Below are 144,179 nucleotides of genomic sequence, written 5' to 3' on the forward strand. Positions count from 1 at the left end.
AGGCTGCAGAATGTAAATACTTATTTACATTCATACTAATTATATGAGTCTTCAAGATATTTCTGATACAGTTGGGCTCTGTTTTCATGTGAGGGAATCAATACTGCTATTTTTATTTTTCCTGCCTTACAGAGAATTTGGGGGGGGGGGTGTCAGTAGGTCTTGAAAGAGATTGTCCCCATCTGATGAAGCATCAGCAGAGGGTACTTGAGCACCTTCAGAGACAACCAGTTTAACTAAGGCAGGAAGGACTCATTTCATCCCCAGCCATTTGTGATCTCCCCACCACTTGTGGGGCAATCCTATACATATACTCCCCACTGAGTTCATATATGCAGCCCATGTGGTTCACAGGGGGGAGAGGAATGAATCCCACCCATCTTGTAAGTCCCCATACACACATTGAACATCTCAGCAAGAAGGAGGCCTATCTCCATACAGTTCAGTCATGCCACACAAGGCAGCATTTATTTTCATGTGCAGCCAAAAACATGGAATATGGGGAGCGTGTGGTTGCAGTGAAGACTAGCTGTGTCCTGCCCTCTGTGTTTTGCTGTCTTCTTTGAATGCCCCAACGACCCTTTCTCTTCTTGCTAGAGACAACACTTTCAAATCTTCCTCTATCTTCCTCTATCTTCAACACCATTTCTTGCCTTTGACCACTGCCCCCGATGGTGGTGGTGGTGGTGTTTTTATACCCCGCCCATCTGGCTGAGTTGCCCAAGCCACTCTGGGCAGCCTCCAACACATATAAAAACATACGAAAACATCAAACATAAATAACTTCCCTGAGCAGGGATGTCTTCAGATGTCTTCTAAAAGTTGTATGGTTATTTATTTGCTTGGCATCTGATGGGAGGATGTTCCACAGCCCGTCCAGTTCAGCACTCTGTCCTCACAGTGGCCAACCAGATGCCTCTGTGGGAATTCTGCAAGCGGCACCTGAGCCCATCCGCATTCCCTTACCTGCCTGAAGTTCCCAGGAACTGGTATTAAGAGGCCTGACACCTCCAACAGGAGAAGATTCAGGCCAGGTAAAAGGAAATACTTCTTCATACACCACATAGGTAAACTAGGGAACTCACTCCACAGGAAGTGATGACCATTAACCTGAACTGTGTTAAAGGAGGATTAGACAAACTCATGGAGGAAAGCCCAGTGAATGGTTACAAACCAGGATGGCTCTGCTGTGCCTCCACAGTCAGAAGCAGCAATGCTTCTGAATCCCAGTTGCTGGAAGCTGCAGGAAGGGACATTTGCTTTTGTGCTCAGATCCTGCTTGCAGTTTTCCCAAAGGCATCTAGTCAGCCACTTTGAGAACAGGATGCTGGACTAGATGGGCCAGTGGTCTGAGCCATTGGGCTCCTCCCAGGTTCTTATGAGACAGTGCATGAGGTTGAGGTGCATGGACCACCCTTGTGGTCCCACCCCTCCCTGCTTGAAGACTACATCCTAAAACTTTGTCCCATCCCACGCCCACCATCCGCATAGCAAGAGATCATGCCTCTGAGTTGGGAATGAAATTTCTCCTAATCCTATTACCATTTTAATTTTCCTACATTTTAACTGTATTTCTGGTCCAATGAGAACTTGTCACTAGAGATTTATTATCATTCCCCACCCCCACCCCACCCTGGCGGCCTTCATTTATTTTCCTTAAGCAGCTTGATTTTTAAAAAAGGACAACCTTCAAACCAAATCCCTTCAAATGATTCTCTACTTCTCCATGCCTTCTCTCCTACTCCCCCCTATGCCTCATTACATGAGATAAAGTCATTTAACGAGGAAATGTCTATTTTGGCAAACACTATGAGGTAAATGATAAAAGTTCTGGAAATATTGTGACTTCAAAAAGAATAAAGTAAAGGTAAAGGAACCCCTGACTGTTGGTTTCAGTCGTGAATGACTCTGGGGTTGCGGCGCTCATCTCGCTTTACTGGCAGAGGGAACTGGCGTACCGGTGAGTCATGTGGCCAGCATGACTAAGCCGCTTCTGGTGAACCAGAGCAGCTCACGGAAACGCCGTTTACCTTCCTGCCGGAGTGGTACTTATTGATCTACTTGCACTTTGACATGCTTTCGAACTGCTAGGTTGGCAGGAGCAGGGACCGAGCAACAGAAGCTCACCCCGTCGCAGGGATTCAAATCACCGACCTTCTGATCGGCAAGTCCTAGGCTCCAACCGCCACCCGCATCCCTCAAAAAGAATAGATCTGCCTTAAAACATAAGCATAAAATTGTCATTAATGGGCTGGATTTCGGTTGTTAAGATGAATGTATTGCCAAAGATGTTATTTCTGTTCTAAGCCCAATTATAGAGAATGTGAAATGTTTTAAAGAACGGCAGAAAGTTTTACCTAGATTCATCTGGCGGGGGGGGACGACAAGAATTAAATATAAACTACTTACAGACTCTAAAGAAAGAGGGGGATTTTCCTTGCCAGATTTGAAAATCTATTTTGAAGCTGCGGCGCTTTGCCGGATTAAGAAATGGATACAACTAGAAGATACCATCGTTTTAGATTTGGAGGGATTTGACAATGTGTTTGGATGGGATACATATTTATGGTATGATAAAGTAAAGGCCCATAATGCTTTTAAAAACCATGTAATTATAAAATCTTTGTACAATGTATGGATAAAATATAAAGATCTCTTGGAAAGGAAGACACCCAGATGGCTTTCGCCAATGGAGGTGAAGGCCCAGAAAAAGTTAAATATAGACACCAAGTGGATGAGATATTCAGATTTGCTAGTGGAGGACAAAGAAAGTTATAAATTAAAACCATTTGACCAAATTAAAGACAAGTTAAATTGGTTACATTATCACCAGATTAATGAATTGTACAAATTAGATAAGAAAAATTGTTTTGCTTCAGAAAAATCTAAGTTGGAAATGGAGTTGTTGGACTCTAAAGTTAAAAAATTGTCTAAAATGTATAATTTACTGTTGGAGTGGCATACAAAGGATGAACAAGTTAAATCAGTAATGAGAGACTGAGATGTGGGACATAATATAATGTTTGAAGTGGGAAAGATTGTGGAAGAAAGGGGTCAAGTTCACTGCATGTACGGTGTTAAAGGAAAATATTATGAAAATGATGTATAGATGGTACTTAATCCCTGCAAAATTAGCAAAGATTTATCACAATAGTGATAATCAATGCTGGAAATGTAAAGAAAAAGAAGGTGCCTTTTTTCATATGTGGTGGACCTGCCCCAAGGTGAAAGACTTCTGGGAGAAGAGTTATAATGAACTGAAAAAAATGTTGAAATATACACTTACTAAGAAACCAGAGGCCTTTCTTCTTGGAATAACAGGTTTGGAATTGCCCAATAAAGATGTTAAATTATTTTTGTATGCCACAACTGCAGCAAGAATTTTGTTAGCGAAGAATTGGAAAACACAAGAAGTACCAACAGTGAAAGATTGGTAGATGATAGATTTTTTGGAGCTGGCCGACCTGACTGGAAGAGTCCGTGAACAGAAGGAGGAGTAGCAGGAAGAACGGATGAAATTTAAAGACTATTTAGCTAAATATGTTAAGATAACTTAATTGGAAAAGCTTGCAAATAATAGATAGCTTTAGGATTTAAATATGTAAGGATAGGATTTAAGATGTTTAAAGCTAAATTAGAAAGAATGAAAGATGTTAAGTGATCAAGTTAATGTTATGAGAAAATCGATTTTGGAAAACTGTTAAAATAATATATAATGAAATTCAGCCAAGGGGATTTGAGGATGTATGTATGTATGTATGTATGTATGTATGTATGTATGCATGTTTGTTTGTTTGTTTTAAATTTTTGGAAAACCAATAAAAAAAATTGGGGGGGGACCATAAGCATATGAGAGAAACAGCATGGGTATTACTGTAATATGCTATTCAAAGCTGCTATCTGGGTTTTTAAAGAAAGATAACAAGTTTGAATGATATGAAATGCATTTTGTAGTGATTCTATAATTCAAGCTAGCCGGTTTAATCCTCTCCCTCCCCACCCCCTATGACCACCATCCAGGCAACATACTCTGGGCTTAAATTTTAATTTTGTTTTTCTCCTAGAAAATTGGAAACATGTATACAGTAAGTCAATCTATGTGACCTTTCCAAAGCAGCAGTTATAAATAAAAATTTTCCCATTGATTTCCTCACTGGAAATTAGTACATTATTACCAGTCCCCTCTTGTTTTCCACAAGGAAGAGTATGCATTGGCAGATCAGACATTTACGGTCTATGAAACTTTTGCATGTGATCAGTCATAAGAAGGGCTTTTTTTCAGCTGGAACTCCCCAGAACTCAGTTCCGGCACCTCTCGGATGGGCACCATTGCCATTCTATGAGAACAAGGGAGGCATTCAGGGTGAGTTCCGGCACCTCTTTTTCTAGAAAAATAACCCTGGGTAAGTATCCTCTACCCCAAGGAAGGGGAACCTTATGCCCAGAGGTGAAATGCCACCCTCTAAGTCTAAGCCTCTTCATCTGGCTCCCAGGACTTCCCCGAGGCTATAAGTCCTCCTCAGCCCCACCCCTTCCCCCAGGCCATGCTGCTCACCAGCCCCACTTTGCAAAAGCAAAAATGCTACCTTTTAGTGTTTCTTCCTGGCTGCACACTTTCCCTGCACCTCGGAACACTTTCCCTGCACTCCGATAATGACTCTTGTTTGCCTGGATGGGCACCTCACCCGCCTGACCCTGTTCTGCTGCTCTACTGTCCTCCTTGCCTCAAGGCCATTTTAGTGGCAGGGATGCGCATTCCAAGCCACTGCATTTGGGGTAAATTAAAATGGCAGTTAAGCATTGTCAATGGCAGTTGAAGACCAGCTGCCCATTCAAAAGTGTTGCTGGCCCCCCTGCTAAAATGCTGCCCCATGTGGAGGGCCATAAGTGATGCTGCTGCTGTGGTGAGTGCGATGGTGGGAGGGGTTGACAACGCCCCCCCTCCCGAGACATGCCAGTGTGGTGTAGTGGTTAAGAGCGGTGGACTCGTAATCGGCGAACCGGGTTTGTGTCTCCACTTCTCCACCTGCAGCTGCTGGGTGACCTTGGGCTAGTCACACTTCTTTGGAGGTGCATTACCCATACAAGTTTTCTCCAAGGACATCTAAAAAGTATAGTCAGAATTGAGACTAAGGACTGCAGTTCATGAGTTTCCCTTGTGCCATAATTAGTGACCTTGTTTTATGTGTTTTTCTTACCACCGGTGGCAAAGCCATGAAATTCAGAAAAGTGTCTCCAAAATGAATAATTGGTTTATGTCAGTACATAAGTTCTTTAACCCTTGTAGGAGTTTACTGAGCACATGTGGATTAGTTGAGCTTTAACTGTTATTTTACTAGGCTGTTTAAAATTCAGCCATTGTCCAATCTGATATACATTCTTTTTATGAATCACAGATGTTGGCTGTACTTGTTCAAGTGATACATCATTGCTGCACACCTCACAAAAAGGCAACTAACTCATTGTTCTGAATCTCATAGCAACTTGGGTGAGAGTGCTAAGAATTACATTGGTAAGTACAAGTGCCATCTGAATGAGTCAATGCAGTGTAGTGGTCAGTGTGCTGGATTAAGAGCAGAGAGATCTGGGCTTAAATCCAACTTGTACATGAAGCTTGCAAGAAGATCAGCTGCTACCTGTCAGTCTGACCTCTCTGGCAGGGTTGTCGTGAAAATTGCATGGAGAGAGCACCTTGTCCCTAGAGGCCCTACAAGAGCAGAACAAAGCCAAGGCCAGTCTCCCCCAGGCTGGTGTCCTCCAGATGTTCTGGACCACAACTCCCATCCTCCTTGGTCAGGTAGAGGTTGCTGGGAATTGGAATCCCAAGCAACTGGGGGGGGGGCACTGGGCTGCAGTTAGGCTGGCCTAAGACCTGAATATTTTCTGCTAGCTCTCTATTTTGTATCCATCCCCTGGAAAGAGCTCTAAAGCCATCTGGAGTTATTGGAAGGACTGTGGGAGACCTTTGTCTTCTTTGATATATTTAATGTAATTGTCCACCCTCTCTTTCCAAGCAGATTTAGTCAATGAGCTCTATAAATAATGGTTCCTGGTGACTAACTGTCATTTCCATCCTCACATATTTCCAAGCCTTTGCTAACTCAGCAAGGGCACATTCTGCACTTCGCCAGAAAATAACAGCCTGATTGCATCCTTTTTTTTGCAATGTGATAACTGAAATATATTAGCACATGGTTTCCTCTGGACCACTCTTCTGATGAAAAATAGAGCTGGCATCCATGGTTTTTTTCTAAATGCAACCTTTGGACATCTGTTTCTTGTTCCAACTGTCTCAGCCATTTTATCATCCTCTGTTAAACACAACACAAATCAGAGACATACTGAAGGATTGCAAGTGTTTAATTCTTATGGGGCTGGGAAGAAAGATCATAAGGAAGATGAAATAATGGCTTTATGTGGAGGGGCTCATAGCATCAACACCCCAGCAGAGATGGCTTCCTGCTTAGTTACAGCTTAGGAGGCAACATACAAAGCAAGCCTGCTTTCTAACCCAGCTGTCACACAACCAACCTAGCTGTTGTCCTTCTATTTGCCACCCAGGGGGGAGGGAGGAGCCCACCTATTTATCCTCCAGCACAGGGTAATACTAATGAAGGTACTTAGCTAGCAAGCTGAGTCATTATCTTAGAATTGCCTAGTTCAACCAAAGACTCTTCCATCAGATTTTAACCCTTGATGAGTACAGGACCCCAAGAATTGGGAGGGACTCAAAGCATCGTGCAGCCTGACCCCCTGAACCTACAAAACTCTTTCTGTGTGTACCTCTGTTTATATTCTGCGATAGCTCAGTTGATAGAGCACGAGACTCTTAGAATCATAGAATCATAGAGCTGGAAGAGACCACAAGGGCCATCGAGTCCAACCCCCTGCCAAGCAGGAAACACCATCAGAGCACTCCTGACACATGGTTGTCAAGCCTCTGCTTAAAGACCTCCAAAGAAGGAGACTCCACCACACTCCTTGGCAGCAAATTCCACTGTCGAACAGCTTTTACTGTCAGGAAGTTCTTCCTAATGTTTAGGTGGAATCTTCTTTCTTGTGGTTTGGATCCATTGCTCCGTGCCCGCTTCTCTGGAGCAGCAGAAAACAACCTTTCTCCCTCCTCTATGTGACATCCTTTTATATATTTGAACATGGCTATCATATCACCCTTTAACCTCCTCTTCTCCAGGCTAAACATGCCCAGCTCCCTTAGCCGTTCCTCATAAGGCATCGTTTCCAGGCCTTTGACCATTTTGGTTGCCCTCCTCTGGACACGTTCCAGTTTGTCAGTGTCCTTCTTGAACTGTGGTGCCCAGAACTGGACACAGTACTCCAGGTGAGGTCTGACCAGAGCAGAATACAGTGGCACTATTACTTCCCTTGATCTAGATGCTATACTCCTATTGATGCAGCCCAGAATTGCATTGGCTTTTTTAGCTGCCGCGTCACACTGTTGGCTCATGTCAAGTTTGTGGTCAACCAAGACTCCTAGATCCTTTTCACATGTACTGCTCTCAAGCCAGGTGTCATCCATCTTGTATTTGTGCCTCTCATTTTTTTTTGCCCAAGTGTTGCTACCAAAGGGTTAAGAGGTAGCAAGACGCTCTAATCACTGAGCAGCTGGAAGTCATTAAGCTTCCAGGAATGTGAGTTTGTATAAATAGTCAGTCTCCCGTGTGTTTGTCCCCCTTGGACGTGTTTGCTGATATGTGTGGTTCGTCACCAGGGTTTTTTCTTTTGTAAATAAACTTTTTGTTTGAGTTCCAAACCGCTTGCTCCAAGATTCCTCTTTGAAAAGATACTGCCTCTCCTGCCCTTCTTAAACCGCTGCGCGAAATGCTCTGCTATAATGGGACTTGTGACGATGGAAGCGCACTGGACATTTACTTAGCATTAAACTAATTAAAGTTTAATGGGACACCAAGTGCAATACTTTACATTTCTCCCTGTTAAAATTCATCTTGTTTGTTTTGGCCCAGTTCTCTAATCTATCAAGAAGTGTGATCCTGTCCTCTGGGGTGTTAGCCCTCCCAGTTTGGTGTCATCTGGGGTGTTAGCCCTCCCAGTTTGGTGTCATCTGTAAATTTGATCAGGATGCCCTTGAGTCCATCATCCAAGTCGTTGATAAAGATGTTGAATAAGACCGGGCCCAAGACAGAACCCTGTGGCACCCCACTAGTCACTCTTCTCCAGGATGAAGAGGAACCATTGATGAGCACCCTTTGGGTTCGGTCAGTCAGCCAGTTACAAATCCACTGAGTGGTAGCATAGTCAAGACCGCATTTTATCAGCTTCTATGCAAGAATATCATGGGGCACCTTGTCAAATGCCTTGCTGAAATCAAGGTAGGCTACATCCACTGCGTTCCCTTCATCTACCAGGCTTGTAATTCTGTCAAAAAACGAGATCAGGTTAGTCTGACATGACTTATTTTTCAGAAATCCATGCTGACTATTGGTGATCACAGCATTCCTTTCTAGGTGCTCACAGACTGTTTGCTTAATGATCTGCTCCAGAATCTTCCCTGGTATTGATGTCAGACTGACTGGGCGGTAATTATTTGGGTCCTCTCTTTCCCCCTTTTTGAAAATAGGGACAACATTTGCCCTCCTCCAGTCTGCCAGGACTTTGCCTGTTCTCCAGGAATTCTCAAAGATGACTGCCAGTGGTTCTGAGATCACATCTGCCAGTTCTTTTAATACTCTTGGATGCAGTTCATCTGGCCCTGGAGACTTGAATACATCTAGACTAGCCAAGTATTCTTGTACTATCTCCTTAGTTATTCTGGGCTGTGTTTCCTCTGCTGAATCATTTGCTCCAAATTCTTCAGGTCGGGCATTGTTTTCTTTATCGGAGAAGACTGAGGCAAAGAAGGCATTGAGGAGTTCAGCCCTTTCTGTGTCCCCTGTTTGCATTTCACCATCTTCTCCTCTGAGTGACCCCACTGTTTCTTTGTTCTTCCTTTTGCTACAAACATACCCATAAAAGCCTTTTTTGTTGTTTTTAACCTCTCTAGCAAGCCTGAGTTCATTCTGTGCTTTAGCTTTTCTGACTTTCTGTCTACACGTGCTGGCTATTTGATTGAATTCCTCTTTGGTGGTTTCCCCCCTTTTCCATTTTTTGTACACATCCTTTTTTAATCTTAACTCAGTTAAAAGTTCTTTAGATAGCCACCCTGGCTTCTTTAGGCACCTTCCATGTTTCCGTCTCATTGGTATTGCTGAAGTTGTGCTTTTACTATCTCCCTCTTAACAAACTCCCAGCCATCATGAACTCCCTTTCCTTTTAGTATTACTGTCCATGGGATCTCACCCAGCACTTCCCTAAGTTTTATGAAGTCGGCTTTCTTAAAGTCAAGAAATTGAGTCCTAGTATGCTTGGCTGCTCCTTTCCGCTGTATAGTAAACTTCAGAAGAGCATGATCACTCGCGCCTAATGATCCTTCCACTTCTACCCCACTAACCAGGTCATCAACATTGGTTAGGACCAGATCTAAAATGGCTGTTCCTCTTGTTGCTTCTCCCACTTTCTGGACAATGAAGTTGTCTGCAAGGCCAGTGAGGAATCTGTTTGATCTTATGCTCTTGGCTGAGTTTGACATCCAACAAATATCCGGGTAATTGAAGTCCCCCATTACTACTATCTCCCTTCCTTTTGCATGCTTGGCCATCTGTTCCAGGAAGGCATCATCTATGTCCTCCGTTTGGCTTGGGGATCTATTGTAAACTCCCACAATGAGGTCCCTGTTATTCTTCTCTCCCTTGATTTTGACCCAAATGCTCTCACTTTGGCTTTGAGGTTCTAAATCTTGGATCTCTTCACAGGTATACACATCCCTGACATATAACGCCACTCCTCCTCCTTTATTGTCTGGTCTGTTTCTCTGAAATAGATTGTATCCCTCCATTTTTACATTCCAATTGTGGGACTTATCCCACCAGGTTTCAGTGATGCCTATTATGTCATCATCATCATCAACCTTTTATTCGACCGTCAGTCAGAAAAAGTACACTTGTCAATACACAGTTAAACATTCAGGAAGATTTTAGAGCTTAGCCAACACTAAAATGGGCTAAACAGATAGCCCCATATCAATACAGTCAATTATAGTCTTGCGACGCTTAAAGGCTAAAAAAAGAAATTTGGCCACCAAGGAAGGTATAGCTCTAGTGACATTATTCAGCAAGTGTAAAACCTGGTTTTCTCCGGGTAGGAAGCTAAATTGACATAGGAGTGGATCTATAAAATTTTGTCTAAGCTCTGCATAAGAAGGGCAAGTCAAGAGAATGTGTTCGGTGGACTCAACCACACCCATGGCACAATGGTAGGTTCTCTGGGCGTATGGTACTCCCCTGTACCTTCCCCACAATATTGCAGAGTCAAGGACATTTAATCTAGCTGCTGTAAGAAGTCTGTGGTATTCCACATAGTGGATTTCTGCAAGGTAGGGGGCTGGTATGGTCCGATAAATCTGGTCCCCTAGGAACGTCCCTGGTTTTACCTGGGCTATGTCACTCAGTCTCCAGGAGATCACAGCTCTAGCTTGATTGTACGTCATAGACTCAAAGTAAAGGTGAGACAATCCGCAGGATTGAACCTCGTTAATGACCTCCCTTTCCCACGATGATTGGAAATCGTCCCTCAATATCAAGGGGGCAATACCCACTGGTTTAAAACAAAGCTTGAGCCATAGCCAGAGCTTCGTCTTCAAGGCCACATACCGTAGAGCTTGCCAGCCAACCTCTAATCTCATAACCACACCCGCTACCGAGGGGGGAATCATAAGGATGGCTCTAAGGAATCGCGTTTGAATAGAATCCAGTTTCAAAAAATCCCTACGGGAGCCTAAAGAGATGCCCGCCAAAAGAAGGGGGAGGACTTTCATTTGAAAGAGTCTCAAAGCTATCTTCACTGATTGAGCCTGATTCTTAGCATATAGAGATCTAATCTGGATGGCTGCTTTAGATGCATTAGTTGTTATATAGTCTCTATGGGCCAGAAAAGACCTATTTGACCGTGTTACTTGTCCCAGATATTTAAAGCAGTTAACCTGCTCTAGGGGGATCCCGTTCATCGACCATCGATGGAGTCTCGGTCGGCCAGAGAAGACCATGATCTTGGTCTTAGCATAGTTGGGTTGGAGCTCATGCTGATCACAGTATTCATGTAGAGCTTGCAACATTCTCCTCAGTCCAATAGGGGATCTGGCAAGAAGTGTGGCGTCATCCGCATACAGAAGAACATTCAGAGATCGGCCTGCTAATTTGGGGGGGTGGAATGCATCATTGGCCATGTGAGTCACCAGTGAGTTAATGTAAAAGCTAAACAATGCTGGGGCCAATAGACAACCCCGTCTTACCCCTCTAGTGGTGGTAACAGGGTTGGAGACTAGGCCTTTATTGTCTAGCCTGATTCTCAGAAATGTGTTTGTATGGAGGCTGATAATCAGATGAAGGAGACGACGATCGATCTTTGTAGCAGCCAGTTTTGTCCATAGCTGCTTTCTAGAGATTCGATCAAATGCTTGCTTAAGGTCAATAAAAGCCACGTGAAGAACCTTTGGGGCTTTACCAGCATACTTTTCCGCCAGGTGATTCAAGGTTAATATTTGGTCTGTGGTAGATCTTCCAGGGCGAAAACCCGCCTGCTCATCGGCAATGATATTGTCGTCCTCCATCCATTTCGATAGTTTGTTTAGTAGGTACCCCGAGTAAATCTTCCCAATGACATTTAGTAAGCTGATTGGCCTAAAGTTGCTCGGCTCTGTACATGGGCCTTTCTTATGTATTAATACAATCAACGCAGAGCTCCAGCTTGAGGGAAATTTTGCTGTTTTGTTTATATGCGTGTAAAGTGCTGCTAAAAGTGGGATCCACCAATCTTTATTTGCTTTGATGGCATCAATGGATATAAGGTCATCACCGGGGGCCTTGCCTGCTTTAAATCGATCTATGAGAGTTTCAACTTCAGGGCATGTAACTGGGTCCCAATCGGGCAGTGCTTCCGGCTCCACCGTATCTCCGCAGGCATCATGGGCTGCATACAGATTGGCAAAGTATCTTTCCCAAGTGTCCGCTGAGATGTGGGGTTCTATTCTTGCAAGTGGCCTACCCAGGTATCTGGAAATTAACTGCCAAAAAGAGGCTGGATTTCTATTCTCTGCAGCTATCAAAAGGTTGTTCCAATTGTTTCTTTCTGCCTCGAGCTTCTTTTCCTTTAATAGGGCTTTGTAACTTCTCCTGAGGGTGATAAGGCGGTTATTTGGCATGGGGTCATTTGATGCTCTGTATGCCAACCATTCATTATACAGATGATTCTTGAAGTTTTTGCACTCCTCATCGAACCATTTTTTGTGGAACAACTGTTTACCATGCTTTGTGGGGGACCACGCTAGTGTTGGTTTTAGAAGTTCTACTAAATCGTCATATATTGGTAGAGGCTCATCCGCCTGCATAAGGGAAGCCCTTTTTATTTGGAGCTGATCAGACCAGAGAAGTTTGTTCAACTGCTGGGCCGAGTTGGAGGTCCATTTAAGGGCTGTAGGTCTTATCTCCAGATGATCATTTGATAGGTGCACAAAAGAGTGTCTATCAAGTTCGTCAGCCAGAGTCAAAGAAATTTCTAGAGGGAAGTGATCACTCTCCAATCTTGTAGCCACCTTACAGCTGGATATTTTTGGGGTAAGGTCGGGAGATATCCATACAAAATCAATAGTGGATGCACGTGAACCTGACCAATGGGTGAATTCGGCAGGGTAGTCCGAGCTGACTGCCCCATTTAGCAGAAGGAAATTGAGGCCCAGCAAGGTTTGCCTGCATTTGAAACCTGCGTAAGTGGCTATGTTATCTTTGAATTTCCTTGGCAAAAGATCTGTAGTAATAAGAGGTGAAGAAGGGTACTTGTTAAATTTAGAGAATAAGATTTGGTCAGTATGTGACAGGCGTCCATTAAAATCTCCCGCCAACAGAAAAGTAGCTTCTGGGTATTTATCAAAAAGCGTTTCCAATGTCACTTGGATTTCCTGCCATCTCAGATCAACCAAATTTCTCTTATGAATTGGACATAAGTAGATATTGATCACTACTATCGTTTCCTCTGCTGTTTGCAACTTTATAATCAGCATGAGTGACGACTGGATGTCGATTTTTTCGGCCTGAAGATTTATGGCTAAGGAAACAAAAGTAGCCAAGCCTCCTTGCGGTCTACCATGTGATAAGGAGTTCTGCGTGGCATTCAGGTAGAAGCCCTTGTATCCTGTTAGATAGAAGTCCTCACAGGCCCATGACTCTTGGAATAGAAGGATGTGGCTGCCATTTATATAGGCAACAAATGATGGATCTGTCAGTTTGGATTTAATACCAGCCACATTCCATGATAGTAGTGTAAGAGGCCGCTTTGTGTTTCCCTCAAGTCATGATTTCTCTTGCGTGGTTAATCCTGGAGAATCCAAATGGAGGTGCACGCTGCGTGAAGGGGCAGTAGGGTGAAAAAAGGCAGTGATTTTTGAGTGTTTGCATTTCAGGTTCAAGTTGTCACATGTCACAGGAGCAGCCAGTGGCTGGGGCGAATTTATAAAACGCTGTAAGAGAGAATCTTGATATGAGGGGGTGTTACTAGCCGACAAGTCCATAGACTCGCCGTTTGCGTATGCTCTGTAGTTGCAGGAGTCGTGCCTTGAGGATCGAGGCTTGTTGATGGGAAAGCACTATGTAAGACAGAAGAAAGACATCCTTTTCGGTTAGCTTCCAGTAGCTTGTTTAGCCTTGCCACTACCTCAGTGTTTGTCCAAAGAGCTACTGGATCTCCCAGCGTCTCTTGCATCATCGTGGTATCAGCACAAGGAACGCAGCCATTTTGAGGATTGGAGATCGTTATCGCTGCAGGGGGGTCCACATGGGCTTGTGTCTGCCAATCTTTAGGAGCATCTATAATAGCCAAGGCTGGACCCGTCAAGGCTCTACCCCTTAAGGCAGTCCCTTCTTGCCGGTGGGATGGTCGACTAGTAAATTGTAGGGAGGGGTTCATAGGAAGGGTCCGTTGCTGCGGATTCTGGTCATAATCCTCAATCCTCCTTGTAGGCCGGCTAACCAAATTTGCTGAGTTTGGGATTTTCCCAATAATGCCCCTACAGTTGTTAAAGAAGCATCTTTGTGGGAAGATTCCATACCAGTTGAGGCAATTTTGAAGTTTGCTCAAAAGTGCAGGAAGCCTGGGAGAGTCAAACTTGAGCAACAAGCGCTTAAATTTTGGAGTCTCTGGCAGCCTTCTAATGATAGATCACCCTGGGCCAAGTAGGACCTGGTCAACATTCGCAATGAGATCACAGCAGCTTTACAATTTCTCCAGGCATAGTAGGGGAAGCAGGAGTGAGCGATGTTCAAGCATATATTGTTAGGGGTGAGTTGGAGGTTTACTAGCTGCTGCCCCCTACTTAGGCTCTGTGCCTCATGATTATCAGGTCCCTGATGATTTAATGGTGGATTCAAAATCGAGGCAGGGGTTTTGGTGAAGGCATTTAGTTTTCCCTCTAACATATTGATGGAAGCTGATAGCACCTTTATTTCATCGGCCAAGTGCAGGCAATATTTCTGCAAAGTCCTCAGCTCCACTGATTGTACTATATCACATAAAGATTTACAATGAGGGTCGGGGTGGGGAGAGAGGCCATCTGGGCTGGAGGTTATATCCAACAGCAATTCGTCTCCTGGCAAGTGAGTATTTGAAGTCGTTGCGGGGTCATATGGACAGTCTACCTGCTTGGAGGTGTTTAAAAGGTTGTTTGGAGTCGTTGCAGGATCATGTAGGCAACCTAACTGCTTAGAGGTAACAGGCGAAGGAGGCACAAGATTGCAGAAAAACTCCTCCAATGATGAGATATAAGGCTCTAAGGTCTTAGGTGGTGAATCCAGCCCAGTAGGCTTCGAAACCTTAGACATAGGTTCTGAGGCATTAAAGGAAAGGTCTTCCACAGAAGAGGTACGGCCACATTTTAGGTTTGTCATGCTATACCCCTTGGGCAGCTCGGTTATCTAAGAGTCCTTCAAAGGCCAAGCAAGAGCTGGTGGAAGGCCAGAGAAGTGCGGCCGGTGGTTGCCCAAGTTACAGCTAATCAGGTTGTTAGTGAAGCTCATTAAGGAGATTTATGGCGCTGACTTTGCAAGCTTCCACAGGGTGAGTTCCTGGCGTTATCATCAAAACATTATCGTGCCAACTTCCAGAGAAAAATAGGAGCGGAGTAACATACAGCATGAACTGGAAAGAGGAGCTCCGGCAAGCGTGTCTTACTTCGTCGCCATCTTGCCCTCCTCCTATTATGTCATATTTAGTTTGCTGTACCAAGGGCTCAAGCTCATCTTGTTTATTTCCCATGCTTTGCGCATTAGTTTACAGACATTGAAGTCCATTAATCATTCCCCCGTGTCTCTTATTTAAGGATTTTTTCCTCCAACCACTAGGTCTGCGTGCTTAATCTCATGTTTGTGGGTTCAAGCGCCAACATTTGGCAAAAGAGTCCTGCATTGCAGGGGATTGGACTCCATGACCCTTGTGGTTCATTCCAACTCTACAACTCCTTGATTCTATGATTATATCATTCTGCCCTGTCCCAAGATAACAAAAAGCAAAGCCGCAAACAACAACCCTACAGCAAAACAGAGCACAATTCAATTTAATCTGATAGCATTTCTCCTTTGTTCCTCTACTTCAGGGGTCGGCAACCTAAGGCCCATGGGCCGGAAGTGGTGCACGGAGGCCACTTAACCAGCTCACAAGCCGCCCCCGAACCAAGCTACCCTCTCGGCGAGTCTCCACGTGCTGCACTAAAGCAGCCCAGCACGGTGTGAGGACTGTCTTCCGTGGCGCCAGAAATCACTTCTGCGCATGCCCAGATGCCAAAAATCACTTCTATGCAGGTGCAATTTTGGGTATCTGGCCATGCACAGAAGCGATTTCCAGTGCCGCGGACATGCGCAGATGCACTGGCCCGGACCACAGAGGATCTCTATGGGAGTGATCTGGCCCATGCCCAGTAAGCCTTGATGACCCCTGTTCTACTTCATCCTCATAGGTCAGACTCTGAAAAACCAGTTACTCAAATCTGGAGTTTGGTGGATCTTTGGTGGGAAGAATTTCATAATTTGGGGTGGGATAGTGGAGCAGCCACTGAGAACAGCTACTCCTCCCCCCTCCCCATAACCCTTCAGGGTCTGATTCCCTGTGTATGCAAAAGGGACCCTAAATTGTATCCTTTCTCATTATTCTTTCAATATTGTCAAGGGTGGACCACTAGAATTTTTAAAACAAGTCTCATTCTAGCCTCAAGTCAAGGCTTAAAGTTAGGTTCCTCTGCCATGGGCTTTGATCTATTGCATTCACTCATCCGCTTGAGTTTCAGTCCGATGAATAGATTTGACATATTCCTTATTTAAGGAGAAGGGGAACATTTTCAAATGGTTTTTATGGCATGTCTAGTTTCCTCCCCTCTCCCCCCAAGGAGAATGGGAAATCAATGTTGCTACCATCTGTGGAAAGAGGCTATAGATTATTTGTAGACTTGTGACAGTTCCTGGCATACATCATTTCGCAATTCAATTATGCAGTTTGTGACGCTGCAGCAAGGGATATTGATGGCTTCTGAACTCAACTCATGGAAGGGATTCGGGCCAAAAGTTGGGCCAAAGAAGCAAAAAATATAGCAGGGGATTTTTGGGGCCTGGTGAAATCCTGAGGTCAAGAGACTGAGTTCTCAACTACATATCTTGTTCGACATCTTTATAAATTACTTAGATGAAGGAATTGAGGGAATGCTCATCAAATTTGCAGATGACAGATTGCTACAGAAAAAACCTCGGGCCCAAACTAACAAAACAAACTAACAAAATGAATTTCAATAGGAACAAATGTAAGGTTCTGCTCTTAGGCAGGAAGAAGCTGATGCACAAATATAATATGGGAGACACCTGTCTTACTAGTAGCATATGTGAAAAGGATCTAGGGGTCTTGGTGGTCCACAAGCTGAACATGAGTCAACAGTGTGATGCAGCTGCAAAAAAGCTAATGCTATACTGGGCTGTATCAACATTAGGAAGAACTTCCTGACAGTAAGAGCTGTTTGACAGTGGTATTTGCTGCCAAGGAGTGTGGTGGAGTCTCCTTCTTTGGAGGTCTTTAAGCAGAGGCTTGACAACCATATGTCAGGAGTGCTCTGATGGTGTTTCCTGCTTGGCAGGGGGTTGGACTCAATGGCCCTTGTGGTCTCTTCCAACTCTATGATTCTATGATTCTATTCTAAGTCTAGTGTCCAGATCAAGTCATATTACCTCTCTATTCTGGCTTGTTTCAGTCTCCATGTGGGGACTATGTCCAGTCATGGACACCACAGTTTAAGAAGAATGTTGCAGAGGAGGGAGATCAAAATGATAAAGTGTGGGGTAATTGAGCATTATGATGAATGGTTAGAAGAATTCAGTATGTTGAGCCTGGAGAAGAGAAGATTGAAAGATGAAAGGATCTTGTTTTCTGCTGATCCAGAAAGTAGGACCTGAACCAACAGATACAAATTACAAGAAAGGAGATTCCAACAAAACATTTGAAATAAGTTTTAGTTGGTAAAAGCTGTTTGACAGTGGAACCAGCTCTCTTGGAAAGTGGTGGACTCTCCTTCATTGGAGATTTTCAAACACAGATTGCATGAGATTCTTTAGCTCTGATTCCTCATTTGGGGGGTTGGACAAGTGCCGCAGGGTTCTTTCCAACTCTACAAATTCTATGATTCTATGAAATCAAGAATTCCAGGTTCAAATTGTACCTCAGCCATAGACCTACTAAGGAAACTTAAACCTGGCTGCCCTTCTGTAATATTAGGACAAACTGTTTTACGAGTTTATTGTAAAGATTAGAAATTAATATTTCAATGTTAGGTTTTTTAAAGAGGTCTTTTACACCTAAAATTTTAAATTTCTGATGGCTGTTGAAATCTTGACTTAAAAAACCCAACAACATCCAGCTTCCTGGTGAGTGAAGGGCTATACCCAGGTATTTTAAGCGGGTGACCTGCTCAATCTTGTGTCCGTCAATGTACTTACCATACACATGATTTGGGCCTCTTGGCAAAGACCATGATTTGGGGTTTTTGGCAGTTGAGATCCAATTGGCTCTCTTTACAATATGCAGCGAGTGTTTTCATGGCTGTTTTAAGGCCAATCAGTGTTCTAGAGAGGATTGCAGTGTTGTCTGTGTAAAGCGGCACCGAAATAGGATTTCCTGTAAGTTTTGGAGGATGGAAATTTATATTGCGGAAAATAAGGGATCATATCATTTATATAATAATTGAACAAGGATGGGGCCAGTATGCATCCTTGTTTGACTCCTTTCTCGGTTTCTATTGCATTGTGTAAGTGGCCTTGGGAGGTACAACACACTTTTAAGGAGGTCGCTTCATGTAACATGTGTATTAGGTATAGCAGGTATCCCATAGCTTTGTTCTGGAAATAGAGTCAAAAGCTCCTCTGAAGTCAATAAAGGCCGCAGAAAGAGAAGCAGTTTTACTAGATGAGTACTTCTCTATTAGATGTTGGAGAACTAAACATTGGTTGATGGTCGAACGACCCTCTCAGAATCCCACTTGCTCATCTGCAAGAATGTTTTCTTGTTGCAGCCAATATTGGAATTTCCATTGCAAGTGTCTTGCGTACAATTTACTTATTATGTTGAGAAGACTGATTGGTCTATAGTTGGCAGGATCGTTTTGTTGTTGTTGTTGTTTTGCATTTTGCACAATGATTGTTAGTCCCCAGTCTTCAGGAATATATCCATAGATGTCTATATAGAATATATCCATAGGTGTCTATGCCAGGTTAGGGAATGGAAGCCAGGTTATTTCACATGAGCACTAAAGGTCCATATAATCCCCTCTTGGGATTCAGGCGGTGGCCATTGATTTCTAATGTGGTACCCTCTCTGCCAGCATGGAAGTCAAGGAGGTTAGAAACTTGGAGGATACTGCATGGACTATCCCTGTCCTAGGAAGTCTAATGCCCTGTTAGTGGCGGACTTTGGGCTCTCAAATCTGAGTGGTGCCCAGTGTGATGCTAAAATTCCGGGTGGGGGCACCTCCATTCTACAGCATTGTGGTGGCTCCCCGTGCAGTACAGCACTCAGTGTGGCTGAACCCATTGTGCTCCCTTAAAACTGCCTCTGGCCACGTGGCATGAGTCTCTCTCTAAATCCCTAGATTCAGTGACATCCAGGAGTTAAGTATCTTTTATAGCACTTGCTTTGCAATCCCCATTGGGGGGGTGGTGATTTTCTTTGATCCAAGCATGTGTTGGGGGTCGACTAAAGAAGGAAGGGGCTCCTTTTCCCAAGGATTCCCCACCAGGCTCTGGGAGATGGCAGAAGAAAAAGTTACAAAGGGCTTTTCTTCTTCTGGGGACTTCATCTGTCACCGCCCTCATTCACGATAAAATCCTCTGGCAACTGTAGTTGCCGATCAACTCCGCAATGAAAGGCAAGCCAAGTCATTTCCCATTAGTGATGGTGGGGGAAGTTCTGCTGACCATCACTTTCACACCCAAGGGTCCTTGGACAGAAACAGCTCCCAGGTTGCACACTGCCAGGTGCCTGGGAGGTAATGAGATGGTCGGTCTGCTGCTGCTGCTAACTGTGCCTGGCTCATCTGGGGAAATTAGGATTGCAGCACCTGTGCCCAACCCCCATGGCATTGGAGACGGATGCTGAAGATAAATGGCAGCCAAAATTCCAGTCACTCTTCATTTCTGAAGCTTCTCTGAAATGGGGGTTGTTTTGACTCCATCAGCTATTGGCATGGGGAAAGTGATGAGGTATCTTCATTTCCCCACACAGCCTTCAGCAACCCTGGTAAGATGGTATCCGGAGGAGGCCCTTGCCTGCAGAGCACAGTGATCAATTGGCTTTATAATGGGTGAGGTGATCTTTCAGGTACAGTGGTACCTCAGGTTACATACGCTTCAGGTTACAGACGCCGCTAACCCTGAAATATTACCTCGAGTTAAGTACTTTGCTTCAGGATGAGAACAGAAATTGTGCTCCGGCGGTGCGACAGCACCGGGAGGCCCTATTAGCTAAAGTGGTGCTTCAGGTTAAGAGCAGTTTCAGGTTAAGTACAGACCTTCGGAACGAATTAAGTACTTAACCTGAGGTACCACTGTATTCTGGTCCCTAGCTGTAAAAGCCTTTATACACCAAAAACTGTAATAACAACAACAACAACAACAACTATTATTATTTATTATTTGTACCCCCACCCATCTGGCTGGGCTTCCCCAGCCACTCTGGGCGGATTCCAATTTTTTTTAAAATACTCTAATACATCAAACATTAAAAGCTTCCCTAAACAGGGCTGCCTTCAGATGTCTTCTAAAAGTCTGGTAGTTGTTGTTCTCTTTGACATTTGGTGGGAGGGCGTTCCACAGGGAGGGCGCCACTACCAAGAAGGCCCTCTGCCTGGTTCCCTGTAACTTGGCTTCTCACAGTGAGGGAACCGCCAGAAGGCCCTTGGAGCTGGACCTCAGTGTCCGGGCAGAACGATGGGGGTGGAGATGCTCCTTCAGGTATACAGGACTGAGGCCATTTAGGGCTTTCAAGGTCAGCACCAACACTTTGAACTGTGCTTGGAAACGTACTGGGAGCCAATGTAGGCCTTTTAAGACCAGTGTTATGTGGTCTTGGTGACCACTCCCAGTCACCAGTCTAGCTACCGCGTGACCTTAGACTGCAATTTGTACTGTGATGTATGGAACATATAAAATTGTCTTATACAAAGTCAGACCATTGGTCCGTCTAGTTCATGGGTAGGCAAACTAAGGCCCAGGTGCCAATCACCTTCTAAATCCAGCCGGCGAATGGTCCAGGAATAAGCATGTTTTTACATTAGTAGAATGTATGCTTTTATTTAAAATGCACCTCTGGGTTATTTGTGGGACATAGGAATTCATTCATGTGTGTTTTTTCAAAATTTAGTCCGCCCCCCCACAAGGTCTGAGGAACAGTGGACCGCCCCCCTGCTGAAAAAGTTTGCTGACCCCTGGTCTAGTTCATTGCTGTCTACATTGATGGGCAGTGGCTTTCCAGTGTTTCTGACAGGGGACATTCCCATCCCTCCAGGGAAATGGTGGGACTGGAATGGGGAGCTTTTGCACAGAAGGCAAGCGCTCTACTACTGAACGACAGTCCACCCCAAAAGGCAGAGTTGCATAGTCACAGAACATGTGGTTGTGATCAGGTATTTGGGAACGAAAACAAGGAGCGGCATTTAATCGCCCACATCTCCCCATGCTACTCACTGATGAGTTCAATTACTGGTTCTCTAAGTGGCCAGACTCTGCATTTTGCAGCTCTCCCCCCTTTTTCTTGTATTTTTGTTTTTGCAGCACTACGCATTCATTCTTCACCTTGTTCAGTATAATAAATAATAATAATAATTTATGTATACCCCGCCCATCTGGCTGGGCATCCTCAGCCATTCTGGGTGGCTTCCATCAGAATATTAAAAACAGAATAAAACTTCAAACGTTAAAAACCTCCCTAAACAGGGCTGCCTTCAGATGTGTTCAGTATATTCAGACATAACCAGCATCTTCAACATAATTTGGCTCAAAGTGAAGTTCAAAGCTGAATTGCAGGCATTCTCATTTTTAACAAAATCTCAGTGGGACTTTGCAGAAAATCAAATTAATTTCAGTTAGGAACTTAACATAACTTTGGGTGGGGATAGGGCGGTCTAGTCTCTTGGGCTTGCTGATCGGAAGGTTGGCGATTCGAATCCCCACAATGGGGTGAGCTCCTGTTGCTCTGTGCCAGCTCCTGCCAACCTAGCAGTTCAAAAGCATGTCAAAGATAAATAGGTACCACTCTGGCAGGTAGGTAAACTGCATTTCTGTGAGCTCTGGCACTTGTCATGATCCTCCGTGCACCAGAAGTGGTTTAGTTCTGCTGGCCATATGACCTGGAAAGCTGTCTGTGGACAAACGGTGGCTCCCTCGGCCTGAAGCGAGATGAGCGCCACAACCCCATAGTCACCTTTGACTGGATCTAATCGTCCAGGGGTCCTTTACCTTGTTTACTTTTACCTAGAGCGGTCTAGTTCCCACAGTTGTCAGTGGAATTTCAAATCAGACTTGGAAGCATCTCTTTGAGCAAAATCTTTAACGAATATTGAGGAAAGCCAAAAGATTATTGAGAGTAACAATATTTTTTCAATAAGATTTCAAATGCCACATCAGTTATTTATTCATGATGCGTTTATATCCTGACCTTCTTATAGATTAGAATTCAGGGCAATGGACATGCGGTTCCTTCCCACGTGGTTGACTTGACTTCCCAGGCATTGACTTGAAACAGACATGCTTTGCTGGTGTTGTCCGGGTGTATGTGGCAGCAAAGTTGGCATCTGGGTTTATTGCAGGCTCTGGTGCCAGTGTCCGTGTTAAGTCTGGTTGTAGTATTATTGTGGGTTAGGAGTGGTTTAAGATTGGGTGGCTGTCTGTAGGCAATGAAAGGTCTTCCTCCCAGAGCTTGAGAAAGAGAACTGTCATTGTCCAGGAGAGGTTGTAGATCTCTGATGATGCGTTGTACTGTTTTAACTTGGGAGCTGTATGTGATGACTAGAGGTGTTCTGTTATTTTCTTTTTTGGGTCTGTCTTGCAGCAAGTTCTCTCTGGGTATCAGTCTGGCTCTGTTGATCTGTTGTCTAACTTCATCTGCTGGGTATTTTAGTTCTAAAAAGGTTTGCTGTAGATCTCTTAGGTGAGAGTCTCTGTCTGTAGAATTGGAACAGATGTGGCTGTAACGTAGTGCCTGGCTATATACAATGGACTGTTTGGTATGCCACATACACCCGGACAACACCATTACTGGCCCCAACAACACCACACATACCATCTCAGGACTATTTAATTGCTCATCGTCTAACATTGTGTATGCCATCAAATGCCAACAGTGTCCTTCAGCTCTCTATATTGGACAAACAGGCCAAACCTTACGCCAAAGAATAAACGGACATAAATCTGACATCAGAAATCACAAGACAGAGAAACCAGTAGGAGAACACTTCAATCTCCCAGGACATTCTATACAAGATCTCAAAGTAGCTGTTCTACTACAAAGGAATTTCAGAAATAGACTGGAAAGAGAAGCTGCTGAATTGCAACTTATTACCAAACTTAAAACCATGGAGAGACCTGGTCTGAACAAAGACATTGGATTCTTATCTCATTATACATGACAAAGCCATTTTTCACCTTCTCACCCCTTGCTTTTTCCTGTAAGACCTATTGCAGTCGTTAAGAGTCATCAACAGGCTCATCACAGCTATCTGCCAATCACCCATTCCCACCACCCTTCTGAGTAATACCCCTCCCCACCTTCTCACTATATAGAAGGGTCTGGTGACTTCTGTTTCAGTGTACAGTATCTGAAGAAGTGTGCATGCACACGAAAGCTCATACCAAGAACTAACTTAGCTGGTCTTTAAGGTGCTACTGGAAGGAATTTTTTTATTTTGTTTTGACTATGGCAGACCAACATGGCTACCTATCTGTAACTGATGCTTTGCTTCAGAAAGTGTGGTTAGATATACCTTCAGACCATAGCTATCCTTTGTCATCAATAAGATTTTTATCATGAACCAGGAGAAAATTCAGGATATGAAGCCATGTACATGAGTGAAGTGTCAGAGGAGGAGGAAGAACCAGCTTCAGTGATGAGCCCAAGTGATGCCCCTTTGCATCTCTCTACCATCTCCCAGTGTGAGGAGGTTGTACTCCCATCATCCAAGGCTTTTTGCCCAGAAGTCCCAATGAAGCCACAGGGGCCGCCATCCCAGTGAAGCTGATGGTTGCTTAAGCAGGCAAAGCCCCTTTAACTAAAAGAGCTAACCATCCAGACAGGTATCACTCTGGGACTCTAGCTGAAGCAACATTTGAACCTGCTCATACAATTTTCCAACTTGAGAGCCTGCATGGGAGCGCTCTCCAGGGCGCTAGCTAGAACCTGAACTAAACTTTGCATTGCTTTGCCCTGAGCTTTGCTTTAGTTTCGTTTGCTGAGCCTTCAGTACTAGTCTGTCCCTCCTCAAATTGCTTGGTTTAAGGGAGCTGTTTGCTTTTGCTGTTGAGTCTGTGTACATTTTCCACCTGCTGTTCAAACATTGTTTTTATTTGGTTGTTTTATAGTTATTGTACTTTCCCTTTTATGTTCTCTACACGGCTTCCAGAGGCCTTTCTGGGGTGGTTTATAAACTATAATGTCAACTATCAAATAATAAATAAATGTGATGGGTCTGACCTAATGTAGGCCCATTAGCATCTGGTTCAACATGAAGGTGTTTTGACAGAGCCAAATAGCATTATTGACAGAGCCAAATAGAGCTGTTAAAATGTTGTTTTTAAGAAGGCTGAACCAAAGGTTATCCACAAAAAGCTTCACACCTAAATTTGAGCACAGGAGACATGGAAAAGCGGGGCTGAATGCTACCTGGCAATTTTCAAGGGGGTAAAATTGGGGGAACCATTACTTCACATTACTATTGAGCTCCTCTCAGAAGCCCCATTGGTGACCACACTTTTCTCACCTCAAAACCCCTCTGATGTTACATTACTTGGTGATGTAGTGTCACTGTGATGGAGGCTTATGGGGGCAAAAAGTGGTGCAGCCATTTTGTTGCAAGAGTCCCCACCAGATCATTACTTTGACATGATGTAGCATAGTTCCTGGGAGGGGGAAGGCAAAGAATATCTCAGTGCTGAACATTATTATTATTATTATTATTATTATTATTATTATTATTATTATTATTAATACCCCGCCCATCTGGCTGGGTTTCCCCAGCCACTCTGGGTGGCTTCCAACAAAACACTAAAATACAATAACCTATTAAACATTAAAAACTTCCCTAAACAGGGCTGCCTTCAGATGTCTTCTAAAAGTCAGATAGTTGTTTATTTCCTTGACATCTGACAGGAGGGTGTTCCACAGGGCAGGCGCCACCACCAAGAAGGCCCTCTGCCTGATTCCCTGTAACTTGGCTTCTCACAGCAAGGGAGAAGGCCCTCAGCGCTGGACCTCAGTGTCCAGGCAGAATGATGGAGGTGGATACGCTCCTTCAGGTATACTGGGCCGAGGCCATTTAGGGCTTTAAAGGCACCAGCACTTTGAATTGTGCTCGGAAACGTACTGGGAGCCAGCGTAGGTCTTTCAAGACTGATGATATATGGTCTCGGCAGCCGCTCCCAGTCACCAGTCTAGCTGCCGCATTCTGGATTAGTTGTAGTTTCACCTTTGTAGGTCACCTACAAAGGTTGCCCCATGTAGAGCGCATTGCAGTAGTCCACTAAATTGCGAACCACCTGAAAGAGTCTCCTGCTGCTGTTTTCTGCAGATGCAATAGAGGCAGTGAAGAAAGTATTCTTCGCCATCGCTACCACCACTGGTAGGCTTGACATTGAGCTCTAACCCGTGTCAGCTTCAGAATGAGTTATCTGCCACCGGCACTTTAGCCGTCTCATCGATTGTTTCATCGCCCTCAGAAACCATGGGGCTGTCTGGGCTCCATGCAATCAGAGAGGGCGCTTCGGAGCCAGACAGTAGATAGCCCTGGTTAACTCCACATTCCGGTGGGCCACCAGGGAATCGGCTGAAAGGCCATCAACATGGGATAAAGTATCCCCTACCACTCTCTGGAAACCATTTGGATCCATTAAGTGGCAGGGGTGGACCATCCAAATTGTTCCCACCTCCCTGCAGAGGGGAAGGGTCGTGGAGAAGTCCATTTGCACCAGGAAGTGATCTGACCATGGCACTTCTTTCGTTTTGCTTTTACTTAATGTCAGATCACCAACATCCATAGAGGTGAACACCAGGTCTGAGGCATGTCCGCGGCTATGAGTTGGGCCAAACTTATTCAGGGACAGCCCCATGGAGGCCATGCTTTCCACAAAGTCCCAATCGGTCCCTTGTAAGGTTGTGTCGGCATGGATGTTAAAATCCCCTAGGACAACCAAACTAGGTGTCTCCAGGAGAACATGGGCCACTACCTGAAGCAGCTCAGGCAGGGAATCCTTGGTGCAGTGGGGAGGTCGGTACACCAAAAGGAATCCTGTACTGCCCCTATTGCCCAACCTTCAGAACATGCACTCAGAGAACTGGGTGTTCCCAATAGGATGCCTGGTGCAAACTAGTGACTTCCTAAAAATCACTGCAACCCCCCCTCCCCGCCCACAAGGCCTGGGTTGCTGTGCATAAGAGAAACCTGGTGGACAAGCAGCGGCAAGGACAGGCCCATCTGCTTCACCCAACCAAGTCTCTGTTACACATGACAGGTCAAGTCCTCCATCCATGATGGCAGTGGATGGCAGTGGTCTTATGAATCATTGACCTGGCATTGCACAGCAGCACCTTCAGGTCATGTGGGTATCCCTTGCTGATTCTAGTATCCGTCTGGTCAGGACCAGACCCGGAGGCAGGGATAGTCCTCAAACAACGACTAAACCTGCCTCCTCTGTAATGACACGGTCTGGTCTTAGCATAACTTCTCCTCCTACCCGTGATCACTGAGATCGGTTGTCCCAGTGCATTCCCCCCTGTGGAACATGCCACTCCCCGGCAGCCCTCCCCTTAAGAACAAAATAAAACTCTTTTTTAAAAAAAACACAATAAAACAATACTAACAAAAAAATGTAAAAATTACAAACACATCAAAATCAAACAAATTTCCAAGCCCAACCAAACATCCATCCCACCCACCCCCCAAAAAAAATTCAAAGGGGAAAAAGAAAATTTCGAAACATTTTAAAAAGAACTCTGCGCCCCTCCAAGTCCTCCTGGACAGCAGCAGCAGTAGCAGCAACCATCCTTATGAGGCCTGTCAGGCCCCGCCCTGGGCCAAGTGGTGAGTGGCAGGAGCGGGGCCCTTAGGCACTCACGCAGGAGTCCTTCCTATGCACTGGAGATTGCTGTCCATTGGGATTTGTGGGGTGGAAGGAGGAGAGGCCAACAGGATGTGGAGCCAGAGCCAATGACAGGCAGAACCAATTAATAGTTTTGTCCCAGTCTTCCTCCCTACTGCTGAGATGTAAAAGGGGCAATACTGAGATCAAGGAGGATGGAGCTGGCAGACAAGGCAAGTCCCTTGACTACTTGTAAGTAGGAAGGAAGGCAGGTGGGGCTGGCTGAGGGCAGGCTGAGGTTGGTGGGACAGTTCCCCCTGCCCCCCAGTGGGCCAGCCTCCACTGTTCCTATCAGTAGTCATCAAGACCAAATCTGGTAACCATTTGGCAGGAACACAAATGATCAGAGTTGCCTATATTCTGTATGTATTCCAGGTATGCTAGCTTTCCATGTATGGAAATGAGGACCTGGGGCTCAATTTGCCATCCCAAAGGCCTCTGGTTCTCATCTCTTTTGAAATAAAGACAGCGTCTAACATGTGGGGTGGAAAAGTGTGAAGGCAGATAGGAACATAAAAATAAACAATGCAAAGAAGATGCAAATAGACTTAAATAATTTATTCTGGGCACCAGATTTGGTAAATTGGGGAGATGGTGCAGTATACAGAAGGCCCCAGCAGTTGCCAAGGCTATTAACACTGATACAGTCCGTTTCTTAGACTGTACCTCCCAAAAGAAGTTTGCATCCAATCATCCTATATAAGCCAAGTGCACTGAATATGCTATTGCTACTTAACATATTTTGATAGATTGCCAACATAAAAAAAAACTTTTTTGCAAGTCCACAAGTGCAGGTCAAGCAAAATCTTTAGAAACAGCCTCTACAAAATTGGGGGCCGACATTAAGATGCCAATGGTACAAATTATTGTGAAGACCGAAAAAGCCATCAAACAGAGGCGGTCCACAACAGAAGCAGCAAACTTCCATTCATTGCAAATGGCTTCTGCCTCATCCTGGTCTCGGAACCGGTTGGCAATATATCGGACCTCCTCTAGGATCTTTGCCAGTTCTGGGTCAGTTTCAGACGGATGTCCACTGTGAAGGAGGTTGTCTTCGTCAGTCGGGGAGCAAGTCATTCTCCCACAGATCACACCGGAATCAGTGGTAGGGGTGCAATGGACACCTTCCAGGCCTCTGAAGCCTATGTAGAGCATATTCCCATTACTGGATTGCTGCCCACTCACAGTGTTTACATCTATGCTGGACATACTGCATCGACGCTGTTTATGTTGGCATGCTGGTCGCACTTTGTCCTCCCCTGGTCTTTTCATTCTCAGGAACCAGGCACACCAGTTGAGAAGGATGATTCTGGTCTGGGAAACATGTATAAAAACACACTGTAGCTATTATATCTTGGAAGATATCTGGCCTCTAGCAATGGTAAGGTCATTGACCAATGAGCCCTGTGCCTGCACTCCACTCTGGTTCATACATTCAGTTGGGGGCTAGCACTACAAGAGTGTGGAGGAGGAGCAGTCTTTAAAGGGGAGCCCAAAGCACAGTGGAAGAGCACATTCTTAGCATGCAGGAGGTGCCAGGTTGCCAAACTGTCCTAGCTGAATGTATGAGCAGGGCTGGCCCACCCATGAGGCAAGATGAGGCAACCGCCTCAGGCAGCAGGATCCACAGGGGCAGCAGATTCCAATTTAGATCTTTCTCTCCCATCCCCGCCCCATTCTTGATGTAGTTCTTCCCTCACCCTTTCTTCCCTAGTGAGGAGAGGGGCTCCATTTTGGGGTCCACCTCAGGAGCCAAAATGTTTTTGGCTGGCCCTGTGTATGAGCCAGGGTCTTGTGAAATCAGACCTCCCCATTGGCTTCTGAGCCACACATGTGCAAAGTGTCTTCCAGATAAACTACTTTACAAAAACCTTTTTGTTCAGATCTCTCTCTCTCTTAAGACAATAATGTCTAGGCTTTGCAATTTGCCCAGTTTCCTCCTGTTTTCATCTCAAACTCTCCAAAATCAAAATACTGTTTTCAATCAAATTTAACACACTATTTTTAATCATCTTCAGTTTTGCATTTTTTTATTGACAGTTCAAACTCTCTTGGTGCAGGAATGTTTAAGAGCTATTCTTAAACCAGATGTTGGGGATATATATATCACCTAAGGCAAAAAAAAAGATCTCACAGAAACTCATAAACCACTTTTGAATATCCTGTCTTCATCCTCTCTACTGTTTGTTTGTTTGTTTGTTAAGAAACTACCTGGTGATTAATTAATAATAATAATAATATTTTTTTGTATTTATACCCCGCCCTCCCCAGCCAAGGCCGGGCTCAGAGCGGCTTACAAGCAATAATAAAAACAAGATGAATGATTACAACTTAAAAACAAAAATAAAATACAACATTAAAATAATGGAACATTAAAATATTAAAATGTAGCCTCATCGCAGGAGGAGAAGGAAAAGAAAGAAGAAGAAAAAAGAGAGGGAGGGAATCAAATTGGCTCCAAGCCAAAGGCCAGGTGGAACAACTCTGTCTTACAGGCCCTGCGGAAAGAAATCAGATCCTGCAGGGCCCTGGTCTAATGAGGCGGAGCGTTCCACCAGGCCGGAGCCAGAGTTGAAAAGGCCCTGGCTCTGGTTGAAGCCAATCTAACTTCTTTAGGGCCTGGGACCACTAGGGTGTTGTTATTTATGGACCTTGAGCCTCTCCGTGGGGCATACCAGGAGAGACGGTCCCGTAGGTACGAGGGTCCTAGGTTGCCAAACTGTCCTAGCTAAATGTATGAGCAGGGCTGGCCCACCCATGAGGCAAGATGAGGCAACCGCCTCAGGCAGCAGGATCCACAGGGGCAGCAGATTCCAATTTAGATCTTTCTCTAATCAATGGTCCATCTTGCCTAGCACACTCAGCCCTGACTGGTAATAGCTCACAAAGGTCTCAAACAGAAGTCCTGAGATCATTTTTATGGGAGGGCATCATGATGGACCTTGATGCCTTATTCCATACAGCCTAACATACTGCCTTTCATTTGACAACATAGAAGGAGTATGTATTTAAACATAGTGAAGTCTGAAGACACAAATGCATACATATGTTTGTTTGGGATGAGTAGAATCTGCTCCAATGGCTGAGATCTGACTGCAGTTTGAAGCACGTCCAGCCACTTCATAAGTAAAGATTTTTAGAAATGTTTTTGAAGTTAGAAGGATAGGAGACCAGGGACCAGGCAGAAAACTCCAAGGTTCAGGTCCCCTGAGCAACTCACTAGCAATGCTCCTGACCTGTTGCCTCCAGAACTCCACCTCCCATCATCCTTGACCATTGGCCATGGTGGCTGAAGGGCCCCATCTCTGATGTATGGCTGAACTATGCTTGCAAAGACATATGTGCTATCAAACCATTTCCGTTTGTTGCCTCATCCAACTAATATCTGGGGAACAAGAATGACTTGCCTGCTCCTGTAGCAGGACTGTGATCTGCAGGGTTTCAGTTATATATAGACAGGGAGGGGAAAATATGCATCATCTGGGCTCTTACCCACTTGGGCATTTTCCCCCCATCTGGATCATGGTGGTGATACTGCAAAACGATCACGGTAACCACAACTGAAAGTCCGACAATAATCATGGTGCTTGCAAAATACTGTGCTGCAAATGGAGAGGAGAAGAAGATGAAGAAGAGGAGGAGGAGGAGGAGGAGGAGGAGGAGGAGGAGGAGGAAATAATGACCAGGTTATGGGGAGAATTTAGGCTGCAATGCCACTTCAAATAGCTGTCATTCACCTAATAGTCTAACATTGTAGTCCAAACACTGTTGGACTACAACTCCCACCATTCCTGGCCATTGGCCATGCTGGCTGGGGACTGATGGAAGCTTGAGTCTAAGGACAGTCTGGAAAGCCACGGGAGAGAGGACAGTGCAGTTGGTAGAGCATGAGACTTAATCTCAGGATCATGGGTTTGAGCCCTACATTGGGGAGATTCCTGCATGGCAGGGAGTTGAACTAGATGACCCTTGTAGTCCCTTCCAACTCCACTTATTGGATAGCCCTACATCCTGGATCCAAAGGATCGAGTGCACAGAGCCCCCTGTGGATATGGGCATTTTATTCTATCCCGCCAGAAAGTAAGCACAGGATGAGTGCAAGACAGGAAATACTTCTGCACGTGTGCAGTATTTAATTCATCTTATTTATTCACTGCATTTATACCTCACCTCTCCTCCAAGGAGCCCAAGGTGGTGTCTCTGGTTCTCCCCTTCTCCATTTTATCCTCACAACAAATCTGTGAGTTGGGTTAGACTGAGAGGCAGTGACCCAAGGTCACCCAATGCGGATTTGAACCCTGGTGTAACCACACGGACTCTCTTTTTATAGAATGAATGAAGAGATTAGAAGCCCCTACATGTTGGAGGCTCTGGGACATGGCAGTAGAATTAACCACTTAATTGGCTACCAGCACCACAGCATAAACCTTTTACTTTTAAGCATTGTAATTTCTTTCCTCACCGAATATTTGCCAACTGTGCAATTTCCTACCCCCAAACCAAGCCAAGACTTCTAAACCAGTAAATCTACTGAACACACACAATTCCTGATCTATATTATTGTGGCCTTGTTGCAAGTTTGAATATAAATTTGCTCACTGAACATTAATACTGCTGTTACTCACCTATTAATGGCACTGAATCAGATGTCGCTGGCATAATTTCGGCCACCAGGAGCATAAACACTGTGAGGGAGAGTAAAACGGTGATTCCTGAAAGGCAAAGTATTGGTATGGAATCAGGACATAAAGGCACTCTCAGGGTTGAGGAAAAGAGGAATGAAATTATTGAGGCTCACATACTAATGAAAATATGTATTTCTTCCCCTATAAGGAAAGGTTGCAGAGCTTGGGGCTTTTTTATTTAGAAAAAAAGGCAAGTAAGAGGTGACATGAGAGAAGTTTATAAAATTATTCATGATATATAGAGAGAAGATAAAGAAAAGCCTCACCCTCTCATATAACACTAGGACATGTGGGTGAGATCCTGTGGTCAGAAATAGTCAAAGAGAAGGGAGTCCAAGAAGGATGGGAGATTCTATAAGGAGAAATATTGAAGGCAGACAATTCCAAAGGCAGACAACTCCAACAAGGATGTGTAAGAAATGGAAGAAAGGGGAAATCACCAAAGAGGAGTAGACACAACTAGCCAACAGTTGCAAGGTGAAGGTCAGGCTGGCTAAAGCTCAGAATGAGCTTGCAAGAGAGGTTTAAAATAATTTAAAAGGTTTCTGTGGCTATGTTTGAACCAAGAGGAAGAACAAGCAAGTTGTAGGTCCTCTGTATGGAGAAGATGGAGAAACACTATTGGGTGACAGAGAGAAAGTAGAAGTGCTCAGCACCTGCTTTGCCTCTGTCTTCACCCAAAAGGAAAGTGATGCCCAACCTGGCAATAACAGAATAAATGGTGTAAGGAGGGAGCTGCAGCGCAATATAGGAAAAGAGGTGGTAAGGAAACACCTAGCTGCTTTAAATGAATTCAGATCTCCAGGACCTGATGAACTTGATCAACCTGATGAAGGAGCTTGCGGGTGTAATCTCAGAGCCTTTGTCTATGACCTTTGAGAATTCTTAGAGAACAGGTGAGGTCCCTGCAGACTGGAGGCGGACAAATGTCCCCAACTTCAAAAGGCGGGAGGCAGAAAAACCAGGTAACTACTGACCGGTGAGCTTGACATCAATACCATAAAATGTCCTAGAACACATAATTCAACAGTCAATCTGTAAGCACTTAGAAAAGGATTCAGTGAAGACTAAGACCCAGCATGGGTTTCTCAAAAACAAGTCATGTCAGATGAATCCCATTCCTTTTTTTGATAGAGTTACAAATTGGGTGGATATGGGGAATGCTGTGGACATAGTGTATCTTAACTTCAGTAAGGCTTTTGACAAAGTCCCCCCTGAGGAAGCTAGTAAAATGTAGGTTGAGCGAGGTAAATTTTAGGTGGATTTGTAGCTGGATGACTGACTGAACCCAAAGAGTACTCATTAATGGTTCCTCACCATCCTGGGGAAAGGTGACAAGTGGGGTGCTGCATGGTGGTGTCCTGGGCACGTTGTTGTTCAATGTGTTTATTAAAAAGACTTGGACAAAGGAATTAAGGGAATGCTCATGAAATTTGCAGATGACACCAAACTGGGAGGGGTTGCTAATAATGCAGAAGACAGAATCGGGATTCAAAATGACCTTAACAGATTGTAGAACTGGGCACAAGCTAACAAAATGAATTTCAATAGGGACAAATGTACAGTTCTGCATTTAGGCTGGAAGAACCAGATGCATAAATATAAGATGGGGGACACCTGACTTGCCAGTGGTACATTTGAAAAGGATCTAGGGGTCTTAGTGGACCACAAGCTGAACATGAGTCAATGGTGTGATGCAGCAGCAAAAAAAATCCAATGCTATTCTAGGCTGCATCAACAAAAGCCTAGTGTCCGGATCAAGGGAAGTAATAGTACCACTCTCTTCTAACTTGGTCAGACCACATCTGGAATACTGTGTCCAATTCTGGGCATGCGCCACAATTTAAGAAGGATGTTGACAAGCTGAAATGTGTGCAGAGGAGAGAGGAGGGCAACCAAAATGATCAAGGGTCTACAAACCAAGCCTTACGAGGAGTGCTTGAAGGAGCTGGGTATGTTTAGCCTGGAAAAGAGGAGAATAAGAGAGATATGACAGCCATCTTCCAATATCTCAAGGGCTGTCACATGGAAGAGGGAACAAGCTGTTTTCTCCTGCTCTGGAGGGCAGGACTTTCTGACAGTAAGAGTTGTTCAGCAGTGGAACAGACTCCCACAAGTGGTGGTGGACTCTCCTTTCTTGGAGGTTTTTAAGCAGAGGTTGGATGATCATCTGTCATGGATGCTTTAACTGAGATTCCTGCATTGCAGGGGTTGGATTGGATGACCCTTTTTAAAAAAAATATGATATTTTATTAGATTTTAACAGAGAAAAGGTTACAAAACAATAGACAGAAAAGTAAAAAGGCACAAAAAATACAAAAACCAAAATTTAACATAAAAAAGGAAAAAGGAAAATAAAAATCCCTCTTTTCAATTTCTTACCATTCATTTACTTATTTTCCTGACTTCCTCTCACCTCCCTTTTTTGTATTCCATTTAAAAATTGGTTCAGCAAATTCATACCCTCTATATTTTACCCTTGATTATTTATCACTTCAAATTTTCATCTAATATCAATCTGTTCTTACAAATTCTTATTTTACCTTATTACTAGAACTGCTTCGTTTCATTTCAACATCATTACCATTTAAAGATTTTACAGTTCAATTTACCATTAATTTCTTTAATCTAATCTTACCTTCTAAATCTTAAAATTTTAGGATTTAAACCATATTTAAACTTAACTCCTTCAAACCTTTCTGCTAAAGCCAATTAATTCCTTTCCAGCATATTTTAGTATTTCATTAGTATTACACTAATTCCAAAAGTAAAATAGTTTCTAAAAAAAGAGATTCTCATTCTAACTTTATCCAACGTCCCTTCTTCCTGGTTTCGGATACTGTCAATCCTTACATCATTATGTTCTATCCATCAATCGGGTGTTCTAATGTCAGAGGCTCTCAAGTCCCTTCTATGCCCCCTCTGCAGGTTTTCTTGTTCCTGTTTATACTTGCATGCATCCCTGTCCCTTGTTGGTTTCTTGCATATTTTCTTCCCTTTCTCCTTGGGGAGTGGATCTCCGGGGAGCTCCATACAGAAAACTCCATTTTCTTTAATCAGATTGTCCCATTCCCCGATAATCCACTCCCCAATATTTGATTTGTAATCCAAAAAGTAGTTGTTCCAAAAATGATCATCAGCTTGTTTCACAATCCCACCAGAGCTAATGACTTCCTTAACTCCAAAGTTTAACAGATGTTCTCCAAGTTCAATCTTCCAATGTTGCAGCTTTTGATCATGCGGGATTTTGAGTCTCTGTATCTTTTGAGGTGCAGTCACAACCTCTTCCATCTTCCTCTGCCCTTGGACTTGCCTTGTTGAACCAGTTTCCTGTATTGGCTGTTGTGAGGTTTCTTTAACTTCGTTTCCTGTTGATTCATCTTTACTGGCTGGAGCAGATATAAGATCCAACTTTTGGTTCATCAAGATCACTTTCTCCTCCAACTGCTGCAGCACAGCATTTATTTTGCCAAGGGCAGCTGCGGCTTCCTCCCTATTCATTTTCTGTCAAGGTCAAATAGCTGGTCCCACGGTCTGATTTTCACAGATGTTATATCTTCCCTGTTACTTGCAACAAACACGCTGGCTGGCTCCCTCTAGGGGATACAATTACAATTTAACGTCCATCTTTAAAGTGTAACCAACAAAGGGAAAATTACTTTCGATTTTCAGATTCTTTGTTTCCTTTCAGTATAATGCAAACAAGCAGAAAGCAGCAGTAGAATTGTTTTATTTCTCTTTTAGTTCTGTCTATCAATAGTTTCCCCGTTTTCAATTAGTAATCATCACCGACAATTTCTGTCCTGACATTCCATCCCCAGGTTTGGGACGATGGGAACTTATATTCTTTCACTCTCTTTGAAAGATTAAAAGGTCAAAATTTCTTCCCCCCCCCCTTTTCTCCTGCTGTCCAGGGGGGTTTTATGGTTGTAGATGCAGGAAATTTCAATCTTAAAATCAATTTTTCCGGCTTTTTAGCTTATAAGATCTTTGCTTCGATCTATTTACAAAAAACGGGAGGCGGACTTCCTGTTTACGCCTTCCCGCTTCGGTGCCAAATTCAAGGTTATTTCTTTCATCAAAGGAGGAATTCCTTTGATCTCCCGATCTTTCAATTGTCCTACTCATGGGTTGTTTAAGAGCCGAATTGTCACAGGAAAGAGGACAGCGCTCTCCGACATCAGCTGTGCAGCTTTGCTCCGCAGAAGTAGCGATTGACTCACAGCACCGCGCCAGCAACCCGTTACACTCCGAGCCCTTTGCAGGGTTCCTTTGCCGATGAGGGGGGCGCAAAAGGTGCCCGCCGAGTCCCATGGTCGCAGGCTTCACCGCCTGTGGTTTTCGAGAGGGTCCCCGCTTCGCTGCAGCGGTAGGACCCAATTTCTGCAGGGCTTTCTCCCTCTAGATTAGAGGGAATCCGCCATTGTTGGTGGCGCCGCCTCCGGAAGTCCTGGATTGGATGACCCTTGAGGTTCCTTCCAACTCTACGATTTTATGATTCTATGAGTTGTTGGAGGCTGAAGGGGCAACAGAATTTGGTGAGCAAGGAGAGCCTGTGACAGAGAGCAGTTCTGACTCAGAGGCTGAAGCAGAGGTGGGGGTGGGGCAAAGGCTGCAGAAGAATACAGATTGTCCTACTGTGACAAGCTCCCCTCCCCACTTGTCTCCAAGGACACACAGAGTGATGCACAGAGTGGAACAGAGATTGGAGATGCCCCGTTGCAGTTTGAGACTGCTTGGGAAACTTTTGGCAAAGTAGGAGGCTTGGAGGTGGGTGAAGGTGGGGAACCTCAGTCCTGGCAACTGCTCTACTGGGGCAAAACTTGCTGGGATGTATTGCTGAATTGTATGCCGTTTCTTTGAATAAAGAGTTAGCTTCTCTGAGAAACTCTTGTTTCTTGCTTGCTGACCTGCATCTGACTCCAGTCCTGACAGGCGGCTTCCTTTGTTTCCTATATGTGCAGCCTTAATTGCATTACTACTCTACTATTACTATTATCATATTCATTATTGACTTGGAAAGAGCCCAGAATGTTTCTCCTCCCTTCTGTGTATGTTTGTAGGGTTGTGAATTGTGACCTTTGGCACTTTTTTTCCATTGCTCATCACTTGAACAGGGAAAGATGCTAATGTGAGCCATCTTTTGCAGATGCGTCCTTTCCCAATAATAGCAAACAAAGCAAGAACAAAAGTTTAACCCTGAACAAATGCTCATTGTTGTAGTTGTTTAGTTGTTTAGTCGTGTCCGACTCTTTGTGACCCCTGGACCAGAGCACGCCAGGCACTTCTGTCTTCCACTGTCTCCCGAAGTTTGGTCAAACGCATGCTAGTAGCTTTGAGAACACTGTCCCACCATCTCATCCTCTGTCGTCCCCTTCTCCTTGTGCCCTCCATCTTTCCCAACATCAGGGTCTTTTCCAGGGTGTCTTCTCTTCTCCTGAGGTGGCCAAAGTATTGGAGCCTCAGCTTCAGGATCTGTCCTTCCAGTGAGCACTCAGGGCTGATTTCCTTAAGAATGGATAGGTTTGTTCTTCTTGCAGTCCATGGGACTCTCAAGAGTCTCCTCCAGCACCATAACTCAAAAGCATCAATTCTTCGGCGATCAGCCTTCTTTATGGTCCAGCTCTCACTTTCATACATCACTACTGGGAAAACCATAGATTTAACTATACAGACCTTTGTTGGCAAGGTGATGTCTCTGCTTTTTAAGATGCTATCTAGGTTTGTCATTGCTTTTCTCCCAAGAAGCAGGCGTCTTTTAATTTCGTGGCTGCTGTCACCATCTGCAGTGATCATGGAGCCCAAGAAAGTAAAATCTCTCACTGCCTCCATTTCTTCCTCTTCTATTTGCCAGGAGGTGATGGGACCAGTGGCCATGATCTTCGTTTTTTTGATGTTGAGCTTCAGACCATATTTTGCGCTCTCCTCTTTCACCCTCAATAAAAGGTTCTATAATTCCTCCTCACTTTCTGCCATCAAGGTTGTGTCATCTGCATATCTGAGGTTGTTAATATTTCTTCCAGCAATCTAAATTCCGGCTTGGGATTCAGTACTTTTATTTCTCTGTTTCTCTACAATATATTTTTGAAAGTTATTTGTTCACTATGGATTTGGACACTTCTTAAAAATCCAGAAGCAAATTTTACATGATTGTTTTTGAGATCAAGAAGCAGGCTTTCTTCTATGTTGGGATACGGTTGGATGCCATTTTGAACCAACATGATGGACTGGGGCTGTTTATACACCATACATTTTAAGCACGGCTCCCCCCCCCCAAAAAAAAAAATCCCTGGAAACTATAGTTTACCCCTCACAGAGCTTGAAATCACAGACTACAGCTCCCAGGATTCTTTTGGGGATGACATGTGCTTTCATGGCATGTACACAGTTTGATCCTTTCAAAACCTGCAACTTTTGAGGGGGCGGGGAGGCTGCTGTTCTTTTCCTACATCTATATTTCCCTGGGTTCATGGCTGTTGCAAGAAGTGCCTGTGGGGCACTGAGAGACTGGGATTGTTTATTTGTTTGCTTTTTTCTTAAATTCAGCCACAGTAGACTTTAAAAAAAAGAATTAAAGCTTCATTTAAGTTATATATAGAGGAATAATATAGATATAGATATCTTCCATTGCTCTGCTATAATGATGGTGGTGATGATGATGATCGTGATAAAAAAAATCCACATGAAGAGCTCTTGTGAACTCCACAAGGAGAATTCTAGACAATTGAAAGGCCTATATCAGAGGCCTGTGGTCTTTGGAGGACAATTACAAGGCCTCTACAATCCATCATAGAGATGTAGAGTGGGAAGGTATCCCAAAGGTAATGCACTTCAACCCCCTGCAATGCAGAAATAATTATAACCAAAGAACCAAATCTCTTCCCATCTGAAAGTTATTCCTATTGTTGAGCTCAAACCTCCTTTCTTGTAATCCATTGGTTCAGGTTTTGCCCTTTGAAGCAGCAAAAAACAAGCTTGCTACATCTTCCATATGGCAGCCCTTCAGATATTTCAAGATAGTTCACCTCTCAGTCTTCTCTTCTTCATGCTAAACATACCCCACTCCCTTAATCATTTCTCATAAGGTTTGGTTTCCAGACCCTTGATCATCTTGGTCATCGTGCTCTGCACACCTTCCAGCTTGTCAATACCTTTCTTAAACTGTGCACGCACAGCCGCCAGGGAATTTTGAGGAGGTCCCTTCCTTGAAAAAAATTGGGGGGCCCAATGGCACACCTGCCCACATCCACACAGCTTTCTCACACCTTCCCCTAATTGAAGGCGGTTGGAGTATCTTGACTTCTCCTGTGGTGGGACTGAGTGGCTGTGCGAAGAACAAACAGCAGCATCATGTTTCTGGGTCAGAGGGGGCAGGTGGTGGAGGTACGGGGTGCTGCTATTGCCTGGGTTTAGGGTTAACGAGGCATGGCTTGGGGTGCAGCCAACATCATCCTAGGAGAGGGAGGGGAGACACTTTATGTCTGTTGTCCCTACTCAGCCACACATCCCAATACATTAGCAGAAAAATAGTACAATATCCCTCATGAGGGTGGGGATACTTGAAAAATGTCTAGCCAAAATTCATGCAACAAATGGATGAATTTAAAATCTGCATTAGAACTACAAACACATTTCCTTCTTTTTAAAAAATGCAAACTGGTGCAGAAATGTAGTGAACTGAACTTCAGAATGGGGGGGGGGGGATGAAAGTGAAAGAAATTGCATTTGACAGATTCATCCATCCCATTTCCAGGGTACATATACAGTCTGCACTGCAGTATCCCTCCTTCTGTGATTGTGCCATGAATAGGTTCTGTCCCCTTTTCATTCCTCTTCCTTCTCTCTCTATCCCTGGGCCATGCATTCTGTGACTTCTTGAGAGTTTCCACTTGTAACTACTTTCTCCTTGCCAGAAACTGACTGTGACATTTAAGCTGAAAATGCATGCAAAATAGCTTTGCTTATAAACAAATAGAATAATATGTTTACCGAGTGAAATCTTCTCCCCAGAGTCGGCTGGAAGCAGGAAAACGAGAAGGGCAAGAGCTGAGATCAGCACACAGGGGATGAGAAGATTGAGCCCATAATACAGAGTCCTCCGTCGCATCGTCACCGTAAAGGTCACATCTGGATAAGGCTCTTTGCAACAGTCATAGAAAGATTCTGTTCTTTTCCCGGGAACACCTGTGGGGATGGGACAAAAGGTCTCCTGTGAATTTCACCAAAGCAATTACTAAGAAAAGTCTCCCAGGGTTATTGCTGAGAGCAGATGTGGGCACCTCATGGCTCCCAGGCCATCTGTGGCCCTGGCAGAACTTCACTGAAGCCCACATGGATCCTCCAGCCGCCCCTCTGTTACCACCAACATCACTACCTGCTTCCCAAGGTTGCTGCCTCCCCATTCAGGGAGCTTAGCAAAGGACAGCAACTGATACAAATAAATTATTATCTGTCATCTGAAATTATCGTTCTCCAGCCTACCAAATACTGCTTTGGTTGTGTGATACTGGCACCCTGTCTGGTAAGCCGATGAGGCTACAAGTCAGAGTAGCAGTATGATTGTGATGGGGATGACAGTGTGTGTCAGGAGAGTCATCCCATGTGCTCCCCCCCCCACATGTAAAACTGCTCTGCCTCCCATCACCCCACCAAGCAGAGGTTTAGCAGCTGAGGGAGCACATCTGTAAGGGGGAAGATAAGGCTAGCAGTGACTACTAGCCATGATGACTATGTTCTGCTTCCACTATTGTCGGTGGCAGGCCTCTGAACACCAGTAACTGTAAATCACAAGTAGGAAGAATGCTGCTGCCTTCATGCCCTGCTTGTCTGGCATCTAGTTGGCCACTGTGAGAACAGGATGCTGGACTAGATGGGCCATTCAGCAGGGTTCTTCATATGTTCTTAGGATGATGCAGAGCTAGCAGGGCTTAACCAACACTCTCCTCCCTGCATATCTCCTTCGTGTGTGTGTGTGTGTGTGTGTGTGTGTGTGTGTGTGTGAACCCAGGTCCCACTCAATGCTGACTCCAATCATAGCACCCCTGATCACTCAGCCACTACCTAGTAGCAAAAAAAAATTACTCCTTCCTGGTCAAAATACTCTTGAGGTATCCACCTTGCTGAAGCTAAGCAAATCTAGCTCTGGTCAGTGGTTGGTGGAGGAAACTGCCTGGATTTTCTCAAGCTTTGCTGCTGCTATGTGTAGGCCATCCCTTGGTAGAAGAGGCTTCTTTGTTCTGTTTTAATTTGTTTTGCTAAAACTACAGGCAGTGCTGCTTGTAATGGAACAATTCCACTTTCGCTGTCCTAACCATCATATTCTTAACCCCCAAATGACCAAGATTTGTCCTGAGACGTATTGGGGAAGGCAAACTTTTGTGGCCATCAGTGGAGGGTCATCACCCAGATGTTACTCCGACTTGTAGCCTCAATGGCTTATGAGACAGGGCATCTGTATGAACAGTGGGCTCCTCTTCCTCACCCTGGTAACTCACTCTCTTTCCTCAGAGTTAGAAACACCTGAGAGATGTACTTCTACAAGAGACTTCTCAGCACCTGCACCAGTCTACAGTTCCTAGGTTTCCTTGGGGGAAGGCCATGGTCTGTTAGCCTCATTCTGGGTGTGACCTGCACACAAGGTGACCAGAAGCCAAGAAAACAAGAGGGAGATAGAATTACATCTCCTTGGCAGTACACTTTTAAGGTCTTGCAGAATAGGGATCCCCCTGTGAGATCTCATGAGGAAAGGGAAGGCCGTTTTGCCATGAGAATTGCAATTTCACTGGGTCTTCTAGGCCACTGGTTGACAGGGCTGGAAAGGATTTCCCCCTCCCAATCTCAATTGCTCCACTGGTTGGGATGGGGGTCACCTTTCCCCAAGTGGACTTATGTTTAGCATTGAATGAATTCTGTATAATTTGGCAGAAATGACATTGGGCAAGAATAGCATTGGAAAGGTGGGCCCCCATAAGGGGCCTGAGGGGAGTGCTGGCTGAGGGATGCCCTAAGCTCATGCTGGGGCCTCTGCCTGACTGGAATCTCCGTCTCTGGATGCCCAGTGAGAACCTGGATGTTTGGCTTACACCTCAACAGGGTTCAATGCTGTGTGATTCCCATGGAGCGAGGCTGGCACTTCCCCAACCCAGTAAGGTGCCTTTGCAATGGCAGGGGCTGAGGGGAAGGAGGAAGTGATCCTTACCCTACTGCCATGCCAACTCTGCTTACCTTCTGTATTCAAAAAAGATCGGGCCTGATTTCACCCAACACCTGTGCCCTTTCTCAGTTATTACATCACTCTCACTGGGCTGCAGTTTGCATCTACCTGGGCAATGCAAACTCCAGATAAGTGTGTGGTGCAGAGCAGCATGTTCAAACTGTTTAGCCTGTTTTGAAGACTTGTATAATTCAAGGGGCTAAATTCATCTTCAGGCTTATGAGAATTAAACACTGATAATGCAGGCAATGTATAAGAGCATTAACTGAGATTCTGCTTATCCTTTAGGTGCTTTAGAGAAGAAAGGCCCAAATCCCTTAGCCATTTTTTGCAAGTCTTACTCCCAAGCCCTTTCATTCAAACAGAGCTGTAGCTCTGCAGCAGAGCATCTGCTTTGCACGAAGAAGGTCACAGGTTCAATTCCCAGTGGCATCTCCAGGTAGGACTGGGAAGTCCCCTCACCTGAAACCCTGGAGAGCAGCTGCCAGTCAGTTTGGGAAACACTGAGATAGATGAACTAAAGGACCAACTCAGTATAAAATAGCTTACTGTGTTTTAGTTTACTTTCCTTTAAACTGTTCTGAATATTTCATTATAAATTGCTACGATACATTATGGGAACTTATGGTGAAGGGAAAGTAATAAAACAATTAATAAAGTTTCTACTCTGCCAGACTCATGGGCATGCCATGAAGCTGAATGTTGGAAGAAAAAGTACTTCTTCATCATGCAGCACTCTGGACCTTCTTCCCCCAGGAGGCAGTGATGGCCACCAACTTGGATGACTTTAAAAGAGGATTAGATCAATACACAGAAGAGGGCTATCAGCAGCTACTAGCAGGGATGGTTATGCTCTGCCTCCTGTCAAGGGCAGCAATGCTTCTGCATATCAGTTGCTGAAAATCACAGGAGGAGAGAGGGCTCTTGTGGTCAAGCGCTGCTTGAGGGTTTCCGACAGACATCTAAGTAAAGAAGAGCCTGGGCAAAGAAAAACATGTTGACATGATACTGGGTGAGATGGGCCATTGGCCTGATCCAGCAGGCTCTTCTAAGGTTCTTCCAGCAAAGCACTGGACCACTGAGGGCTAGCATCCTATTTTATTTTTAAATTCAACATGTAGGAGAGGGGACTGGCCCACCCTCGTATTGTTCAAGGAATATTATGATCCTTCCCTAATCCTTGGAGCCCTTTCCCGCAATCTGAAAATCCAAGGAACAGAAATGTGTGTGAACATGATGACAATGATCTAACACTACTTGTGTTTCAGATGGAATTGAAGATTGACATAAAAAGGCTCAGCTAAACATTTAAACAGGACCCAAGAGAGTATCCCGATGCCACTGACAAGGTTCATTCTAAGGCACATCAGTTCCATCTCTGGAAGCGAATCTCCCTGACTGAACTGAAGGCAACTGCATTTAGGAATATCCATACAGCTTACCGACCAAATCCCACTCGCCATTTGAAATGTATCCAGATATTTCTGCTTCTTGCATTTGCAAATCCAAAGACCATCCACCGTAAGTCCAGGATCCAAACTTCAATTTACATTTCTGGACATCAAAAGGAAACCAGCGCACATCTATGGAGCAAGAACTCTTGAATATTCCTAGATGGATGTTTCGGATGAAGGGAATATATGTATATATATGAGCAGACATTTCTCAGCAATTCTCTCTCTCCATTTTGTATAGCTGCTCGCAGGAAAATGCCCCCACCCTCTGACATTTAAAACAACTGATCTGCTTGAAAGTGTTTTTCCCCAAAGCTAAATGAAAATAAGGGTATCAAGGTCAGCACCGTCGTTATCAAAACAGTGACATTCTGTACTCTCTCATTTGAGGATTGTTGTTCATTTCGCTTTTATTTCACAAAACAACATTTCCACTTACACCCAGCCAGCCACCACTGAATTATTTCATACACACATAAATGCTCAACCTCAGGTATTTCCAAATGTGAACCTCACAGATCCATTGCAGCTGCAGGAACAAAGGCATCACTTCACATGATTATTTGCAGTTGTGACTGATTCACACCTTCAGTGAATTCAACACACTGAAATGATCTTGCGTGAATTGAGACGCCAGAAAAATTCATATGGTTAGAAAATGAACTCTCAGAAGGTTTGTTTATGTATGTTTATTGCCTGTCCATCGCTGAATGGCTCATGGAATATCACAATGTAAAACAACATACAAACTGTTCAAACTATTTCATTGAAACTACAAAGCTTGATACCATTGCAAGGGCAGCAAAACTGGAGGGCAACCCAAGCACACCAACAGGGTAAACATCCACTCACCCAAAGCCCAGGGTAAAGAAAAACACTTTGACATGATGCCAAAAACGGTTCCATGAAGGCGCACCTCAGAAGGGAGGGCGTTCCACAATCTGGGGGCCACCACCACCAAGAAAGCATTCTCACTTGTGCTGAAATCTTTCTAGCTTCTTTTGAATACAGTATTGGGGATAATGTTGAATTCCTCTGCTCATTGCAGATGAATTCTGTGACCAAGGTATTTGCATGTGTGCCTATTTCCAGGAAGCATTTCCATCACACCCATAAAGGAGACCCAAGGCACAATGACTAAAGTGGGGAAAGGTTATATCCATTTAAAACGTAGCAATATAGAGGATCTGCAGAAAAAACCCATTCACCAAAATTGAACATAGTCCAAGCAGAAAAGTTCCCTAAGGAGGGAGGAATCATCTCCCTCCCAACTGCTGGGCATGTTTCCAGGTGTCTCATGTGACCACGCAGCAAGGGCTCAAGCGAATTCTTCCTCCCTGCGGCCAAGACCTTGGGTCTGCTCACCTGACAAGCGCATCATGGCTCTGCTGGCTTATCATTCATCCTGGTGCACATGCAAAGCCAGGGCATCCCCGGTAACCCACCAAGCAAATGCTGTGCAGGGTGGCCAAATAGTGCCCTCACTGCATAAATGCCTCAGGATTTTAGCCCACTAGATCTTTTATTTCTCTTTCCTACTCAAACCAGACACCAGATGGAAAGAAATTAGATGCCATTCTGAATACATTACTCCCAACTGTATGAAGCAGGCAAAAAGAGGAATCCCAAGGCCAATGAGGAGCTATAAAAAAAAAAATCCTACTCAGTCCCTTTTACGGGTGACTAGCAAAACCCACACTGCACAGGGAGGGAGGGTGCCACAGTGAAGAAGAGGGGGGAGTTTGGGGAAGAACTGGCTTATAAATTCACCCCAGGAGTGGGAGAGGTCTTTCCCCAGCACTTTGCAGCCTCCCTGGCTGTCTAGACTTCCTGATCTGAAAAAGGAGGCACATGGGCACCAGGAAGGCTGCATAGAGCTGGCGAAATGATTTGAAGAATGAAAGGAAGGACAGTCACAAACACCCCTTGGCCACCTCAAAAGAAAAAGAAAAACATGACACACACAAACAAAATATTCCACCCAACCCAATCAACTAAATTTTCTCTCTCCTTGCATAATTTTTGAATGCAATTTCATTTTTCATTAAATGATGGGGAATGGTTGGGTAGGAAGGGGGGGGTTCAGCACAGCACTACCTTCAGTAAAAAGGCAACCACTGATGCTTTGAGTTTTCTCTATCTTGGGTTGCATTTAATCTGAGCCAAGGAAGAATGTCTTTCTTCTTCCATCCTGACATTACTGAGGTGGTGGCAAAAGCTGTTATGGCTGTATAAAGGATTTCTGTCTGCCTATTGTCTGACTGATTCCTGATCTCCTCTCCTCATCTATGAAAACACACCAGGTCCCTGCAAAGCAGAATTTTCACACGGCAAAATACCATTCTTACCTGGGGGGAGATACTGGCAGTATCCTGACGAGTTCACCAAAACATTGGTATGAAATGTAGCATCAAAGCGCTCATCAGCACTAAAATGAATAATGAAGAAAAGCAAATTTAGTCCTTCAGTTTAAAAATAAAGCATGGTTTCCTGCAAGGTGTGAAGCCTGGGTGGTACAGCAGTTTGAGTCTCAGACTAGGAACTTGGAAACCAGGGATCAAATCCTCCCACTTGGCCAGGAAGCTCAATGCCTCTCACCTTTGGGCAGTCATAGAGTCACAGGACTGTAGAGTTGGGAGAGATCTCAGGAGTCATCTAGTCCAATGCAGGCAATGGAGGAATTTCAATTAAACTATCCCTGACTTGTGGCCATCCAACCTCTGCTTAAAAACCTCCAAGGAAGGAGAGTCCATCACATTCCAAGGGAGTCCGTTCCACTGTCAAACAGCTTACCGCCATAAAGTTTTTCCTTTTTAATTTATTTTTATTGAAACTTTTCAGCATATATTACAATAAAAAACAGACTATTCTAAATAAAAATGAAAAAAAGAAATAACAAAAAAGAAAAAAATACAAAGCCCTCTGTCAGAGGTAGATCTTAACCCTTGTCTCACACAAAGGGTGTGGCCCCTCCCACCTCTCACCTGGGAGCTTCCCTTTCTTCTCCCACCCTGGGAAATCTTCCCTTCCCTGCCTCTCACGCAGGGCTTTCACCCAACATTCATCACCTTCCTGTGTGTACTCTCCTTAACCCAGAACAGAGGACCTCAAAAAACAAAACATAGGCAAATAGAATGCACAGGAGAAAGAAAAGGCACAAGAAATAAAGAAAAGGGAATAGAAAAGGAATGCAAGAGAGAAGGGAAATAAATAAAGAGAACTTCCGATTCACCATCTGTCAATTATGTGTGTAAGTTATTCAAAGTTTTCACTCCAGAATGGCATCCAGCTATATTCCAAGGTAATATCCAGCTGTTCCTCAATCTGCTAGACAGTATTTTCCTAATCTTCAACCCCATTCATTTTCTTTTCCACACAAAAAGTCCAAAGGGGGCTCTTCAATTGTTATTGTTGCTAAATGTTGAATAGTCTTTTTCCAGTCCAATATAATGGCTTTATCTTCAAGGAATTCCAACACCCATGATTAGGATAATAACCAATAGTTATTTATTTGTTGTATATTCTTTCATTCATGCCATATCTTCCAATCCCATTTCCTGTTGGTCATGATTTCCCATCCTTATTTAGAAAAAGGTTCCTCCCATTTCCTGTTCTTCCATTATTTTTCCAGAATAATTGCCAGAGGCTTGCCTGGTTTTTCCTCTGAAGTCACTCCAACTTGTACACAGGATCCTTTCTCTCTTGGCTCGATCTCTGCCATCTCAAGATGTTTCTTACTATCTCTGTCAATAGTTTCATCTCACTCCTCTGGCATCACAACTCTGTCATTTGTCTATTTCACTCCTCCAGGCAGGTGGAGGTCTTCTCCATTCCATCCTCTGCTACCATTTCACTCTCCTGCCCAGGCAATCTTGATCAGTATTTCCCCCCAAAGGCCTGGTTTATTATTTGGTCTGAGCATTTTACACATCTTAGCTCTGAGCTCTTTCAGTTGCTCATCCTATAATTGTCACATGATACCAACAGTGGGATATTGGGCAATATCTTTGCCATATTGGTCTCCACCTTAACCATCTCTGCCTTGAAAACTTGTGTCTGTCTCTTTAAGACAGAAGTGGCTTCCCATGCTCAGGAATGTAGCTTCACTTCTGTAGCCAGCATCCCAAAGAAAGAATGGTTTTCAAAGTAATATAAAATAACCATTCTTAATAAGCAGAGAACCTTATCCATTTGTAATCTTTCTTAATCTCAAATAATTATATACACTTTCGTATTATTTTTCAGCCTGCTGGTTAATGTTAGTTAATGTATGTTTATGCCAGAATTCAATTCACTTTCTAGGTGAAGCTTAATTGGCAGACAGATAACCCAAATCACAGCTAGTCCCAATTCCAGAAGTAGTTAAAACAGGGGAGGCTTAGCTGACCTGATGCTAACCTTCAAGACTATTGGTGTCTGGGCACAAACCTATTGTCCTCAGTTTGAAGAACAGTCTTCTTCAGAGCATGTGAGGTTAACCCTTTATCTCCCTATCTCCCTTTATGTCTTGGTTGTCATTAATCACCACATAATTACCGTATCTCTGCCAACAACTAGCCAGGGATCTTTTCCTCCTGGAAGTACAGTCAGAAAATTCTTCCTGGTGCCACTCATTATAACCTACCTCACAGGGTTGTTGGGGGGACTAAATGAGGATGGGGAAAGCATGTACATTGGTACATGCGGAAGTTGAACAGAATTCGTTCCGGAAGTCCGTTCGACTTCCAAAACGTTCAGAAATCAAGGCACAGCTTCCAATTGGCTGCAGGAATCTCCTACAGTCAATCAGAAGCCACAGAAGCCCTGTCAGATGTTCGGATTCCAAAGAACGTTCGAAAACCGGAACACTCGCTTGGTGTTTGGGAGCCAAAACGGACAAGTACCAAGCGTTTGGGATCCAAGGTATGACGGTATTGCACTTGAGCTCAGTTAGGAGAGCATGAGACTCTTACTCTCAGTGTTGTGGGTACAAACCCCATATTGCACAAAAGATTCCTGTGCTGCCATCCCATCAAGTGCCTTTATCTTCCATGAATTTGTCTAATCCCCTTTTAAAGCCAAGTTGTTGATATCCACTAGCACATACTGTGGTGGAAAATTCCATGGTCCAACTATGCGCTATGCAAAGAAAGTGCTTCCTTTTGTCTGTTTCATTGGATGACATACACCCCCCTTTGGAAAGATAAAAACTTATTTCTGCCTACTTTCTCCACACCATGCATGGACACTTCTATCATGTTCCCACTTTCTTGCCTTTTTTCTAAATTAAAAAGCTCCAAATAAAAGAATTATTGTTGATGTAGTTGCTCCAGCATCCTGATTATTTCTTTTGCATTTTATGCAACTTTTCCAGCTCTCTCTCTCTCTCTCTCTCTCTCACACACACACACACACACGAGGTGTGGTGGCCAGAGAACAGTACACAGAGTGTTTCAAGTGTGGTCGCCCCCTACATTTCTTTTGCCCTCTTCTGATTTCACAGCTGGAGAAGCACGGGACTCTTTGAGAAGCTCCGTTAAGAAGAAATTGGTCGCTCTGTATTTCTGGGTATCATTTCCCGAAAAGAATCTTATGGAAGTGGAGCAGATTTAACACACTCACACACATAGGTGGCCTAGCTTGGTCACTCAAACATTTCACTGAAAATCTGGACTGATTTATGAATAGTGCAATAATGGCACCTCATGCCTCTACTTAGTGCATATTAGCTCCTCCTACTCATCCAACTGTTGAAGAGGGTGTGGAATGTTAGCTTCTAATCCAGATACGTGGTGGACATGTAAGAAAGTGGCTCAGTTCTGGCAGGGAGTGACAAAGCTGGCATAAGACACTCCTAACCACAGAGGTGACTTGGTGAATTCAGTTTCCATCCACTCTATGCACATGCCATAGCGCTCATCAGTTGGGTGTCTGCTCCACTAATGGGATTGAGAGCCACATGGAGGGGACTCCAAAAAATCAGAGTGTCAACCCTTCAGAAATGTAAAGTGTGGTGGGAGTTGTTAAAGACCCTTAATTCCTTCCCTGTGCTATAAGTCCCAGAGATCCCTGTGAAGAGGGGTTGACTGTTAAACCACTGGGAATTGCAGCTCAGTGAGGGGAACAAGGGGTCTCCTAACAACTCTCAGCACCTTTTACAAACTACAGCACCCATAATTCTTTGGGGGAAGGCATAAGAGTTTAAAGAGGAATCATTGGGCTTTAAATGTATGGTGTGAATGGGGCCTTAGGCACGGTAATCAGAGGCTTTATGTCACTGAACTGCAGTGGCCGAAGACTAACAGCCAGAGAAAATCTTTCCCCGTCCTTCTTTGTGGGCTTCTTAGAGGCATCAGCTTGGTCACAAAGAGAAGCAGAGTGCTTGTCAGATCCAGCAAATGCAATTCTTATATAGCATGGATCTATCAATGCAATTAACCATAGTAAACCGAAAACAGAACCTCCGCATACAGGGAGGTTTGAGTACCAGACACTCAGGATAAATTATGAGTTATGAGACCATCTTCAAACAGCTGAAGGGATTTTACATGGAAAATAGACCAGGATTCTTTTCTGCTGCTCCAGAGCATAAAATCCAAACCAATGGATTCAAATGACAATAAAAGAGATCCCAACCAAACATTAGGAAGGACTTTCTGCTGGTAAGAGATCTTTGATAGTGGAGCAGACTCCCTCAGAAGATAATAGACTTTCCTTCTTTGGAAGTTTTTTAACAGAGGTGGATGGCCAGCTGTCAGGAATTCTCTAGCTGTGATTCCTGTATTGCAGGGGGTTGGACTAGATGACCGTTGGGTAGCTTCCAACTCTACACTGTGTAGCTGGGTAGCTTACAACTCTACACTATGACTCTACACTGTCTTCTGCCTGTCAGTCAAAACTGTATCTTCTTACTGTGTTCAAAAGTTGTGTACTTTACTGTGTTTCACTGTCTCAGTATCACTGTAGAGGTTGACCAATGCACAAAGCCCCTATGGTATTCCTTCAGTTTTCTTTAACTTGGAGAGAAACCAAATTTACAAGGGGGCAAATGATTTCAACAAGATTAATCTAGAACAGAACACCTGCTCTGAAACATCTGCTAACCCATCTCACACCTGAAAGGTTTCAGAGGACTCTGATTTTCTCTCCTCCGAAACTTATCTATGCAGAACCCAAGCCATGACCCAAATGCTTAAGCTTAAAACAGCCATTGGACTTGACAGATGGACGTGGTAGGCACAGTGAACCTTAGAGCAGGACTCATCCCAAATCATTTAACATAAAGCACACTGCAGGGAGAGGTTCTCAGAGTATATCAAAAGCAAAGTGGGCTTGTCAGCTTTGAGAGAAGGAGCATTGAGGAGGGTGACAGAAGACCCATCTTCTCCACACACAGTGAAAGCAATATTACGAGTCAACACCACCTGGAAGAGCAACATTAATCAAGTGGGTGGATGGAAGGAGGAGGCAGGCGCAGCTGCAGCTGACATATTGGCTATTCTAAGTAGATGGGAAACCCAAATAAAGATTCTCTTTGAGATGGAGAGAAGCAATGTGGTTTCTTTGTACCCAGCAGGGATGCATTCAATCAACAGACATATGGCAAAGAGAATTGAAACCTCCACAAGGCAGCAGGGTGACCACAGAGTTATGTTGCACCACAATGGATGAAAAAGGATGGAAGAAAAGCATACTTTTGATGTGGTGCAAAAACAGATGTCTTGATTGTTTTAATCTTTCAGTCTTGGACCTGGGACATGGCAGGAGACGGGAAGATAGTGTCAGTTGCTCAGGGCCTTTGGCATGGTTCCTCAACTGCAGTGTCTAATCAACAGTGCTCCTAGTCTTGGACACAGATCCTAGCTAAGATGTGCAGCATTCTTCAAAGCCCTGTTGAGCCAACGCAGTGCCAATGCTAGAGGGTTGGGCTTCGATGGGAGAAGGGGATAGGTAGAAATGTCCAGTACCAATTTGAAAAGTTTTAGCAGAGGCAGAAAGGAATCCATCCTCCTCTATCTAAAACAGGGATAGCTTATGAACATCATCCCTGACCATCTGCCTTGACAATGGCCATGCTGGCTGGGAATGGCAGGATGCTGGAGCATCTGGAGTGTCACTGGTTCCCCAGCCTTGGTATTAACATGACCTGGGGAACCTGTGGCTCTCCAGATGTTGCAGGACTCAAGGTGCTATACATGGTTCTCCCAGTCCTCATTTAATCCCCACAACAACACTGTGAGGTAAGTTAGGAGGAGAGAGAGTGACCAGCTCAAGGTCCCACCTTGTTCCCAGGGTCCCCACATTCAAATTTGCACTAAGTAGCTTGTTGCCTGACTGCAGCTGAGGTTTTTTTGTGCACCCCACCAAGCTGAAAGGGACTTGTTTCTCTGTTAGAGGGCAAGGGATTGCTGTCCAATCCACTCGCAGCCTAAGATGAAGGATGAATGGGAATCTTAAAGCAGCCTCACCCCCACTTGCACTGTGGCACTTTCGCTTTCACCAAAGGTAGCATGTAAAATCATACGAAAACTAACAGGGGCTTTTGATCTTCAGCTATGCAAAGCCAGTAATAAATTAAAAAACGGTTCAGTGCAGAACACAGATTCCAGATGAATCAAGGGCTATGCTGCTATGGAAATGTGTTGAATTGCTAAAGAGAAGCAGGGATCCCTTTGATCCTGCAAAGGCTACCCAAGAAGAACTGACATCCCCAAAAAGCTTATATTATTCTATGTTTTTACTCTAGCCAAGGCAGGACCAAAGAAAGCAAATTTTCTGTATCCTCACAAAGGCAGGCTCCAAATTATAATGCAGTTCTGGTAGTTCACCTTTAAGGATGTTAGCCAGGCAGTGTCTGCTCCAGGTTTAGGGTGGTCCTTGTCTTCAGGGACCTCCCATCCTGAGCAGACTGTAGCTGTAGCTCAGTGGTAGAGCATTTGCTTTGCATGCAAAAAGTCCCTGGAGAGTGCAAAGGAACAAAAGAATGAAAAGCAAGAAGACAAGCGACCTGGGAATATTTAAGCACCCTGTCAAGCTTAATCCCACTCTCAGACATGCAGTCACAAGGCAGGCACTTCTCTCCAGCGCATAAATATCAGTCACTGTGCATGGATACAGTGTCCAGCTTGGCAAGATAAATGAGCATGGACAGCCATGCATGCAGAACATCATTTCCAAAGGGCAATTTGCCAGCTAAACAGCAGGAGATGAGAAGGCAGCTTTGGGGAAGCTATGGTATAAGTTTTTTAATGATGTGCCTCAGATGTTTTTATATATGTGCACACACAGAGGGAGGGAGAGAGCTTTGCCGTTTCTCAGCATTCAGCAAGGAAGTTTGAAAGAGCACAGGGGTTCCATGCTGAGCACCCAAATCTTGCATCCCAATAACTGCACTTCCCATCTACCAGTATTTGCAGAAGCACAGCCTGTACACGGTGGTGGAGAGCAGTGGGGGCGGGGGCGCCACCCAAAGGGGTGGGGTGTGAGTTCTGGGGGCGGGGCGTGCCACCTGTGGGGGCAGGGCGCCCAGCGTGGGGGGGCAGCCACTATGGAACCCCACCGGGATTGTGCTGCCCGGGGCAGTGTGCTCCCCCCATCCCCTCTTCCTCCACCAGTGCCTGTACATGTCACAGGAGCGATCAGTATAGATCTGCTAGGCTTAGAACTGCTGTAGCTGCCCTCCAAGCTGAAGGTTTGCTGCCTCTATAAGGGATTTCCAACTGCCAGGGGGGGTCACATACCCAGATATTTAAAGCTGGAGCGTTGTTTGATCATGTGTCCATTTAAACCATGGGTAGGCAAACTAAGGCCCGGGGGCCAGATCCGGCCCAATCACCTTCTAAATCTGGCCCACGGGTGGTCCAGGAATCAGTGTGTTTTTATATGAGTAGAATGTGTCCTTTTATTTAAAATGCATCTCTGGGTTATTTGTGGGCCATAGGAATTCGTCCATCCCCCCCAAATATATATATAGAGAGAGAGAGAGAGAGAGAGAGTGAGTGAGTGAGTGAGTGAGTGAGTGAGTGAGTGAGTGTCCGGCCCCCCACAAGGTCTGAAGGACAGTGGACCGGCCTCCTGCTGAAAAAGTTTGCTGACCCCTGATCTAAGCACTACTTATGTGGGCTTATCTCTTGGACAAGACCATCCCCTCCATTTTGGAATAATTTATATCTAGACTGCAAACCTTACCAAGTTGCCACTGGGTTCCTGCTCCCTGGGGCTCCTGCCTCACTCTGCCTAACAGAAAGGCTCACCCAGACTGAGCTGGAGCAACAGGGAGGCTAAAAAGTGGGGCATTTCAGCAATGAATTTTCCCTCCCTCTTCATTCAGTTAAGCCTTCTGTGATAGATGCTGATCGTTAAGGTAAACACACAAGAGCACAGTTAATAACCCCAAAGAACAAGCAGTGCAATGCTCAGAACTAAGTCCTTCGGGATTTGATGGGGCTCACTCCCAGATAAGTAGGGTTAAGAATGGGGCACACAAATGTAGGCTTGACTTAATATCTTTGTGCACTGCTATGGAATCCCCAGTTTATAATTTATAAACAAAACAATACAAAAACTATGCATTATTTGTGATTATGGTTATCATCAGCCTCACCAAACATATTGACATATAAACCAGTCTTGTACTGAGGGCTTATCCATGCTTACCTTTCCTCTGCTCTTTCCAGGCATGCTCCACACTTTAAAGGTCCATGTCCAAGCAGCCTTTCCCCCCTCTGGAGCTTTCCCAAGGAAAACACGTTCCTTAAAGCTCAATGGGAGCAAACGGCAATCCATGGAAAACTCAAATGTGCTCCAATTGAGTGCTAAAGAGCAGGTTTTCACGGGGAGAGCTTGGTGTATTGATACTGAACATGTGCCTAGAAAGAGCGGGGCAAAAAACAAGTGTGGGTAATCCATATGTTTTCTCTGATTTGTGGCAGGTCTCCAAGGTCTCAGGCAGAGAAGGGTCCACCCCAGATCTCAACACAGCCTGCTACATAGAATTGTAGAGTTGGAAGGTACCCCAAGGTTCATCTAGTCCAACCCCCTGCAGTGCAGGAATCCCAGGTTGTTAAAGCTTGTGGGTCGTAAATCCTTTGACCCACTGAGTCTGCTGCAACAGCCCTGCAATAAATTTGATTTACTGCCACTCCAACAAACTCCAATGGTGCCCACACGCTTCCACTCGCGCGCTGCCACTCTTCTCAGTTGCCGGATAATAGCAGAGTTCACACACAGAGTAAAATGGCTTCTCTGTGTCAACGTGGTGTCTTCAATAACTCAGCTCGACACCAGTGCTTCTCTTCTAACACTCTTTATTTAGAAGCATAACAAACGGAAAAGAAAACCCACAGAATCTAGCTGCATGTTCGCAGCACACTGTCTCTAACAAAAACGAAACTACCTTGCTCACATTCTCAGACAGACTGCTCTCCAGAGAGAGCTCAGCCCCCACAGAGCACAGATCAAAGGAAAATGCCCGGGTCATGTGGGCAATGCACCCAGTGAACGCTTCTGGAGTGTTAACTCTTGGCTGTCCAGAACCACAACACAGGTAAAGAATCCCTGACAGATGGCCATCCAACTTCTGCTTAGCAACCTCCAATGAAGGAGAGTCCACCACCTTCTGAGGGAGTCCTTTCCACTGTCAAACAACTCTTACCATCAGAAAGTTGTTCCTAACGGTGAGTTGGAACCTCCTTTCTTGTAATTCGAATTGATTGCTTTGGGTCCCACCCTCTGGAGCAGCAAAAACATGCTTTCTCCATCTGCGACCTGAAATTCCTTCAGATATTTAAAGGTGGCCATCAAATCACCTCTTAGTCTTCTTTTCTCCAGGCTAAACAGACCCAACTTTCTCACCCTTTCCTCATAAGGCTTGGTTTCCAGACCATTTATTTTTTTGGTCAGTTGAAGATGCCAGGGGTTGAACTTGGGACTTTCTGTATGCAAAGTGTGTGCTCTGCAACTGAGCTGTGGACCATACTTTAACTTTCAAAAAAAGAAAAATTGACATGAATTACTTCTATTTGTCTTGGAGCTGTTATCTGAACCCAGGGCCACTTGTGTAAAATGTTTTGCAGGAAATCTTATGAAGTTCTAATGAGATTTTCTAGTTAAAAAATGAGGTACATGTTTATTATTCAGTGTAAAAGCCTCTTCTGGCGAGATTGTTTGCGTTATATTAAGGAAATGACATTCTTGGTATAGACATGAATTACATTGAATCAAAATTAAGTGCTCTTTCTCATAATGCAATGTGACTTTGTGATTAAGGCTGAAATGAAAGAATCATAATAACAGAAACCATATTGCACAATTAAGTGACAATTCTGTGCAGTTTGCCAAACCATAACTTGATTATCCACTGGTAGAGATAGAAAGATGTGTTAATTTCAGTTTCTCTCAATCCCTCACTTTTTTTCGATCTTCAATTCACTTAATCTCATTTCCGCATCACTTTGCAGTTTTTTTAAAAAGCTGCATGTGAGGCTTAAAGAGACTTCCGGATCAGTCGCAATCACATAAAGGCTGTGAGTTCATCCAGCGAGCTTGTCGGGATGACTCAGTCATAGAAAAGAGTGAAAGGGGGAGTGAAGGCAACACAATACCCCTAAAAGGGCTCAGAAAAGGATTCTGAGCTTTGACCGAGCCAAGCAGCACAAAAAGGGGTTTCTCAATGGCTCCTGCACTTAGTAAAGTGGCAAGAGAGAGGGAGAACACCAGCCTTCCCTTTCTATGAGATGCCTCGAAAGCCTGAGTGATTCAGCTACAGCTCTCTCCATAATTCAAGACTAAAATAATAAAAATAGAGGGAAGACAGCCAGAGGAGGAGGAGGAAAATAGGGAGAAACCATAAAGAACATAGAAAACTAGATTAGACATAGGATGAGAACTTGAAGAAACTTTTCACTTTCTTACTCTTAATTATAAAACTACCACGAAAAGAATAAGGTATTAAAGAACCAATTCACAAGGGGAACATATAGATAAGACATAAATAGCAACATGACAACAAAGAAAAAACAGGTAACAGATGTAACCTTGGCAACAGGTGTAACCTCGGCAACACCTGGAACACAAGCAAGAAGCCCTTCCACAATAGAGATCGAGCCCAATTTAGATATTGAAGAACTGATACTGGGTATGAAAAAAGAGATGAATGAAAATATGAAAGTGTTAGATGTAAAATTAGATTTAATGGGAAATAAGATAGAGCAGAACTCAAAAATAGTTCTGGACCTCTCTGTACAGATTGAAAAATTCTCTGACAAAAGTAAGGAATTAGACACAGATAGGCAAGAATTAAAAATGAAATCCAATAATTTGGACAAAGCATTGAAAAAGAACCAGAATGAGTGCAAAGAGATGAAGAAAAGCCAAGAGAAAATGAAGGAAGATCTTGTGGAATTAAAAAAAAGATGCAAGAAACAATGCTGGATGCAGTTGTGACACAGGAGATGCAACAGAGAGAACGGATGCTGAGATTTTGAGGAATAAGAGAGTGACAAGAAGAGAGTATCGAGGAACTGATAATAAAGGAGCTGGCAAAATGGCTAGAAATCCAAGAAGAATATTTCTCTATTTGTATGGACAAAGTGTTCAGGTTCAAATCAAGGCTTGTGAGGTCCAATAAATGGCCAGGAGATTGTCTTGTGTTCTTGAATTCAAGAATTCTAAAAGATAAAATCCTACAAACTAACAGGAAAAGGGGGCTGAGAACTGATGATAAAGATATTATAATACTAAGAGAAATTCCTACAAGATTGCTAAAGAATAGGGTAAAATATAAATACTTAGCTGAGGCATTGAAAAAGAATGACACCCCCTTCAGATGGGAATTCCAGAAGATATTTCCTTTACCTTTAAGCAAAGTAGAAAAAGATTTACAACAGAAAGTGAGGTAGAGAAATTTTGGAGGAAGTATTGTAAGACATTAGGAGGGCGGAATTGTGGGGAAAAGGGGAACCTAGAGAGGTAGGGATAAAGTGGGATGTCAAATCCAAACTCTTCTTCTTCATCGCCATCTACTTTGAAAAAATAAATGGGATATAATATAATATAAAAGAGTGTTGATTAATAAAAAAACTAGTTGATGAAGTTATTTCCTCAGATGTTGTTAAGAAAAGAGGGGTAGTTATATATGCAAACTCAAGATTCAACCTAGAGCCTTTATTTAAGGATGAAGAAGGGAGAATGATGGCAATAAAAGTGGCATATCAAAAAGAAAAAATAATTATCATTGGAATCTATGCACCAAATGATAAGAAGGAGGAATTTTACAAAAAACTGGAGGATAAACAGATGGACTATTGTGACAAAAAGATCATATTATTAGGAGATTTAAACTGTGTTACCTCACTCGATATGGATAGCACAATGCGAGAGAGAGAAAGTATAGAAGAGAGATTACCGTTAACCTTCTTCCAACTGGTAGAAAACTTCAATCTTCAAGATGCATGGAGAGTTAAACACCCAAATGAGAAACAATTCACACACTGTTCAGAAGCAAAACATTCTGCAGGGAGAACTGATAAAATTTGGGTCAATGAGAATATATTAGGAAAAGTGAGGGTGATTTCAATAGAATAGTTTGATAACAACTTAAACTGGGGAACTGATATAAATACCGTATGGGATGCAAGCAAAGCGGTGATTCAAGGCTTCTACATCCAACAAAATATAACCCAAAGAAGAGAGAGAGAAAGGAATACAGTGGTACCTCTGGTTACGAACTTAATTTGTTCCAGGGGTCCATTCTTAAGCTGAAACCTTTCTATTGAAATCGCCCTCACTTTTCCTAATATATTCTCACTCCCCAGTAGCCATGATGGAGGTGCAACAATCAATTTCCAAAGCAAAGACAAGAAAGTCACCAGGTACAGACGGTTTATCTGCAGTGTATTACAAAAAATTAGAAGACATATTGTCAGATCCGATGAAAAAAAGTCATGAATGGAATTTTGAAAAAGGAGGAAAGACCAAAATCATGGGAAGAAGCTTTTATCACTCTGATACACAAGAGTGATACACAAAAGAGTGGCAAGAGAGATTATTTGATTACCTTAAATTGGCAAAACTGACGGATGCAATTAGGGAACAGTCTAAACAAAAATTTCAAAAAGAGCAGGGAAAGTACAGATTTTTTTTAAAAAACCAAAAACAGTGCCCTCAAATTAAAACCTGGACTTGCTTGGAATAATTTTTGCAAAACAAAATATGGTTTACAAATACAACCTATGGAGAAGGGTAGAAAAGACGAAATGAGAAAGAAACAGTTTATCGAGTTTAAAATCAGACCTGCATTGAGGAGGAATGAAATCTACTAGAATTAGAATAAGAATTAAAGATTGGCTAACATAAGTCCGCATGCAGATACTTGCAGATATATGGGTATACAGTGGTACCTTGGGTTACATATGCTTCAGGTTACATACACTTCAGGTTACAGACTCTGCTAACCCAGAAATAGTACCTCAGGTTAAGAACTTTGCTTCAGGATGAGAACAGAAATCGTGCTCCGGTGGCATGGCAGCAGCAGGAGGCCCCATTAGCTAAAGTGGTGCTTCAGGTTAAGAACAGTTTCAGGTTAAGAATGGACCTCCGGAACGAATTAAGTATGTAACCAGAGGTACCACTATATGTTTTTCATTTATTTTGTGTTTTCTTTTGTAGTTTTGTAGTTTGTTTTCCACATGCCGCGTGTGTATGTGCTGTAATAATAAGTTAATAAAAAGCATTTACAAAAAAACAAAAAAGCTGCATGAGACTCTGTATGAAATTTCATGCACATTTCTCTGAACACACACATTTTTGTCCAACAGATGCATTTTTGCAATCCATTTCCCCCAATATTATTCATTTTTGCACACCAGTGGCACTAGTATACATTTTGTGCATTCTTTGTCCTGAACTACACATTTTTGGTTGTCAAACTGCATCAGAAAATTCAAAAAAGTAAGAATTTTGAACAGCAGTTCCAGTTTCTCTGGACAACCTGTTTATTCGGCTTTTATCCAGAACTGCTTGCATGAAGTTTGCATGGTGGGTAGCCTTTGTCTGGTTGTTCTTGAGAATTCATTGTCTGGGTTCCTGATCATCATTCATTCATCCCACACTTTTCAATGGATTTACTCATCACTTTCAAAACCAAAGTGGATTTGCTGTGCTAGGTTGAAAGAGCACACTTAGGATTCTTCCAGACTTCCACACAGGTCTCGGCTTTAAAACTGCTTGTCCAAGCATTGTTGCTTTTTATCCTGGTGCTTTCCCTGGGAAAGCCCATGTTTTACCACTGAATTAGAGCAAATGGCAACCAGGTTTTCCATAGATTGCTGTTTCCACCAATTTAGTGAGAAAATGAGGGTTTTCCTAGGGAAATCACAGGGATAAAAAATTGCTTGGACATAGCGCTTCAGTCTGGCTTGGAGGTCTACAGCAGACACACACACCCCTGTAAGCACACCATTTTGATTATTTATTTATTTGATTTGATTTATTAGATTTCTATGCCATTTTTCATTCAAGTGAATCCCTAAATGGCTTACAAAGAATAAATAATAACATGATATAACATAATTTTTACCCATACACTCTCTATCTGCCTTCCATGCTGCAGGTATTGGATTTCTTCAAAAGCGTACACACATCCCTTACATATAATGCTGCTGCTTCTCCCTTCCTGTTTGGTTGATTTCTTTTGAACAGATTATACCCCTCAATTCCTACATTTCAGTCACAAGTCTCATCCCACCAGGTTTCAGCAATGCCTCCAGGTCATATTTGCCATCCTGTAATAAGAGTGCAAATGCTTGTTTCCCATACTCTGTGCATTTGTGTAGAGACAACTGAAACCATGAGTTGTTCCCTCCAGCTGCCTCCTTCTTGCAGTTTCCTACCCTTTAGCAGGTTTCAGCAGCAGCACCTCACTTTCCTGTGCATCAAAGAAGCTATTATTCCCAGTACCAGGTATTCCCCTTTTATCTGTAATACTGTCTCTCTCCTCCTCAGCATTTAGTTTAACACTCTCCTGATCAGGTTCACAAGAGTCTTAGCAAACACATCCTTGCTAACCATTGTGAGATACAACCTATATCTTGCCAGATGTTGTTCCTCATGGAATTGGGACCATGGTCCAAGAAGCCAAATCTTTTCTGACAACATCACCTGGAAGCATGGATAAAGCCAGGAGGCAGCTGCCCCCCCCCATCAAGTAAATAAATAAAAATACCGAACTAACTGCTGTCCTTGCTCCTCAGCAAGGTGTCTGAGGTGAAATCAATTTTGAAACTACAGTGACACAGCATGGCTCCTGACAGTCCCACTTCTGTGTGTCACATTCTTCCAGGAATTTGTCTCCTGCATGGAGCGAACACCCCCCTCCCTAGAGGCATCCCCCCTGCATCTCTGTCCCAAGACAGTCCACTCTGGTATCATGATAATGTCTTCATCTTGCCCAGTAGCTCAAAGTGTGGGTAGGCAGACCTCAGGTTGCTGTACTTTCTCTTCCAGCAAGGCAACCAGCTTGCACTTGCTGCAGGTATAGTTTTGCACTTTCGCCAGCAGAAATAGAAACATGGCACAGGTGTGGTAGGTCACTGCAACAGCTCCCTCACCATCCATGTTTCTTGGCCCTGTACACACAGTGAGGCCTCCTTCTCAAAACTCCCTTGCAAATGCCCTTCTTACAAGTCCTGTTTGTGAGCTCCCAGAAGCTGTATTCAGCTCAGTGGAACATAAAGAGATGGTACTTATTACTTGATGCTGCAGATTTGTGCTTTAAGTGTCTTTGGTCATGGATTTGAGACTGATTTTATTGTATATTTTTTGTACTCTGTTGCATATTCTATGTCATCAGCTATCCTGTGTTCCTATCTTGGAGTAAGGGCAGGGTATGAAAACTATGTATAACAACAACAACAACAACAACAACAACAACAGCAATTCCCACCTTTTGCACCATGTAAGCCTACCTGTTATATAGGAGGATGTCCGGCTTCCAAATCTGGCCATCAGGAAAACGGACGTTCTTCACTCCAGGATATTCTGACATATTCCACTGTAAATAGTAGTCTGTCCAGTACTGAAAAATTAAGAATAATAAGCAAACACGCACAGGTTAATTTAATTTTCTACTAGCATTCGCTTGTTCCTTCCAGAGTATGGCAGAGTTAGGACTCAGATGAATGTCTTGCCTGGAACTCTCAGGAAGTGGCATTTTACTTGCAAAAAAGCCCCAGATTCTACAAATTTTGCATTTAGCAACTGAGGCGGAGGTAGAGGGTTGGGAGAACAACTGAAGGCATTAAAATTTCATTTTTAGGTCACCCAGTTGCACACAGCAGCCTGTAAAAGAAATGCCACTCTGCTTGTGACTTACAGTTTGTGCCATCTCAAGCATGAAATTGGAATATATATATTAAAGGTCCCACAGAGGAAATAGGAAGCTGCCTCAGATTGTTCATCTAGCTTTTCTCCTGCAGCCTTCCCCAACAAGTGTCATCCAGGTGTTGCTCAGTTACAGTTCCTATCAGCCCCAGTACGACTACTGGTAAGGGATAATGGGAACTGTAGCACGCAGGAAGTGGCTGGCCCACCAGCCCCCCACTCATGATGTCAGCCTGATGGTCAGCTGTAGAGAGATGAACCAAACAAACCAGGAGAGGCTAGGCAGGTTGGCCCTGCCAGAGAAGAAGCAATGCTCAGCCAGCTGGAGTGTGTGCATGGTGTGGTGCGTGGCACATTAATAGAAGGACTCAAGCTGGGCGGAGGAGAAAGGATGGAGGTGGAGTGGTAGAATAAGGAAAGAGGAAAGAGCTAGGCTGTTTAGCAAGCCTTGCCACAGTGACTTAGGACACAGCAGGAGAGAAAAGAAAAGCCAGCAGTTCTGGAGCTAGCCAGCCCAGTGGTGAGTCAAAGAACATAAGAAGAGCCTTCTAGATTAGACCAATGGCCATCTAGTCCAGCATCCTGATCTTACAGCGTCTGACCAAATGCCCCAGTGGGAAACCCACAGGCAGGATTCAAGTACAAGAGCAGTCTCCCTTCCTGTGGCTTCCAGAACGGGCATTTAGAAGCATTGCTGCCTCCCACTGTGGAAGCCGAGCAGAGCCATCCTGGCTATAGTATCCATCACTAGCCCTCTCCTCTTTGTCTAATCCTCTTTTAAAGCCATCTAGGTTGGTGGACATCACTACTTCCTGTTTAACCATGTTAGCTGAAGAAAGCAAGTGGCTTCTTACACACCTGATAGAGGACTTAAGGGGGAAGCAAGAGTGCTTAGCGAAGCAGATCTCAGAAGGACATCTGAGTGAAGAGCTCACGTGTTGTTTTCTGAAGGAAAGTTAAGTCCTGGGGCTCTGAAGACCCTTGAGATCCCTAGTGGGAGAGTGGAAGCTCTTACATAGTCTGACTTCATTCAGAGAGCATCAGGTGGAGAAGACTGGTCTACTCTCACCAGCAGTGAATCTCCAACATTTCCCAGCCTTGTCTGGAACTTTTACACATCAGGCCCTCCCATTGTGGCATGTGATGTCACACATGTGTGAGATGTCACGTGTGTACGCTGGGCACCCACAATGATGGGTGGAACCTGGTGAGCCTAACCTGAGTTGCTGTGCTCATTAAGCCTGACACTCCTGTGCAAATCCTGTTCTGCTAATAAAGAGTTAACTCCAGCTTGCTTGGTTATTTACTTCTGGCTCACCCTTGTTGCTATAGGAATGTTAAGGATTGTAGGAAAGGATATATTGAATAAATATTATCCTTCCTTCACTCACACTAGTGAGTGATGTAGCAAAGCAAATTCCCCTTAATTTAGCTGGGAGCTAGTTTGCAGATTTGTTTGAATCTCTTAGTTAAGATTATTTCCTGGTGTCCCCTTTTATCCCTCTTAAAAGAATAAAAACACAAGAGTCTTCCTGAGTAAAATAACAAAAATTTTACTCACATTTCGGTTCACGATTTGATCCCTGAAAGGCAGGCTTTTCTTAGCAGTTACATAAACAAAGGCAAGCAAGAAGCCACCTTCCAGCCAGGCAAGAGCACTTGAACAGAGCATGGTGTGGGGCTCATGAGGGGCAGGGCTTGGAGAGAATCCTGTGGGCCAGAAGAGGAGCCTGGCAGGCCACATTCACACCCTAAACGTTTGCAAGGCTCCTCCTCCTTTGCATTGTGTTTGTCTTGACTGCAGCCTTGTGAGCTACCAACCTCAAACAACGGGGGACAAAGAAACATGGTGGGCTGAAGATCCTGTACTGATTTGCACTACCCAGCCAGCTTCTGCGCAAGGTTAAGTGGAGATCAACTAAGGCAGGTTCCTATAATTTCACATCAGTGCTCCAATCATTAGTTTTAGCTTCAGAAAGTCACACATTTCCCCCAGATGATTGTTTTGCTCCACGCAATGCATGAAAGCCTCATTCCAGGGAAATTTGACCTCTTGTTTAGCTCCAATCTGCACTATGTTTTTTTCCTTTCGTTTGTATTGGGCAGTTCTTTTGCAACTCAGTATGCTGTTTACAACCCTGTCAAAGCAGCAAATGACCAAAGCGGTGCTCCTGTGTGCCCTCCAGCTCTACAGATGTCAACTGCTGGAGGTCGTCTCCAGTCAGGATGCCCAGTGATTAACTCTTGTCTCTCCCAGTGCTTGTGACACTGATAAATCTGTCCTTGATTAAACTGCCTGGGTTCTTCTGGGACCAGTTTTTAAAGCTGATGAAAAGTTTTCTTACTTTTATAAATAACTTGTGCCTTTTCCACATCTCCTTTTAAAATGCAATGGCAGCAAAAGACAAACTTCTTTTTTTTTGTCTCATCAGTATCAATCAGCCAATATGTTTAACTATGCAACACATGGTTAAACCATGGAACTCACTGCCGTGGGAGGCAGTAATGGCCACCGAGCTAGATGGCTTTGTAACAAAAATAAATACCGGTATATGAATAAAGGACTTAACCATGTGAGGCTGACATAAAAACCCTGCACATGCACTATGCAACAGAACGAAAGATCATTATTCCCCCTCCTCTCACTTAATAACGTACAGTATATAACAGTGTCTCATACTGAATGCAAATGAACTGTGAAAAAGACTATGAATTGAAAGTGGAAACACTATAGTACCCCTTTTTGTTTATTTTTACAGAGGAAAATCTTTAATGAAAACTATAAAAAAGAGGATTAGAGAAATTCATGGAGGAGATGGCTGTCAAAGGTTCCTCTCCAGGATGGCTCTGCTCTGCCTCCACAGCGGAGGAGGCAGAAATGCTTCTGAGCGCCAGTTGCTGGAAAACAAGAGGGGCAGAAAGCCCTTGTCTTCACAGCCCTTGTCTTTCCCCCTTTTCTTCCTAATGTAACACTAATGTCTCAACAAATGAAACTGATATGTAGAAAATGTAACTTGACATTGCACATACTTTTGTAAACCAAGAAATGTTTAATAAAAAAATGTTTTTAAAAAAATCCAGCTTGTATACTCATATTTCAAATAATCTAATTCAAAGTAGTGCAAAAGCCTTGTCTTCATTATTCAATAAATGCTTCCTAGTTTGTTTCAAAAATATCTTGCCACTGTCTTTTTCTGGTTTATTTTTATAAAATGTGTTAATGTTGTCATTGACACAAATTCCCAGTGTTTATCAATCCATTCTATTGATTGGTTGGTTTGTAATCTTCACTTGCTTGCATACAGTAACCTTGATGCTTTCAACATATAAGAGATAAGTTCCTTGTGTCCATTCCCTACAATGCAGTGTTTTTTAAAATCATACGTTGATAAAAGTGCTGTGAGTGCCAGCACAAAATGGAAGCCATGGGCAGCAAAAACAGTACTTGGTACTGGGGAGGACTGTAAAGAAAGGGGAGGAACCTTGCATATATGTAGCTGGCCTCTTATTAAACTATCAAGTTTTTCCCATTTTAAAAATATACTGGTGTTTCCACCACATATGAAAATAATTCCCATTTTTTGGCATTTCTAGTTGAATAGTTCTTTATCTTCCGCAGTGTCCCCTGTTCTGCATCCTGTAACCCTCCCCTCAAATTGTTTAAAATGGAGTTGTGTAAATACACTTCATGTCAATTTCTAGTAACACCGTTATGTCACTGTGTCCTGCTGCTCAAAGCACCGTGCAACATCTGAAATACAGTCAGTTGTGAGCAAAGAGCTCTTTGATGTAACTGATGGTTGATACTGAAGGTGTTATGTACTGAGCTTGGATCCTAGAACAATAGGCAGGTAAGATCCTAGAAGGCAGCAACTTGATTGGTCTGCAGGAGCTGCCCAAAATTGTCAAAGGCCTGGAAACGATGCCTTATGAGGAACGGCTAAGGGAGCTGGGCATGTTTAGCCTGGAGAAGAGGAGGTTAAGGGGTGATATGATAGCCATGTTCAAATATATAAAAGGATGTCACATAGAGGAGGGAGAAAGGTTGTTTTCTGCTGCTCCAGAGAAGCGGACACGGAGCAATGGATCCAAACTACAAGAAAGAAGATTCCACCTAAACATTAGGAAGAACTTCCTGACAGTAAGAGCTGTTCAACAGTGGAATTTGCTGCCAAGGAGTGTGGTGGAGTCTCCTTCTTTGGAGGTCTTTAAGCAGAGGCTTGGCAACCATATGTCAGGAGTGCTCTGATGGTGTTTCCTGCTTGGCAGGGGGTTGGACTCGATGGCCCTGGTGGTCTCTTCCAACTCTATGATTCTATGATTCTATGATTCAATCCAGGTCCAGGAGGAAGTCAATCAGCAACCTGACTGGGCTGCAGGAGCAGCCCAATCAGGCTCCAGGAGGGGAATTGAATCAGCCAATCATGCAGGACCCATTGTGTAAATAATGTATATATAGCCAGAGGTTTGGGGGGGAAACTCATTCACTCACTGATGACCATGAGCTGAAATAAAGAGCATGAAATCAACACTCAACTCCAAGTATATTTCAGAAGGAAATGAATGCAATGAAAAAAGTGGAGGGATGGGAAAAGAGAGTAGAAATTTATGAAGTTAACTTCCAGATTCAGTCAACTTCAGGAGCCCTTGTGAGCACTCCTCGCTTTTGATTAAGGGATGTTTGCTCATTTGATGTGTGTACTATCCATGTCAGGGGCAGACCTTGGGGTTTCAAATTTCAGTGGTGCTCTGTACAATACCAACATTTGGCACGTCCCCCCCCCCCCGCCGCCTCTCACCTTCCATTACACATCGTAGTTCTGGCGCCACCAGAGGAAGGTGAAAGTCAATGCTGTCCATTTGGGACAACATCTGATAGCTGGTCTACCATAGTATTCGGGATTTCACAAGAGTGGACAGCTGACTTACTGACACACACTCAGCATGTATGACCATATTTGACAGCTGGCATGCAGTAGCAGTTAATATCTGACACTCTCTGATATATATCTTACAATGGAAAAGAATCAATATTTTATTAAATGAATTCATTCACCAAACCAATCACAAGGCGCAAGTATTGGGCTTGTCATATTCTGTTAGCCTTTAAGGTCTTTTTGCCGTTTTTACTGTAGAACATCTGCTTTGCATGCAGAAGGTCCCAGGTTCAATCCCCAGCATCTCTATGTAGGACTGAGGAAACACTCCTGTCTGGAAAACTGGAAAGCTGCTGCAGGTCAGTGTGGATGATACTGAACTAGATGGACCATTGGTCTGGCTTGATATATAGCAGCCTTCTGGGTCTCTGCAGTTTCACTTTCCATGATGCCCATGTGTTTCTTTTAAAGGGAGGAGCTGTAGCTCCATGATAGAGCCTCTGCTTTGCATGCAGAAGGTCCCATGTTTAATCCCCAGCATCTCTGGGAAGGGCTGGGGTGTCCCCTGCTTGAAGTCCCAGAGAGCAACTGCTAGCCAGTGTAGACAATCTGGAACTAGATCTTGGCATATGAGAACTTCCTAATTACAGATAGGTAGCCGTGTTGGTCTGCCATAGTCAAAACAAAAAAAATTCCTTCCAGTAGCACCTTAAAGACCAACTAAGTCAGTACATCTGAAGAAGTGTGCATGCACACGAAAGCTCATACCAAGAACTGACTTAGTTGGTCTTTAAGGTGCTACTGGAAGGAAATTTTTTTGTGAGAACTTCCTAAGTTACTGATAAAATCACCCTCTTAAAGGAAACTTCTAAACTTTAACACTCACCATGTGTAGCCAAATGTTGGTGGTTAAAACTTGGTTCTTTTCATCCTGCCAAAGGAAAGGAAAGGAACAAATCAATGTTGGTTGTTGTTCTTTTTATTTTTATTTTTAAAAAGCTGTTATGAAGAGTTATCAAAATAGCTTTCCTGTGCTATGAATCTCAAATAGCTGCCTGCTCAAAACCAATGTATCCCATGAGATACAAAAAATCTCATAGGAGAACTTTTGGTTCAACTCCATCTTCCCACCTGCCTCTCAGGAATAGCCCCAAACTAGAAGGAGAGCAAACAGGTCATCCTCTGAGGCTTTTGCTGTCACCAGCAAGTGAAGACAGAGGCCTGACAAAAAGAAGAGCTGATCTAGACCCATCATAATTAAGACGGAGAAATCTATGTTACAGAGGAGTGATGGCAACAGGTGAATACTGACTGACCCATCCACAGCTGGGTCCAGCATCTGCCCATGCATACCTATGTATAGCTGGACCCCGCCCCGCTTCACAATGAATAAAAATACAGAGGTTCCATATGGGCCACAGACCAAGCAAATTAGCCTCTGGATTTGGGTTTGCAGGTCAATTTGGCGTCTGTGCCTCACAGCTCAGGTGTCCTCTTGGGTGGATACTTTGTCCACGAAGGTTAACAGCAGCTGTACCCACAGTCCATCTGTCACAAATAAGCACTGCCTTTCAGCCAAATGGTTATTTAAGAACCTTGGTGAAAATAGACTTTCTTTACCACCAGGACTCCCATTGATGCCTGAGGAAAACAATCCATCACTCTTTATCTGTGTTCTGTTTCCTTGAAGGCTTTGTTCATAATGGCTTCCTAAAGGTGTGGCTTGTTACCACAGCGATTCACAACCATACCTCATCCATGTTAATGGCAACATTATTACTTTCCATGCATACAGAAATGTGTGTAATTCATCAGACAAGCAAATGGCTATTGAAGGGAGTAAAAAAATGGAATAAATGAAAACCCTGCTTTCCAAGGGGATGAATCCATTAAGCCTTGAACACCTGCCTGGTTAATGACATCCTCAGAAATGCTCCACGTTGGCTGCCCAGATGCTTCTGAAACCAATTCAAGGTGCCAGTGCTAACTTTAAAGCAGAATGGGAGGGGTGAGCAGCCCTCCAGATGTTCTTGGACTCCAGTTTCCATGAACATCAGACAATCTGCCAATGGTTGGAGGGGAGGAGTTGGCTGGCATCGATCTGTCTTGAGAGACAATGGAAGAGTGTGGCTTTGGGGGTGAAGTCAAACTATTGGAGAGTTACAGAACCTGCTTGGGCTGTAGAGACTGATATGGGAGAGATGTTTTCTGGCAGCTGGGGCAGGTGAAGGCAGCCTGGTTGTGTTGATGCAGTTGTGCTGTGCCATTTCTCCTTTCTGTGCTCCTCCCACTAGTCATTCCCTCTCTTGTCACTGCTGTAGATACATGACCTGACAGAGGCACTGCGTCTTCTGCAAGGCATTCCCATGTGGCAGTGTTAATGTTGCCAGCTGTCATATCTCATTTGCAGACTTTTTTATAATGCAGAGGTGGTCTGTCAATGGGCTTGGTGCCAGCTCCCCATAGAGCACGTCCTCGAGGATCCTGCCATCTTCCATTCTGTGGACATGAGCAAGCCAGCATAGATGTCACTGAGACAGGAGTGTGAATGTGCTGGGCATGTGGGCTTAGGGGAGCACATCTTGGTTTGAGACTGTGTCAAGATCAGTTGAGAAGGCCCTCCTGGTCATTTCACCACCCTCAAAAGTCTGTGGGTGGCAGTTAAGGACAGGGCAGCCCCTAAGCTGTGGAATCTCCTCCTCATTGAGGTGCATCTGGCTACTTCATTGTATTGCTTTGCTCATACGTTGAAGACATACCTCTTTAACCGGGCCTTTGACACCTAGGAGAGATAGAGGTGTTTGAAGCAGAAGAGGTAACAGGGTTTATGGAGCAGGAAGAGGCTGTGACAGAGAGCAGTTCATACTCCAAGGCTGGAGAGGAGAATGGCCAAGAAGCAGAGCTGAGACAGACTACTGAAGAATCCAGGGACTCTCCCCCTCATGCTACAACCAGCTCCCCTTCCCCCTGCTCTCCCAGAACAGAGATTGGTTGTGCACAGACACAGTTTGCGAATGCTTGGGAAAGACCCTGGAGAGCAGAAGCCTTAGAAAGTGGTGGGAAGGTGGGGACTTCAGTCCTCACCACTGCTTTGTTGAGGCAAGACCTACTGGGAAGAGCTGCTGGGGTTACGAGACCTGCATTGTTTTGGTTCCTTTGAATAAAGAGCTGCCTTCACATACACCATGCTTTTCATTGCTGACCTATACCTGACTCCAGCTCCTGGCAGAAGCAGAGATATAGTGATGGGCAGGGTGGGTGGATTGTTATATTGTTGTCCCCTGCCCTGGAGCCTTGTGCTTGAAGGGCTGGTAAGTAAGTGAAGTGGGACTCAAATAGCTGAAGGAGCACCTCTCACAACGCTAGCCTGCCCATGTCTTCAGATCCACCATGTGGGTCTTGCCCCGCCACTGGGTGAAGTTTGTGATGTGGCCACAAGGGAGAGAGACTTCTCATCCACTGGATAATGTTTGTGATGTTGGTGCCAGGTCAAAACTCACTTATTTGTCCAGGTTTTGTGCTTAGTCTGACCTGTCTGCTGGCTGCCTGTAGTGTTTTTATTTACAAGAATGCTGCTTTGTTTTAAAATGTGTTATATTGGATTCATTTTCTTTTTCCTTTCCCCCCACGTACTGCTTGCCCTCTGATGGAAACAGGAGAGGAGGGCAGGCAAGGAGGTGAGGACGCCATCCCATACCTGCCTGTGGATCAACTCAGAGCTGGCCCTCCTGCTGCTCTTTTCCTTCTCCATTCATGTTCCAAAGAATTAAAAGGTCCTCCATTTTCCCAGGAAGAAGACTTAAGACAACTTATTAGGTTGAAATATAATGAATCAGAGACTCTATCAATCAGCCAAATAACTAAGTACGGGAGGAATCAATGATGACATAAGAGGGAAGCTGGGTTTGTAAGCCAGCTGGTTATTTGCTCCTCAGCCAAGGGTGGGGGAAGTGTCTCCCTGCTGTCCAGGGTTCACCATGATGTGCAGACCAAGTACCTGCAAGCCTCCACCTGTGGGTGATGAGTACCCCTTACTCTCCCCATCATGTCTCAGGGGAGCCGTGAATTAAGGGCTCACCTTTCCTCACCTGCTGCACTGAATGCCAAAAAAGGCAAAGAATGCCAAATCAGCACAAACTGAAGAGTGTGAAACAGGCAAAAGCCGGAAGTCCCAAGTGCCAATTAGGAGCTCCCCACCCCCATTTCTACTCAGCACCATAAAAGACGGCTAGCCAAAGTCCACACTATAAAGGGAAGGAGGGAGGGCAGTGTAGAAGAGTGGGCGGAGTAGCCTTAAATACCAGACTAGCCTGCACACTCCCGCTGGTCTCTCAGGCCCACCTGGTTTCAGGCCCTATCCCAAAGAAAAGGACCACCTTGAGGTCTCTTTCCCCAAGTTGGGGGGGGGCATGAGGCAAATCCAGATGCACCACTGAAATACCCTCTCAGCCATGATGCTCACTGCGGTGAGCTTTGGCCCATCACTGCCTCTCTCAGTGTAACCTACCTCACAGGGTTGTTGTGGGGATTAAATGAGGAAGAGAAGCACGAAAAGCTCCTTGGAGAAAAAGGTGAGAGACAAATAAAATAAATAACACAAGTGTGGAAAGCCATTCACTTTCATTTCTTTCTTCTTCTTTGCCTTTTATCATTCTGTTTTTCAAAGGCTCTCGTCTCTCCCCACCCCAAGGCATTTTCTTGTGGGCCCATCCCTTACATGGCTTTAATTTTTAAAATGAAAGATTTGTAGCTTAACCACTGCATTTTAAAAATGACTGTTGTACATTGCTTTGGGGGCTCTGTCCAGCCAATGACTGGGATATAAATCAAATGGCTGTCTGTCTGCCTAACTGAAAGAATGAAGACTCAAGTGCCTAGATTATTGTTTTTTCTTCTCTTAGGGAGTTATGCTGAGTTTACATGAGCTCTTAAGAGCCCCATGACTCAAATGTCATGACAAGGCATCAAGAAAAATGGGAGTGAAGAACCATGTACCTTACTCTTGTTCCTGAATCACTAATTTGTACAGTTTGGCAGAGCTCACAACTGAGCATCAGTGACGAAGAAGCAACTCCAGGCAGTTGCTGCTCACTCTCTCCCTTGTGGATTTCATGACTTTTAAAACTCGGGATGTGTAAGAGAGCATTCTTGGGCATAATAGCTCCCGCTCAGATTACTGCACCAAAGATTCCCTTCCCTCAAAATGAATCTTCCAGCCCCTTGTTACCCAGACATAAAAATAGCACAGCAGGCCGAAGTGCAACCAATAATGCTGCTGCCTGCCAAACAATGAACAGGATGGATTTTCCTTTTGCAAAAATATCAGTCTTCATATTGGCAACAAATAAGATGACTATTGAAGGGTGAATAATTCCAATGGGTTGTTGTTGTTGTTTTTGTTGCCGCCAGCGGGAAGGGGGCCCACAGTTGCATACAACATCTTAATGAGCAGAAAGACCACAGTGCCTCAGGAAATCATCTTCCAAAGGCCAAACCATGTGTTATCCCTTTGCCATAGAACATCAGCAACAGTTTCAATACCAAAAGAACATGTGAACTGAAATGCAGCCATCCTTTGAAATTTGCATTTCTCTGAATTGCAATTCTCCTGCCACATAATGTGTGCAAAAAATACTTCCCTGCAAAGGTAGATAAATGCTCAAATAATCTTCTTTGGAAAGGTTCTGATGAAGAACAAGATGAGTCAATTAAAGACTTTGTGAGGAAACAGAATGTGGAGTTCAATACAAGGTGACACGGGAAAGGGAGGGATCTGCTATACAGGACTAGCTCCTCATGCTACAGATTCTACACATACAACTTCTATAAAAAATGGCCTGTAGTGAACACATACTGCAGTACACACACACCATGCTGGTGTCAAAATGGCTGTTCTGTTGTGGTTTGGCAATCTATTGTGGATGCTTTATTCAGAATTCCCTGCAGGCACACATAGTAAACAAGGAGGTGGGTGAAGCTAAAAACGTAGGATAAATTGCTTTGTGTAAAGAAGTATTCATTCAGAATAACACAGTCAATTTATAAGCTCAAGAACAGGTCTCACTTCATGTATCACCCACCAATCTACCTGCAAGGCAGAGTTGCAAATACCCAGGTGACACCATTAGAAAAAAGTATATGGTACAGATAGGGATGGAATGTTCTAAACATCGTGATGTGGGCTAATCTGCACATTTCATATGTGTTATAGCTCAGTGGTTGAACATCTGCTTGGCATGCAGAAGGTCCCAGGTTCAATCCCTGGAATCTCCAGATGGGGAAATAATCTCTGTGTGAAATTGTGGAGAGCCGCCATATAGACAATAATGGACCAAGGGGTCTAACTCAATAAAAAGCAGCCTCCAACATCAGCTGGACTCGTTTGGTTATGTTAAAATCTACATTTCTTAAAATGAACAATTACAGTTGTTGGATCACATATCAGGCACATGCAATGTATACATATAGGGCACTGTTTGTGTGTTGTGCAATATACAAATTCTGTACATAGTTCAATATATACATTACTATTTTTCTATAAAAAAAAGAGGTGGCGGAATGCCTCCCTCATTCTCTTAGAATGGCAATGGCACCCACCTGAGAGGTGCTGGAACTGAGTTCTGGTGAGTTCCAGCTAGAAAAAAGCCCTGAATATAAACTCACTGGTTTTTGTATTCCCAACCACAATAACTTCAACTCCAACTCTCCTCCCTCCCAGTCCCAGGCCACATCTACTGATCATCACCAGGCTGAGCTGACAAAGACCTCATCCTGAAACCTTAGCGCATGGGTGGGGAACCTGTAGCCCTTCAGATGATACTGGACTCCAGCTTCCATTATCCTAGACGACCAGCTATGCTGCCTGGACCTGATGGAGGTTATAGTCCAAATGCCTGAATAGCTCAGTTGGTAGAGCATAGGCCTCTTAATCTCTCAGGATCATGGGTTTGAGCTCCAGGTTGGGCAAAAGATTCCTGCATTGCAGGGATCCCTTCCAACTCTATGATTGTATGAAATTTGGAAGGCATCATGCTGCTTCCCCCTGGCCAAGAGTGGATTGAATGACATTTTCCTCCATCCCTATCAAACAGACAGGAAGTAGCAATGAGTCTACATCATCAGTCAGAAGTGTCAAGTGGCAAATATAATTTCAGGACTGAGGCTAACATGCAATTGAACAAAGAGCCAAGAGCAGGGGGAGCTAATGTGGTGCTGTCCAGATGTTTTTGAACTACAACTCTCATAATACCTGATCATTTGCCATGCTGGTTGGGGACGATGAGAGTTCTAGTCCAACAACATTGGGAGATGCTACATTGGCTACCCCTGGCCTAGAGTATAGCTCCAGAATTGATCAGAACCCTACTGAAAGCTTAAATAGGGCAAGGGGGTGGTCTTGGCCCTGCATTTCTGGAGAAGAACCGTCATTTGAGGGGAAAACACTTGGGAACTTGTAGCCCTCCAGATTTTATTAGACACCAGCTCCCATCATGCCTGGCCATTGGCTATGCTGTCTGGAGCTGATGGAAGTTGGAGCCTAAGAACATTCCTGGCTCTCAAAGCAGACAAATGTGTGCAAGATGGATTCAGTGCTCTGGTTCATTTTGAGGAAGCTACTTTATGACTTCTTGGCTCTCTGCTCTTATTTGTTTGTTTGCCCATAGGATGAAAACTGTCGTCTTTGGCTACTGCAGGCCATAGATCAAGGAAGAAGAATTATGGATGCAAGGGACTGCTGTGAAATTATCAGTGAACCCGTTTAGCTGATGAGAGCAGCTTTTAATTTACTCTACTTTTATTTTCTGCTTTCTTCCAGCCCTTCCTGAAGCAATGCTAACCCTTTCTCCTCCATCAGTCATTGACCAAGTAATGACCCGCCAACTTGCAGGTTAAATTGTTGCACAGTTAATTGCAGTAATAGGTTAAGACCAAATAATTAATGAAGGGATGTTCATTGTGGCCAGTCAGGCATGGGAGGCCATAAATTCTGTCTAAAAGAGTTGAGTGCCAGCCTTCTTGCATGGACAAGAAAATGAACTCTGGGCAGGAAAGAGGTGTTTAAGCATTAAACAGTGTGGCCTTTTCCAGTGAAATTCTCATACATTGCTACTTCATCCTTCACTTAAATCAGAACAGGGGAGGGGTTTCTATATTTCTGAGCAATAAATAGAAGCATCTTGCTAATATTTGCTTTTTGAGGGGTGTCAGGGAACTGCCATCGGATAGGCAGGAGGTGGAGGGGCTTTCACAAGTCAGGAGAGACTCAGCAGCGGAGGAAGCCACCAGCAGGGGGGATCATAAAGAGAGAGACACGGAGGAATGGCTCAGGCAGTCTTCCAGCGATAGCAGCGGAGGAGTTCCAGGTCCTCCCATAGGTACTCCCACCCCTCGCCGGAAACTGTCGCGCCGAGAGTCCAGACGATGCGTTTCCGTCAAGGAGCTTTTATGCTGGAGTAGATTCCGTAAACGCCCACTGTCGGATTCTGCCAGCGACTGACGGAGCCATGCTCAGGGGGCTCCGTGAGAGACAGAGGTTTACTGACTTTGCCAAACTCTGAGGGACTAAGCTTTTACGCACAAGCAGCTCATTATCCCATCACAAGGGGTAATTAAATTCAAGGTTTGGAATTGAAAACAAAACTGCAAATATGGTAGTGCCATTATAAAAGTCATTGGTACACATTGGTATAGTGTAGAGTTGAAAAGGTTTCAGAAGAGGGCAAGCTCAGTGATCGAGGCAATGGAGCAACTTCCCATTGAGGAAACGTTGCAGCACTGGGAACTTTTCAGTTGAAAGAGAAGGCAAGTGAGAGCTGACATAAGAGAAGTTATAAAATTATTCATTGCATGGAGAAGGTGGATGGAGAAAAGCTTTTCTCCCTCGTTCAGAACACTAGAACACATGGCCATCCAATGAAGCTAAATGCTGGAAGATTCGGAACAGATAAAAGAAGCATAGCACATAGATAAACTATGGAACTCACACCTACAGGAGGCACTGATGGCCAACAACTTGAGAGGCTTTAAAAGACGACTGGGCAAATTCATAGAGGATAAGGCTGTCTGTAGCTAGGAGTCACGATGGCTCAGCCTCAATGGTCAGAAGCTCTAATGCGTCTGAATGTCTGGAATCCATGGAGGGGAAAGTGCTCTTGTGGTCAAGTCCTGCTTGCAGGTTTCCCACGGGCATCTGGTTGGCCATTGTGAGAACAGGGTGCTGGTCCAGATAGGTCATTGGCCTGATCCTGCAGATTCTTATGTTCTTAAGTCTCACTGATTTCAATGGTGGGGGGGAGAGAGAAGCTGCGCATTTGTTTAAGGCTGCAGTTCTATGCACTCTTACCCAGGAGCAAGTCCTATTGAGCGCAGTAGACCTATGTAGTATTGCATTTTGACTCTCTCCCTCCAGAATCAAGTGTCCCAATCTGGTCAGATTAGATAGATAGATAGATAGATAGATAGATAGATAGATAGATAGATAGATAGATGATATAGATATATATTGCTTTTTTTAAAAAAAGCACCTTAAGGTGGTCTGATAATGAATGGCCAACATGAGGCTGCAGTCACACCCAAAATGGTACAAGCAGAAGATAAAATGATTAAGGCAACAGCACTGCTTAAAAGGATCAGTGGAATTAAATTGATCAAAAGCAGATTATTAGAATCATAGAATCATAGTATCATACAATTGTATATTTGGAAGGGGTCCCTAAGGATCATCTAGTCCAACCCTGTGTAGTGCAGGAATCTCAACTAGATTATACATGACAGATGGCCACCCAACCTCCACTTACCATATCTCCTCACAGTCTCCTCTTTTCTAGGCTAAACACACCCAGCTCCTTCAACTGTTCTTCATAAGGCTTGGTTTCCAGACCCTTAATCAACTTGGTGGTCTTGCTCTGGGCACATTCCAGCTTCTCAATATCCTTCTTAAATACTGGACACAGTATTCCAGGTGTGGTTGATCCAACAAGCAACACACGCCCTTAGGAAATGGGGTGGGCATAACTTCCATGTGGCAAGCGTGGCTGTTGTCTGAAATGGGTAAGCAAAAAGGAACTCCTTCTGGAAGGCTGGGCGTGAGGTCTCTGTTTATGCCTGTGCTGGTGTCCCTGTGTTTCAGGCTTTACTTTTTCTTCCCCAAAAACCTGTATCATATCACCTTCCATTTGTTTATCACATTTAAAGAAAGCTTTCCTTCTCTATTTTATTTTCTAAAATATGTTTTTATTGATTTGCCAATATTGTTCCAATATCAGCCTCATTATAACAGTACCAATTTTATCTAATTGATGCAGTTATTAATGCCAATTAGTCCAATGTCAAATTATATAATTTAATCAAACTGGCTTCCCTGCGTGCTAGATTTGATTACAGTGGTACCTCAGGTTAAGTACTTAATTCATTCCGGAGGTCCGTTCTTAACCTGAAACTGTTCTTAACCTGAAGCACCACCTTAGCTAATGGGGCCTCCTGCTGTTGCCGTGCTGCCAGAGCACGATTTCTGTTCTCATCCTGAAGCAAAGTTCGTAACCTGAAGCACTATTTCTGGGTTAGCGGAGTCTGTAACCTGAAGCATATGTAACCTTAAGCGTATGTAACCTGAGGTACCACTGTACTTATTATGCATTTCTGTGGGGTTCCAAAATCTTAAACATTTTCATTCCATTCCATTCAGATATAATAATCCTTTATATAACAGCTGCAATCTTGTGATTTCATTCACGTTGGTATAATAGGTAATTTATAAAGTTTCAGGTGAGGAACTCTAAATGTAATCCTTATTCTTTTCTGTGTGTGAGAGTTCCCCCCCCCTTGATGGCCCTTGTGGTCTCTTCCAACTCTATGATTCTATGATTCTATGCTGTGTTAGCAGCACCAAAGTGATTTCTCAGGATGCAAGTCTGGACAGTGTGTCTGGAGGTCCTTGGTTGCCCAGACAATAAGACCACCCTCTTGGCCTTGCTGATGTGGTCCAAAGGAAAGCAGAGCAGTATGTTTGGCACCAGCTTGGCTGCAAGAGTTGCCAGAAGGATGCATACAAAGAGCTATCCAAACTTCTTAGGGACTCCACTCCAGATTTGTGTAGGGTTTACTCCTTAACCTTTTCTTTCCCAAAGATATCTTGCAGGCAGTGGAGGTTTAGGATCAGAATTTTCCTTCTCCTAGATGAGGTACCTGTCCGGGTTGGCAACCCCCATCTGCCCATGTCCCTCTGTAGCACCTGCAGAAACTGTCTTCTTGACCCACTCTTGGTCTCATCCACTCCATCCACTGGAGCCTGTCTTCACATGCTGGAGTAGTCCCTAACTCACCGAGGGTTTGAGACCCATTGGCTACCTTCACCTGGTTTAGCCAGCCAGTCAAAGCCATTCCGAGGTGTGGCTGCTGTCACATCCTGGCAGCTTCCAGGAGCAGGGTGCCAACCAAAGGTGGGCAAACTATCCCAGAAGGTGCACAATGCGTCCCCCACCAGAGGTGCTACCCCTCCCCTAACACCCAATACACCCCATGATTTTTGATACACACCTAAAACCCCAAATCTCTGACCAATGTGGAAATGGGGTAAACTGAACTCATGACTGGAAAAAATAGGAACTTGAAACTGACATATCTGTCTACCCCCCCCCCCCAATGTACGTATAGCATGGGAGATATGTTTAATCAATGGCTATTAAGATGGCAGCCAAATAGAACCTATTTTCAGAGTCAAGCCTGTGATTCTGCAGGGGGAAATGACACCATCTAAGGAAGAGAAGTGGGACTGCATGGAGACTTGTGGCAAAACCTTGAAACCCCTCCCTTCCTCACAACCAGAAACAAACAGGAACATTTCCATCTGCAGGTTTGCAAGAATGCATCAGCTAAGCTTTGAAGCTGCTTCCTTGCCTTAAAAAAATGACAGGTTTTGCTCCTTCTAGGTCAGACTTTAATTCCAGAGTGGAGACATCTGGAAGGTGTCAGGCTGTGTGAGACATGTGCAAATAAGGCTCTTCTACTAGTCAGGAGTGGGAGGCAGCAGGCAGAAACTCTTGTTACAAGTTCTGCAAGGAAACTCAAATGACTTTCCTTAACTTGGAAGGGTTTTGCAAAATGAACTGAATTTTAAAAGCTGCTAAAGACACAACAGCTTTTGCACAATAAACAAAAGTTTTCAATAGCCATCTCTAAAATACTGTTTTAAAAATCATATGAAAGCAGGTCAACAATGGCTCCTAGACATATTTGCATATTTCATGTCTGCATTTGAATATGAAAATCTGTGCCAATGTTGTTGTCTCACAAAGCAGAGCAACATTGTCATGGCTGATCCCCCTCCCCCCCCCCACCGCCCTGCATGCACTGCCAAGCACTGCTCAGAAGATTTTAAGGAAGTTCAGATAGTCAACGTCTACAGGTCTCCAGTGTTTGAAAATTTTCCACATTCTCTCGAAGACCATAGTTTATACATTTTAAACAAATAATAAAGGTTTGCTCTGCTACATACTAATGTATCTTTTTTACTGCTGCAAGGCAAATTATCTTGCTTATTAGGTAAAAAAAATAGTAAGGCAGTATCTGTGGAAACTGTATTTGCACTTCCACACATAAATTGAGTTAAGTTAGAAAGTTAGTATTTTCTAAGCTATATCGAGATTAATTTAGGAATTAATAATTTAACAGTAGACGGTAATTAATACCTACGACGTGCAGAGTTATTGTTAGAACAACTGCAGTAATTGTATAAGTTTATGTAACCCTAAACCGAGCTGGATGGAGGTCCTTTGTTTGTAAGTGTATAAGCTTTTTTTATTGTACTTTTTCTTTCTTTTTTATTTTTTGTTTTTTTTCTTTTTCTGTCTGGTATGTGTACTTTTTAAAAGAAACTATTTAATAAAGATATTTGTAAAAAAAAAAGAAAGAAAGTTAGTATTGAAAGCTAAACTCATATTTTCATTTTGAAGTCAGGAAGTTTCAAATAACTATAAGTGTATGGGTATTAATAACATTTTTTTAGAAGTTGCAAAGAATGTTTTGCAAAGCAGATGTGCATGTATAATACTATATAAAGCAGCCCTTCACAGCCTTGTTCCTTCCAGATGCTGCTAACTACAACTCCCATCAGCTGCACTCATCATGGTCAATGGTCAGGCATGGTGCAAGTTGCAGTCTACAACATCTTGAGGGTACCAAGTTGAGAAGACTCCTGTAAAGAGCATGGTGTGCTTCATACATAAGTCTTGCTCTTGCAGATGTGTAGATGGATGGTGTACATGACATATATCTGTGTGTTTGTGTGCAACCAGAGTGAGCACGGAGCATATCAAAGCATGATTTGTTTCATGTTCTGTGGTGTGGAACTACAAGGCAAGGTCCAACAGGGGTGTAATGAAAGATGTGGTTTCGGTGGGGTTCAGACAGCGCTCCAGGAACACAGAGCTCCAAAGTTGTTCCAGCGAGCAGCTAGCTGAAATGGAGTCCTTATATACACCTGCAAGCTGCTGATTGACCTCAAGGAACTCAGTGTCCTCCTGCAATCTCCTGCTACTATGGAGCAGGATGGGCAACATATTTACAATGGCTGTAATGTCAGCTTTGGGAGCAAAGACCTGATTGAAAAGATTTTCACCAGTGAAAGGTCAGCTGATGTTCAGGGCTTGCATAGCACTGTGCTCAGAAACTCTAATGATCCACTGGTTGTTTTTTGCTTTCAAACCCCACTTTTGGCTCAGTTGTGTCTTTACCTGCTCCACAACTAACATAAAATGTGACATCAACAGTGATGTCAGGTTTACAGCAGGTGGGTGTGGCTTAACCATAGACCTGGCAGGAGGCTTGGTGGGCTGAATTAGGTCTGTGGGTTGGAGGTTCCCCATTGCTGATATATGGTAGGTCTTAACTAGTACTTTTAATGATGCTTAGAAACATACTGGTAAGTTTTAAAATGGGAGCCATCCATTGCTGGCATTTGTCTGCCTCAAGAGACAATGGAGTGAACCTTGGAGGGGGGTGAAGTCAAAGTGCTGCATTAGCAGCAGCAAAGTGACCTCCCAAAGGCACAAGCCTGGGCAGTGTGTCTGGAGGTCCTGGGCTAGACAAGACCCCCCCCCCTCTCATGGAGTGCTAAGTGTAACTAAGAGTCCTCTGCCAAGTTTGCTCTTTTTCCTTTTCTCTTCACATCCCTTTTTCCTTTTGTGTCATATTTTATTAGACTGCAAACCTCCAGACTCTCTTCCTTTATAATTCCTGTACAGTGCTTACAAAATTGTATAGACTTTAAACATGTTTTATAACACTAATTGAGGGTGGCAGGTGGTGCTGTGGTCTAAACCTCTTGGGCTTGCCAATCAGATGCTCAGCAGTTTGAATCCCCACGACGGGGTGAGCTCCCATTGCTCTGTCCCACCTTCTGCCAACCTAGCAGTTCAAAAGCACACCAGTGCAAGTAGATAAATAGGTGCTGCTGTGGCTGGAAGATAAATGCCATTTCTGTGCACTCTGGTTTCCATCACAGTGTCCTGTTGCATCAGAAGCAGTTTAGTCACGCTGACCACAAGACCCAGAAGGCTGTCTGTGGACAAACGCCGGCTTCCTTGGCCAGAAAGTGAAGATGAGTAACATACCCCATAGTCACATCTGACTGGACTTAACCAAAAGGTAAACCATCCTTTACCTTTTACCTTTTTTACTTTTAATAGCAATAATAATACACACAGCTCTGTCGACAGTTTTAGCTTTCAGAGTGGTAAGATGTTTCTAGGCACACAACCCAAGGGGACTCTACTCCAAAACCTTTGTATTGGGTCCCAGATCTCCTGCCTCTCCCCCATTTTCTTTCTTTCCTTTTTAAACCTAACTATTTTATTATTATTTAGGTATTTATTTAATTTGCTTACAGGGCAGCTGGGTGCCCTGCAAAATACAGTGCCAGTGAGATCCCACCCACCTGACAACTTAAACTGCCCAGAGGCTAATTAACCCCTGAGAGTTTGGCTTCTCCCCCTCTGAAAGTCAGCCTAAATTTGCATGTATATCTCATGCAAATTTGTATCATGGATCTGTGACCTCAGATCTTTTAAGTACCTGGACAAGAGCCATCAAATCTTGCACAGCTAGCCAAAGGTGGCTGCATGCCCAGAAAAGCAAATCCAGGAGGTAGCATCCCTGTTCTGTCAGTCAGTGATTGTTTGCCTGCCCTCCATTCATCATCCTTCCATTACCTGCTTGGGCTACATTTAACTGGTGCCTTTTAGCAGCACAATTATCTCATCAATCTGAACAAGGATTTTGTTCTCAGACAGCATGATGGAAGATTCCCTGGGAATCTTCCTGAGGCTTCAGAGCTAAGTAACGCTAGAAAACAGTTCTACGCAAAGAACAAACCTATAAAAAGATTGTTAAGCTGCTCTGGAGATAAACATGTCCTGCAGTGCATTTGTCCAGAGTGTTAAGGAAGCTGATCGATCACTTTGTCAGAAGGAACATCCACTAAAAATGCAGTAAGAAAAGAAGAACGGAGAGTCATTTTCGCAGAGGAAACTCCTCCATACATGCCTGCCTCGAAAAATATTACCACCATCCTGTTGTTGTTGTTGTTGTTTTAAAAAACCCACTTTAGGTTAGATCTTTTCTTGGTTAGAGTCAAAGCCCACAGAAAAAAAACTTCCCAGCAGCAAAGACAGAACTTTAGAAATTGTCCAGACTCCTGTTTCATGATAGGAATGCAGAGCTCAACCTACCCTGTTTTCTGCAGTTTTTTTTAGAAAAACATTGTACTTTCACATTTAAATTGTTGATCTTTCCTTTAAAAGGTCACATTTTTGTATGATTTTTTCTGAATAGACACATTTCGCATGTCATTTCCATCTACAATATGTATTGTGCATGTTTCTCTATGCAGTCTCCTAAAATACATTTACACTGTAGAATATATACATTTATATATGCATTTTAGAAACTTGAAAACAAACCTGAAACAGCACTGCAAATTATATGAGTATTATATGAATAATCTGATCAATACTGTGTTCTGATTTGCAAATAGGATTGGAAATTGCAAATTAGCTTAGTTTATTTTAAATGTGGGTTGAATGAAATTCTCCTTCATCCCTATAAAACAGTCAGGAACTAGCAGTGAGTCTACAGCATCAGTCAGAAGTTTCAAGTGGCACAGGTAACTTCAGGACTCTGGACAGAGGCTGGCATGCAAGAGAACAGAGTGTCCAGAGCAGGGGGAGCTAAGCATTGAGCAGAACCGTACCAAAAGTTCAAACAGTTAAAATTACAATTGTAATGCTAACAGTGTTCCTGCAGTAGTGTCCCCATTTATGGGAGAAACACTTTGGTTATGGAAATAGATCTGACATATCTGGAAATGTCATGGTGGTGTAATTGGGGATGATGGGGATTATGTAGGCAGGAAGTCATTTAGGAAGCAGAAGCTAGAGGAAGCATAGTAATACTAAATATGGGGGTTGTCTCCCTTGTCGTTGATGCAAAAGGCTCCCCAGTAGCTGCATCCTAAGGTGGGGGGAATGTGTGTATGTCTATGTCTTAGGGTCCACAGATCCCTCTTAATCCAATGCTAAGATTTGTGAGTCTGGACACTGGACCATAAGGGTTCCCTTTTGTTTTAGATTTCTGTTCTACTTATTTTCTAGTGGGACACAAAGGCTCCAACTCTGCCCACTGTTGCTTCCCAAAATGAGTATTCAATGACACACTGCATCTGAACATGGAAACTCAGGCTGCCACCAAAAGACTTCTCCCCCGTGAAGTTGTCCAAGTCCCTTTTAAATCCATCTAAGCCAGTGGCCATCACTGCTACATCTTGTGGAAACAAGCTCCACAAGTTAATGGCACGTTGTGCAAAGGAGTCCTTTTTTTCTCTGTACTGAATCTAGGGAGGACCAATTTTGTCTGGTGACCTTGAGTTCTCATGAGCTGAAAGAGAGAACAAAACTTATCCCCACTCACGTCCACCACATGTGCCATTTTAGAAGCTTCTGTCTATAGCCCCCTGTCTTTTTCCTAAATTAAAACAGCCATAAATGGTTTTTTCTACCCAGTTTGCAAGGGGACAGCTCTCCTCCTCCTCTGCCTTGTTTGCCACAATTACTATTTCCCAGCATCAGTTGAAGGTCGCTGGGAAAGGTCTTACTCCCCAGCAATGTCCAGATTGCAACTCACCCCATACATGGAAACAATGTGTAAATGTTGCATGCTAATTAGCAGCTGCCCTCCACTTAGTTTCTGATGTGGTAGCCCACTCTGCTATTCCTTTGCAATTGGATATATAAAGAGTGGTGAGGAAGGACAGAACCAGAGACTGTTTAATCGTTTTAGGATCTAAGCAAGAGAGAGATAAAATTCTAGGCCTTCATTTTGAAAAACCACTTGACTTTCAAGGCACTAAAGCAGAAATTTATAAAGACATCCTGAAACAACTTTTGGATCTCAGAGCTACGTACAAGGAATTAACAAAATTACTGAAAGGTAATTTAATTCCCTTTAGGTGGGAATTTCCTCAAGGATTATCTTTTACCTTCAAAGGAAAGAAGGTTAAGATCAGGACAGCGGAAGATCAACAAAATTTTTTACACGATCACGGAGAGGACCTTCAGAAAGGAACTGTAGGACCGGGGTCTTGGCCACCACCAGATCCAGCATCCTTACCTACAGGTCAAGAAGACCAAGAGAAGGAGACGCCACCACAAGACTAAAAGATTGATCCAGGATGTCTCTGCAACTTCTTAGTTGGAACATAAATGGCGGAAATTCCCCGGAAAAAAGGAAAAGAATATTTCATATATTGAAGAAAGAACAATTGGACATTATTTGCTTGCAGGAAACTCATGTGACTAGGCTCCATAGAAAGGTGTTAATTAACAGAAGACTAGGACAGGAATTTATTTCATCGGATAAAGTTAAAAAAAGAGGTGTGGTGATTTATGCAAAGGAGAGCCTATCACCAAAGACGAGCAAGGAAGAATTTTGGCAATTGAGATTCAGACACAAGGAGAAAAGTTTTTGTTATTAGGGATATACGCACCCAATGAGGGGAAATCAGAATTTTACAAGAAGCTGCATGAGACTATGTTGCATTATCTGGACTATAGCAACATCATTATGATGGGAGATATGAATGGGGTGGTCTCCACAAATATGGACAAGTCACAAAATCAAAGCTTAACAAAAGATGGCAGACTACCCAAAACCTTTTTTGAATTAACTGACAATATGGATTTAGTTGACATCTGGAGGACAAAGAATCCCCTAGGGAAAGAAGGAACATTCTTCTCTGAAGCCCATCTGTCATGGACAAGGATCGACCAAATATGGATAACTAGAAGTCTGGCACCTAAAACTAGAAAAGTGGAAATCTGCCCAAAAACCTGCTCCGACCATAATGCTATGAAAATGGAAATGAGATTAATCCCAACCGGCTCCTTCAGATGGAAGATGAATGACACCCTGTTAAGAGATCAGGAGATTGTGAAAAAGGCCCAAAAGACTTTAAAAGACTATTTTGAAATAAACTTGAACACTACAGTGGATAAAAGAGCAATTTGGGACGCAAGTAAAGCAGTTATGAGAGGGTTCTTGATACAACAGAATACGATAAAGAAAAGACTTTGGAATGAAAAGAAGGATAAGATCTTAGAGAAGATAAAAGATGGTGAGAAAAAACTGAGATCAAAACCCAAATCACAGGAGGTTCTGAGAGAAATTAAATTCCACCAAGCACAATATGCAAAACTGATAAATCAAGAAGTTGAGTGGAAAATTAAATTAATGAAACAAAGAACATTTGAATCAGCAAATAAGTGTGGGAAACTGCTAGCATGGCAGTTGAAAAAGAGACAAAAACTGAATACGGTTACAAACTTAGAGATCGAAGGGAGAAATATTCAGAAACCTGAAGAAATTAGAAAGTGCTTCCAAAGATATTTTAAACAACTTTATATGCAAGGGCCGCAGAAAGAGACTGAGATAGATCAATTTTTGAAAACTAATGGATTACCAAAATTATCCCAGGAAAAGAGAACAACCCTGAACTGTAAGATAACACAACAAGAAATTGAGGGTGCTATTCAGAGCATGCAACTAGGTAAATCTCCAGGGCCAGATGGGTTTACCTCCAAGTACTATAAGACATTGAAAGACTTTTTGATTCAACCACTAATGGAGGTTTGCAACCAGATTATGGAGGGGAAGAAGGCACCGGAATCGTGGAAAGAAGCTTTCATCACATTGATACCAAAATCAGAAACTGAAAAGACACAACTTAGGAACTACTGTCCCATCTCTCTCCTAAATGTGGATTATAAAATTTTTGCTGATATCTTGGCAAGTAGATTAAAAAAAGTATTAAGTGAAGTAATTCATAAGGATCAGGCAGGTTTTCTCCCAGGCAGACATTTGTTTGCTAACACTAGAAATATTATTGATATTTTGGAACTCTTACAAACAAACATAAATACAAGAGCAGTGTTGATTTTTATTGATGCTGAGAAGGCCTTTGACAATATTTCTTGGAAGTTTATGAAGAAAAATCTTGAAGGGATGGGAGTGGGACGGGGGTTTGAAAATGGAATAGAAGCAATCTATTCTGAGCAAAAAGCTAAATTGATAGTTAACAATGTGGTGACAGAAGAGTTCAAAATTGAAAAGGGAACATGACAAGGTTGCCCTATATCCCCTCTGCTATTTATTTCAGTCTTGGAGGTACTTTTGAACATGATTAGGGAGGACCGGTTGGTGCAAGGAATACAGGTCGGAGCGAAACAATATAAATTAAAAGTGTTTGCAGATGATCTGGTTTTAACATTACAGGAGCCAGAATCTAGTACGAAAAGAGTCTTAGAACTGATTTATGAGTTTGGTCGGGTGGCGGGATTTAAATTGAACAAGCAGAAAACGAAGGTTGTGGGGAAAAACCTGACACCTTTGGAATCAGAAAGGTTTCAGAAAGAGACAGAGTTAAATGTGGTTAAAAAAGTGAAATACTTAGGGGTTAACTTGACTGCTAAAAATTTGAACTTATATAAGGACAATTATGAAAAATGTTGGTCAGAGATCAAAAGGGATCTAGAAATCTGGTCAAGATTGAAACTTTCCTTGTTAGGTCGAATTGCTGCTATAAAGATGAATGTATTGCCAAGGATGTTGTTTTTGTTTCAAACCCTTCAGATTGTGGACAGAGTGGAATGTTTTGGAAAGTGGCAGAAAGATATCTCTAAATTTGTCTGGCAGGGCAAAAAGCCCCGAATAAAATTTAAAATATTAACTGATGCAAAAGAAAGAGGGGGGTTTGCCCTGCCAGACTTAAGGTTATATTATGAAGCGGCGGCTTTCTGCTGGATGAAAGATTGGTTACTTCTTGAGAACACTGATGCCCTAGATCTGGAAGGGTTCAATAATGCTTTTGGGTGGCATGCATATTTGTGGTACGACAAGGTAAAGGTTCATAAAGGGTTTAAAAACCATATTGTCAGAAAAGCAATATTTAACGTCTGGACAAAATATAAAGACTTACTGGAAAATAAAACCCCGAGATGGTTATCACCAATGGAGGCCAAGGCCCAGAAAAGACTCAATATTGAGGCCAGTTGGCCGAAATATTGGGAAATAATAGAAAAAATTGGAGAAAATTGGAGGTTGCAGAGCATGGAGAAATTAAAGAGTAAGGTGCGAGATTGGTTACATTACGCTCAAATTAAAGAGGTTTTTAATTCGGATAAAAAGATAGGATTCCAGGTGGAAAAATTGAAATTAGAAACAGAACTGTTAGAACCAAAGACTAAAGTACTTTCAAGAATGTATAACTTGCTGCTTAAATGGAATACTCAGGATGAGACAGTTAAATCAGCCATGATAAAATGGGCTCAGGATATTGGGCATAACATTATGTTTGAGGACTGGGAAAGGTTATGGACCACTGGAATAAAATTCACGGCATGTAGTGCCTTGAAGGAGAATATTATGAAAATGATATATAGGTGGTACATGACCCCAGCCAAGCTAGCAAAAATATATCACCTGTCGGATAATAAATGTTGGAAATGTAAGGAGGCCGAAGGAACATTTTTCCATCTCTGGTGGACTTGTCCAAGAGTGAAGGCCTTTTGGGAAATGATCTATAATGAGTTAAAAAAGGTATTTAAATATACCTTCACGAAGAAACCAGAGGCCTTCCTCTTGGGCATTGTCGGCCAGAAAGTGCTGAAAAAAGATAGAACCTTCTTTATGTATGCGACTACAGCAGCAACGATACTTATTGCAAAGTATTGGAAGACACAAGATTTACCCACACTGGAAGAATGGCAGCTGCAATTGATGGACTACATGGAGTTGGCGGAAATGACTGGCAGAATCCAAGATTTGGGAGAAGAAACAATGGAAGAGGACTGGAAAAAGTTTAAAGACTATTTACAAAAACAGTATAAGTTGTATGAATCTTAGGAAATTGTGCGATTTAGAAAAGTATGGTTCCGGTAAATTCATGGTAAACTCAAGTTATAATTAATGGATAATAATTATTATAGGTTAAGAAACTTAACATGTGAGAAGTATAAAATAAGGTATGACACAAGGTAATAATTTGCTGACAAGTTTTATTGCAGATAACGCAGGGTAGGGGAGATGTGAGGAAGTCCAATAAGTTATTAAAAAGTTATGAAAGGTTTGTTTTTTCTTATTTTCTTATTTTCTTTATATTTTTTCTTTTAAGTATAATTTTGATGTATTTCTGTGGTTAAGGTGTGTTTTATGTTTGAAAATTTAATAAAATATTTAATAAAAAAAGGATATATTTAATCCCCCAAAAAAACTTATATAAAACGGAACTGACATGAGCAAGGGACACTTGAACCATGCATGCCCGAGGCATAAAAATTACACACAGAGCAGTAATTCTGTTAAGCATTAGCTGCTTAATGGTGACCATAACTATTCCATGGCATGTGGATTTGCTGATTCTGTTGTTTTAGTAAGAGTTCTAGTGTTAAATGGGGAAGTTTTATGATCTGGCCCCAGTAGCCTATGGCAATCAGTCATGTACAATCTGTACAATGTGCCTCTGTACCTGCTTAGGAAATGTACAACTAGAGAACTTTGTAGCCTGATCATTTGCAGATTTGCTGCAGATCATACCTTTACCATTAAGGATTATTAGCAACAGAAATAATTATTTGGAAATTGTGAAAATAGCCCCTTTGCTAACAAAGTCAGCTTTATCCCATTAAAAAAACAATCAAAGTAATTGATTCACAATGTCCACCTAATTTTTTACATTTTGAATAGCTCTGATGAGCTACTGGAGGGAATTGTGTCCTCAGTTACACTGACCACATTTAAGATCCTCCTGCCAGAGTGATTCAGTTTCTGTTGGCTTCATTTGCAGTACAGGCAGGATTTCCCAAAGTGGTCGTCATTAACCCTGCTGGGGTTGATGGGACCGCACAGGGCGGGAATAAAATCCTAGGTGTCAAAAGGAGGTGAGAAAGAAGTTTACCAGGTATAATGTAAAAAATAAAATAAACTATGAGCCTCAGAAATGAAAGGCATGGACATTTACAGGGTACATCAGCCTTGTCACTGATGTGTCTATGTTTAACAAGTTGATTCCACAAGACAACAAAATCCCTGTTTGTTGGTTGGTTGGTTGGTTGGTTGGTTGGTTGGTTGGTTTTACATTTTATGATTTGTCATAATGGCAATTGACTATTAATAAAGGTTTATTATATATTTATATTTCTTGACTTTTTTCTTTTGCATTTCTAGGTTTTTGCGTAATGGTCACTGACAATTTTATAAGGGGTCAATGAAACCCAGGTCTAAGTAGAAAGGAAGAAGTGGGCCTTTTCAAGGGCACAGGAAGTTGCTTGCAGGATAAAACTGAAGAGTCACTTGTTCCAACATCCTACTTGCTACATTGACCAGCCGGATGTTTCTCAAAATGCTCGAGTGGGGTGTGAAAGCACTTGCCCAACCTTTCTTTTTCATATGTACTGGACCATGAGATCATCCTCGGAGGCCCTTCTTCATGTGTCTCCTCCACAAGAGGTCCACAGCGTGGCAACATGAGAACAGGCCTTTTCTTCAGGGGCTCCTCATTTGTGGAATGCTCTCTCCAGGGAGATTCACCTGGCACCTTCATTATATATTTTAGGGTATCAGGAAAAACACCTCTGCAACCAGGCCTTTGGCTGATTTGAAAATATGTTGGGGCGGGGGCTGGTTATTGGATTGTTTGTTTTTTTATTATGTATTTTCTGTTTTTATATTGTGATTTCATGTTGTAACCGCCTTGAGACCTGCAGGTATGGGGCAGTATACAAATTTAATAAATAATAATTTGTTTTTACCCCTGGAATCTGGTATTTGCACCTATACTCTTAATAAAGAGGTGAGACACTTGCTATAAGACAAACTAGGAACACAATTATATTAACAAAGCATGGAGATATGCAATGATTTGGAAAAGGCAATCAGTCAGTGGCAGAGCACCTGGTTTGCATTAAAAAGCTCCTGGGTTCAGTCTCTGGCATTTCCAGGTAGGTGTGTCTGCAGTCTCAAACTCTGGATATCTGCTGCCACTCAGCACTGACAATACTGAGTTAGATAGACCGTGAATCTGACTTGGTCTAAGGCATCTTTCTATGCTCCTCTACTCCTATTCAAACAGTGTGTGGGAACCTACCCAAAACAGGAGTCACCTCTGCAAGTCTGATGCCATTCTGAGCTGAAAGCAATATACTAACTGCTTCTGTCCCATCTGGCTCCCCTTCTTCTGGCTGGGTTGAAGGATGCCCCACAGAGCTCACACACAATAGCCCCCAAACTCTGGCTGTGGGTCCCTTTCCCTGCCTCCAAGTCTCAGACCCTAGATAAGAGACTTGGGGACTCCCTGCTCACCATCCTGGTGCTTTTGAGTGTTCATCAGTGACTTAACTGCAACTTAGTTCCTCACAATCTATTCTTTTATTGACTTACTTACTTAAAGTTAAGGGGACCCCTGACCATTAGATCCAGTCATGGCCGACTCTGGGGTTGCGGCGCTCATCTCGCTTTCCTGGCCAACGGAGCTGGTGTACAGCTTCCGGGTTATGTGGCCAGCATGACTAAGCCGCTTCTGGCAAACCAGAGCAGAGCACGGAAACGCTGTTTACCTTCCTGCCGGAGTGGTACCTATTTATCTACTTATACTTTGACATGCTTTTGAACTGCTAGGTTGGCAGGAGTAGGAACCGAGCAACAGGAGCTCACCCCGTCACGGGGATTTGAACCACCAACCTTCTGATCGGCAAGCCTTAGGCTCAGTGATTTAGACCACAGCGCCACCCACGTCCTTACTTACTTACTTATACTGCCCTTTACCAAAAGATCTCAGGGATGTTCACAGCATAAAAATACAAAATAAAAACCCAAAATACATAATAAAAACAAGCACAAAACAAACCAATAAACACCACTCCCTTCACAAACACATTTAAAAGGACATAGAACATTAATCAGCCCAAAGACTGGTTGGCACATAAAGATGTATAATGAAGGTGCCAGGTGAATCTCCATTGGAGAGAGCATTCCACAAACAGGGAGCCACCATAGGAAAAGGCCCTGCTCTTGTGTTGCCACCATCCAGACCTCTCATGGAGGGGGAAGACAAGGAAGGCCCTTGGAGGATGATCTCAGGGCTGGGTTGGCTCATATGGGGAGAGGTGGTCCTTCAAGTATGCAGTCTTGAGCCATTTAAAGCTTTATAGCTCAAAACTAGCACTTTGAATTGGGCCCAGAAACTAATTGGCAGCAGTGCTGTTGAGCCAGGATCCGTGTGAGATGCTCAAACAGATTTGCCTTAGTGAACAAGAAATGCCTGCCAGTTGTGGTCAAGGCCCTTGTCTATTTAGTCCCCCCCCCCCATCATTAATCTCTAATCCCCCTTAAACATACAGTATGAAGGCAGAGGGAGGTGGAACCTCAGCCCACTGGCAAAAGGCAGCCCTCCAGGCCTCTTGGTCAAGCCCTTCAGACTTCCTGAGCTAAGCTCCCTCCCAAGCCCCACGACTCCCCAGCCCTGCCTTGCACTGCAGATGAGAGTTTTTAATAGGCTGGAATGCATCCTTATTGTTTTATTTTATTATTTGAAATAATAAAATAATCCATGAGGTCCCAGAGCAAGTGACAACCATTTAAACTCCATTCAAGCAGAGTCCTCGGATGCTGGCAAGCACATGCAGTAAGAGGCCTGTGGGCAGAGGCTAAAAATGCCACTCTTGCTCTGCCTAGTTTTGCCTCTGGTGCTGCCCATCAATGGCCTGTGGCCCCCAGAAGGTTGTCCAGAAGGGAATGTGGCCCTTGGGCTGAAAAGGGTTCCCTGCCCCTGGTGTAAGGTGAGCAGCAACAAGAAAGAGCTCCATTGGCCCCACCCCCAGTGGCTAATTTGGGAGACACCCAAAGCCAGCCACCCTCCTGGACCTTTTCAGGACCAAGTAACCTTGCCTTGTAACCTGGGCAAAAGGCCAGAAGCAGAGCTCAAGTTGCAAAGAGCAAAGTGATTTGGGGTGGGAGTTATACACCCTGGCCTGACCACTCCCTCACATTGGCTACAACACTCTGAGTCCTACATATCCTGCCCCTGTCCAGAGCCAAGCACTGCACAGCTTCCTCGTCTTTGGTGGGAGGGGATAGAGAAGCAGTGCTCAAGGTATTCTTCCTTGATGCATGGAGGGCCCATTCCTGTCTTAAGGCTAAGAAGGATAGAAAAGGAGTCCTGCTGGATCCAGCCAGGAATGCATCCCATCCACTGTCATGTTTCCCACAAGAGTCAATCAGATGTGCAAAACATGATGCTGACTGAAAGGTGGTTCTAATAAAGGTGCCAGAGCATAAAAGGCCAACCCCTCAGTTACAACACATTTACTTACTTTATGGGGTTTTAAAATTACCAGCCAAGAATTATGCAGCAGTACCTGGTTAGCTGATAAATACTGAAAATACAGTAATAACGGGTGAAATATGATTCAGGTGATGAAGCCAGCTCTGTGAAGTTTTGCAATTATTATTTTTACATGGATCAAGAAGCTGTAAAATTCTCAGGGATCAATATTTTGCATAAAACAGATGATTTGTTGACCAAGAATTTTATGCTGTTAAGGAAGGAAGTGAGATGAAACTTTGATACATGGAGTGGTTGTAACCTGTTTTAAAGGTCACGTGTTTCTGTTAGGATGAAATCTTGATACATGGAATAATTATAATCAGATTGAAAGGATGGGTGTGTTTTCTTTAAAAAGGAATGCTCCATTTGTTTCTGCTTCAAACATTTCCAATTAAAGTGACATATACAATTTACAAATGCTTTTCAAAGATGACCATTTAAGACTATTGTGTTATTTCTCAATAAAAAGAGCTCAGTGGCCCATCTAGCTCAGCCGCCTGTTCTCTCAGTGGCCTGATCCCTGGGGGGGGGAGCAGGCAGGATTTGAGCACAGAGGCACCCTTCCCTTGCGTGCTTTCCAACAAGTGGCATTCAAAGCATTACTACCTGCAACCCTGGAGGCAGAGCCATTGACATCGTGGTTCGTAGCTTGTGATAGCCCTCTGCCATGAATTTGCCCTTTCCACTTCTGTAGCCATCCAGGTTAGTGGCCAGCACTGCCTCCCACAGGAGTTCCACACTTTAACTATGTACTGCGTGAAAAAATACTTTCTTCCATCTATCCTGAATCTTCCAACCTTTAGCTTCATTGGATATCCCCAAGTTCTAGTGTCATGAGAGAGAAACTTTTCTATATCCACTTTCTTTATGCCTTGCATAATTTTATAAACTTCTAGCATATTGCCTCTTACTTGCCTTTTCCTCTAAACTAAAAAGTCCCAAATGTTGCAACATGATTTGATTTTATGATTTTATATGTGTTGGAAGCTACCCAGAGAGGCTGGAGCAACCCAGCCAGATGGGCATGGTATAAATAATAAAATTATTCTTATTATTCTTATTTTTTCATATCCCAGTGCTCTTTATTCTGCATTAAGAGGGTGGGGTAAACAAATGACAATGGTGCCCAGAAACCTCTCCATCAGCTGGGTGGCACAAAATATGTTCTCTTCACATGAATGGCTTTCTGAGTACCAATGCTGAACATCACTGCCAGTTCTGGAGAGGGAGAAGGGGAGGTACAGAGACCTCAGCATGGTGCAGGTGTGGCAGCCAGAGCATTGGACTGGCACTGCCACTGTACCCACACTGCGCGGAGATCCCCTCTCAGGAACCATCAGGACATGTTTGGCCTTCTGAGGGCAGGTGAGCAACAGCACCCTGTGTGGCTAGCTTAAGGAGCACAGAGCAGGCTAGTCCATGTGAAGTAAGGCTGAATTAGGCTCCTGCCACAATCCCTAGCATCTGCCACTTGAGGCCCCTGCCTCACTCAGCCTAATGACAGGGCCAGCCCTAGCATTGTGAGCTGCAAATTAGCAAAACCAAGGAAAAACCTCATGGGTGACCCTTGTCTTGGGTCTTCTGCTATATCAAGTCTAAGTTGTATCTTGAATGCAAGTTTTTGTATTAGTATTATTATTCTTTAATATATATTTATAAGTTTTCCAATTATTATAGAGCCTCAGGGGCAGGTAAACAATAAAAAATCTCAATAATACGTTCAACTAAAGGCGGGGTGTCAAAGCCTAAACATCCAACCTAAAATATTGACAACCATATTTCTCTAGGTGGCACAGAGAGAGATACCTGCAAATCTGAACACTATATGAACTAAAAATCTCCCCATACTGAATGCAATTGAACAGGATCTTCCTGTCCCTTAGAGGCCAGTAACTTATGTGTTACTTTTTTCTGCAATAACCAAATTCCAGGTATTTCTATAGCATAAGGATATAGTCAAGTTTTTAAAATGGCTTACACTGCTGTGCTACAGAATTCCTGGCAGCATCCATGTCAAAAGTTCCTTTTGGCAAAATATCTTCAAAGTACACATCCACATATTTAGTAGGGAAAACTGGGAATAAATTTGAATATGTGTTTAGTATTCTTTCATAACTCCTGATAATTTTTTTATAAAAAGCTGTGCCTGTAGAATATTTAACTGCTTGGGATGGTCCATTAGTTAGAAATATGTTTGAATTTTAAAAACAACAACAAAACTGATAAATCTCAACTTGCCTCCTAAGAATGCCATTCCACCATGGGGGGGGGCAAATTTTCCGCACCCATCCTCTCCTGGAAGATGACAAGACAAGATGGAGACAGTTATTGCCTGATGGCAATTTTGCCGAATGGGGAGAGGCAGGGCAGGGGATTTAAGCCTGCTCCACCTGTACTCTATCTTCTTCTTAATTTGACACCCATTTTGCAGTGTGGACCTTAAGGCAAGTTGTCTGTTTCCAAGGGGCTGAGTAGTGGATTTAAGGGAGGGGAGATCCTGACCGGCTCTTCTCTTGTTTGCCTCCTCCACACTAATTGGCATGTAGACTAGGAAAGATTAATCTCCCACCTGAGGTAGTGTTGGGGTGTGGGTATCTCTTAGTTGCTGTTGCTCCCCAGGTGCTGGGGAGGGGTGCCCTCTGACCAGGCGGACACATGGGGTGAATGTTGGCCAAGGGAGACATGATGTGCCTGGTGGGCTCATATACCCCAACTGTAGCTCTTAACTTGCACAGGTGATGTGAGTTGAATTACCCCTATCTATTAAAAACTACCTGCACAAATTTGATTTGGTTACATTGATTGAATTTGGCTAATCAATTTTGTTTTGCAGGTCCTCGTTAAATTTTAATAAAATACCTACATTTCATTGAGTCTTCATCCTGGTGTGGTGGCAAACTGAGTAGGATTGAGGTTTCACAAGGGAAAAATCTCAAAACAGAATGGTGGATAGGAAGGATAGCCCCCCCCCCCACTCCAATCTGCTTACAAAACTCAAACAATTAAAAGAACAATATTGATTTGATGAGCTTCCCCTAAGGCTACTGTAAGTAGGAGAGGCTGCAGAGTTTTGATAAGCAGCTTATATATCTTCTGGGTTCAGCTGCCAACTGTGCCTGCTACTTTAGCAACGGTTTGCTTTCCCATATTTTCTTCTCCTTTTGAAGAGGGGCATTTTTCCCACAGAAGCCATTCTCATCCATGTGAATGCCTGGCACATCCAGCTGTGAATTAACAAGCAAGGGGATGAAGGAATGAGAAGGCCAAAGGACATTTGCTATGAGAGAACCAGATGAGCAATGGAGCAGGATCCATGTCAGAGGAGGCATGCAATACCTCAAGTAATCTAGTCAATGGTTCCTTCTAAGTATGCAAAGCAGAGAGATAAAGTACCATAATTGGGAAGTTGATGGCTAGCAGTGGATTCTACTTTGAGGGATCTTAAATGGTGAATTATAGGGGGCTGCTACATTTATTCCTAAAACTTGTCTTTAGAATCATAGAATTGAAGACTTCGAAAGGATCCTAAAGGTCGTCTAGTCCTGCCCCTTGCAATGCAGGAATATCAGCTGAAGCATCCATGATAGATGGCCAGCCAACCTCTGCTTAAAAACCTCCAGGAAAAGAGAGTCCACAACCTCCCAAGGGAGAGAATTCCACTGTCAAACAGCTCTTATCACCAGAAAGTTCTTCCTGATGTTTAGTCAGAATCTCCTTTCTGGTAACTTGAAGCCATTGGTTCAAGTCCCACCCACCAGAGCATTTTTTAAAAAAATCTTACTCCATCTACCACATGACAGCCCTTGAGATATTTTAAGGTAGCAATCATATCTTCCAGGCTAAACATACACAGCTCCCTCAACCTTTCCTCATAAGGCTTAGTTTCCAGACAATTGATCCTCTTGATTATGTTACTCTGCACACGTTACAGCTTGTTAACATCCTTCTTAAACTGTGGTGCACAGAATTGGCCACAGTATTCCAGATGTGGTCTGACCAAGGCAGAATAGAGTGAGACTATTACTTCCCTTGATCTGATGCAGCCTAGAATAGCATTAGTGCTTGTTTGTTTTTGTTTGTTTGTTTGTTTGTTTGTTTGTTTTGCTGCTGCTGCTGCTTCACCACACTGTTGACTCATGTTCCAGCTTGTGGTCCACCAAGACCCCTAGATCCTTTTCACATGTACTGCTAGCAAGCCAACTGTCTCCCATCTTATATTTGTGTATCTGGTTCTTCCTGCCTAAGTGCAGGACCTTACATTTGTCCCTATTGAAATTCATTTTGTTAGCTTGTGCCTGGTTCTCCAATCTGTTACGGTCATTTTGTATCCTTATTCTGTCTTCTGTGGCATTAGCTACCCCTTCCAGTTTGGTGTCATCTGCAAATTTGATGAGCATCCCCTCAATCCCTTCACCTAAGTTGTTTATAAAGAGGTTATAAAGACGTTAAACAACAATGGGCCCAATACAGAACCCTGTGGCACTTTTAAAAATGTATCTGTTACTACCCCTGTGCATGGCTGGGATGGGGAAGATGGTCATGCTTGTGGGGCTGATGGGAGTTGGAGTCTGACATCTGGAGGGCCACAGCTTCCTGCATCCCTGATGCTTGGCCACCTGCTCAATTTAGTATGCAAAAGATGCCATTGTTAATGGATTTTATGAAGTACATCGTGAAAGTTAGGTGCCTTTCAGGGGTTTAAATATGATGTGAGCCAAATTGAGCATTATTTTGACAATGCAATGGCGGTTGAATAAAAATTCTCCAGATAAATAAGTGGGTGCAGAGTGTTATCCTGATCAGCTGACAACCTGCCCTTGATTTCCATCTACTGTGGCTATTGTTAAATTTTGCAACCCTATGTCTGATATACCCAGGAATAAGGAATCACCAGACGTTGCCCTTGCCTGTTGGTCATTCACATATCAAGCAGATTAACTGCAGAATTTCTATTAGTGTCACACCGAGAGGAAAAACTTCAGGAGTGTTTTTCCCCAAAGTGTCTGAAAAAACAATTTCACAGCTTTAGACAACAAAAACAGTTACATAACTCTAATCATTTTTCTTAGATTGTTCCCCCCACCCACAAAATATTCTACTTAAAGGAGCAAAATAGCTTAATCCATCCTATAAATAACAAAGTTTATTGCCTTGCTATTAAAGCACAAGAGTATTTGCTATGGAATATATAGAGCAGAAGCCAGAGGATGGAAATGCAACGTTTTAACAGTCTTCTTTAAAGTCATAAACCAGAAATGGAGGAGAGAGGAGGCCTCTAAAATATGGTTACCAGATGTCCCTGTTTCCCGGGGACAGTCCCCGGATTTACAAATCTGTCCCCGGACAAAATCCGTCCCCAGATTTCATTTAATGTACCCGGATTTATATTTTAAGTGTTGTAGATTTATTAGTAGGGAATGAATGTTGTGATTGGTTCAACGGCACAAGACACATCATATGGAGACTTCCGGCGAGGCAAAATGGTGGGCGCCATGGCAGTGAGCAGCCCCTGAAGCCAGCCTGAGCCAACTGCACTACCAGGCTGGCTCTGGGCTGCTGAGACTGCTGCTGCTACTGCCACTGCTGACAGGGACCTGGGGACACCTGGTGCGTCAACTGGGGGAAACTGCTCACACACACACACACACACACCATGACCCAAATTGAGCTAGGAGTGAGAGTTCCCAGCCAACTGCCCAGTGGTGCTCTGGGGCCAGGAAAACCCCAGAGCCGACGCAGAGAGGAGAGGAGAAGGAGAAGGAAGAGAGAGAAAGAGGAAGGAGAAAAAAGAGGAGAGCCCCGACCTCGCCGCGCCACTGCCACCACTGAGGAGGAGAGATAGGAGAGCACCGGGAGGGCAAGGACATGTGGCTGAGCCCAAGCCCGACCCAAGCCTACTCCACAGTGGCTAGTACTCCAAGAGAGCAGGCCGGGGCCCAGAGGAAGGCCACGCGGCAGAGGAGAGCACAGAAGAGAAGATATTACTTCTTTTAAAAAAAAAATTTAAATAACTTTTTTTCTCTCTTTTTTTTAAAAAAAAGTGTCCCTGGATTCTTTGAAAAAAATCTGGTAATCTTACTCTGAAGGTGTACAATGGACAATTTATTATGGCCCAATGCATTTCATAAGGTGGCATGGGTGTAGCCAGGGGGCAGGGGGGCAACTAAATCAAGTAAATACATAAAAATACTTAACTGACCAGTTGCATTGCAGGTAATATCTCAGCCCCGCAATGAAGGAATTCAATTTGACTTTGACTTTGTGTGGCCCCAGTCCCACAAATGTATTATTGTGGATGCCAAAGCACCCGCGACCCCCTGGAATTGGTTCCAGTGTTTGCCAGTGAACCTGCTACTACGTAAGACCTTATCTGTCACTGAGATCTGGATTATACAAATGAAAAGACTTACCACATCCATGATTTGCCTGAGGCTGAGGCTGAAGGAGACAGTGAGCGGCTGAGAGTCATTGGCCACAGGCCTTTCCAAAGGGTTGTAATTCTTCAGGAGTTCCTTGTAGAGTTTCCTCTGGTACTCTCCCTGCAGGGACACTGCAGAAACAGAGGCAAATAGAGAGGAGTTTACAAAAATGTCACTGTCAACTCAATGTCATTGACAGGTTCAAAACTCTGCTCAAATCAGCAGTGGGTAGAGCCAAACAGCTAACTGTCATGCTACTGAAAAATCTTACTGAGATCTGGTGACAGGCAAGTGCTCAGAGTGCAACCCTTGAGCCACAAAGGCTCCATTTAAATCTCAACTCCACAAAGCACTCTGTAGGTAATGTCAGGTGCGCTTCCACCATGGTGTTTTGAACCACAATTCCCATCAGCCCCAGTGCAGGCAAAACAAATGGAGGCTGCCAGGGTTGGCAAAGACTGCCTTAGGCAATCCACTGCTTCTCAGTCTAGCCTGGCATCTTCCCTGTGAGAGTAATAAGACACAGTGTGGTATAGTGATTAAAATGAATAGGGAGACTTGAATTCAAATCCCTGCTCAGTTCCAAAGCTCACTAGTCATCTTTGGAGCAGTGCCCCGTCTCTGTCTCTTCGCCTGATCTTGGAAGTTTTCCCAAAGTAGTAAAAAATCTGATTATCAAAAAAATGAAAGAAATATGCAACTTTGCTCAGTTTTAATCATTCATCTTGAGTGCAGAATTCTTCTTTTCTTGGTGCAGAATCTGGATGTGGACTTTTAATTTTGCTTTAGTTCAAAGCAGAGAGAGAGAGAGAGAGAGATTCATCTAGGACCAGATCACTTCCTTGGCCCTTCTAAATCAGGCATCTTTGGAAAGGCGCAAAGCTTCATTTAATTGTGAGTTGTATCAAGGATGAGGGTTGGATGAGATGCCGTGGCTTTAAAAAGATGAAGAAGACTCCAACCATAGATGTAGACACACACACAGAGAGAGAGAGAGAGAGAGAGAGAGAGAGAGAGAGAGAGAGAGAGAGAGAGAGAGAGAGAGAGAGATTTCTTATTCCGGCAGCCAAGAATATATTACAAGCTCAACTACACCACTGAGGTCCAGTGGGGATGACCAGGGAACACAAAGTATGCCTTCAGCCAGAGATAATTTGGGAATTACCAGCAAAAAGAGCCCTAGACAAGAGTGGGAGTGTGAGGTTGGCTAGAGTCAAAAGATCCATTTAAAAAATCATCCTGGCTTCTATAAATCCATCCCGTAGGGTCTGGACAAAGTGTACATCATTCAGGGGAAAAGAAACAGAGCCAGATCTCACAAGTGCACATGATACTAAATATTTAGGTGGTCAGTTGCTGCTGCTGTAGACCCTGCAAAGCTCACTTCTCTGGGTTGCTGCTGCAGCTGTTGTTATTAATCTGAGTTATTACCAGCCCTTCCCTATAAGCTCCCAGGGGGGAATCACAATCATTATGGGAAAGGAATCCCGCAATTAAGGGCTGCAGCAGAGAATGCCCTATCTCCTGGACCACCACCAGCACTTCTGCCAAGAGGCCTCTCTGATGATCTCTGCACCCAAGAAGGCCACTAGGGAAGGAGGCAACCTTTCAGGTATTTGGGGCCCAAGTGACTTTGCGCTGTAAGCACTAGCATGAGCACCTTAAATTGGGCCTGGAAACCAACTGGCAGCCAATGCAGCAGTTTTAAAATGGGGGTTAAAAGAGTTCTGAATGCAACCGCTGCCAGTAACCTGGACACTGCATTTTGGACCAAGTGAAGGTTATTAGCAAGCATTGTGTCTGTACAGGATTACAGTTGTGAGAAGAAGTTTCGGTGTCCAAACAACATAGCCATCTCTTCTCAAGTGCTTTCTCCATGTACATCCTCTGAACAGTGGGAGACACTCCTCCTGATTACTTCCCTTGCAGAAGAAGTGGGGAACATCCACCCCACGGGCTAAATTGGGCCTGGTGGGGCTCCAAATTTGGCCAATAAGTCAATTTCCCCCAAAAGCACACCTACTTGCCCCTCACACCTGACTTCATATGTGTCATCAAGTGTGCATCAGGTGGTGATGTGGCTTCTGAGGAAGAATGTTCAGGACAAATAAAAGCAAGTACTTATTCACACAGTACATAGTTAAACTATGGAACTCTCTCCCACAGGAGGCAGTGATGGCCACCAACTTGGATGGCTTTAGAGGAGAATTGGCTACTCGCCATGATGGCCCTGCTCTACCCCCACAGCTGGAGGCAGCAAGGCTTCTGAATAGCTGTTGCTGGCAACCACAGGAGAGGAGAGCTGCACTTGTGCTCAGGTTCTGCTTGTGGGTTTCCCACTGGGGCATCTGGCTGGCCACTGTGAGAACAGGATGCTGGACTCAATGGGACATTGGCCTGATCTAGCAGGCCCTTTCTATTTTCTTATAATGTTCCCAACTGTTCCTTGGCAAGGAATGCTTGCAGTCAGTGCCAGTCAGCTGGCTGGAGGCAACTGCAAACAGGCTGGAACTGGGAACTTCATAGCACAGCTGATGCCTGCCCAAAGCAGCCTTGCTAGAAGAGCCAAAAACTTGATCTGCTGTGCTATAGAGTTCCCAATGAAAACTTTGTAGCTCAGCTAATGCTTGCCCAAAGCAGGCTTGCTGAAAGTGCCAATCAGCTGATCAACTATGATAACAAGCCCACTGGGATTGCTATTGAGTTTCTCACTGGGAACTCCATAGCATGACCAATATCTGCTCAAAGCTGATTGGTTAGAAAAAAAATGCGCTTAGAGCAAGCCCACTTGGGGGATTGGCATTTATAAGAAGTTCTAAAGCACAGCTTGCTGTAAGTACAAACATTCCTTGTCATTGGTAGTTTGAATGAAGGCAAGTGATGCAACGGATCTCTCTCTGCTCAGGCTTTGGCTACCATTGGATACTAGCCTTTTCACCAATTTGACATTTCTCTGCTTAAGAAGATAGCTTTGGCAAACTGGTGTCATTCCTCACATTGTGTTCCTGTATATGCATTGACTTACGCATTTTGTAATGTTTGTTTATTTATTTAGAGCCTTGTACTCCTCTGCTGAAAAAGCTCTCAGAGCAGATTAGATATGATCAATTAAAGTAAGACTGGTTACAGATAGGTAGCCGTGTTGGTCTGCCATAGTCACAACAACAAAAATTCCTTCCAGTAGCACCTTAAAGACCAACTAAGTTAGTTCTTGGTATGAGCTTTCGTGTGCATGCACACTTCTTCAGATACTTCAGGTACTTCAGATACTTCAGGTATCTGAAGAAGTGTGCATGCACACGAAAGTTCATACCAAGAACTAACTTAGTTGGTCTTTAAGGTGCTACTGGAAGGAATTTTTTTTGTTTTAAAGTAAGACTGTTCTTGCCCACAAGCTGACACTCTAAGGGCAAAGGAAAAAGGGATGGGGAGGAAAAATATGAGGGACCACGCATTTTATTTGTCATCCCAATGCATATGTTAGAAAGTGCTGCTGTTCTTGTATCTCCATCTCCTTCTCTTCCCCATCCTTCCTCCTTCCCTTAATTATTTCCCCCTGCTTCTGAGATTCAGATTGTATTTGATTTTATGACTTCTACCAAATGTCATATTCATTGATGGGGCTATTGTAGAAAATAACAACATCAATCCCACATCAACTCACCTGCACATGTCACAAATGCACACTAGCATAACCATGTACACACAAATACATGCATTTTGATAAGGATCTGCATATGTGGAAATATCATGTCAGAATTAGACCCTCATTCAAGGGCTTTGAGTCAAAATTGAAACATTTCAATGAGGAAGGTTGATTTGGTCCCAAATGGGTGTATGAATAATTTAGACAGGGAGAGTGAGGATTCCCCACAAGCGTCCTGCAGTTATTTAGAGAGTTGGGTGCGCTGCTTGGTCACTGGCTATCTGACGGGAGAATCCTTTCCCAAAACACTTCATGTGCTCACCTTTTTAAAAAATTGTACACTTTAAGCAGGAGCATAAAAAGCTGCTGTGAGGATAGGAACTGAAATGAAGATTCACACAAATTTGAAAACTGGCAAACTTTTCAGCATTCTTTTTTCTTTTCTCTTTTTAATGTCCACATTTTCAAAGTTTCCTCTTGAAGTATTGGTGTCTTTATATAGATTCACCAAACACACACACACACACACACATACACACAACCATATAAATGAACATAGCTCAGTTGATAGAGCATGAGATTCCTAATCTCAGGGTTCTGGGTTCAAGCCCCACATTGGACAAAAAGATTCCTGCATTGCAGGGGGCTGGACTAGATGACCTCATGGTTCCTTTCAGCTCTATAATTCTATAAATCTATTATTCTAATAATACATTTCATTTATGTTAAACTTCACAGAAATGCTAAGAATGGACCAACTGTATCTTTGTGGAAATTCAGCTTTTGAAGGATACTTTTTAAAAAGGGAATTAGTCTTCCTAATTCATTTTCACACAGTTGCACTAACAGTGCAATCTTTTGTATGTCTACTCAGAAGTAACCCCTATCAAGTTCAATCAGGCTTCCTCTTAAGTTAGTTTTTCAGCTTCACAGCACAACTACAACCTGTGTGGAAATAACTAAGTCCCACTGAATTCAACAGAACTTTACTCTCAAGTACTGGATTTCAGGCTTTGTATCTATTTGATGAAGCCAAGATTTGTACACCTTGGGCTTGATGCAAACTCAAGTACAGTACTTCAGGAGAGGTTAGTGCATCCTCAAATCTCTCCAAGGAAAATCAATGGGACTTAAAATGCTTTGCTGTAGCCCTTAATCTATTGGGGGGGGGGGCTAAATCCAACAGTATCTGTCACTGAGAATGTTACAAAAAAACCATATTAGAGCAACATAACTTTGAAATGCTGAAATGCTTTAGTGACTTACTTCTGTTAGTTACATGATTATCACTGCCTATACTTTTCTGCAGTCAATTTCTCTCTGAACTCCCTGTTTACAATCACCCACCCACCTCCAATGCCATGTGTATGTACACTCAGTGCTTATATACACGTAATGCCATGTGTGGTGAAGCAGTTAAAGTATTGGCCTAGGACCTGGGAGACCAGGGTTCCAACCATTCAGTCATAAGTTCATTGAGGGGCCTTGGTCAGTCACTGCTCCTCTCAGCCTAACCTACCTTGCAGGGTTGTTGTGGGGATTCAGCAAGGAGGAGGAAGAACCATGTACACCATATTGAGCTCCTGGGAGGAAAGGCTGGGATATAAATGCTATAATTGCAATAAAGATAGCCTGACAAGGTGGACTCGTCCATGGAAGTTTATGGCATCATAAATGTGTTGTTCTTTAAAGTGCCAAAAGACTCTTGTCCTTTTAAGCTCTCATGTTCTCAAGCGCCTAATGATCTTCAAGCTGAATTAGGAGTTGATAATACAAATCTTTCACCTTACCTGCTGGTGCCCACTATCTTGAGCACCTTCCTGATACCCTGCAATGATCAGGTGAGCCAATTCCAGGCTTTATCCAGAGAGACATGCAGAGCAGGTCCAAAATCATGCATGCTGAAAGCAATCCATACTTTGTCCTTGTTTGGCTAGTATATTCTTTTTGTGATTCTTTCTTTACTTTAGCATATTACTTACATCATTACTATGGAGGTTTTTCAGGGAGGGAGGGGTTCTCCACACCAAAAACCCTATTAAAAGGCAGGATCTAAGGGTCTTAAAATATACACCATACATAAATAACATAAATATCATCAAAGTACGCCCTCTTCTCTGGAAGCCATGCAGGGGAAATATCAGGAGGTGGAAATGCTCCCACAAGCTCAGAGGAAACTTCCTCTCTATCCAGACTAGATCATCCAAACTAAGACAGAATGCATGTGTTTGGCGATGTGGGGGGGGGCGGGGGCGAGGACGAGGAATGCCTGTGAGACGTGTGCGGTCCAGACCAAAAGTCCTGGTCGGACACTCCTAAGCCACCCCAGCAAACTCTCCTTCAGCACCAAGGACGGCTCCTCGCTCGGAGGCAGCGGCTCACCGTGCACGAGTCCCCCGGCGAGGATCAGCACCACGGACAGCTCCCGGGTCCCCATCCCGGCGGCGGCGGCGGGTCTCTCGCAGCCCCGGCAGCCCAAGCTGGGTCTCCCGCGGTCTGGAAGTGGCGGCGCTTCCGCGCGAGGAAGGGCAGGCGGCCGGCGGGAAGCTCGGGGATGCCTGGCAGGCGGCGGGCCGTGGAGCCCCGCGCTGGCGGCGCCGGGCTAGATGGAGGCTCCTCCTCTCGGGGCTGATCTCCGCTTCTCTCCTCCGCCAGCTGCCGGCTCAGCCGCGGCGCCGGAATGCCAATCGCCTGGCGCTGCTTTCTTTCCTCCGCGACCACCCCCTCCTCTCCCCACGTGACGGGTTTCCCTCCTTGCGAGTAGATCCACCGGCGAGGACCATCCGTTGCCAGAAGGAGGCTGATCCTGCAGCAGCGACAGGCAAGAATGCAGCACCCCAGCCCGGGCAGAGCCGCCTTTATAGGGGGAGCGCCCAGGCTGGCCCCCGCCTCCTCCTCTCTCGTCCCTCCCTCCTTCTCAGCCATCAACCCACCTCTGGTCCCTTCTGGCTTGGCTCCGGCTCAGTCCCTTCCCGCTCCAGAGTCTGCCTGGGGGAGTTGGCGGCGCTTCCGCAGCGGCGTTTGCCTGCCTGCCTGCCTGCCCACCTCGGTAGGTCCCAACCTAGAGCGGAGCCAGGCGCACATGCCAGGTGCACGCTTCCCGGGGGTGCGCTGCGGGGAGGAAGCCGTTGGATGTGTTTAGGGCTTCCTCCCGAGCCAGCGTGCAAGGGAGACTGGCAGGACTTCGGCGCATTCCTTTTCATCCTGAGATCCGATTGCACGCCCATCTGGAGTCCCGTTAATGTGACAGCGGCTTCCGAGTAAACGTAAATGGGCATCGAGGATCCGGTTGTCAGAGCTGCGCGGAGGCAGCTTCGTAGCGATGGAGAGGAGCTAATCACAGCCTCGGAGGCGCTCTCGGTGCGGTGTGCTGCACGATGTAAAGATCTGCTATAAAATAAATTCAAAATTAAATTGTCACTCACACGGACACTTTAAGGCTGCAATCCTGAACGTACGTATCTGGGACTCAACACCCGCTGGCTACTTCATTATAACCATGTTGACAATATAAATCTGCAACTTTTCTTTTCTTCAAAGGAAAGAATTTATTGTGCCCTTTGCCACGCAGGCTCCACAAATAGACAGGTGACGTTTTTCTTAGAGTAGCTACTCAAGATGCTCACTTACTTGGTGGTAAGGTTATGATTATTTATTTATGCCCAACCTTTTCCTCTGATGGGACTCTAGGTGGCTTACTGATTAAGAACAAGACTCGCTAAAAACTTGGGGGGGGACAATAAAACTATATGCATGTATAACATCTGTTTGAAACATACAAATAATAAGATCCATTCACCTCATTAAAATCTGCTTCTGGGCATTCAGTCTGTAGGCTACTTGAGTTCTTCAGGGGAAAAAATGTTTCTAAAGACTACTCACATATGTTCTAAAACATCCCACCATCCCTGTCTCTTAACACCAGACAGGCATCTTCACTCTTCCCTTTGCAGTGCCTGCTAAAAAAAAAACCTGATGTATGTTCTAATTTGTTTTAAGTTTATTGCTGATTTTCTCTTTTGAGTGTTTTAAAGAGCTGTTTTAACTGATAATTTTATTGTTTTGTGTTTGTGTAAACTGCTTTTTTACAATCAAGCAGTGTATAAATTTCATTAAGAAAATTCATCAGAATGTGATATACACCTGGATTTTCCTATGGGTCGTGACAGGTATTGCACAGACATTAAGCATTATTCAAATTACTTTGAAAGGTATTAAGAAAAATATTGCTTGCTTAGAAATATCAAACAATATTTACAAGGTAACATGGTATAGCATACAAGCATGCAAGGTTTAAAAAAAACAATAGTGGTAACTATTGGAAGCAAAAAAAAAGTCAAAAGTTTTCTATGAATTATTAAGGAGCTTTCTGACAAAAAAACCCAAAGATCTTCCCCAATTGATTATCTTTCTAAACATTTCCCACAGGAGACTGAAAGAAGTCAAGAAGATGTGGATTGGCTAAGAGGCCTCCTGATGACTACATTTAACTAACTCTAAGGTCATAAGAAGGGACATGTAAAATAACTAAGCAAGTAATAGACATCACCCCAGAATTGGCCCTACTAAACATCTTCCAAGACAACAATGCCCATTTACACCACAAAGAACTCACAACCCACCTGCTCTCAGCAGCCAGAAACACCATAACCAGACACTGGAGAGACCTGTCAGGAGTAAGCATGGACCAATGGTACCAAATAGTATGGGAAACAGCCCTACTAGAAAAATTAACTAATAAACTGAAACTGACACGGGGACAAACAGAAGAAGACACCTTCACCCCGGTATGGCTCCCCTTTATCACATACACAGCCCAACAGGACAATGACAATAATCCACCAACAGCATACAAATCAATATGGCTAACCTGATCCAAAACACCCACCCACCTCACTCACACACGAAAACAAAGATCACCACAGCCAATCACAAGCAAACAATCACACCCTAGGCCAACCCCAACCTCTCTCACCACCAAAGGAACACAAGTGAACAACACAAGCAACGCTGACACCAAACTCTACATACATTAAGCATAATAGAAACATCACCACCCGACCCCACCCCCATCCATCTCCCCTCCCTCCACACCCTTTCTTTTTTCTTTTCTTTTTTTTTCTTCTCCCCCTAATGCCTCAACAAATGAAATGGATTTGTAAAAATGTTACATGAAAAAAAAAAATACGAGGCACTACACTTCTGTAAAACAAGAAAATCCTTAATAAAATATTTTTTAAAAAATAAGAAGGGACGCGGGTGGCACTGTGGGTAAAACCTCAGTGCCTAGGACTTGCTGATCGTATGGTCGGCGGTTCGAATCCCCGCGGCGGGGTGAGCTCCTGTCTTTCAGTCCCAGCTCCTGCCCACCTAGCAGTTCGAAAGCACTCTTAAGTGCAAGTAGATAAATAGGTACCGCTTTATAGTGGGAAGGTAAACAGCGTTTCCGTGTGCTGCGCTGGTGCCGGCTCGCCAGAGCAGCTTCGTCACGCTGGCCACGCGATCTGGAAGTGTCTGCGGACAGCGCTGGCTCCCGGCCTCTTAAGTGAGATGAGCGCACAACCTTAGAGTCGGACACGACTGGTCCATACGGGCAGGGCTACCTTTACCTTTAAGGTCATAAGAACATCCAAAGAGGCTACTGGATGAGGCCAATGGCCCATCTAATCCAGCATCCTGTTCTCACAGGGGCCAACCAGATGCCGCAATGGCAAAATCCCAAGCAGGACCAGAGTGAAACAACCATCTCTTCTCCCTGCTATATCCACCAACTGGCCTGCAGAAGCATCCTGCCTCCAGCAGTACAGTTCAAACCTAGCCATCAGAGTTAGCAGGTCACTGCTAGCCTTTTCCTCCATGAATCTGTCTAATCCTCTTTCAAAACCACCCAGGTTTGTGGCCCTCACTGTCTCTTGTGGGAGTGATTTCCATAGTGGAACCATGTGCTGTGTGAAGGACTTTCTTTACTGTGCCCTAAATCTTTCAACATCCAGCATCATGGGATGTCCATGAGTCCTAGTGCTACCTCTATATTCTCTAATATGTGAGCTTTGCTAGTAATGTCTCACTTAAGAAAGGTCACTTTAACAATGCATTATTTGAGTTGTGGGCTATGACAATACGAATATTGGCTTCATTTCCATGCTGCTTCCCTAGTTGTAATACTAACTTTTTGAACTCCACAAACATTTCTTTCTCAGTTCATTAAATTACTCTTAAATAATGAACCATATGAAGCCCAGTTTATTTTGTCATCATTTCTTCAGTTATGAGTTTCTTAAAAGCAAGATATTTAAACAGGTTATCTGAACCACCCCACTCATGCACTGAGATCATCTTTAGAGGCTCTCCCCCAAGGTGGAGCAAGCAGGTAATGATCAGGTAACCTTCTTGCTGTGGTATGGTGTCCCATTTGTGGAATTAGTTTCTCAGAGAAGCCTACCTGGTGTCAACCTTGCTATCCTTTCAGCATCAGACTTCTTTTAAAAATCTCCTAAGAGAGAGAGAGAGAGAGAGAGAGAGAGAGAGAGAGAGAGAGACTGTGTGGTATAGCAGTTTAAGTGTTTTACTAGGACCTGGTTCTAGTAATTCATCAGTCCACCATGAAGCTCACTGGGTAATATTTGGACAGTATCCAATTAACAGTGATTATTATTATTTTTGCCCACTGAGAGCCTTCCAGGATTCCTGATTGAGCCAAGATCATTGCCCAAGCACTGCTCATAGCAGATTGATGGGGCAGCTCAGGAGCACCTGTGAGAAGGGTGTTCCTGATTACCCCTGCTCTCTGTAATTCAGTATTCAGAGAGACAGGCTGCCTCTGACATGGCTAGGAACCAGGGGCAGCCTAATTATCCACGAATCTGTCAAATCCCTCTTTTAAGCCATCTATGCCTCATATCTCATGTCAGATAATTCCATAAATTCACTGAGTTGTGTGAAGAAGGACTTCAATTCAGGAAAGAACTTTTGACTTTCCTGAATCAACTGCCATTTTATTCCATTGGATGACCTGGGCTTCTAGCATTAATGGGAGGCAAGGGATAGATACACACACACACACACACACACACACACACACACATTTCTTTACCCCACATGCAGTTTTAATAAACTTCTGTTGTGTTGCCCCCTGTTACTGCCTCTGCTTTTTCAGGCACCAGGGACCAAAATCCTATTTTTTAAAAAAAAGGAGAGCTGAGATTCTCAGGACACTGCCTTCTATTTCCCAAAGCAATTTTCTGTCTTTTACCTGTCTTCATGCAAAATTGTGGAGCACATATGGTTCTGTTGTAACCAGAGGATGACTGTTATTGTTCCAAGCATTTTGAAGAGACACTGAAATATTTTCATTTAATATTAATATCAAATAACCCAATGGGATAGTGTCATTTGTCTGTGAAATGTTGTCAGTTCTCATGATTGTTTGATAGGTAATGACCTCAAGCATGGGATCTCATACACACATATGTGCACACGCACACGCACGAGAGAGAGAGAGAGATACAAAAACGTAGATCTTACTTAAAGTGTCTGTCAAGAGCAGACTTGCAAGCAGGGAGTTCCATTTGCCAAAGAGCCTTATGAATCTTTTATTTATACAGATTAGCATCAGCAGGATATTTCACAGTTCACTAAACCACAACATACAGTAAAGCCACATTTCCAAGGGAAACAAACAATTAGGCTGCCATCTTTAAATCACAAATTCCAAGTAATTAGTGTGCAGGAAAAAAAGAAAGATAAGAACATTGACTGAATATGCTACTTTGGATTGAGCTGGCTAAATGCGCATGCGCACACACACGCCAAAGGCAGATGTGAAATCTTGAACATACGGAGTTGTTTTATTTAATATACTCAGCCTTCTGCACTGGAATTCCTCCCATGAAAAGCCCTACGGAGAGGGAGATGGATGCAATTTCATAATGCGGCAATATAAACATGTGCATTCCGAGGGTTCCCTGCTCTGCTGTGATGTCAGAGCAAAGTTGCTATGGCTTCTCTGGCTGTTATGGGTGGTTTTGAAGTCTTGGTCCAAAGTCATAGTAGACATTACCTCTACATCCATCCATACAAACAAATCAAGCATAATTTTATTGATCCAACCAGTAAAACTGCTCTCTGACAACTGGGTCCATTAAAGGGAACTGGAAAGCAAGTGAGAACTAAAGTCTGCTGGGGGATGCTCACAACCTGACAGACAGAACCGTAGAATTGTAGATTTGGAGGGGACCTCAAAGCTCATCTCATCCAACCTCTGCAATACAGGAATCACAGCTAGAGAATCCCTGGAAGATGACAATCCAACCTCTGTTGGTTTGTCTGCAAACTTTCAGTAAAGAACAGACTACCTTCGGAGGTAGTCTGTTCCACGTTGAAAAGAAGAAGAAGAAGAAGAAGAAGAAGAAGAAGAAGAAGAAGAAGAAGAAGAAGAAGAAGAAGAAGAAGAAGAAGAAGAAGAAGAGTTTGGATTTGATATCCCGCCTTTCACTCCCCTTCAGGAGTCTCAAAGCGGCTAACATTCTCCTTTCCCTTCCTCCCCCACAACAAACACTCTGTGGGGTGAGTGGGGCTGAGAGACTTCACAGAAGTGTGACTGGCCCAAGGTCACCCAGCAGCTGCATGTGGAGGAGCGGAGCCGCGAACCCGGTTCCCCAGATTAGGAGACTACCGCTCTTAACCACTACACCACACTGGCTCTTACTATCAGAAAGTTCTTTGCAGGCTGCACTCATAAACCTCCATAAAAAGGACACAGCTGCTCCCTGTATACAACTATTGTCTACTTAATACTTAATATGAAAGTAACACGCAGTGTAAATACACGCAGTGCAGCCAAAACCCAATCTCCTTCCAGAAGCCCCAGCTCATATTTCTACATAAAAGCACATTGGTCAACTCAGTAGTGAGGTGGCCAAGGAATGGAGTTCCACTTGCCAATGCAAGAAAGGCCTTAGATCTAATACTCAGTCACTGGATCATCACCATGTCATGGTGAGTGGGCTTGCATGTTCCTATGACCCTTGTGAGCAAAGCTGTCAGGAATCTCGTACCCCCAGCAGGGTCACCCAAGGCAGTAAGGTCAAGGGGAAAGAACTAGACAAAGAATGATCCAAGAAGTCCTCCACCGCAGAACAGGCGGATAATAACAAGCAGTATGTTACAACGGCTGTGAAGGTGGATGAAGGCTGCAGCAGATAGGAATCTACCTGTTTGTTGTGACTACTCATGCCATTGGAACAGAGCCCTACTGCGAAGACTGTGCGTTGATCAGCATGTGAAATGACGGACATGAGGCAGGAGTTGATAATGCAGGTGAGCTGCGCACAGGTGGGCTGCATGCGAGCTGCCAGCCAGCCCTGTGGAGACTCCTTTTATTGAGACAAATATGCAAACCAGGCAGATACATTTTGGGCTGTGACCTTTACATATCTTCTGGTCCCGAGATCGTGGGGTGGTACAAAGTTATTTTGGCACCTGTTTCCACTGCATCATTTTCCCCTTGCACAGTGTATGACAAAGGACACGAAAGGTCTCAGAGACAAAGGTTACAGACAGGACACCGCAGACTACTGAGACCACAAAAGGTTAGACAGAGGCAACGATGTTCAGACAGCCTGGCTTTGTCTGTGAGGGGGGGTGTGCTCCACACCCCAAGGTCACGCATGCAGGCAGGCTGAGGCTGCCTGCAGGTGGCGAGTGTGCTCCCTCCGGACCCCACTCCCCACTCTGCAATCATCCCTACAAGCGTGCACTGATCTACACACATAAATAAAACAGGCATCTTCCAAAAACCCATCCCAAACCCAAAAAGTCCCATGGCATTCAGCAAATGGTAATGGGGGCAGGATTGTGAAATCTGGAAGCCCTAGTCATGAACCAGCACATGGGTGGTGGATACAGATTTAGTCGTTCCGACTCAAAGAACGAGGCAGTTGAGCAGCTCGGCAGCTGTATCCACGACTGAGCAACCTTTTTTAGGATCAACTCTGCTCACCCCAAAAAGGGGGAGGAGCTAAAATAGGTGCCCTGAACATAGTCTGCCTCCCTTTTTCCCTGACTGGATTACCGCGCCCAGTGGGGTCACCACCTAGCAGTCATAAAAGACTATTGAACTTTGCAACATGGAATATAAGGACTTTGTCAGATAACACAGTGAGCATCCTGAATGCAGAACTGCCATCATTTTCAATCTCACTCGGCTACTAGTGATCACCAGAGAAGAAGAAGATCTACCAGCATTGTGGCTGGGTTTGGGAGGGGGTTCCAACTGACTGTTTCGGGGGTGAGTAGCAGTGTGGTGGAGTCTCCTTCTTTGGAGGTCTTTAAGCAGAGGCTTGACAACCATATGTCAGGAGTGCTCTGATGGTGTTTCCTGCTTGGCAGGGGGTTGGACTCGATGGCCCTTGTGGTCTCTTCCAACTCTATGATTCTATGATTCTAGGAATTGGGGGGGGGGAGCTGATTGACCCTGGGACTTCCCTTTTGCACTTGCTTCATACTTTGGGAAGTTTCTATCCTGGTGTCAGGGCTGGAGTCAGGCATAAGTCAGCAACAAAACTGAGGCCTGTGAAATTAACTCGTTATCCAAGGAAATAAACCACAGCTCCAGCCTAGCGGTCTCAGCAACTCTTTTGAGGAGGTCTTGCCCTGATGAAGCAGTTGTGAGAACAGAAGATCCCTGCCTTCCCAGTGCCCACTAGGACTCCCCCTCTCCAGGGTCTTCCCCACACACTCAGGCTGCGTCTGCATACACACGCCCTCTGCTCTGCCTGTTTCAATTCTCGGTGAGTTGTATCAGACCAGGGGGGAGGGGAGCTGCTCTCAGCAGGAGGGAGAGACTTCCTGGCTTCTTCAGCCACCTGCCTCTCTGTCTTCAGGCTCCACCCCTCTAAAGCACCTACTTCTGCCTTGGAGCCTGAACTGTGCTCTGCCAGAGCCTCTTCCTGTTCACTAAACCCTGTCACCTCTTCTGCTTCTGACACTTCCTCCTCCCAGTCTGCTCCCTCTGACCACTCATTGTTCCATCACCAACTCCGAGCCTTCTTCCCCTGCAGGTTCCCTAGGGGGCTCCCCAATTGGTGCCTCCTACCACTCTTCTGTGCCCAGCCAGTCCATGACCCCTGGAGTGGCATTCTGATTGATTTAATTGGCTTTTGGCCAGACCAGAAAGAGAATTTTAAGGTCTGCTGTAAATACCTGAGGTAATATTGGGTTGAGGGCACTCCTGGGTCATCCAATGCCAGCTTCAGTTTGCACGGCCTTGGGGTGCCCTTTGGGCTCAGCGAGCACATGAGAGTGAATGCCAAACTGGTGGAGCTGGTGCACTGGTCAAGGTGCTCTTTGTGAGAAGGGAGAAGCCCTCCCAAACCTTTGCTGTGGGGCCACAGGATGAGCCTGGAAATCTGCCCAGTGAGGAGTTGGTCCTTTCTGTCTTAGGGAACTTCCCTGCACAGACTATATTTTGATTAGTTAATCAGGTTGATCTACAGTTTGCAAACCCTCCAAGTTGTCATATTTGAATAAACACAACCTTTCTCTTGTGTGAGACAATCCTTAGATTAAAGAGAATTGATGCTTCGGAAGCTGCTACAGCAGTTCCCACTGAGATGCATCAGGCATCTACAGGAGCATAAGAGCCTGAGAAGAGCCTGGCTGCTGGATCAGACCCATGGCCCATCGAGTCCAGCATCTTGTTCTCAGAGTGGCCAATCAAATGCTGGTGGGAAACCTGCAAGCAGGATTGGAGCGCAAGAGCTCTTCCCTGCCCCGTGATTCCCAGCAACTGGCATGCAGAAGCATTGCAGCCTCCAATTGTGAAGGCAGAGAACAGCCATCCTGACTTGTAGCATCCAAAGCCCTCTCCTCCTCCATGAATTTGCCTAATCCTCTTTGAAAGCCATTCATTTTAGTGGCCATCACTACCTCCTGTGGGAGTGAGTTCCATAGTTCAACTACATTGCATGAAGAAGGACATCCTTTTATGTGTCCTGAATCTTCTAGTGGTTCCACCATATGGTTAAGGCATGCTTAATTCTGAGGGCTTCCCAAGCACTGGTTTTTAACATTAGCCTTACTGGAAAGTTTGGCTATCTCTAATGTTGACTCTCTTAGGATCTTCCTGCCTGTGTGATATTGATTTTGTTCTGTAAAGTGCCTTGCAATGTTATAATAAGATGTTTTGATGTAATTGCCACTGCCCTTTTAAAAAGCTGGGGGGGAAAGCTACAGAATTTGGGCAACTTGAGTCCAGTTCTACTTGAAGGCAGTTTGGAACTTGCTGAGCAAACAATCTGAAGACGGGTTGGGGAAAAGTGTAAAAGGATTCAAATGGTTCTTAAAATGCTTTTAGCCGGAAAACAAACTGAAATGTAAACACACACATTCATTGTAATACTGGTGGTATTACTTGAGATTTCTGTTTGGGGATGCTGACTATTTTCTTCTCCCCCAGTGTAGCTTCTTAAGTAATTGCAGACAATTAGATTATGAATGCACTTTCATAGCCTTGGTTTTAGATTCCCTTGTGAGAGTGGGTATCTCTATCCAGATTTCTTTCTTTCTCTTTCTTTCTTTCTCTCTCTCTCTCTCTCTGTATATATGCACACAAACATAATGTTTCTGTATGTGGCAGGAAGTAAATAGTTCTGTACTGAATAATACAATAAATTAAGCATTGCAATTTATCAACTGTCATACCTAATTCTGAATAAGAGTCACTGTGTACCTTTTAAAAATGCATATATTTAGACCTGAGTCCCCAGACTCTAAGAAAAATAGTAATAGAGGAGCTTTCTGAGGCTTTGTCGTTGGAGAATTCAAGTCTTACTATTATCATTGAGCAGTACATCTTGTTTCCTCTTCTCTCTAGCTTTGTTCTCATGGAGTGGGACTCTCTTTCAGGCCCTCTATCATGGTAGCTCCTCACCAGTCCTTCAAGGACTTTTCTCTGGCAGCAATGTATCCCTGGAAGGTCCAACAGAAACATCTGGCTTTTGCATGGCTGAAATGCAGCCCAGCAGCCCACTCCTCCCCTCACTTTTGCCTCTGGCCCTTCCTGCTACTGGCTTGTGGCCCCTGGGAGCTTTCCCAAGAGAGAAGCCGTCCTCCCCCTGCTGTGAAGATGCTAATTCAGCCAACCAGCATTGTTCTGCCAAGGAATCTCTTGGAATTGAAAATCAGAAAACCATCTTATTAAGATGGAAAGCTGCATCAACAGATTTGCCAACTCAGGATCCAGATGGATGTTAGACTAACAGTAAACTGGGCTGGTCTTTTCTCTTCCACTTTAGTATTGTTCCAATTTCCTCGTACACCGAGGAAGTGCTCATGCTAACAATATCATTAGCAAGCACTTTATGGAAGAAAAACTAGTCATCCTTGTTTATAACTAGCCTAGGAAATAGGACCATTTCCAAACATAAAGAGAAACCCAGATGTTGATTTGTAATCCTTAGAGTCTCTGACTCAGACAGCATCCATGTAACTTATTAGTTTTAGATTGCTCTTGGCTGGCAATTCAAGTTGATTGGCAACACTGCCAAAGTCAAATATGCATATGTGCCACTCTTCCATGGCAAAGCTCAACAACTTTGATTTCTTTCTTGAAAAAAAAGTCAAGACCTTTGGCTCCCCCCCCCAAAAAAAAAATCCTGGCAACACCCATGTGCCAAATACATATATGTGCCCCTCTTCCATACCAGAGTTCAAAAGGTGTGCATGTAGTTCTCTTGGTGAGCAGCCTGTTCTGGAAATAGGGTCTACTCCATTACACACACACACACACAAACACACACACATGTACACGTGTGGGGGGGGGAGATCAGAGACATTCAGCATGCATCTGGTCATCTCCAGAAGGGTTCTAAACTTTCTCTCAGCAATTGAGTTTTCGTGTGGGGTGTGGCTAACACTCATGTGTGTAAGTCATCCCTTCCTCTTCCAGGAGGGTTTTCATGTGGCTTGATGTAAACGCACCTCCATTGTCACTGACTAAACGTCAGCTTTCAGGGAGTAGGATCCCCTCCCCTGGTGGCAGTATAGAATCATAGAGTTGGAAGAGACCACAAGGGCCATCGAGTCCAACCCCCTGCCAAGCAGGAAACACCATCAGAGCACTCCTGACATATGGTTGTCAAGCCTCTGCTTAAAGACATCCAAAGAAGGAGACTCCACCACACTCCTTGGCAGCAAATTCCACTGTCAAACAGCTCTTACTCCTAGATCCTTTTCACATGTACTGCTCTCAAGCCAGGTGCCACCCATCTTGTATTTGTGCCTCTCATTTTTTTCCCCCAAGTGCAATACTTTACATTTCTCCCTGTTAAAATTCATCTTGTTTGTTTTGGCCCAGTTCTCTAATCTATCAAGAAGTGTGATCCTGTCCTCTGGGGTGTTAGCCACCCTTCCCAGTTTGGTGTCATCTGCAAATTTGATCAGGATGCCCTTGAGTCCATCATCCAAGTCGTTGATAAAGATGTTGAATAAGACCGGGCCCAAGACAGAACCCTGTGACACCCCACTTGTCACTCTTCTCCAGGATGAAGAGGAACCATTGATGAGCACCCTTTGGGTTCGGTCAGTCAGCCAGTTACAAATCCACTGAGTGGTAGCATAGTCAAGACCGCATTTTACCAGCTTCTTTGCAAGAATATCATGGGGCACCTTGTCAAATGCCTTGCTGAAATCAAGGTAGGCTACATCCACTGCGTTCCCTTCATCTACCAGGCTTGTAATTCTGTCAAAAAACGAGATCAGGTTAGTCTGACATGACTTATTTTTCAGAAATCCATGCTGACTATTGGTGATCACAGCATTCCTTTCTAGGTGCTCACAGACTGTTTGCTTAATGATCTGCTCCAGAATCTTCCCTGGTATTGATGTCAGACTGACTGGGCGGTAATTATTTGGGTCCTCTCTTTTCCCCTTTTTGAAAATAGGGACAACATTTGCCCTCCTCCAGTCTGCCGGGACTTCTCCAGGAATTCTCAAAGATGACTGCCAGTGGTTCTGAGATCACATCTGCCAGTTCTTTTAATACTCTTGGATGCAGTTCATCTGGCCCTGGAGACTTGAATACATCTAAACTAGCCAAGTATTCTTGTATGATCTCCTTAGTTATTCTGGGCTGTGTTTCCTCTGCTGAATCATTTGCTCCAAATTCTTCAGGTCAGGCATTGTTTTCTTTATCGGAGAAGACTGAGGCAAAGAAGGCATTGAGGAGTTCAGCCCTTTCTGTGTCCCCGTTTGCATTTCACCATCTTCTCCTCTGAGTGACCCCACTGTTTCTTTGTTCTTCCTTTTGCTACAAACATACCCATAAAAGCCTTTTTTGTTGCTTTTAACCTCTCTAGCAAGCCTGAGTTCATTCTGTGCTTTAGCTTTTCTGACTTTGTGTCTACACGTGCTGGCTATTTGTTTGAATTCCTCTTTGGTGGTTTCCCCCCTTTTCCATTTTTTGTACACATCCTTTTTTAATCTTAACTCAGTTAAAAGTTCTTTAGATAGCCACCCTGGCTTCTTTAGGCACCTTCCATGTTTCCGTCTCATTGGTATTGCCTGAAGTCATGCTTTTACTATCCTCCCTCTTAACAAACTCCCAGCCATCATGAACTCCCTTTCCTTTTAGTATTACTGTCCATGGGATCTCACCCAGCACTTCCCTAAGTTTTATGAAGTCGGCTTTCTTAAAGTCAAGAAATTGAGTCCTAGTATGCTTGGCTGCTCCTTTCCACTGTATAGTAAACTTCAGAAGAGCATGATCACTCGTGCCTAATGATCCTTCCACTTCTACCCCACTAACCAGGTCATCAACATTGGTTAGGACCAGATCTAAAATGGCTGTTCCTCTTGTTGCTTCTCTCACTTTCTGGACACTGAAGTTGTCTGCAAGGCCAGTGAGGAATCTGTTTGACCTTATGCTCTTGGCTGAGTTTGACATCCAACAAATATCCGGGTAATTTAAGTCCCCCATTACTACTATCTCCCTTCCTTTTGCATGCTTGGCCATCTGTTCCAGGAAGGCATCATCTATGTCCTCCGTTTGGCTTGGGGATCTATAGTAAACTCCCACAATGAGGTCACTGTTACTCTTCTCTCCCTTAATTTTGACCCAAATGCTCTCCCTTTGGCTTTGAGGTTCTAAATATTGGATCTCTTCACAGGTATACACATCCCTGACATATAACGCCACTCCTCCTCCTTTCTTGTCTGGTCTGTTTTTCTGAAATAGATTGTATCCCTCCATTATTACATTCCAATCGTGAGACTTATCCCACCAGGTTTCAGTGATGCCTATTATGTCATATTTAGTTTGCTGTACCAAGAGCTCAAGCTCATCTTGTTTATTTCCCATGCTTTGCGCATTAGTGTACAGACATTGAAGTCCATTAATCATTCCCCCGTGTCTCTTATTTAAGGATTTTTCCCTCCCACCACTAGGTCTGCATGCTGTTTGCTCCATTTGGTCTATGACATTTGGATGATCATCTTCATCAATTGATAGACTCCTACCTTCAGGAGCACTGCCTCCCTCCCCCACATTAGTCAGTTTAAAGCCCTCCTGATGAGGTTTCTCAGATTTTTTGCAAAAACATTCTTCCCAACCATTGTGAGGTGCAGCCCATCACTTGCCAGAAGTCCATCTTCAAGAAACTGCAGTCCGTGATCTAAGAATCCAAACCGTTCCTGTTTACACCATTTGTGAAGCCAGTTGTTCACTTCCACTATTTTTCCCTCTCTCCCTGGGCCACGTCGTTCAACTGGGAGGACAGATGAGATGACAATTTGTGCATTTAATTGCTTCAATTTCCTTCCTAGAGCCTCGTAATATCTTTTGATCTTCTGGAGGCTATTGCTTGCAGTGTCATTGGTTCCCACATGAACCAAGAGGAAGGGGTATTTGTCAGTGGGTTTTATGATTCCTTGCAGTCGTTCAGTTACATCTTGGATCTTAGCCCCGGGGAGACAGCACACTTCCCGAGACATCTTGTCAGGCCCACAGATCACAGCTTCTGTTCCCCTCAGTAGGGAATCCCCTATCACCACTACACGCCTCCTCTTACGTTTGGTCGGGGTTCTTCCGCGAGCTGTCCGTTCCAAGGTCGCCTGCACATTCCCTGAGGACTGACTTTGCTGCTCATCTTCATATACCTGATCAACTGTAATGTGGGAGAGATCCTCAAATGGAGTCTGCTCTTCGTCTTCCATGCTAGGGGAGAGGACCTCAAAGCGATTGTGTATTTCTAAACAATCAGAGCGAACCCTGGGCCTCCTACTTCTTTGAGTCACGTTTCTCCATATATCTGGCTCCTGTGTTGGTGAACTAGCCTCCTTCTCAGGGGAGTCCCCTGTCTCCTCCTTGGTGGACATGGTGTGCTCTGTTGCTTCCAAGAAGAGCCCCAGCTCTCTAATTCTTTGGAGCGTAGCTACACATTCCTCCAGTTGCTGGACTTTGTCTTTTAAGAGGGCAATCAACATGCAATTGCTGCAGGTAAAGCGGCCTGCAACCTTTGGCAAGATGGCAAACATTGCGCAGGAACTGCAGGCGACTGCAGCTGTTCCCTCACCCTCCATCTTGAGAACGTGTTGTTGGGGGTGGCTACAGCGGTCCTCCATCATAAAAAGCGTGAAGACAGGACAAATAACTCCCTCCCCCAAAAAAAAACCTAGGTCTCCCCAAACAAACGTTTGAGACTAGCTCCCCTAAATCTAAAAGCTGCCCTGCAAACTCTGATAAGCTCCTCCCACAGCTAATCACCTACCTCAACACCTACCCTCTGACCTTTGCACAGGGAGAACAGCTAATCAGCCACAAGAAACACACACACAATAAAACCCTTTGTGCTCCTTCTTCAGCTGCTGCCCTGCCCTGCAGATCAAATGAAAGGAACGTTCTTACCAGTTAGTTTCTTTAATAATTGCAGTGAGACAAAAAGGAATGCATTGTTGGTATGTATAAGTCACACTGGGCTTCTGAACCAACTTGGAAAACGCCAGGCAGCTGCATTCTCCCCCACAAGCAACCTTCGGGATGATTCATCACTCTTCTTTCCCGATGCGATTCTGCGACATATATCCGAGGATATAGGCACACAATCTGATAGCAGAGTCCAAGCAGAAACTAGGCATTTGAGGTGTGGAATCTAAGCTACTTTATTATATACAAGTGTTACAGAACAAAGGAACATGGATCTTCTCTCTTCCTTTTCTCTGAGAGAGAGCAGACTAAAAGCAATAGTACAACATAATGGAACAATGGAACTGAACTTCCATTCTCATGACTCCAACAGTATGGAATGTCAAAACAAACATGTGATGAAAACAATCACACATCCAGCAATGGAGGAATGAAATCCCAACATGCATAGCTCCCTAGAAATGGTGTTGCTCCCAGTAAAGGTTCACCCCCTCCATCCATATTAATCTATACCACTCCTACATCAGTTAATCTGAACTTGTTGCCGCTGAGCTCTCTGTTCTATCACTCTCAAAGCCCATCTAGTCTTAGACGAAGGGGGAGTCAGGAATGCTGTCCAAGGACAATGAATCTGCCAGCTGTCTCTCTCCTGGTGTTTCCTCTTCTAGCTGTTCCTCACCCAGTATTTCCCAGCTTTTCCCCTCCGGACTATGCCTTTCTGCAAACCACTGTTTGAAATCAATACAGTCCTCCTGCCCTTGGGAAGGTTCAGGAAAAGGGGGGTGGGTTCCCATCATTCTTCCGCAATCCAGTCCCTGACACGAAAGTTATCCATTTCCTCTGAAACATGCTCACCATGCCTTTCAGGAACTCTACTCGGACACCTTTGCTAAAAATGGAGGCTCTAGTCAAACTATAGAGAATCTGCCTATGTGGGCACCAGTGACGGTGACAGAGATTAAGAACCTGGTAGCTTAGCTAAGACTGGGGAAGGTCCCAGGGGAAGACCTAATCCTGCCAGAGGCCATTAAAAACAATATGGACTTATAGGCCTCTATTCTGGCCTCACTCTTCACCTACATTGACACCCATGGCCGAGTCCCCAAGGACTGGGGGCTTGCAATCATTACCCCAATATATAAAAAAGGGGGGGAAGGATGATCCTGCAAACTACAGACCGATTCGTCTCCTCAACGTAATTGGAAAACTTTGCACAAGACACCTTCAGTGGAAATTCCACGACTGGATGGAATAATGAAATATACTTGCAGAGAAGCAAGCTGGCTTTAGGGAAGGTCAGTCCACTATTGACCAGTCCTAGTACTCCATCATCTCATTGAGAAGTACTCCTCTCATAACACAACCTCCCTTTATGCTGCTTTTATAGATTTCAAAGCAGCATTTGATTCCATACCCAGAACTAAACTGTGGAAAAAACTGGAGGCCACCTCAATAGATCAACATCTGTTCCATTTAATTTGTATGTTACATGAAGGGACCTCACAAAGTAAGCAGTAACCCCCGGGGCCATCTCACCAATGCCGTTGAAATTGAGAAAGGTGTCAAGAAGGCTGCATACTGGCCCCACCCTGATTCAATTTCTACATCAACTCCATAGTGGGTCACCCCCATAGCACAAACTTTCACTCCCCAAAACGTGCTGGAAGACACATCTCTGTTCTGCTCTATGCAGACGATGCAGCAATACTTTCAAGAACACCTATTGGCCTCAAAAGAGCACTGAGAGCACTAACACAGTGTTGCAAGGAGGACCAGCTAGAACTCAACTATCAGAAAACTAAAATCATGGCATTTACCAAAAGGCTTATGAGCCGCTCATGGAGCATAGATGGCCACAAGATTGAGCAGGTTTCCTGTTTCAAACACCTGGGGGTAGTGCTTCATTCTGCCAGCAGTAGGAAAGCCCATGGGGACTATGTTACTGAAATTGCTCAGAGAAGCTCATCTGCAATCCTTAATTTTTTAAAAAAACAAGAGGTTGTCACTATATACCTGCAGCACTCAAACTATCTGAAGCCAAGCCAATAGCACAACTTCTCTATGGTGCCCAGTTGGGCCCCTTCTCCAATTTTGCACCACTAGAACTTGTACAATCCAAATTTCTAAGATCAGCCCTTCAAGTCCCAAAATGTATCTCTAATGCCACTCTGAGACTAGAGACAGGCTTCACAAAAGTGGAGGCTAGAGTGTGGGTGACCATACTCAACTACTGGCTCAAACTATCTTTATTTCCCCTTGGCCTTGCCCCACTAACTATGAGTGGTGATTTTCAATCCACATGGAAACAGGCAGTGGCAACTAAAATCTCATCCCTAGGTCTTCTACTCAGCATGGGATACAATCAGGCCAAAGCATTCATGAAACAGCATGTAGCAGACACTTGGAGCGCCAATTGGATCTAGCTAGGACCCCAACTTTTATTGCCAATGAATCCACCAGGTACTCTGCCTCCCCCATGGCATATCAAACTAAACTCAAAGTCCCTTAGCACCGGAGGACTTTTACCCTGGCACGAGGTCACGCCCTCCCCTCGGCTGTCATTGAAGGTTGATATAGGAAGATTGCTTTCTCAGAGAGACAATGCCTCTGTGACTCTGGACAATAGAGCATGTGCTTCTCCAGTGCCTGTATTATAGAGACATTTGTATCAGCCTCCTCTCCCCACTGCTCCATAAGGACCCAGGGCACTCCCTGCTGCTTTCAGATACCAACCCTGCTACAACATACCATGTTGCCAGTGCTCAAAATTTGTCGGATGATGACCTGTGCCACAAACTATTAATGAACACTCACATCAGAGTGCTCTCTAAATTGATGGTTATAGTCTTTTATATACTAATCTTTTATGTTCTTCTACATCCGTTTAATGCTCCTAACCCTTCTTTTAGACTTAGTTTCTTTTTAGATTCTTATAGTCTCTTATATATACAGTACCTTCTGTTTTAAATACTTTTTAGCTTTCCAAAACATTTTACAGATTCTAAATGATTGTACCCAACCCTACTTATGCTGGTCTATGACCGTAATATTTGAAGATGATGGTGATGATGGTGATGATGCTCACCATGGTTATGTAATTTCTGAACATCTGTACTGTTTCACTTTTCTCCTTTAGAACGTATACAACACTGTCCCTTGAGAAAGCATCCAGAAAAATTAGTATGGACTTATTCTTCCCTAGGGAGGGAACATTAAGTGTACAGCAGGGTAGGCTACGTGTGTCACTCTGGTGCTTCACTGTTCAGTACACAGACGGGGGAAAGGCTAAACACTCTTCTCAGTGAAGCAACTTACACACTTGGTTGTGACTCATGCATTTTGGTTTACGTTCCTGTTGCAAGCTTATTGCATTGCAGTTCCGCCATGGCTTTGATGTCTATGTGACCAAACTTTCTGTGCCAGAGTTTGAGGGAAGTCTGCTCCTTGCTTTTGGCACATGTGTGCCACGTTTGCAGTCTCGAGTTCTGAAAGATTATAGATACCATTAATCAAATATGCTTCAGCATACAATTTGCCACCTTTGGTTACTTGGCCTTTACCATTTCCAAAGTGTATATGAATACTTTTTCTGTCCAAGGTGGACACACTGGTCATGTTGCAATTCAATTGTGGAACATATAGGACCTGTTTCACCTGGTTCTCTTTCAACTGATGGCTAAGTTTGCAGTTTAGGTTCCTGAACCTATACCACATTTCTTTATGGTTTCACCATTTGCAATTTGAATACTGTCATCCACTGATGGGGTAATACTGACAACACCTCCAAAGAAATCTTCATCATAACTCATATGCAAAGAACATCCAGAATTACTGAAGCATTTGTTTGATTTTGCATCACAATTGTTTATATTTAGATTCTTCTCATGCAAAAGAAAATTGCTTTCTTGTTCGTTGTTGAGAGCCAATGTAGAGTAGTGGTTAAGAGAGGTAGCCTCATAATCTGGGGAACTGGGTTTGCGTCTCCGCACCTTCACATGCAGCTGCTGGGTGACCTTGGGCTAGTCACACTTCCTTGAAGTCTCTCAGCCTCACTCACCTCACAGAGTGTTTGTTGTGGGGGAGGAAGGGAAAGGAGAATGTTAGCTGCTTTGAGACTCCTTCGGGTAGTGATAAAGCGGGATATCAAATCCAAACTCCTCTTCTTGTTGTTGTTCCCATTATTTTGATTTGGTGCTTAAATGAAAGGGATTTTGCCGGTTTGGGGGCTTCACAAAACTTGAATATGTGTCCCTCTTTGTTACTTCAGAAACAGCAACTCTTTTGGACGGAGCCTTGGTTCTCCTCTAAGATCACAACACATAGCTGGAATCACTGGGTTTTCCATTCCTGGCTGGAGAGATTTCTCTTCTCTCTGCACACTCCTCTCCCAGATGGCCAATTACATCCGTTAGGGTTAACTGTGGTTCACCATCCAAGAGAGTGGCAAATATCTCATATTTTTATCCTAGTGACCCCAAAAAGTAGCAAACTTTCAGTCCACCATCCAGTTTAAAATCTGCAAGTTCCAGCTTCCCAGTGATGGCTAGGAACTCTGTCATGTGGTTGTTAACAGTCTTTCTTGCGTTCAAACTTTAATTTAAACAAATCTCTCATCCAAGCACAATATGAAAGCTTGCTTGTCAATCCAAAAGCCTTTAGTAAATTTGTAATAATCTCAGTAGTGGTGTCACATATGTTAAGGTAAAGGTAAAGGTACCCCTGCCCGTACGGGCCAGTCTTGACAGACTCTAGGGTTGTGCGCTCATCTCACTCTAGAGGCCGGGAGCCAGCGCTGTCCGCAGACACTTCTGGGTCACGTGGCCAGCGTGACGAAGCTGCTCCGGCGAACCGGCACCAGAGCAGCACACGGAACGCCGTTTACCTTCCCGCTATAAAGTGGTATCTATTTATCTACTTGCACTTAAGGGTGCTTTCGAACTGCTAGGTGGGCAGGAGCTGGGACTGAAAGACAGGAGCTCACCCCGCTGCGGGGATTTGAACCGCCGACCATGCGATCGGCAAGCCCTAGGCACTGAGGTTTTACCCACAGCGCCACCCGCGTCCCTTGTCACATATGTTAGTGTGAACCAATTGGGTGTCTGAAAGACTAACCAAAATAATTGAGACTGCTAGGTCATTTTGCTATTCCCATCTCCTTAATGAGGCTGCAACTTCCCTGGGTTTTTCTTTCTTAGTACAGAGTTTGCCAAAATTTAGAATCAGTAGATCAAGAGCTGAGAGTTAATTTTCATGGTGTAATTGAGATTGCATTACAGTGAGTTCTTTTATGGAAGAAGTAGTCATAGGATGCTCTATGATGTGGCTGGACTCCCAATTCCCATTAGCCGCAGACAGCATGCCCAGTGTTCACAACATAAAAATACAAAATGAGAACACAAAATGCATAATAAAATGAAAAACAAATAACCTCCCTACACACACACACATATTTTTTAAAGGCCACGGAATGTCAATCAACCAAAGGCCTGGTTATAGAGAAATGTTTTTGCCTGCCATGTAAAGATATGTAAAGAAGCTGCCAGTGAGAGAGCATTCCACAGACGGGGAGTCACTGCAGAAAAGGCCCCGTTCTCATGTTGCCACCCTCTGGACCTTTCAATGAGGAGGCACACAAAGCATGGCCTCAGAAGATGCTTGCAGGGTTCATATGCAGGGAGGCTGTCCTTGAGGTATTGCAGTCCTGAGACATTTAAAGCTTTATACGTTAAAACCACCACTTGGAATTGGGCCCAGAAACTAATTGGTAGCCAGTGCAGTCAGACCAGGATCAGTGTAATATGCCCAAACTGGCTTGCCCCAATGAGCAATCTGGCCGCCAAATTCTGCACAAGCTGAATTTCCCAAACCATCTTCAGAGGCAGCCCTGCGTATAGCATTCAGAGTGCAAGCATCCCATCCAGCCTATCTGTACTTCCACAATGCCCTGATTCTGGATTTCCTTTGTTGAACACGTCTTTGGGGTAGATGGCTTACAAGGCGCTGTCCAGCTCCCTGAATCTGACCCCATCAGCAAACACAGGTCATTGTTGACCCACTCTTCCCTTCAAAGGCATGCAGAGAGAGAAGAAAGGAGGCTCCACTGTAAGCCAGAAGAACGTCTGAATGTGTTTGGCCCCAGGCAAGTTTGTATAGGATGTCATCCTTCCACCTTTGCAGCCCTAAAGTTCCATCAGCCCAAGTTCCTATTGCCAAGAGTCGGGGGTGGGAGCTATAGTCCGATAACTGCCTTGTAGTATGACAATACAATACCTCTCGTGTTTTTTGCTCACTTTCAGCATACCATTGTGGATATAATCCTTCTGGATAAACGAAAAAATTCCCAAGAAGGATTGTATTGACTGCTTTTTATGCACTTAACTCCCATGTGGGTGTTTGAAGGGGGGAAAGCTGCATATTCAGCCCCAAACTAGACAGCAGATCCCATTTTGTTCAGTTGCGGAAGGAAGGAAGGAAGGAAGGAAGGAAGGAAGGAAGGAAGGAAGGAAGGAAGGAAGGAAGGAAGGAAGGAAGGAAGGAAGGAAGGAAGGAAGAAAGATGCCTACTTGGACAAGGTAGAAGTTACCCCCATCACTCTGCTTGGGCAACTTCTTGGCATGCAGAAGGTGACAGACCTGGTTACTGGCCTCTGCAGGTAAGGCTTAGAGAGTCCCCTGGTCTGCAACCCTGCAGAGCCACTGCCTGCCATTGTGTGCAGTAATGAGCTAGGCAGGCCACTGGCAGGGCTGGCTCCTATGACCGTTGGTCTCACTCACTATAAGGCAGCTCCCAAAGTTTCTAAGGGTGTTTTGCAATGTAGTCTTTAAAAGGCCGAAAAGGAAAATTTGGCATGACTACAGCCTTTCAGATACTTTCATCTGAAACTGTGTGATTGGAGTTGAATTATATCATATTTCCTATTGTATATGTGTCTGGAGAGGGAGGGAGGGAGGGAAGGAGGGAGGGGCACATAAACACAGTTTGGGGAAAGAAAAATACCTGAATCAGGAGGAAGATTGAGCCAGCCCCTAGAGACACACAGGTGCTTTCATCATCTGCATCCCACAATGTTGGAGATTATTATGCCGTAGCTGTGAGATATACTTCTAATATTTCCATTTGTGATCCTGCAAACCAAAACTACAAGACCCTCAACAAGCAGCAGGAGGTGAAGGAAGAATCCAGGGTTCAGTGCTGCCCCCTAGTGTGACATTTGGTGTTCACCTGGTTCTTTCTGGCTTTGCATCTACTGTATTGTTATTTACCAGTTGTTCATCCAAGCCGAACATCCACAGGCTGAACACCATATTTAGACTGAAAGTCAGTTTTTAAAAAACCCAACAACAGTGGAGTTCAGCTTACAGAAAATCAAGACAGCTGTGCTGCTCTTTTTGAATGATGCTTCCACTTCCAGCTGGCAGACCTGCAAGCAGAGCTGAAGGTCGTTTTTCAGCCCAAGGGTCACATATCCCTGGCACAACATTTTGGGGGTGACATTCCAGTGGAGCCACAGACAAATGACTGTGACTCTTTCCTTTTTACATATAGCCATTTCCCACTCCTGCTTTCCAAGACGGGGGCAAGAAGCCGCCTGCTGACGGTGCCAACTGTAGCAACTTAGACCATCAACATTTTAACTGGGGATCTTCAGAAGGCAAGAAATACTAGAGACAGTGTAGGCACAGACTCAGCAGGCACAGGCAACAGAGAATGAAGGTAGCTCAAGATCTGCCTCCTAGACTCTCCCCCTTGCTGTGTCACAAAGCGCTGCCAGCCTCCTCTGTCAAGCAGGGGTCAAGGGCTCAGTGTGATACTTTTAATTAGTCTAGAAGCAAGAGATAATTCAAGCATTTGGAGGTGCATCAACTTCCATGCTTTTCCAATGTATCATTGTCAGGTACCTGTAGTTATATTTTCTTCCGCTGATTAGATTAGCATTCTGCTAGCGAAGCCCTGGGGGCCTCAGAACAGCCTGGTCTTCCTCTGAGTTGACCAGAAGCACGTCCATTTCTCTCTTTTTTATATAATAATTTTTATTAAGTTTTCCATTTTAACAATCCAATCAAATCACATTAAATATTCCAAATTATACAAATATATATCATAAAGTCCAAATATTTTGCCAAATTATACATTTTTGTTGGGGCTTCCCATGCTTCAAGTTCAGTGGGGTCCAATCATCTTATGTTTCTACTGCCTTGAGTTTCCAAAAGTTCCTTCTTTGAGTCCTCCTGTTGTTATCCTTCTTTAGAAGCACGCCCATTTCTCAGCATAACTTCCCTTACGAGCAGGGATGGTAAACCTGTCCATTTTGTTTCTTTCTCAGTTTCCCCTTTTGCCAAACTGAAGTTCCATTTTCCACATTGTCACATCAGTTTACAATTTCTTTTTCTTTAAAAAAATCATCATGAAAATTCATCAGCATCTTAGTGTGATGCTCTCCTAATATACACATTTTTCTATGCGATCTTGTCTAATATATTTCCTTAATGTAACACATTTTTGTCTGTGATTTTCCATAGTACATGCATTCTATGCACATTTTACGCCAGTATGTGTCCCTCCCTTTTTAGACATTACTTGGTTGAATAACCTTTGGTTCCATCATTTTTGTTTCCTGTTCTCGGGGCCAAAGCAGGAGAGGGCTATGGATGGCTGCTGACCTCAGTGGCTGCCTCTGCTCTTGTGCTCAGGCCTGCCTTGCCAGTTTCCCTTGGGCGCATCTGGTTGGCCACTGAGGGAACAGGATGCTGGATTAGATGGGCCAAGAAGAGCTAAAGGCTCTTCTTAGGTTCTCATGCACTCAGACACTGGACAACAATCCTGGGAGTAGAAGTGAGGGAGAAATTCAATTCCCTTTGCATTTAAAGTTGAGCCCAGCTAATTCACACTTTCTGAAACAATGTAAGAATCAACATACTGCCATCCTTTGAAATTCACACTTCCTTGAATTTTGTTGTTCGGCTCTCCAAGCCAGCAGCCTCAGGTTTCATGTCCTCCTGTCCCTTGAACCAGACTCTGGAGCTCTGCAGGATACAAAATGTAAGGCTCATGCTGCTTAAAAGCCTTGCCAATAGCCATTAAAACTGAAAGATAACAAAATGCATTAAAGAGAATTAATCTACTGCAGCCAGCAGGGATAGTGATCCATATAAGTACTTTAATTTTTAAACAACAACAAAAAAGTGTTCATGGCCAGCCTATAATTCATGAATCAATGATGTTTTATTGATTATTCTGCATTTGCAATTCTTTAATTTGGAAGTGGATTGTCTGTGGCTCTTTTGCTCCAGATTCCAATGCATTTGGTTTTGAGGAGCCCATTCTATTCAGTCAATTAATCTCACTGCACATGCTGTAGCCAAAATGATGCACTTTCCAGTCCCATTGATTTAAATAGAAACATTGTTGTTCTGATATCTGGTAATATCTCAGCAGTGGAAGCCTTTTGGGGGAAACGGGAGGAATGGCAAGAAGTCACTTTGAGCACTTGCAGGGCATATCCTGCCCATCAGTGGGTGGTGTCAGCTCACCTTGCTTAGATGTAGCTCTCTTCACTTCCAGCTGACACCCCACCTAGGGCACGGTATCAGATTAAAAGGAAGTGCATCTTCTTCTTTTTTAAAATAATTTTTATTAACTGGCCAATCACATCAAATTAAATCACATCACATAAATCCAAATTACAAAGCCAAATTTTTAAATTTTGTTGGGGGGACCCATACTTCAAGATCCAAAGGGGGATTCAAATCATCTTATTATTGTGTTAATGTCCAAATCAGTCCCAATCAGTCCAAACAGAATTCATAGTTCTATCCAGTCTTATCTTGGTGTTTCCACATCATATCTTGTTCATATAATTTCTCTATTTCCTTTACGATCTCTTCTGTTAGTCTCCTTAAGCCGATAAGCAAATATAATAATCCTGTGTGAATTTCCCGTTCTTCCAATCTAAGTCCAGATGGTTTCCATATATCATCTCCTTCGTAGATAACATCGCTCTTTCCATCATAAATTAGGCAGTTGTCACTCTTAAGTCCCACTGAGGAGTTAATCCACGATATGTAAACAGCTCTGTTTCTCTCTTTCTCCTCCCAGACTCAAGAGCTCCAACAGTGCCTCCCAAAATGGCGACGGCATTTTTAACTGTGTCATTCCAAAACTCTTAACTTTCCAGCTTCGGGAAGTGCATCTTCATGCAGTGCATAGTTAAACTATGGAACTCCCTCCTGCAGGAGGCTGTGGTGGGTACCAAGCTAGACAACTTTAAAAGAGGACTAGACAAATTCATGGAGGATAAGACTATGGATGCTAACTAGCCACACTGGCTATGTTCAAATGGTGGAGGCAGCAATGCTTCTGAACACTAAGTTGCTGGAAACCACAGGAAGGGAACCTTCTCTTATGCTTGGGTCTTGTTTGCTGGCACGCAGCTGGTTGACCACTGGTTGGTCACTGGGGTGGTGCCCTGGTTGTATAAAACCCTCCCCTTGGAGATACTGGTGGTGTGAAAGGTACATTCCATAGGAGCCAACTCCAGGGGGCCCTGGGTATATGGACACACACAATAATATAATTGTGGGAGCTGGGCACCCACAAAGTCAATGAGGAAAGCCAGAGAGATGCAGCCAGCCAGCCAGCCTCTGTGGTGCTGCCTCCGAGAGAGAAGCAGTTCAGCTCCGCCCTCCACAGCCAGAAAAGGGTGCCTCACTGCAGAAGGAGGAGGAAGAGGAGCCCCTCCCAAAATGCAATGCAACATTGCACGCTGTGTGTGTGACATCATACACACTACATGCAGGTGGTGGGCACCCACAATCCTGAGAGTGAGATGATGCCCCTGGTACTTTCTTTAACTCATGGAAACATTGATGCACATTGAATCACAATTTTCAGGTCTGAAAATACATATTCATCAGAAAGCATCTGAATGACCACTGCTGGAGACAAAGTGTTGTGTTAAAAGCATCTAGTGAGGTTATTTTTTTGGCTCCTATGGATGGTTTTGAATAGATTCCTTGAATTAATGATGCACGCTGGATCAGAGCTTTAGGATCTAAAAACCATGGATACATTTTTCTTTAAGATGCGATGGTTACAGAGCAATCTCATACTTGGCACCCCTGAGTGCCTGCGTTTGATGCCGTCTGTGTCAGCTGTGGCTTCAGGGTGTCAGGAAGAAAGGGAGCAGCCAGCAGGTTTCCTCTCTCTTGTAAGAGGACAGGAAACACTTACAGCATGCATCAGACCAACTTGAAATATCAAGGAGGTTTGATTTCGTTTCTTTTTCTTTTAATTAACAGTTCCGTCTTGCTTTGGGGAGGGGTGGATAGCAGCTGCCTGTGAAGCAGAAGCGCCCCTTGCCATGGATGTTGATGTGTCTGAGTCAGTGAACTGTATGCAAGCTCTGAGAGTTCTTGGTTCCTCAGAAATGGCGGCATTGTAAGGCCAAAGAGACTTTGAACAAATTGGCTGCAAGGTGCAAGAAGATATTATTTCCAAGCTGCTTTGTACTTGGTCAAACGATTTATCTATGTCAGGCATGGGGAACATTTGGCTGGTGGGAGTTGTAGTTCAGCAACATCCAGAAGGCCTCTGCAGCCTCGGCTTCTCTGCTCTGACTGCGAGTGGCATCTCCTACCTCCTTCTATTTAATCGGAGATGTCAGGGGTTGAGCCATGGACCTTCTGCATTGTCCTGCTTTTACAACTGCAAATATATCAGACGCAGGTCAGCAAGCAAGAAACAAGAGTTTCTCAGAGAAGCTAACTCTTTATTCAAAGAAACGGCATACAACTCAGCAATAAATCCCAGCAAGTTTTGCCCCAGTAGAGCAGTTGCCAGGACTGAGGTTCCCCACCTTCACCCACCTCCAAGCCTCCTACTTTGCCAGAAGTTTCCCAAGCAGTCTCAAACTGCAACGGGGCATCTCCAATCTCTGTTCCACTCTGTGCATCACTCTGTGTGTCCTTGGAGACAAGTGGGGAGGGGAGCTTGTCACAGTAGGACAATCTGTATTCTTCTGCAGCCTTTGCCCCACCCCCACCTCTGCTTCAGCCTCTGAGTCAGAACTGCTCTCTGTCACAGGCTCTCCTTGCTCACCAAATCCTGTTGCCCCTTCAGCCTCCAACAACTCCTTCCACTCTTCTCCCTCTGCCCTCTCCCTGGTGTCCCACCACCAGTCCCCTGGCTCTGAGCCTTCCTTCTCTGGGCATGAGGGAGAGATTTGATTCAGTTCACATTTAAAGGCGGAATTGCATACAAACACTTGCATATTATGAGGGGTAGCTCAGTTGGTAGAGCATGAAACTCTAAATCTCAGGGTCATAGGTTTAATCCCCACATTGGGCAAAAGATTCCTGCATTGCAGGGGGTTGGGCTAGATGACCCTTGGGGCCCTTTTCAACTCTATAATTCTTTGGTTCCATGAGCCTGTACTTCTATTAATTTTGCAGTGCAATTCTCCAACCCAACAATATGTTCAAAGATGCATATATAAGGGAGAAATATGTATATTTGAATCGAAACAGACAAGAGTGTCTTATATTAGGAGAATTTCTTGCCTTAAAAATGTGTATCTTAGGCACAACTAGATACAAAAATGTGCATATTTTAATTGTGTACGAAACTGCTGGCAAATTGTCATGAGGATTTTTAAAAAGAAAAATACAATGATGTGCAAATAAGGCAAATGGAAAAATGTGAAACAGAAAGAAACTGAAGTTGACAGATTTCTTAGCTATGTCAACCAGTCAAAGGTTTGCTTTATATATTTATTTCCATTGCATTTCATATCTTGCCTTTCTCTTGAGGAGCTCAGAGAAGTGCATGTGGTTCTCCCCCTGCCCTCCTAGCTCCGCAGGAGAGCACTTGCTTTGCCCACACCAAGTCCTGGGTTCCATCCCCAAGGACATCTCCAGGCAGGGCTAGGAGGCTTCCCTGTCTGAAGTCTTGGAGAACGGCTGCCAGCCAGTGTTGTCAATACTGAGCCATGTGGACCAGTGGCCTGAGCCATACAAAGCAGCGTTCTGTGTCCTCATGTCAGCGACTGGCACAGCATAACTCCATGGGCTTCATAGCCAAGTGGGGATTGAACTGTGGTCCACCAGCTCCTTGTTTGACACATGCAGCACACTGGCCTTTTAACTTTCCTCACTTTGCTTAAGACTGCATGGCGCATTCCCTGACCGCTACTCTTCTGCACGGGCGATTTTTAGGCAGAGTTTGGGTGGCCATCTCTCATGGATGCTTTAGTTGAGATTCCTGCATTTCAGGGAGTTGGACTAGATGACCCTCGGGGTCCCTTCCAACTCTACGATTCTGTGATTCTATGATAGTCCAAGAGCCCCATTGCACCAACACCTGGCAGAGTTTAAAGGTTGCTCTAAAAGGGAAGCCAAGAAAAAAGCATGTATAAGAAGTTATATTTAATAACTAAAAGGGAAGCCAGCACAACAGCTGCCTTAATGAAAGCTTGTCACGTAGCAGCTGATTCTCATTGTTGTAATGTACAGTGGTACCTCAGGTACGCTTCAGGTTACAGACTCCGCTAACCCAGAAATAGTGCTTCAGGTTAAGAACTTTGCTTCAGGATAGGAACAGAAATCATGCTCCGGCGGCGCAGCAGCAGCAGGAGGCCCTATTAGCTAAAGTGGTGCTTCAGGTCAAGATCAATTTCAGGTTAAGTACAGACCTCTGGAACGAATAAAGTACTTAACCTGAGGTACCACTGTACTTGCATTTTGCAAGAAGAATGCCACTAAGTGACTTACGGGAGCTTTACATTGGATACAGCCTTTACATTTTTAAAATGTACTTATTGTCAAAGCCACCTAAGGGGCATTCCACCTTGCTGAAAGAGGCCTGGCCTGCTCCAGCTGGGGCAGCAGTGGCTAAGAAACAGAGCTGCAGGCCAAGACGTTATCCATTCAAATCCTGCCTCTTCCATTAACTCACCTCTTGATCTTATGCAAGCTGAAGACTCTCAGCCCCAGCCCCACCCCACCCGCAATGAGGAGGCTGTAATACTCTGCTGAAAGAATTAGTAGTAGCAGCAGCCGTGGTAGTGTTTTCTTTATTTTATTTATGAATCATTTCCAATGAAGCATCTTGAAATGATTTCACAATACAATAAAAATATCCATAACACAATTGCATATATAAATGCACACACAAATCCATTTTGCAGTAGATACACTACTATAAGATAATGTATGTGAAACACTGAGTATTCAGAGTTATATAAATGTGGAATATTATTACAGTGGTATCTCGTTCTGGAGGTCTGTTCTTAACCTGAAACTGTTCTTAACCTGAAGCACCACTTTAGCTAATGGGGCCTCCTGCTGCTGCCGCGCCGCCAGAGTACAATTTCTGTTCTCATCCTGAAGCAAAGTTTTTAACCTGAGGTACTATTTCTGGGTTAGCGGAGTCTGTAACCTGAAGCCTTTGTCACCTGAAGCATCTGTAACCCAAGGTACCACTGTACTCTTAACACATTCACAGCACAATCCTATGCATATTTATTGAGAAGTAAGCCAAGGGGACTTACTCCCAGGTAAGCTTGAAGAGCCCCTCTTACCTAACCCCACTTAACTGGAATTAAGTGCCACTGAATTACCATAATACTTCTGAGCAGACAGAAGGGTTGCAATGTCAGTAAAGGCAACTGCATGGTTAGACAGAAGGAACTGCTCACTCTCAAGCAGAGGAACGCAGGATTGCTTGCAGACCTGAGGCAGTGCACTGACTGGTAAAAATGCACAGGATCGGTCTGCGGGGAGGTGATTAAACACTTTTACAAAGCTTCCCCAATGCCAGATTCAAATGTTTGGCATCCAGTTGACATCTAAGCCAGGTGCATTTCACTTCAAAATGACAAGAAGGATTTGCAGGGGAGACGCGGTGAGCAAGGCGGGTGCTTAGTCCTTCCCCTCCTGGCCACTGTTGCCCTGAAGCCCCAGAGGGAGGAGGAGCACACCTCAGGAATATTGCAAGGGCAGCAGGAGGGAAATGGTCCAATAGCCCTTGGCAGGGGAGAGGAGCACCTGGGATTTCCAGATGTGCAGAAATCAGAATATTATTCCCATGGGAAAGGAAAGGAAAGCTTAGCTTTCTAGCAAGAGTGAGGGTGACATCTAGTGGTCCAGAAATAAAATCCACCTCGCCATCTCCAGGGAGCCTTTTGGATAGTTGCTTTGAAGAAGCATTCCATTTTTAAAAATCATGTCAGTATATTATCCAAATGAGTAATATAATAAAGAAATCAGGGTTTGTTTCTCTGAAAAAAGTTCTTTAGCCTTCAGGAAGAATACAGCTTGTGAAAAAGAACTAGCAGAAGCTGTGAAATGGGGCCTTATAGGAGGATTTTGCCACTGATGTTCTTGTTAGAGGTGAACTGTTATCTCTTTGCTTTCACAGCTTTTCCTACTACTGGGAGGGGAAATAGCAATCTTCAGGCAAAAATTATGCTTCTGCATAATTGCATAACGAACTTCTGCAAATATAAGGCAGAACCTAGGGAACCTCAATCCTGGGGACCAAATGCACTCCCCCCCCCCAGCCTCTCTATTGGCCGATCCAAACCTCTGCTTGTCCCACCGCTTTCACCCACGGAAACCTGCTCTTTGGGGATGAAGAGTGGGTTTTCCCTGGGAAAGTGGCAGGACAAGCGGAAAACCACTTGGACCCAGTGGCTAGGAAGGGGGTGCAGGCCACCCCAGGTGTCATCACTGAATAGTCCCAGCACCCACCGCACGCCCCTTCCTACGCCACTGCAGGCGCACTCTCCCCTCGCGTGGTTTCCAGAAACCAGAAGCATTGCTGCCTCCAACTTTGCAGGCAGAGCACAGCCTTTCTGGCTAGTAGCCTTTGACTGCCCTCTCCTCCATGAATCTGCCTAAGCTGCCTCCTCCTCTCCCTCTCCCTCGCCTGCTCACTTTGGCACAGTAAGTCTCTGCGGAGGAAAACCGCTTCCCTCCGCAGGAACCAGCAGAGTCCCTGCGCGGCCAGCCGGGCAGAGAGCGAGGCTGCCCCCGGAGCCAGGAGGGGCGACAGGGATCTTCCTGCCAGGTTTCAGCCGCCTGGAAAACCTTCCAAGGCTTGATCGGGTTGAAATGGGCTGAGGCTGCTTGGGACGGGTTTCCATGAGGGCTGCTTTTCTGGTATTGTCGGGGGCGGTGTGGGAGTGAGTTAATACGTTTGGTGGGTCTGGGATTGCTCTGGGTTTTATGACTGCAAGGTGGAAGCCGCCTTTGGAGGCTCGTTGCCCTAAAAAGCGGCTTCTGAATCTCTGCAATAAGCCAGAAACCCACCAGCCGGCCCCATTTCTTCCCCTCTCCATAAGCGGGCTGCATTCCTCTCCCTGGCTCCTATGGGAGGGAGCAAGAGCAATGGGGGGAGGGCTCTGGGAATGTTTGGAGGTCCACACTTAGGTGATCATGAAGGCACAGGGGTAGCTAGATGAGGCGGGGGGCACTGGGTGCCACACCGTGGGGCCCGCAGCGTGCCTGAGCCACGTGTCTCTCCTGAGGGGGAGGCAGCGGGCGGACTGCCTGCAAGCTCCACACTGCTTTTTCGAGTAGCGCGGGGCTTGCGTCTGCCCACCGCCTCAGCCGCCCTACAGCTGAGGCTCGCCCTGCCCCCGTGGGCGGCTCATTCCACCTCCAGCTGCAGGGCATGTGTGCCACCCCGGGCACCTGAGCAGCTAGCTACACTGCTGCTTGGGCCCATGTTTTGCAGGCATGGGACTAGCAGCAGCAGCAGGTGTGTGGGTGAGCAGTGGCGTAGCATGGGTTGTCAGCACCCAACCCGTGGAGCCAGGTAGGGGCAGAGAGCTGCGAGTGCGAGCGCGCCCCCTCCAGATGTTGCGCCCGGTGCGGCCGGCCCCCCTGCACTCCCCACGCTATGCCACTGTGGGTGAGCCCTGTGTGGCCTCCCAAACCCTTCGCAGGCTGCTCCTCCTCTCCCAGACCAGACCCTCTCCGGCTCTGTTCCATCCCCTCCTTGAGTGCTTTTGCCAGGCTGAAATGTGTCCCAGAACCCTGATGTGATGGTAATCAAACTCAACTTACTTGCTTTATTTAAATTTTATTTGTTCATTAAATTTATATCCCATCCTTCCTCCTAAAGGCATTCAAGGTAGAAAACACCAAGCAACAAAGTAATAAAAATAATAAAAACATATTTAAAACAGTTCCAATACAGATGCAGACTGGGAAAGATCTCTCTTTGACACACTTCTTGGAACAACGCCTGTTGCTTGCCTAGATGGGGGTGTAAGCAGAAACCTCTGACTTTTGCATGGCTGGTAAGTAGCCTGTTCTATAAAGGGAAGAGTCACAACAATTGCCTCAACCACATCCGCCTCTGGCCCTGCCCACCCCTAAGATGCTGTCCCCATGGGCATGTGAACCTGACAAGCGCACTGTGGCACCACCGGGCTGGAGTTCATGCCCAGGCACTTGCCAAGGCCAAAGGACATCCCAAAGGACCCAACGTCAAGGCAGTGTAGGGTGGCAAAGAGTGCCCTTAACCCAATCGTGCCTCAGGTATTTGCCCCACCAGATCTTAACTTGTCTTTCCTGCCCAAAATGAAAGCCAACTAAACCAGTCCAGAACACCAATCCAAAAACAGGACTCCCAGCAGAATGGCGTCAGCAAAAAAAGAGGAGTAAGTCCCCAGGCCAACTGGGGGCTTACGAAAAAAATCCTATTCAGCCCCCAAGCAGGGTGTAAGGGAAGGGTGGGTCCACATCTGGAAGGCCACAGGTTCTTGAGGGAGGCATACATGCACACCATACATTAAAAGCACTATGATACCACTTTAAACAGTCTTGGCTTCACCCCCAAGAATTCTGGGAGCTGTAGTTCATTAAGGGCACTGAGTGCTGTTATGATAGGGTTGCCAACTTTCTGTGGGCAATCTTCCAAAGCTCAACAACTTTCCCCGAAAAAACTCAAAAACCTTTTGTGTCCGATTTATGGCAACCCTATGTTATGAGATCCCCTATTATGCCTCTGGAGCTACAATTCCCAGAGTGGTTTAACAATCAATTCCTCTTCACAGGGAACTCTGAAACTGTAGCTCTGTGAGCCAAAACAGGGATCTCCTAGCAACCCGAATTCTCTGGGGGAAGCCAAGACTGTTTATGGCCTATCCCTGACTGAAGCTGAGAGATCAAGGACACTCGTCCATGGCCACTGGCTTTATAGTTAGTGTGGACATAGACATCAAGCCAGAATTTCCACATCTGTAGCTAACATTCGATCCATGGCGCTACTCAAGATCTCTTTCTTTGGCACAGCATAAATTGCTTGCACATTCTCTCCAGGCTGCATTCCAGGATCGGATTTGCTCTCTGGTAAAGAATAGAGACTATCTGGGTTCACACCAGGACTCATCGCAAGTGAATACACAACTTCATTCCCATCTATGTCATTGCGGCTGGAAACGGCATATGGGGAGCCTGTAAGGGGAAAAGGGGGAAAGACTCAGATGAGTTTTCAATCCTATCCTACAAAGTTATGTCAAGGGATTTTTAAGATGGAAAGTTCAACTATCTTATTTTTAAAGGGGGACCTGAAAATAATGGATACACCACTTTAGAACCAAGCTATGCACCTACAACTAACATATGGCAAAGTCCTTTCTAAATTCTATCATTTTATACTAAAGGTAAGCAAATGGTTTTGTATGTTACTTTTATTTTATTTTCCTATTTATTTTATATTTTATATTTAATTTTAATTTTATTTAATTTCATCCAAGGATCATAGGGCAGTTTACAATATCTTTATTTTCCAGTGTTGCATTCAAAATTTCTGTGTTGAACGAATTGGATAAATAATAATAATAATAATGCGAGTCCTACCCAGCGTAGCCCCAATAAACTGAATAAACCTAAGTTAGTCATGCTCATTAACTTCAGCAGGTCTACTCTAAGTAGGACAAACATTAGATCCTAGCCTATGTACTGTTGGTTGTGTTCTATGTGATGTTGATCTATGTCTGCTGTTGTGTGTTTTTTAAAAATAAAAAGAGTTGTGTGGATTCCCTGCACATACAAACCAAGCACATCAGGGGGAAATGTCCTAGCCAAATGCTCTCCTTGTGAGTCAGCTTTCTCCATGCATGGATCTTTTATTAGCCTGACCAGCATGCAGAAATATGAACCCTGACATGATTCAGCTATAGTGATTCAGTCCAGTAAATCCTTGACCCAGCATTCAGTTAAGCCATTCTAGAGAAGAAATGATTGAAAGCTTATTAGAATCAATAAGGCTGAACTGCAATATAATGGTGCCATGTATCCTTGTCTCCTGTTCCTGGTTCAGGATTCTGGTTACTCAGTCGTGCCATCCTTCAGGATATTGTATGTTCTTGTATGTTTCACCACCTGAGTTTAATATGTGAAATGCCCTTGATCAGGTGTGGGGAACTTTTGGCCCTCCAAATGTTGTTGACCTACAACTCTCTCCACGTAGGAGAGAGACTTTCTGCAGGCAATGGCTTTTCCACCTGTCTTGCCCCACCCTCTAGCTCCCTGCCTCCTCTCACTCCCTGCCTCCAGCCTTTCCCAGACCATGACTTTGAGAACAGCAGAAGCAGCTGGGATGGGAGGAGTTGTGTGTCCTTGTTTGTCAAAGATTTTGTGTGTTTTGTGGTATTTTATGCATTATGGTTTGCTGTTATTTTTCACTGGGCTACAATTTTTTACTTTTTGAATGTTGTCTAGATTTCTACAACTGATTTAGGGTATTTTGCACTGCTGAATCAGGAAATGGCATCCTTTTCTCTCCATCAGGTCAGGTTTACTGTAAACTGAATGGTGGGCATTGATAAAGGTAAGCACACGTAAATTGCATGTTGCTTCACCATTTTTCAAACTTCAGGGCTTGAACTTCCGTTTCTTGGAACTCCTGGAATGCTCAGCGGCAGGGAGGTCTCTCTTCAGAGTCCAACAGTAGTCAGCCATCATGATTGCGTCCCAGCGACCCTGATACCTGGTCTCCATCTCTTTCATGTCCTGATGGAATCTCTCCCCCTGCTCGTCACTCATTGAACCCAGGTTCTCAGGAAACCAGTCCATATGTGAAAATAGGTAGTGCATCTTGACGCTCATGTTGCAGCCCAGGTTTCTGAAAGCAGTCAGCATGTTGTTGACAAGTTATGACTAGTTTCTGGCCTTATTGTTGCCAAGAAAGTTATTCACTACCAGAACAAATGCATTCCATGCTTCCAGTTCCACTTTGTTCATTGAGTTTCCGAACTCTGGATCTCTGATGAACTAACGGATCTGAGAACCATCAAAGATGCCAGCTTTCAACTTCTCCATGGTCAATCCTGGAAAAGCCTGGCACAAGTAAGTGAAGCAGTCACCATCCTTGTCCAGAGCCTTGGTGAACTGCTTGATTAAGCCGAGCTTGATGTGCAGCGGTGGGAAGAGTATTCTGTCTCTGTCCACCAGAGGGTTGTTGATGACGTTCCTTTCTTTGCAAGGCACCAATTCCTCCCACACAGGCCAGTCCTTCTTTGTGTAATGCTGAGCACGGTTCCTACTATCCTACATGCACAGAAAACATGGGTACTTGGTGAAGCCAGACTGTTGTCCCAACAAAAAGTTCACCATCTTCAGGTCAACACAAATAAACCACTTATGCTGATCATAACCAATTTTCTCCAGCACATACTTCACCGCTTCATAGTTCTCCTTCAGTGTACTTGAGTGAGCCAGGGGTATAGAGGCAAACTGGTTGCCGTTGTGTAGCAGAACACATTCCAGTGATCGCTTGCTGCTGTCAATGAACAGTCTCCAATCTTTGGTTTCGTACTGTGGCACTCCAAGCTTGAGCAGAAGCTGCACAATATCTGCACAGTACACCAAGTCCTTCTCTTCCGAGAAAAAATGGAGGTACTCTTGATGCCTGTTGTGGAAGAAACTGATGCGAGCACTGTCAGAGAGGAGGTTTTTTTCCTTCAATCTGGATGCTAACAGTTCGGCAGAGTCCTTCGACAAGCTGAAGTCGTGAACTAGATCATTCAACTCCCTTCTGGGGAAATAGATGTGGAGCATCATCTTCAAGAACCACTTCTTCTTCATGTCCTTCAACACTGGAGGCATCTTCGTCACTAATGTCAGGAAGTTCTCCGAAGATAGGCACTGGAATTTCATCACAATGAGCTACAGAACGACGTGCTGATTGAAGATTAGGATACTTGAGGCTGCTCCGGTTCTTTCTGTTGATCCCAGCCACACCAATTTATGGAAGATTTCGAGGTATTATGACTTCAAACTGATCCCTTTTCGACATAATCACCCAGAACTATCGGACCTGAATACTTCTTGTCATTAAAATAATCAATCAAAACAATTATTCGACATGGCATTTTACCCCCACCAACTTCTTCTAAAATGCTCCACACAAGCGTACATGTGAACAAAAACATAATCATAGAATCATAGAGTTGGAAGAGACCACAAGGGCCATCAAGTCCAACCCCCTGCCAGGCAGGAAACACCATCAGAGCACTCCTGACATGTGGTGGTCAAGCCTCTGCTTAAAGACCTCCAAAGAAGGAGACTCCACCACACTCCTTGGCAGCAAATTCCACTGTCAAACAGCTCTTACTGTCAGGAAGTTCTTCCTAATGTTTAGGTGGAATCTTCTTTCTTGTAGTTTGGATCCATTGCTCCGTGTCTGCTTCTCTGGAGCAGCAGAAAACAACCTTTCTCCCTCCTCTATGTGACATCCTTTTATATATTTGAACACGGCTATCATATCACCCCTTAACCTCCTCTTCTCCAGGCTAAACATGCCCAGCTCCCTTAGCCGTTCCTCATAAGGCATCGTTTCCAGGCCTTTGACCATTTTGGTTGCCCTCCTCTGGACACGTTCCAGTTTGTCAGTGTCCTTCTTGAACTGTGGTGCCCAGAACTGGACACAGTACTCCAGGTGAGGTCTGACCAGAGCAGAATACAGTGGCACTATTACTTCCCTTGATCTAGATGCTATACTCCTATTGATGCAGCCCAGAATTGCATTGGCTTTTTTAGCTGCCGCGTCACACTGTTGGCTCATGTCAAGTTTGTGGTCAACCAAGACTCCTAGATCCTTTTCACATGTACTGCTCTCAAGCCAGGTGTCACCCATCTTGTATTTGTGCCTCTCATTTTTTTTGCCCAAGTGCAATACTTTACATTTCTCCCTGTTAAAATTCATCTTGTTTGTTTTGGCCCAGTTCTCTAATCTGTCAAGGTCGTTTTGAAGTGTGATCCTGTCCTCTGGGGTGTTAGCCACCCCTCCCAGTTTGGTGTCATCTGCAAATTTGATCAGGATGCCCTTGAGTCCATCAGCCAAAGTATTCTGCTCTGGTCAGACCTCACCTGGAGTACTGTGTCCAGTTCTGGGCACCACAGTTCAAGAAGGACACTGACAAACTGGAACGTGTCCAGAGGAGGGCAACCAAAATGGTCAAAGGCCTGGAAACGATGTCTTATGAGGAACAGCTAAGGGAGCTGGGCATGTTTAGTCTGGAGAAGAGGAGGTTGAGGGGTGATATGATAGCCATGTTCAAATATATAAAAGGATGTCACATAGAGGAGGGAGAAAGGTTGTTTTCTGCTGCTCCAGAGAAGCGGACACGGAGCAATGGATCCAAACTACAAGAAAGAAGATTCCACCTAAACATTAGGAAGAACTTCCTGACAGTAAGAGCTGTTCGACAGTGGAATTTGCTGCCAAGGAGTGTGGTGGAGTCTCCTTCTTTGGAGGTCTTTAAGCAGAGGCTTGTCAATCATATGTCAGGAGTGCTCTGATGGTGTTTCCTGCTTGGCAAGGGGTTGGACTCGATGGCCCTTGTGGTCTCTTCCAACTCTATGATTCTATGATTCTATGATCCAAGTCATTGATAAAGATGTTGAATAAGACCGGGCCCAAGACAGAACCCTGTGGCACCCCACTAGTCACTATTCTCTAGGATGAAGAGGAACCATTGATGAGCACCCTTTTGGTTCGGTCAGTCAGCCAGTTACAAATCCACTGAGTGGTAGCATAGTCAAGACCGCATTTTACCAGCTTCTTTACAAGAATATCATGGGGCACTGTCAGGGAACTGCCATCGGAGCTAGAGGGGGAGGAAAGGCTCCAAAGGGATGCCAGAGAGGGTCCCAGTAGGGAGAGAGGCAGCCCATCTGCTGGGGAAGGAAATCTCCGTAACACCAGTGGAGAAGGGGGGCAGATGGGGGAATCGGAGAGGAGGCTCCAGGACTCTTCACCGGAGACCAGCGGGGAGAGCAAGGGTACTCCGCTGCCCACACCCTCCCTGCGCAGAAGGCTTCCGTGCAGGGAGAGTAGGCGGAGACTTGGCGTCAAAGAACTTATTTGCTGGAAGAAGTTCAAGAAACGCCCACTGATGGATTCTGCCAGCAACTGAGACAGCCACGAAGTGAAGGGCTGTCCAGACAGAAAGGGTTCAACCAGGTAACCTAGCCAGGAGTGGCGGCAACTTACGCACGAGCAACCCCTAGAATCATTACAGGCACCTTGTCAAATGCCTTGCTGAAATCAAGGTAGGCTACATCCACTGCGTTCCCTTCATCTACCAGGCTTGTAATTCTGTCAAAAAACGAGATCAGGTTAGTCTGACATGACTTATTTCTCAGAAATCCATGCTGACTATTGGTGATCACAGCATTCCTT

At 44.2% G+C, this 144,179-nt stretch overlaps 1 protein-coding gene and 1 long non-coding RNA gene across 5 annotated transcripts; both read right to left on the reverse strand.

Annotated features, from left to right (window-relative positions):
- Positions 1-27,530: 27,530 nt before the first annotated feature.
- CHRFAM7A (CHRNA7 (exons 5-10) and FAM7A (exons A-E) fusion) lies at positions 27,531-106,554 on the reverse strand (the record flags this gene model as incomplete). Of its 4 annotated transcripts, none has more annotated exons than XM_081887732.1 (10): positions 27,531-28,301; positions 30,480-30,589; positions 31,613-31,699; positions 39,662-39,856; positions 43,328-43,495; positions 45,688-45,767; positions 61,282-61,391; positions 67,460-67,504; positions 98,911-99,050; positions 105,499-106,554. In XM_081887732.1, the coding sequence occupies 9 exons, from the start codon at positions 98,917-98,919 to the stop codon at positions 27,783-27,785; spliced, it is 1,323 nt and encodes a 440-aa protein (XP_081743858.1). In that variant the 3' UTR covers positions 27,531-27,782. The 4 variants fall into 4 exon arrangements, with proteins under 4 accessions (XP_081743858.1, XP_081743856.1, XP_081743859.1 ...); XM_081887730.1 differs by lacking the exon at positions 105,499-106,554 and adding an exon at positions 104,948-105,002; XM_081887733.1 differs by lacking the exons at positions 98,911-99,050; positions 105,499-106,554 and adding an exon at positions 67,997-68,210.
- A 17,254-nt stretch (positions 106,555-123,808) lies between these two features.
- On the reverse strand, positions 123,809-127,624 carry LOC309356403. Its single transcript, XR_014162769.1, has 2 exons — positions 127,482-127,624; positions 123,809-123,970 (listed from the first exon to the last, which is right to left on the reverse strand). It is a non-coding gene; the product is annotated as an uncharacterized lncRNA (long non-coding RNA).
- Positions 127,625-144,179: the final 16,555 nt, after the last annotated feature.

Source organism: Podarcis melisellensis (genome assembly GCF_964234715.1).
Source record: "Podarcis melisellensis genome assembly, chromosome: 14".
Classification (NCBI taxonomy): Eukaryota; Metazoa; Chordata; class Lepidosauria; order Squamata; family Lacertidae; genus Podarcis; species Podarcis melisellensis.